Source organism: Cygnus olor, chromosome 5, assembly GCF_009769625.2.
Source record: "Cygnus olor isolate bCygOlo1 chromosome 5, bCygOlo1.pri.v2, whole genome shotgun sequence".
In the NCBI taxonomy this organism is placed as follows: Eukaryota; Metazoa; Chordata; class Aves; order Anseriformes; family Anatidae; genus Cygnus; species Cygnus olor.
The window spans coordinates 8,511,264-8,655,442 of record NC_049173.1 but is presented as its reverse complement, the minus strand read 5'-3'; the positions used below and the strand labels follow the sequence as shown (position 1 = coordinate 8,655,442).

Genomic DNA, 144,179 nt, shown 5'->3' with positions numbered 1-144,179 from the left:
GACCTTATGTACCAGACTGCAAATATTTTATTCTTCTACTTTGCTGCAGATTGGTCTAATGGGAGGTGAGAATGGGTGGAAATGGAGATGGTGATCACCAGCAGCTTCTGCCAGGAGATAAGAGAGGCCATTAGTGGCTCTCCTTCACAGCAGACTGCTGTGTCACTGGTGCTGCTCTTCCTCCATGAACATGCATTTTGCCTGGCCCTTGCTCAGCCCGGTGCTGGAGCTGCCTGGATGCACAGAGCCACAAACACTTATCTCAGCTGGGGACCTGCTCACTTGTGCTCGGGATCTCATTTACCCAGGTGGAAAAGTAGTACTGCTAGGGGTCTCTGCGCTGAAAAGCACTATTTTGAGTGTAAGAGGGAAGAGAGAAACAGAAAAATCAGCCACAAATCTCTGGGTTTGGGTAGTTTTGAAATTCTACCAATGGCTTGGCTGAATAGGGCTGGCATGAATTGCTGGTTACTGTAATAAGTCTCTAGGACTACTGGAAGCACCCTTCCATTTTGTTCCTTCCTTTCACAGGCTGCGTGTTCAGCCACCAGATGACTATGTGGGGATGTATTAAGCAATAAACAGCACAGTCCAGATAACAAAGCTTAGCTGGGATAAAGATAAGGCGGTATCCACTCAATCAGTGCATGCATGGGCAAAGCCGAGAGCAGGAAGAGTGAGATGCACCTCACGAACACTGTGCACGGAAGTAAAATAGACTCCAAAGCCTCCTGACATTTAAAGTGAGGAAATGGAGACATAAACAGCATTTATTTACTGATGGGTCCTGCCACAGCATGAAGTGTCATGGGAGCGCAGGGTTTGGCAGCAGGAGGAGATGCTGCCACAGGGCTTCGAAGCTCTGCTGGTCCTTCTGCAGCATGCGGACCATCGACCTCCTCCTCCATCTCTCTCTACACCTATCAATCTGTAGGGAGAGACCATTTCAGCGCATGCTCCCCTGAGGCTGACGCGTGAAACGATCTCTGCAGGAGATAATGGTGAGCAGCCCTCAATGAAAGCATGAGCTAAATCTGATTCACAGCAATTGCTTGAAATGTGTTACCCAGTCATCTGCTACCTTGTACTGCGTGCCAACACTGATAATAATGAACCGCTGATCGTTCACTTAATAGCTACACTGTGGCTGAAAAGCTGGGGACTCCTACATCATGTAAATTTGCCTAGATTTCATACGCCTACTGGTGACCTCCAATCCCTTTTTAAATGGTTTAGTTCCCCTGAATAGAATGGATTTATTCTTTTTATAATTTTATTTATTTGTTTGGTGAGGTAAATGAAACAAGTTAGATCCATAACATTATGATAAATTGCCTTGAAGTACCTGTGGCAGAAAATCTCAACTAAAGTAAAATAGTAGGTATTTAAGATTTTTAAATATTTGTCACTAGCTTTCCTTGCATGAACTGCCTTTTTTCCCCCCAGTAAGTCAGTCTTTACCCATTTTCCAGATGATAAACCTTTTGCTTCAGAGCCAAGGGTGAGCATGCGAGCACTATTACTCCAAGGCATTCTCACCAAGCAGGACAAATAAAATTAGCAGTAATTAGATAAAAATAATATGGCACCATGACAGACTGATAGTGCTGAAAGCAGAGAAGAAACTGTGGATAGTCTTACCTCAGGGGTTTTAAAAAGTGGTGATTTAACAAAGCCAACTGCAATATGCGCTAAGTCATCAAAGCCAAAAATAACCTGCAAATTGCACATCACCTTAAAAAAGCCCATTTAATCAAAAACAATCTCCTTAACTAAACTTGGAGACTGGTTTCAGTCAAGACCCCATGCCATCCATCCAAGGCTTTGTTTGGCAGTCCACCGGGATGTCCCTCGCACAGTACCTGTGCCGTGGTGAATGACCATGGCCCTTCTGCTCCCTGGTTTCTCCCACAGCCCAGGGCTGGGCAAACACTTCCCAGTGGCAACAGCAAAGAGAATGGCAAAAGAATTCTTCTTTTTCCATCTCTCAAAAAGAGGTAGTGCCTCCAGGTCTCTCAGAGAGTAATGCTGGCGGACTCCTCAATGTCAGCAAACAGTTCACCTACTGCAAAGACCAACTGTTAGAAACGGGGCAAGAAAATTGAGGTGATGATGTAATTAAAGACATCCTTAATCCTGATTTCTTACCTATGTAGGACTTGGTTTTCTGACTTCAGTGTTCTTCCATCATAGCTCAACACATTAAAAGGTCCTATTTACAGTTTCAAAGATAAGAACAATTCCTTACCAGCCCACAAGAAGTAAGAGAAAAAAAGAGCTCATCCTTGGAGGCTGCAGTTTCATGGCTTGATCCTGGAATGTTTGTTCACTGACTCAGGAAAGGTAGCCTGAAAGATTTCCTAGCTTTAATGTGGGTCACACCTCCAGTTAGACACAGCAACATGGTGGGGTGAAAAGCTGGTGTAGAAAGGAGATGGAGGATTGCCAGGACGGTGAGATATCGCGTAAGTTTGGCTACACACACTTCTTATTTGTGTTGCTGTAGTCCTTGGAGGCCTAGATGTAGTTCAGCACATCAACATTTTACAAAGTTCTTGTTGGTTCTCCTCCTTTGTTTTACATTTGCTTTGAGATAACAGGTAATTGCATGGGAAATAGAAGCTGGGCAAGAGACCAGCCCCGAGGTTTTGCTCTCAAAGGCTACCCAGAAAAAGCAATGCATTTCCATGGATAAGTACATGCCAGGCATCCCATCAGGATTGTGTTTAATCAGTCAACAGTGATGACCCCCCTAAAAATTGCCCTTTGCCTTAGATAAGACATATCTGCTCTGATAACCTCAGTATTTGCCTTATTCAAGATATTTCCTATAACAAGTACAATGAACTACATTCTATTTGTTTAAGCAAAATTATTTTTTGTAGGGAATGGCCAGCCCTGTAACTCAGATGCTCACGGGTGCTCTTGGATATCAGACGGTCACAGTGATGTCCTGCTTCAAGCAGGACATTCCTTGAAGGGCTGTGGTGACCTGTCCCCATCCCCTGCCTATGGGCAGCACTGCCAGCCTGGGGCAGCAAGTGCAGAGATTCAAGGATCTTCCCACCCATGGCCCCCGCAAAGCCCACCCAGATGTCTGCTACAGTCCAGCTTACCACAGAGAGGCTGAGCAAGGCTTCAGTGTTCTCAGCATCTTCTTTCAGTTTTCAAGCAAGCTTTTCCCTGGTTTTAAGGTTCTTCAGTGGCTCTGCCCTAGGAGAAGGTAGTAGGAAGGGAAAGGCAGTGGGTGAGGATGCATCTGAGTCCTTGGTCTGATGGACATGGAGGTGGGCTGAAGCACGCATGGCTGGGAAGAATGAAGTCATGGCCCCAGCCAGGAAGCTGGTGCTCCACTTGGTCTTTCCTAACAAGTAAAACAAGAGGTTGAATGTGGGAGACATTTCTGTGCAAGCCAAGAGATGGAGAAAATGTTAGGGAAGGAAAGTGGAGGAGGTAATCTACCAAAAGCAAGGCATGCTTTCACCCTCAAGAAAATTTCCGCAAAAGAATAGGCAGAGACTGTAACTTTTTCACTGTAGTTTATAACTATATCTATCTATCTACATGTGTGTATGTGTGTGTCTATGTCAAATCCCCCAGCCCAGGCATGGTATGCTGACCACTCAATTGAATCTGTGAAGAACATTATACAGACCTACAGACCCAGGAATGACAAGGATTTTACAAGGGGCATATACACACACAGGACCCTGAAGCCTAATAAGGAAACTCTTTACCATTTGTTTAAAGACTACATAATTTATGTTTTTCATCATCTCACAGAAGAGAAGAGGTTGTTTACTTTGATTTGTTGATGCAGCAATTTTAAACATACTGTATGGTATGTGGAGTCTATCTGGAAAAAAACACACCTTATTGATTGTGGTGTAACCAGGCCAAAAGCCATGGCACGTAAGGAAGAAAACCGCCTGTGCATGATAAAGAGCGTACCACTCCTGCTCCTGTTATGCACCAGCACCATTTACACAATGTTTGTGATCAATGCCACCTTGCAGGAAGAATTATGTGAAAAGCAAGAGGAAAGGTTCAGAACACCAGGTTCAAAGTGTGTCACAGAGGCAGGAGGAGGGGGAGGCGCCTGCTGAGTCGCCAGGGGATGCAGGGCTCCCAAAAGCAGCGGGTGAGGCTCGAGCCCTCAGAGGCAGGTAGCTGCAAGACCAGAGGAACAACAGCAAGGCGATTCCACGGAAAATCTGCAGTGATAAATTGTTTGCTCTTAATATAAGCAGGTTCATAAACCAATCTGATCCCTGAAGCTTGAGAGAGACCAGATACCAGCAAGCACATTTCCAGCTGCAGAGCTGGCAGGACTCGTACCTGGGATCCTGACCCAGGTACAGTGTCACGTCGCGCTTCGACCAGGTTGGATTCATCGCGATGTCCTCATTAGGTTACCTGGCACTGTCACGCACAGCGAGGCTCCTGGGGCTAAAACGAGCTTTGGTTTTGTAATCACAGGTAGTGCTGTGCCTTGGGTGCGCACCCCATCCACCTCTCAGTCCTACAGCGAGGAGTCCAAAGCCCCTCCTTTTGCTCCAGTGTCCTTGCATCATCTGTTGTTTTCATTTGCAATACACAAGTGAGATGACGATTGTGAGTGGGGACAGCAGACCTTCAATTCTTCAAACTTTTTACAAGAAAAGAGTGCACTTTGCCTAATATGGGCTGCTCCCTGGGCTCTTTGCTTACATCTATAGTTTTAAACAGAAGGAGTGGGTTTTTGCTGGTGGCTTTTATTCCCTCCTTGCTCTCATTTGTTTTACTGTAAGAAAAATGTAGCCACATAGTCTTACTTCTTTGTGCAAAGGGTTTGCCTCCAGGTAACGGGCAAGAAGTAAAAATGTAAGTTTGATAGTGCATTTTCACAGACCTGATAAGAAAATGGCAGATATACACTGAAAAAACAGATTCTGCCTTGAGTTCCTGAGTCAAATTGAAGTAGGTGGGCTAAGAAAAAAAAAAAAAAAAAAAATCTAATTCAAATGTCTTTCTTTGTTTATAGAAACTGCTTTTTCCATCCTGAATGCTCTTAACATAAATTGTTACTTTGTTTGGTTGGGTTTTTTTTTTGCTCATCTTTTATGTTTATATTTTAATGCAGCTGGGAATTTATTGGCAATATCTCTTATCAAAACTTCTTGTGTTGTGTCAAAATGTTTATAGAGGCATTCTGTAGGGACAGAAAAAATAACTTCATACTGTAGGGACGATTTGCTGTCCCGAAGCTTAACTTTTTATTAGAGGTCATGAAATCAAGATATCAGACAACAAAGTGGCTAATGGCTAGAATGGACCAGGAAAATCCTTTCCTTATCTCTTCCTCCCCTTTTCCTGCTGAGATATTTTTTGTCAAAATGAAGTTTTAGTTCCATTGAAGCATTTTGGCATTCCTCAGGAAAACCTAAATTTCTTTTACAGAATATAGAAAGGCTTTTATATGGGAAAATTACTGTTTCTGCTAGCAAAAATGTCTAAGCAGAAATGTTTCAACCAAATTTACTAATGGTAGTGTGCTCTCTGTTCCTATCTATTAATAGGATATATTCCAGTCAGTACTTGAAATTAAATAGACAGCTATTAATACAAGGTAGTTTCAGCCTCTGAATTTTTATGTTCAGATCATTCCCTTTGAATTCTCTTTGTTCATGCAATGATCTTTATTTTCTCATTTGAGGGAGGCACTGGGTTTACCTCCAATGTCCATTTTGCACTAGAGACCTAATCAAATGCAAACAGCATCAACATGCAAACACCTTTCAGCATCTCACCTTGGTTTGGATTGTAGCAATACCCAGGTCATCATTACAAATACAGATATGACCTGCTGTGGCTCCACAGTGCATTAGGTTAAACAGCAGCAGCTCAAGCAGCACCAGGCAGCATGAGGGAGGAGAGGCAAGTCCTCTCTTCTGGAGACTGAGAAGCCTGAAGGTGACAGCTGTGTGGCTCGGAATGGTGGCCTGGGTGCCAAAGCAGTATGGGGGTGGTGTGACACCCTGCCTGGATGCATCAGCCCAGGCCAGCAACCCATCTCCAGGCTCCTTAGCTCCATCCGTGCTGAGTTTCACCCAAACCGACCCTTCCCACCCCTCCCTGCCAGCGGCTCGCTCCTGCCCTGCTCCACCAACGTGGCTATCAGGGCCTGGTGAGGACAAGCATTGGAGATCAGGTTCAGCTGTGGAGAAAGAGCACTTTTTTTGACATCAGGAAGAGGTTCTTCACCGAGAGGGTGGTTGCACACTGGAACAGGCTCCCCAGTGAAGTAGTCACTGCACCAAGCCTGTCTGAATTTAAGAAGAGATTGGACTGTGCACTTAGTCACATGGTCTAAACTTTTGGGCAGACCTGTGCAGTGCCAGGAGTTGGACTTGATGATCCTTATGGGTCCCTTCCAACTCGGGATATTCTATGATTCTATGATTTTTCTTGTCTCCCCCCTGTGTTGTTTTGAGCCTCCTGGGCTGGCTCACAGCGATGCCACACAGGCAGGTATGTGGCAGAAGGGATGAGGTGAGGAGAGGTGCGGGGATGCCAAGGGCCTGCACCACTCCTGGGCAGAGCACTTCACCCACTGCATCTCGGCACAGGTGGCTGGAGCAGCTTCTGGTAAAGTAGAGCCCAACTGCCTCCAGTGGACTCTTGATTAAGCCATTATGCCTCTGACTAATTACTTAAATATCTGCTTTGCTTCTTATGTTCTCTTAAGAGGCTCCTGCTCTCAAGCTGACTCATGAGTGAGCAGATGTTGCTGGCACAGGCGACACGTGCTCAGTTTCCACCCCTGCCCAGGCCCACAGCCCCAGTGCCCTTCCTCCAGCCGTGGCGTGTGAGCTCACCCACAGCATTGGCCTTTGGGTCACGGTCAGGTTCTGGAGGCAAGTGTGACCCACTCCTGTTTCACACCCGAGCCACAAGTGGGACTGCTTCTCCCTCACAAAATCCTTCGGACGGGCACTGTCCCACCTCCTCTTCCACAGCCACTGCGTGTCCTCCGTGGTGCTCCAGGGCCTGACAGGAGACATGTTTGGGTCTGCCTGATGGGGTGGCACCAGCCTGCTGGGAGGCTCAGGGACAATTCAGTGTGGACCTCTCCTCCTGCTGGTGCAGCCAAGTGGAACGAGGCTCTGAAGGAGCTCACAACACCCAAAGACCAGCTCAGGTGAAAACCAGCAATTTGATTTCTTGTTATGCCTCTCAATGAGGAAGAAAGGGTTTTGCGAAGTACAAGGGAGTCTGCCATCAGAAAACAAAGCATTTCCATCCAGAAACTGCTTCATCATTTCTGTGATGTGTCTAATTCTGAAGACATCTCCATTTTCAGTGTTGAGTACTGCATGGAAGGGGTTATGGTATTGGGGCTGGGGATAGGGTAGGCCTGTGAACAAATTGGTCAGCTGCAGGACAGGCAAGAGAACCAGGTTTCACTGCAGCTGTTACAGCACTGACAAATGAATCTGCCCTCTTAATCAAGTCAGCCTTCCTTAAGGAAATGACGGAAGGGGCCAAACTCACACAGTGCTGCAATGCAATAATCATTGGAGCACTTGTTTGAAAATTGCAGGTCTTGCATTATCGTAGAGCAGAATAATTTGGCAGCCTCAGCCCTGTGTATGCAGCTTGCTCCATGCACCAAGGCAAGGCAGGGGCTCCAGAGCCAAACCTCACTTTGTATTTAGGGAGAGGTCAAGGAGAAAACTGAGGAAGGAGGTTGCATTTCCTTGAGTGAGGCATGGGTAAGGAGATCTTGGCTGTGGTGCCATCACAGGGTGTATCCTCCGCCTTCTGGCAAAGCCCTGCCGTGGGAGAAGAGGGCAGATGACCACTTGTCATGCATGCACTTTCTTTTCGTCATTGTTCCCTTGGTGGCCAATGTATCTCATCCCCATGTGGCAGCTCTGTCCATCTCTGGAGAAGACAAGGACAGGTTGTGGAAGCGACAAATGCTGCCCAAACAGACTCCTGATTGCTCCACCTGGGTGCTGGCCTTGACCTGCTGGGGCCAAAATGTGGCAACCCAACTGCTTCCCATGCCGTGCTGCAGCTCAGGAGCTACAGCTGCTCTGGAGCCCCCACCAGCAGCTTGCCAGCCTTGCTCTGCCCTCCCAGCTATCCCTGCAGCAGGGCAAAACGTCACCGCAGAGAGCTCTGCAGCTGGAAGAGCAATCGCCTGTCTGCAAGGACCTCACACCACGTTATTAACGTTTTGTGGCAAGAAAAACATCACTGGGAAAGACTTTCCTCCCCAGCACAGGGGCACGGCTGCGCTCTGCATCGGGGCTGTGCTGAGCCAGCCAGCGGATCTATACAATTTCCAGACCCGTTCCTTGCTTGTCCTTAGCCTCAGAGAGCAGATGCAGCACTACTGAGCTCATTCCTGCTTTTCCTTCCATATTAGGCAGACCCCTAAGTGTCGTGCCCTTCGCAGAGCTAACATGATCTTCAGATAGCAGCAGATGGCACTCGACGGCTTGTGTTGTGTCCGCGACGCCTCACGCACGTTTCACCCTTCTTTGGGGCTTCAATTCCCACCCCTAGCATCGCACCCCACTGCGTCCTCCCTTGGGGTGCCACTGCTGGAGCATGTCTTGTCTCATGTTTGAAGATACCTGGCTGCTGAGTGTCAGTGAGAGGGTACCACTTGGATCAAGCTACTGATGTTGTGGAGAAATAGTCCCCCAACCTTCCCCTTCCAACCTTCCCTGTGACCAAACTGTAAGAAAGACAGCAGAGTGACTGAAAGATGACATCTATCCTTTGCTTGCCTTGGCCTCTGCTGGAGCCTCCGCCTCCTCCCTCCTGTGTCACCAGGCTGCGGTGGGGTGAGCTCATCCACTCGCAAAGGGTCAGCCCTCACAGACCCACCTGGTGGTCATGCTGCTATATATACCAAGGGTGAGTGGCACCGGCAAGCACGTCTAATTGTTGTGCAGTAGATTTCTACAGTAGATGTCTCGTGCTGATTTACCACGGTAGTCATTTGAGAGAGGGAGCATGCACAGGGTAAAAGCCTTGGAGATGCCTTACAGGCACTTATCTGTACCAAGTGAAACTCGTACAGAAACTCATCCTGGGAGCAGTTGGATTTTGAGCCATTGCAAATGTTTGAAATATCTACACAACGTATTTATCTTAGCTTGTGGCTTTAGCACTTAGCGTGTTCTGCAGTCTGTAACCACGGTGCGGGGCTTCTGCCTCTGCCTGGCAGAAGAAATGGCCTGGTGATCACTTTTGTGTGATTAATGTAACCAAACAAGTGTGCGCACAGAAGGGGGCAAGGCATTGCTCATGCGACCCCGCCAACCTGGCAGTCAGTCTGGATCAGGAGCGATGATTTATTTTGTGGTGGGCAGATAGATGAAATGTGCTTTAATGCACAGAGAAGTGACTTAACCCCAGGTATGCAAAAACAAGGGGCTGATTTCACGTGGCTGATCCCTACAAATGAGTCCATCATTTTGGCACTTGGTATAAGCCAGAAGATTGAAAACAATAGGCGTGCTTGATAACAAAGAGTAGATTACATGGGTCACCTTCTTGGGCTGAAATACACCCTCTGCCTATGTGGTTCATCTTTGTTCCCCAGCTGCTCAGGGACCTATCCCTTATGCAGGACCATGGCAAAGGCCAGCAGCATAGCTCCCTGTGCCTCCTTTGCAGGCCCTGCCATCCCCCACCATCCTCTGACTTTGCACTCCCATCTCTGAGGGCTTCTGTCCTTTCACCCATTTCTTCAGAGCCTGGGCAGAGCATCACTGCTACCTGCTGAAACTCTGTCTTCCCCAAGTATTGGGGAATGGTGGTGGCATCCCAAGGCCTTCCTGCCTGTTGGGGAGGTTGTTTCACATCTCTGACTACACCATACATAAAGCCAACAAGGCTAACTTCAACATGTATGCTGCACAAGGAGGAATAAACTCAGGTTTGGGACAGTGCTCAGACATTCGCGCTTTCCCCTCCCATCACAGAGCAGCCTTTGCAGCTAAGGGGAGAAGGTGTGCACTTAGCTCATAAAAATAAACAGTGTTCCCTGCTGCATTCCTGGACGTAATGTTTGCAGATCTGATATTCACTTGTGCCGCTCCAGCAAGAATTAGTTGGCTCAAATACTAAATATTTACATAGCGTGTGTCACGTGCAGACTGCGAGGAGGGAAAGCATCATTGCTCCCACTTACAGGGGAGTTAAGTGACTTGTCCATGGCTGCTCTGGAAAGACCCTAGCAGGACCTACAAATGAGCAGAGCCGTGGGCACAGGGCCACTCTCTTGTCCAGGGATCTTGGGAGCTGCTGTTTTGGGGGAAGGAGCAATAAGGAATTCAACACGGGCAGCTGGGTAAAGCTTCGAGTGCCCCATGGAAAACCAAACCCCTGCGGGCACTATGGCATCACAGAGACACGGCTTAATTTCACGCAGGATGTGGTGCCAGAGCGTTTGAAGAAGCAGCAGCTGCCTCCTAACTCCAGAAATGATATGGACTTCTGAGAAAACTCGTCTCTTCCAGGCGGCGTGGCAAACAAATTGTTGCTCTTTCTGTTGACAACAAGCCATAAATTATCCTGTTATATAAAAGGGACAGGCAGCCCGAGGAGCTGTGCCCCAGCCAGATAGCAGGGGGCTTGTTTTAGCAGGGAGGGGCAAAATCCTCATGTTTAGGGGAGATGCCCCCAGTTTACCCAGCTTGCTGCCCAGCAGCCCGCTGGCTTGCTATAGGTTTCTACAGTAAAGGTCGCATAGATGACTTGAGGATAACTCACCCCCTTTGCTGCATGTCATGCGAATGGAGCTGAAAGTCTCTCAGGACTGCTCGTCTCCTGCATGTTTATTTTATTCAGTGGTATCATGTCAGTGTGTCTGCCTAAATATAGCTTCTGTGAAGAGCATTTCTAAGTTTCCTGTTACAGTTTCACTCGCAGTTACCTTACAGTAAATGGAGGAAAATCAATGTAATCTCCATTACACGCCACATCTAAATGTGCCTTGCTGGAAATTCTGCCCGGATTGATTCTCTTCTCATGGAAACCATGCGTCCTGTCTGCCCCCCCCCCCCCCCCCCCCCCCCCCCCCGCCTTTTCTTTTTTTATTGGAATAAACCACAATTTTATCATTTAAAAATCTTCACTCTCCTTTGTCTGATGTACTGTGCAGATAAGTCTCTGGTAGGAACTGACAGCGCAGAAACCATGGAGTCCCTGGACAGAGTTGCAACTGCAAAGCCTGGATCAATTGACTCCGTGTGGCATTTGGACATGACCATTTCAGCAGCTTCTACTGAGTAAATTGAGCAGAAGGGTCAAATTCAAGGTAATCTCTGAATAGCAATCATTACCCCAGAGCTTGCTTTTGTCCTTTACAGACTAGATGATCCCACAAGTTGCAAGAAAATGATTGCTTTAAGAATGTATTCCCTTCATCGTGGTGTTTAAACACAGCTCTTTTACCCGTCCCTTCCAGTGACATGGATCTACAGATACACAGAAAAAATACTATTATCATATCCCTGTGGTGTCAGTGTCAGTCAGTCTCCAGTAAACAATCAGGGCTATAAAATGATCCAACAGATGTTCTGCTGGAGAGGAGTAGTCCGAAATAGAAAGTCTAAAAATACACCCGCAGGGCCAAATCACACCCTCACTTTTCTGCCAGGCTCTGCCATTTCTGGCCCACAATTGGCTCCCAGGCTCCAAGCGTAGGCAGTGCCGCGGCCACCAGCACAAGCTGGGCAGGGGCAGGACGAGGGGACATGGCCACCTGGGGCCCAGCCACCATGGCCACCACAGGGACCGTCATGGTCCTAAACCTGTGCCTCTCAGGTTTAGTGCTCTTATTATTTGCCCCTCAAATACCTCAGTAATCCAACACCAGGGGCTCTGCCAGTGCTAACAGACTTTCAGAAATGGTGCGTATTGGTATATATTTTAGAGACTTGGACTTGAGGTAGAATTTAATACCCGGAGGGGTGCTGTTGGTCTGTGTGATAAGCAAAGTGTCAAAGTCTCAGCTGTTGTAGGTAGGGAAGTGAAGCGGGTTATGGCAGAGGAGGATCAAGGCACATGCAGCTGACACCTCTGTGTTGCTCATGGTAATCTGGGGCCGGACCTGGGGCTCCTGCACTCATGTTGTGGGTCCCCAGTCCCTGCATACAGCAGATATTTCATCAAGAGATTTTTTTCTTTTTTCCTTGCTTCTACAGCCTGAGCCAAAAGGATAGCACAGAGCCCGCAGGGGGGTTAAGAAGCAGCTCTACATAATAATGTCTATCAAAACCTGGAGACAAGTGCAGGATTGTTTTGTATTTCTTTGAAAGAAGGTGGCTCAGGGATATCTACTCTGCAGAGAAAAGTGCTGCAGGCAGGAGGACCCCAAAGGGGACCCTACAGACCAGCGACCACCAGGTCCTCAGGGGTTTGTTGCAGCAAGTGAGGAGCAGGTGACACCAGTCCTTTTGGCCTCCGGTTGTGCTGTGATCCTATCAGACCTCGTGAGCCAAACAAGATGAGGCCACAGCAGCAGCTGGCTGGGAGATTTCCAGGAAAAAGCAGCAAGCAAGCAGTCTTTACAATCCTGCCCTCACAAACCCGACACTCTGCTCAGATCAGGACCTGTGAAAGGAAATGAGGGCATGGGGCAGCACAGGGCATAAAAGCTTGAAATCTGGGGTCAGCACAAAGACCCCCGACCCAGCCCAGCTCTGTGACATGGCCTGGGCTGGAGGTAGCATTTCCCAGTTCTGTCAGTAGTGTTTATTTGGTTGTTGAAAGGTTGTGTCTTCTGCTTGGCCTACCACCGTGTCTTCTGCTCGGCCTACCATGGGACAGCACTGCATGGGCCTGACACAGTGCTTGAGCAGAAACAGAACCTGCATAGCCAGAAAGGAGGGACTGGATGAGAAGACGGGGGAGAAGCAGAAAAAGGTCCTGGGAGAGGGTAAAACATTCTGCTCTGATCTCCAAAGGCGAGCAGCCACCTTGATAAGAAGCGGCAATGGTTGGGGAAGCCCCAGCAGCTTCCCTCAGTGCTGGCCTGCGGGCAAGGGACGGTGTGGAGGATGCCTGCAGCTGGCACCAGAGATATCCCCGTGCCCTGGGCTGGGCCGCCTGTCCCTTCAGCCCACTCCTTGGGCAGCAGAAATACAGATTAAAGCCTGTGGACATTTGCCCATAGGAGGTTTTCACCCTTGATCCTACCCATCTGTAGGGGTGCAAAGACAACCCTATGTCCCTTAAGCTTGGGATGAGATGGGGGCCAGAGGCTCAGCAGCTCTCTGCAGGCCTTGCTCCAGCAAGTGCTGGTTTCTTGTTCCACAACTTTAGCAGATAATTTGAGGTGTTCACAGTGTCCCCACTTCCCTATTGCCTTTGCCAGGTGGTGAACACACACGTGTCAGCTCAGAGGCTGAACCACAGGATGCCATCTCTGTGTGGCCATACAGGAGCTACCAAAGCCATGGAGGTGGCTTTGCAAGGGACCTCTTCTAGAAGGCGATGCCCAGAAGTGTCCCATGGCACGTCTCAACTGCCCGCACCCTCCATCCAGCGCCTTCCTGAGGTGTCCGCACGCAGTGCTGATAGGGATGCTTGTCTTCCTCTGTGGAAGAAAATAATATAACCAGAGCAAGTTTCAGGGGTTGCCTGGCCTGTGTGCATTGTTTTCTGAGCTGACACACACATCTCTAATTTTTCATTGATTAATTCTTGCTCCCTGTGCTGTTGTTTTTTTTCCAGTTTTACAGAGACTTCAGGCAGAACTCATTTTCTCTAGCAAGAATGCTCATTGCTTCAGCTTCCCGACATGGGTTAAAATCAGTAATGTTAAAGTTTATTTTAAACACTTTAGTTTATCAAAGCAATTTTCTCAACATTCCAGCCTGCTGTCAGTTTTTTCAACGTTATTTGCAATGCATTAGGTGTAGTAAAAGAGTGTTTCACAATCCCATTTGCTTTCAAAGCCCTTTCTAGCAAACCCTGCAATGAGGATATAATTCATTTGATGACCTTGGTTGAAAACAAACACAGGCCCCAAGGTGCAGCATGTGCAGAGGAGCTGATACACTCGCAGGTTTTGTTAAAACAAAGTTTTTGTGTGTCGCTGTCTTGCTGAAGCTGGCTGGCCTTGTGTACACCCAGCAGCACAGCTGTTGCTAGCTGGGAAACCAGCTATTTCTTTGGCTCACTTTGAAACCATGAAATATATTTATGCTTTGAAATAAAGCCCTCGCCTGGTAAATTGGTCTGCCCATGAACTGATGTTTGCAAACGCATTATGCCATTATCAGCTGAATAAATGCATGTGCAAAGTTGCTCAAGTGCAGAACCTGAAAGGGATGACCAGACAGTTTTGCAGGTGGGAAGAATTTGGAGGAGGCAAGCTGGGTGAATAAATTTGATGCACAAGCTCTGCAGGTAAGTCCTGTAATGAGAGGGCAGTTGGGTTTTACATGTGTGGCATCCTCCTGTGCTGCAGACCAGCCCGAGAGGTGCAAAACAAGGTTTAGGAAGCTGATTCACAGCTGCTGCAGACTCACTGCTGCCATGGAAGTTGAAGCCGTACAGGGAGCAGGTTGTGAAATATCCCCCCACTTCTGAAAATCAGGTCAGCTCTCGGGTGCCGACTGTGGCATTAAAAGTCTAATTTTAGGCTCTTGGCTTCTGAAAGCATCCCTGTACACGCTCAGCTCCTCTGCCAAGCTTCTGCAGCCTGGAGGGGAAATTTGCATCAGGGAGGTTTTACTGTCTGCACAACGAGTTGGGAATAAGAAAATAAGATGCAGCAACACATGCAAAAGAGGCAGAATCGGTTATTTTGTTTCTCAGCAGTTTTGGGGCCAAACCCCTCCTTGCTGCAGGCTGCCGCCACGTCCTGGACCAGGGGTCCAAGTGCCAGGAGCTGCATGTGGAAACCAAACTGAAGCCCAGCCCACAGGCAGAGGGTCAGTGTGAGCAGCATGAGGTTCCGCTGGCCCTGATGTCCCATCCTCATCTGCTGCAGGCTGGGAGGGAGCTGTAGGCCACAGAAAAAGAGAGGTGGGAGCAGGGAAGGATGGTGGTGGCTGCGGTGAAGGAGGGGCGGCTGCTTGCCACCCTGCATCCCCGCTTTCACATACAGAACTGATACTCTGAGCTGACCCCCGGGTTATCTGAGGATGCAGATTAGCTAAGTACTTGTTTGCAAAGGACAGTTCTTTTACAGTGGTGTGAGTTATCTGAGATGCAGGCTATATGCATGAAAATACAATACTTTGAGCTCCTCAATTCAAAGCACTGTGATGTGATAGTGAGATACATATTATAGGGTCTTAAATCATGTCTACAGCGCTGATTACAAATCCCATAGTCCTGCCTCAGCATGCACCAGGATCAGGGCCAGACCTGGAAAAGATTCTTTGGAGATGGACAATTCAAGTGCTCCAAATTCCTGCTCAGACTCTGGGAGAGGCTTTTGCTTAGGTGCTACCTTCATTTTCCCTCTCCAAGCCTTCCAGCTTGGAGGAAACCTGTGTCACTGGCAGAGGAGGCTCTGCAGATGTCTGGGACACAGCGGTGATATCCAGCCACCACCACCCCTGCATTTGCCCTCGCCAAGGGACTTCTGCCTCTCCAGTGATTGCGGAGGCTCAGCCTGGAGCTCAGCTACCTCCTGGGATGATCTTCAGAGGACGTGATTTTTAATATTATCATTATATATAAATGGCTGTATTACTTTGCCATAAGCTCTGCTCTTTTGTGTTGCTTCCGGGGTGAAATCCATTGGGTGTTTGAGGCAACTGCTCCAAGAGGATCCAGAGAGAGGAGGTAAGGAAGATGCTGTAGGCAACAGAACCGATCCATGGAGAGAAGTTAAGCAGCCCTGCTGAGCCCTCCCATGGGGACACCAACACAGACCCACACATGGGGATTGCTTTCAGCAGCTGTGTTTTCAGAGATACGTTTCTAATGGAGAGCAAAGCACTCAAATTTGAATATAGCTATTTTCCCCAAGCGTCTCTGAGAAAACCCAAAATGTCTGAGGCTCAATACTGCTAAAGACATGCTCTTTTTTCAACAAGCCTTTCTTGAAGAAGCCTCTGCTGGTGTGCTGAAGATGAATATAGACTGGGAAGCTAATTAGTTTGCAACCCACAGCTACGAATATCAAACACAGGGAGAAGGTGGTTGTTTCACCCAAATCTGCAGCTCTAAAGAGGAAATAATGGACATGCATTGCAACCAAGGATTACTAGGGTAGCCTCGAGCCAGGGTTGCTGATAAGCAGTGGGGTTTTAGGGCAGGAAGACAACATCTCGCTGCAGGCAGTCACTGACAGATGCTGGAGACACTTTCCTGACCAGAAAAAGGTCCTGGGGGGAGCTCAGAGACAGGTGTGATCCTGGAAGGAGGAAAGAGCAATTTCTCTGCACGTTTCCCTCCCCGTACCCTTGTTCTGCTCTGCTCCATGGTCAGAAGTCCTGGAAATCCTGCGCGTGCTCCTTTTCCTCAACAGCAGATCTTGTGTTCAGTGTTGACAGTTCCTTGTAAGCCGGACACGTAGCTTCAGGATCCGTGCCAAAACAATCAAGTCAGAGAAAAATGATGCTATCTTCCCATGTGGTGTACGTCAGCACAGCTCCTTTTCTGTCCACAACGCATCTGTATTTACTTCCATCCAAACCGGTTTGGCCCCAAGGCTACAGATAGAGCTGTAGCATTTCCAGCAGGACAGTGAGCAGCTGAAAAGTTCCCTGGAGCTCTCCTGCTTTCAGAGGAGGCCTCATGCTGGGGGGAGGCCTCAGATTTCAAAAAAAAAAAACAACAACTCACAAAATCTAGAAGGATTAGGCCACCATCTTTCATCACTGCCATGTGGGACACCCAGACCTTTATTGGTGGTAGCTGGAGAAGGATCATCAGTCCAGATGGGCAGCAATGCGACCAAGGTTCCTAAAGTTATCTCCTGATGATAACACCAGGGTCACAGAGCAACGGAACCACTCCTGCCGGTGTTACTTGGTTGTTTTAGCACACCAGCAGCTGAGACTTTTGTGCCGAAGGACCTGGAGAAGATACTGCTGCCTGAAGGCCTCGTAACCTGCAGGCAGAGCAGCAGAGCAAGGCCAGGGGAGCCCCTGAGGGACAGCGATGGGCTGAGGGGGACCCAGAGCCTTGTGGCACCAAGCGCTCCCCTCACGGCCCTGCCCGCGAGGCCTGGTCTGCTGGCACCCGCAGCCCTCTCCTGTGGGGCTTTCCACCAGCACTGAAAATCAGCTGTATGATAGATTCAGCATAAAAAAACCATCAGCTTAACTGGGTACCCACACACAGCTTACTGAGGAAAGCTCCATCCTGAAAAAGAGACTTTTAAACGCAGCTTGGTTTAACCCTGGCTCGTGTAGAGTGCAGCGGCAAAGCCCCCGCTGACGGCTGCGAGCAAAATGAGAGCTTTCGGCTCCCGCGTCTATAATTAGACTGAGCAGAAGGCAAAATATTCCATTATGACAACTTCGGAGTTGAAAGAAATAGGTCTTAGCAGATGTTGATTTGCAGGATAAACAAATTAATTCGACTCAGTTTAGTCCCCTCTGCCGTTCTAGTCCTTTGTTCCTTGATTTAAAGTGTCAAATACAGCGCTCGTGCTGCACGCATGACAAAAGCCAGGACAGACACATAAATCTGCAAATAGAAAATACATCCAGTATCCCTGTAGGTCTGTTGGTTTTGTCTATCATCCTTTAGCCTTGAGGACCTTGGCTTTTACCCAGGGCTGCTGTTCTACAAAGAAAAACTCCATTTTCAAAGCTTTAACAGCTTGCAAGTGAAATGATTGCCTTTGATGCCGAGATCTCCCAGGATTACAGTGCTGTATTAGGTTGTACCGAATAAGCAGATTGAGCTTTGTCAATTTAAATTCCCAGTCTCCGAATTTTAGGTGGGGAGGGAGATGCTTTCTCTGCCCCATCGCATGCAGGGCCTGCTCTTGAGCCTGCTGCCGAGCTGAGCTACACCTCCTGGCACCCGGGGGGCGAGTGACTGGGCTGGGTGGTCCCGTGCCATAAATCACAGCCGCTGCGGCCGCTCTCCGGCATCCCATCCCACTTAAAATGATGTCCCCTGTAAAAGGCTCATTTGTGAGATGTTTTGGGGAGGGAATCAGGCCCACGCACCCAGAGCTGGGTGCTGAGTCCCTCCCTGTCCACATGGCAAAGTCTTCGAGGCTGGGGCTTTCTTTGGAGGACTGGAAAGCCCAAGCCCATAAAGTTTGTTAAATGCAAACGGCTTGGAAATGAGCTCAGCTGAAAAGCAACAAGCAAATAAATTAGTAAGGGATCTCTCCTGAGGCCACGTTCTCTTTCTGAAAAGTTGAGCTTAGGTTTAAAGGACTTTGGCTCCTTTAGAGGTCTTGCAGAGGTCTGTGGCTCCTCTGACTTCCATGTTTAGACTGAGACATAATTCAGCCCTTTTAATAATTAAAAGGCATTTGAGTCTTCTTAGTCCAAAGGAGAAGATAAGCAGCTTTCTGAGTACTAAAACTCCGGCTGGCTTTATAAGGGGCATTAGTGCAATAGTCTTTCTGTGTTCAGTAACAGGAATATTAGTGTATAGACAGGCTTAGAGAAATAATCTAATATTTTATTGTTCAGCATTTACATTTCTTCAAACACCCAGCCACCCATGATCGGGGCAAAGGGAAGGGAATATTTTGTGGAGGGGGTCCTGAGCCCCCAGAGCATGCGGTGAGGCCCTGCCCAGCACCAGTCCCTGCTCCCAGACCTGCCTGCTTCTGGGGACCCACCCCCACCAAAGCCTCCTTCTGCATAAAATATCTAAATATATTACCTGAGGAATGAAGCGGCCCTCATTTTCGCATCCAGAACAATTGCTCTGTTTTAACTCTGTGCTGCCATGTGTGTACCCTCAGTGTGCTTTGTGAAGCCAGTGAGGACAAGCCAGCTCCCGAAGCACCAGTCCTGCAATGAGCAGCAACCAGACACAACCCCAGGCTGCAGGCAGGTCCGCAGCAATGCTCTCCAACCTCTTCCAGAAGCAGGACCTCCCAGAACAACATGTCTTACTACGAAACAATTTTACTATGTAAAAATGAGTCACTTTGTTTAGCGTTAAACCACTTGCATTGCATGTTTACGTCTTCTCCCTCCCTGCTGAGTTGCAGGCTGCAGGTGGCAGGAGAAGCGATGCGAGGAACAGATTGTCCTGAGCGTGGTGGAGCTCGGAGGCTGGGGCTGTGGGACGTGCTGGTGCCTCTGCCCCGTGGGGCTGTGCTCCCAGTAACATCCTTAAACCCATCCAAGAGCTCCTGCCCTGTCCAGTCCCGACCTCTGCAGCCCAAGCTGGGACACTGCCAGTGGGCGAAGGCCGGAGCCCCCGCGATGGGCAGCCGGTTGCATAAGCCCCGTTTCTCTGGAAAAGTGGCTAAAAATAGCCGGGGGAGATGTGCCACAGGCTTCACACTCCCGGTGCCAGGCTTGTTTTATATTGCAGCAGCGCTGGGACTGCAGCCCAGGCTGGGCACAACACCAGCACTGAGGGCAGGCCTCGAGACAGGCACCTTCGTTAGGTCCGGAGAGGTAACGAGGAGGATTGGAGAGGTCTCAGTTTCTTTATCCCCTGTAAGAAGGTTTGTGCCATAAGACGATACCGTGCTGCAGAGCAGTCTGGTCAAGTGGAAATCAACACTGGCTAAGTAAACGCTGATCATCCTGCTTAGAGACTTGAATTAAAAAGCTTTGCCAATCAGCCTTGATTGATAGAAGAAGGACAGGGCATTAGGATCAGGGCTTTGGAAGGCAGGACCGTCACCTCCATTTTTTTTTGCTATAGCAGAGCTATATTGGTAACTGCAGAATATTTACACATCGCTTTCGCCAGCAAGAAAACTAAGAAAAAAAAAATCTAAACATTAGTGTCCATCCAGGAGCTAAATCCTCTGCTGGAGAGAGCTGTCACGGCTGTGATGAGTACAACAGCCAAGGTCGCTCAGTGCCTGGGCTGTGTAAGAGCCCCTCGATCCAGATCTTATTCTTTGGGTGCCTTGGCATTACTTTGTCTGTGATCATCTGGGATTGATGCGTGGCAGAGCAGTGGCAGCAGAAGCAAGGGCAGAGGAGCCTCCATGTCCTGGGGAGGTCACCAGGAAGCATTGCGCCTGTTGAGTCCCCCACCTTCATACTGAATAGCAAAGAATAGCATAGTATGGACTTGCGATACCTCTGGCTTCATTTTCCTGATTCCCTTGCCACAGCAGCACCCCGAAACCCCAGGGCAGGAGCCCGAAGGAGGAGGTTACGAAAGGAGCCGCAGGTTATCGCTGCGAGTGCATTCCTGCGGGGCTGGGCAGCCAAGGCCGCTTTCGGAAAGCCCAGGAGCTGTTTGCACAGCGCCCGCCACTTGTCCCAAGAACATTTCTTAAATTGTTTCTAGCGCTTTCGAGTGCTTGGTTGCACCTTGTCCAGTTATTTCACCGATTGCTGCACAAGCTAAAGTGCTCTGGAGTTGGCTGCCAGCATGATCACCGCAATGTTTTGCTCTTGTAAAACGATTAAATCATGTTAATGCTGCTGTTAAATGCTCCAGTCCTCACACCTGCAGCCCCGCACCGAACCACAGTGGGCACAAGCAGAGCCGGGGCCTTTTATTTAAAGGAGGCTGGGGCGCCAGGGAAGCCATTCATTGATGATGGTTGATGGACATCTCCACATCGCCTGTTGCCAGCCCATTTTCATCCTGACCAAGTGCCCAAAAGGGTTTTTCGGAGCACTACTGCTTTTGAATGTTTTATGAGAGACCAAAGCCAGCACAGGATATTACATCCTCCACCAGCAAAGCAATACAGGGCAGGGTTTAATAAGTACGTGATCGTGTTTCCAATTCTGAGGCAGGCCGGAGAGCTCTGAGCACTGCAAGTCTGGGCTGTTCTGCTATGGTCTGACTTCTGCCTCGTAATTTATCTGGAGAGCAATTAAAACCCTTGTAAAAATGTGTTCCCAATTACAGAGCGAGACTGGCTCTGAAGGATTATACAAATCGAGGGGTAACATTCGCAGCAGCGCAGAAGGATTTGTACAGACATCTTTTTGCCTTTTATCAAGCAGAGCCACGCGTGACACAGCGGGAAGGGAAACTGCCACAGGGCACCTGACCCACAGCCTTCCTTACTTCAAATGTGAATTTGGCTTGGGGCTGGGGGCTCTGGGGGCTCCATCTTGCTGCTGCACTGCCTCCGGAGAGTCTTTTGGAGAGGCTGAGCCCAAACAGGGGCTGTAAATCATGGTTAATGCCGGCTGGGCTGCTCGGCATCAGTCCTGGGACCGCAGAGATTGAGGCTGTTCCCCTGCCCGGGAGCTGCAAGCCCACCCTGTGTGCACGGGCCTTATCCTGACCCCTGTGAAGCCGCTCCACGCTTCAGGCGGTGGCTGCGAGCGGCTCCCAGCGAGGGCGTTAATCTGCCACAGCCTCCCTCGCCACGCGCAGGGGACCGGCGGCATGGGGGGCACAGCGGGGGCCGCGCAGCCAGACTTTTATGGCCACAAAGGCCAAGTCGCACCTGCTGACGGTTGTGAATAGACTTGCAGACAGCACCAGGTGTGCCATTTCAACAGATTTCACAACTGGGTGTGCCTTTCATCTATGTATAGAGCTCCGGCGAGGGGGACGAAGCCTGCTCGGCGATTGTCCTAATTTAGCAAAAATCCTATTTGGCCGGTGGGTCGCCCTGCTCTGGCCGCGCGTGTATTTCAGGAGCAATTATATCGGTTGCCCTTGGCCTGGCCCCGGCCCCACAGGGAGTCGGGGCACGCCGCTTTTGTCCTTGGCGGGGAGGGATGGTAATGAGGCAGCGGGTGAAAAGGCGAGCGGCCGCCTTCCTGGGGAGTGGGGCCATGGTAGGAGCATCCCCGTGGCTGGGGCACCCCCTCCCCACAGCCCCAGTGGTTCATCTGTCAGCCCTTTAGAGAAGGCATTTTTATCGTATCACTACTCGGAGCAGTAGCTCGGGGCTTGTAATTAATTATTTTACAACCATCCTAATAAAGAACAAAAATAAACGTCATCTGTGTACCTGCAAGGTGCTGGTGATGTCTTTTCTGCCATCTCATAGCGAGCCTGACAGCGACTTTACATCCCAATTTTATAATTTCAGGCTTCATTAGAAGCCTGATTCATAATTTCATTAGATTATCTCTATATCCCAAAGCCATACCAAAAAGATTAAAGAGATGCTAAGACTTGTTTTCTAAATGCGGACCGATCGATGCTGCTCAGCAGAAGGAAGATGCTGACCTCATGGGGAAGGCTGGATGAGATCAGACGTGACTTTTGCACAGTTTTCATCACCAGCAAGTGAGGAAAGGATGAGGGGGCTGCCCTGCTCAGCCCTGAAGGCTGACGGGGGATCTGATCAATGTGCGCGTTTCTGAAGGGAGGGTGTCAACAGGATGCGGCTGGACTCTTCTCAGCGTTGCCCAGTGGTAGGATGAGAGGCAATGGGCACAAATCAGAACACAGGACGCTCCGTCTGAACACAAGAAAACATTTATTTACTGCAAGGATGACTGAGTACTGGTGCAGGACGCCCAGAGAGGTTATGGAGTCTCATTCCCTGAAGATATTTAAAAGCCACCTGGGCACAACCCTGTGCTAGGGGACCCTGCTCAAGCAGGGGGCTGGACCAGGTGCCCTCCAGCCATCCTGTGAAATGGGGACTCTGTTTTATTCCAAATTGCAGGCTCTCCATGGCCATATATATGTGTGGTGGCACGTCCGAAGGATGTATCTAAAATGCAGACATGATTTCAAGATTCCATTAGAAGCACTTTTCTCCTGCCTGGGCTTGGCTGATGTATATCAGATTTGCTCTAATTATGATCTCTGAAATGAGCCATGATGAGAGAAGTGGTATCTGAATTGCCCTGGTTGTATTTTTATATATATGAATCATCTTCCATTTGGAAAAAAGTTCAAACCCTTTCTCCTGCATTTTCAAACCTTCCTAATTACTTAGAAAAATCACCACTAAAATTGACAGGGAAGAAGGAAAAGGATGGCGATACTTTTGTATTTGATACTGCACAGCCCAACACCAGGCACAACCGTTCTCTGTGTGCATCACATTGCGTTGCTTCTGTCTGATGACTGCATCCAGGGGAGGGACGGACTGCTCTGGTGACGGGCAACAGCCTTCTGCTGCCCAGAAGCAGCAGTTTGGGCCAGATTTGGGCAAATCCAGCAGTGCCCTCACTCCTATCCCAACACACACACACTTGGGAGGCAAGACATTATTTATTATCCATATTCTTTAGCTTTTAAATGCCTTTAAAATAGCTTTTAAATGCCTCAGCAGCAATTGGGACACATGGTACTAAACCCTGTAAGGATGCAGAGCAGTGCAGACCCCGCCCTGAAACACCTTATAATGTAGATACATCAGACAGATGAGATTTATTTACTTTTCACAACTCAGCCGTCAGCTCTGCGGACCAGGCACAGCTCTATGCGATGGGTCTGCACTCTCACAGAGGTGTCTGACTGCCACAGACTGCGACTACTCCTTCTCCAGTGACTCTCCCATGAGCTTTCCTCCCTCTCAGCAGAACAAGCAAGTACCAGTTTTAAAGGCTTTTTATTTATGCATTTGTTTCTTAAACACCTTTTTAGATCCGCAGCAATTTCAAATCACCTGGCAGACACGATCGCTTCCAGCTGATCCGCACTGCATTTATCCCAGCCGCTATGTGAAAGTTTGCACATTCTTGGTACTCGGCTTCTAAAAATACCTTGTAGTCCTACAAGCACAGATAATGTAGTCATCTTAATTAACATTAATTCAATGAATTGCATAAACAACTGCATAATTAAATGTCCAGACTTGATTCTCTCTCATTCATGCTATTAACAGTTTTTCACATGACAAATAGTCCACATCTAAACCATGCTGATAGAATAATATACGTTCCAATTAGACCACTTTATTAAATCAAATTGCGTTGCTCAGTGTGTCTCTGCAGGATGCACGGCCTTCCATGTAAACTGCACAAATGATGATAAAGCCTCTCATTAAAGCATTTCCGATGGTTGGATTTCAAGGAGCGCTAAGAGGTAAGCCCCATTCTTCCCATTTTGGCGATAAGGAATCCGAGACCACAGAACACCTCCGAGAAATCACTTGCATTAGTCACCTCGGAGTCAAATGAAAAGAATTTGGCCTCTCAAGTCCTGCTCTAGATGACAAAGTTTGATCTAATTAAGCAACCATTATCCATACAACAAACAAAGAAGCATGTGTTCCAGCCGGAGCCCCTACCATTCATCCCCATCCCGGCTGCTCAGCATTCTAGCGGGCGCAAACGGAAGTACATAGCCATACAGCTGGTCTATAGTCTGAATGACACATTAGCAGAAGGATTTACAGACATGTTTGCTTATGAAATAAAGGTTTGCATGTTCAGAAATGCAAATGTTTTCTCTCTGGTACGGGAGCTACACATCACAGAGAAAGCTGCTCCCTGGAAGCTGTGCAGAGCTCAACAACACAGTTAGGATATCTGTAACTAAGTTCGCTTCCTTCCCCTCACAAAAAAAAAAAAATAGGGGAAACATCTATGAGAACTAGAGTGAATACACAGCTACCAGACCCTACAGACAACAGCAAAAGGCTGGAATAGCAGCTGCACTGAGGCCCTGAGTATCTCTTCAAAATAGTGGTAGAGCATTGCCATAAAAAAAGAGAGGAGGACACATTTATTAGCTTTTGAGTGAGAATCAACATTTGCCTCTCAGAGACAAACCGTGGTCCCAGAGACACCCATTACTGTTCTGCTAATGATGGAAATTGGGTGAGGATTTTACTTCATATTTCACTTCCAAATTTATTTTGAGAAAGATTTGAGAACTCTGTGGTGAGTTGAGTTGATCAAGGCAGGCAGATTTGCAGTTTTTTGCACCCACAACCAGCAAGAAAGCTTCTCTGAAAGTCACAGTGCTTTGATCTTATTTTTTTGGCAGCTTGGGTGCTATGTTGGTTTGGAACCACATGAAGCTGAAGATGACGCCCATCGTCTTCGGGAAAGTCTCATCATAAGCAAACTTCATGGAGTCTTCTAAAGGTATTTCTACAACTTCAATCAGCTCTCCTTCCTCAGGCTGGCCACCTCCTTCACCAGTTCTCATCTGGTCTGTTACTTCTGCGTAAAATAACGTCTGCCTAGAACCTGTCACACCAACTCCAGACCTGGAAAAAAGCAGAGAGGAAACTTAGTTTTAGATAAAAATATGGTAGTTAGGTACCTGGAAACCTGGATCCTTAACTTGTGTCCCTAAGCAATGCCAAAATACGTCCTTGCCCTCTGTTAATGTAATTGATTGCAACTTTCATGCTGAAGTATCAACACTTTTGAACACAGCTGCATATGAAATGCTTCTGTCTTCAAATATATTCTGCAACTTTGGGAAAATGTTAGCTTGAGGGAAGATGATAAACTTTTTTTGAAATTGATGAACAGTTGTTCTACATATACTGAAGTCAACATAAGTTTTTCTTCAGTTGATCTTGGTGAGAACAGGACTGCACCATGACCCACAGAGATCTACGAACAACAGAATTAAGCTCCTCAGTGTATCTGTATGCTATTATGCTACATTCGTTTACTTGTTGTTACACAAATATTTAGAGTTTTTACTTAAGAAGATTACGTCCATTCACAGCTGGAGTCCTCTACTCGTGGAATGGATAGATACAAGAATAGAAAGGCAGCCTGAGAGTCTTTCTCTATCCTTCCTGAACTTTAGCCTTGACCCAAATGGACCACCATAAGCACGCATGTATCTGAAATAATTCAGTCTCCCTGCTAAATTTATTACAGTGGATTTAGTTATTTTAGATTATGTAGTCTTTCTTCAGTTAGGCCACTTGCTGTGCATTATACTTCTTATTTGTTAATCCTCTATTTCCTTAGGACAAATTCATTTAGATATTTTTAAATAAGAGATGAGTACATAATCCACTCATTTAGTCCTTCAAAAAAAAACTCATTTTGTAACTGCAACTTCTTCATTTTGTATGATTACAAGTGACTTTTCATATTGAAGATGGATCCAAAGTTCACTGAAGTTAGAGAAAGCTGAAAAATAAGCCTCTAAATTATTACAGACACAGAGGATTCTAAGATTTGTAGCAGCGTTATGATCCTAGAGTGTGCATCCGCGCTTACCCAATCGTCAGTTAACTAAGTCTCCCAGCTAATCCAACATAAACCAGTCTATACCAGAAGGTCTCTCAATTTGCTAAGAATGCTGATAATTTACATGAGGTAAAATGCAATGCGTTTTCTTGGTATTATCAAGCAATAATATATAACGTTAAAGAGCAACACTGGAAATACCGATGAAGAGCAGACCGATCCCTTTTAGAACCCATCATTGCTGGCCATTTACGCTCTGGTCATTCAGTGAGCGATCTACCCCAGTTTATTCACCTTGTTATCTGCCACTGAACCATGTGCTGCCCATTCCTCACTTCTGGAGTTCTGCCCATACAAGGAGCCTCACTGACAGTACATATTTTGATGAAATAGTACAGTGTTTGTTCACTTTTTGGCTCTTTTCCTTCTTTTCTTGTGTGAGAAGGCAAAAAGGATTTTATTTTTCTTAATCAGCTGGAGAGCCAGATCTGCTTTCCTTTCTATACAGCAATACTTTTTCTTCTATTGTTTCTGCAAGAATTGCATTTTTAGTAGTAAAATAAACATAGGAAGCCTGGGGTTCAGCAATTGTTCCTGGGTAACTGATACTAAGAAATAAACAGCAAACGTTAATTTATACTGCAAACTTTCCAACACAGAGAATGCAGCTTGCTCATCTCTACAGGCACTATAAAAAAGGACAGGACTATGCACAATATATTTAATGTTACATTATTTCTGGTAAGTATCAAATCTGAACTTCATCTGGGGTGCCCCACCTGGAGAATGAAGATGCTCTTAAATGGACTTATACCCATGTCCACTTGATATTATGCAAAGGTTGTATACAAAAAACATAGAGACTTTATTTAAGAAGCCCTTCTATAAGGACTTTTTAGCTTGAGTATTTACAGTATAAATCTCCTGCTATACCACCTGTGACCATTTACTTACAAAATAGCTGCAGCTGTGGAAATCACAGGAGTTCACTTTCCACACACCTTTTTAAAGTAAAAGAAAAATGCTTGCTGTGTGGCTATAGCTTAAGATTCAGTTTCTTGTCGCTGTAGCTCAGACAGCACTGAGCGATTTCAATATGCTGTTATTTCACAGTGTTATTTACTCATATGACACTTATAATAAATCAGCATTGCTTTTCTTATGAACTGAACACACCAAGAGTGGCTACTATACTGAACACACTTTAAAGATGAAAGCACTGGACATCAAAGTCTTTCTTTGTTACAATGCCCAGAGTTACGGCCGGTTCAAGTGGGGTTTCTCCATGTATGCTGGCATATCATTTGCCATGGAAATCAATGAAAAATTTGCAATAATACATAATCAAGACAGGACACAGCCACATGTTCATCCTTTCTTAGTTGATTACCTACCTTCTTCTGGCACAACTTTGCTATGTGTTATGCATTAGAGGCTAGTAAGAACTTCCAAATGAGCTTTGAATAAAATCAAAGAGTGCTGGTATTAATATTCATGCTATTCTATTCTACTTTTGCCCCAGAACAGCACACTTGACATTTTTAAGACTATTTATAATCCCCTCACTATTTAGATCAGTAACTTTGGAGACTGGTGTGTTACCTTATTTATGCACATATTCACTGCATTTGTTGTCTAACTACACGACTATTTCAACCTCTTCAGTAATAGGTTGACACAGGAACATCCTGTAATGCATTAAAAAAAAAAAGACCTTTCTATTTAATATTTCTTAATCTAAATACTCTGGCTTACTCTGCTACTTTTTGCACAGACCCACATGGAATGCCCTTTACTAAATTAAACATTCTCCAATATTGCCTCCTGCTGTCTTTCACATTTCCAGACTTAGATATTTCTAGATTCTGCCTGTCCTTAGAAAATTGTCAAAAACAACAACAACAAAAACCAAACCCCAGTGCTACTGCCAATCCATTTGTCTTAGTACCTTTGTTTTTTATAGAAATGAAAAGTTAGCAGGTCTGTTGCTTTGAAACCAATCTGAGTCTCCATCTGGATGAAGTAATAACGTGTTTTAAAATATACTTTTGAAAATGTGTATACATTTCAGCAGAGGGAGGAAGAGAGGGGAGTGACAAAAAGTGAGTCTACCTGCTAAAGAGGCAACAGGCTACAATTATGTTTTCAGTATGCTTTCAGGTTTATCTGTCACGAGAAACTTCCTATGCTTTTGCACAATTATTTGCACTTTCTGAGCCCTTTGTTTAAGGAACACTACACTGATGTGCCTTTATTCATGGTTTTATTACTTCTGCTTACTGCTACCTTCTTCCTCTACCCTGAGTCTGTGACATATGTTTTTCTTTTCCCTAGTATTTCACACTACAAATAAAATGCTTTTCATCTAAAATGAGTCACCTATTAACAGATTACAACTATATTCATTAGCTTTGCATCTGTGAAAATCACAGGGGTCAGCACACACGGACCGCAAGTGATGAGTTTCACCCTGGGAAAACCACCCCCTGACAAAGGTGTCCCCCCTTCCAGCACAAGGGGGACCTGCTCTGGGGGAGGGCAAGCAGGGTCTGAACTCGCTGCACTGCCCCACAGCAGGACTTCAAGCTTCAGTCTCACTCTGCAGGCTTTGCACCGAGCTGCCCGGATCAGGCATGGCATGGCTCGTACTGACCCAGACCTACTCCACCTGGCTTGACTCAGCTCACTGTTCCAGATGTATTTTGATGTGCCTGCCTCTCATTTACCACTGTGGGACAAATGCAAATGATCTATACAAAACACAGCTCTGATTTACTCATCCCTTTCTCATGAGGATACTCTGAGAAGTTCATAGTTATTTTAATTAACAGCTACATGGCTGACAGAGACTCTTTGTCAAATCATTAGGGCTTAAGTTCACAAACCCTGTAACTTCGACAGATAGACTTAAAATTAAAATCTTTAGTAATAAACTTTAAGCATTGCTTCAGAGATGGTAAGAAACCTCTACTACCTTTGACAGAAGCAAGTCTAAGAATGTAAGCATATCAAACTGAGGATACCGAAGCCGTATGGTTTTCATCACAACAGTAACTTCAATTTAAGTTTAACGCATCAAAACCAGACCGTATGCTGCTGTCCCACATTTCACTTTAATAAAATGCCCAAATAGTGGGATCAAACCATGCTTTCGAACCTGTGGGCAATGCACTTGTAGGCAACAGCACAGCAGAGATGCAGTTTATGCAAAGTGCTTTTCCTCACCTCCTGCCCAGGGGTGGGACTGGCTGGCAGGACGAGGCTGTAAGGAGGGTGTTTTATCTCTACTTCCCTCTTAGACCAGGGAAACACAAGAGACAGATTGTCACTGCAATCTGTCTTTGAAGCACAGCAATAGCAGCTACCACAAAGTCTTTGTTTAGCTCTTCCCTTTCATCGAATATACAAGGAAATATGCAGCACCTGAAACGGAGCTCACAAAACAGGACTTTTCATTCCTCAAGTCTAAGTTCACAAGCATAAAATATATGTTTTGATTACAGTTGGGTGGCAGAATCATAGTGCTTTAAAAAATGTTTAGTAGTTCCCACAAGCTACAAGAGATTGAGTCTACCTCCTATGAGTGCCTATGCTCATTAACAGAGAGTTTCAGCTTGAAATTCTTCTGTACACACACATGCACATTTGTAAGCAGGGTCAAAATTCAAAGTGTGTACTCAAGTTTAACTTCCCCTTTTCTCATGTCCAGGTACTCATCTATGCAAATCAATTTTTACATTCAATATTTTAATTTGAATGAACAAACATCTATGACAAAATAAACAGGATTCATACTGTGCTCCTCTGCTGAAAGGTGGGGAACAAATAAACTAAATTGTAATTGGGAAGATGTATTAGTTAAAGTCAGATTTCTGACAGACAGTAATTAAAAGTTAAATCTCTCATCTCTTAATATTTAATAAATTATATAAAACTACTTTTATGTGCTCCTGTTAACACAGAAATACATTTTTTGGTTTTAATCTAACATAGTAAATGTGAAAACCCTTAATGCAATATATCTATTTATAAAATGTTAACCATTTGAATGCAGTATGTGGATATATTGTGAATTCATAGTTCAAGTTTACATATAAATGTGACAAAAATCTCTGATCAAGATCTATTTAGGCATGCCCCATGTAAACTGATGAACAGTGACATGCAGCTCCTATTGTCACTTCTTAGGACCTTTGTACAGTTCTGACATTATAAGCAGCAGGTGCAGGAAAAAAGCAGAGAAGTAATTAACATAAAATTATATTACATTATGCCATCACCCAACAGGTGTACTAGCAGGTGATCTTTCTAATTATAATGCACTCCAGCATTTTGAAGGCCGTTATTCTTTCTACATAATAACCTGTGAATACAAACCATTTTTACCTCATTGCACAGGGACTAATAGCCGTAGCACGGTAATTGGAACATCCAATATTAATTCTGTGAATACCCTCCTTTGTTGTATACTTTTGGAAAAAATTCAAATGTAGGAAGATTAAAGTAAGTACCTATGTTAATATAGGTAGGCCCTTAAACTAATCCATCTGAATTTTTTACAGCAGGGTTGGGAACCTGCAGATCCTATTATATCCAATTCATATCCAAGAGTTTTGTACAACCAGTAAGAGAAAATGAGGATGGGATGAAGAGGAAAGAAAGATGAACCAGAGGCTCTAAGTAACCTTTTTCCTGTTGCTCTAACATATTATCGAAGTCCAAATCATTTTATAAATACTCCTCAAGATGACCAAACATTTTGAGAACTAGAAGAAAATACTGTAAGTATCAATGACAATTATTATAACAACATATTTACTAATAACAACAACAACAACATATTTCTCTGTCCCTGTCTTGTAATGAAACAAGTCCCAAGGAAGATAGCTGGAAATATTTCAACATAAGAAACTAACTCAAAGCTAAAATCCATATGGGATTCAAATCAAAAACTGCTGGGATACGATGACAAAAAGAAAATTTGTTTTATCTGATATACGAGTAAGGCTAGTTCACTTTCAAGTTTGTGCATTTAAGAAACCAAAACCGGATGAAAGCTCACAGATTCATTTTAGAGCTTTTAAAAATGAACAATTTCACTGACAACCATTTTCACGAAGTCCCAGTTTACAGTTACATCTACCATCCATTCAATTTTTGACTTGAAGCCATACACATAGCTGACTAGAACTCAACACAACCCTAAGTGTCAAAACTATCACGATGGAAAATGAAGTCTCCAAAAGTGGATTAGTTGCTGACAGAACAGAAAAAAAAAAATTACTCTAATTGCAAAATGAGGCTACTCACTTTGTGCCAGTCACAAAAGTAGCAATTTTTGCAGCCATGCTGAGAAGAGAAAACTCATCACAAAGGTGAAAACTATAACATATTTTTCAGAATGATTCCTGCCTCCATCTACACAGGTGAACCACGTACATTCAAATCCAGTTTCTGGCTGGCATAACTCTATCATAGGATCAGATATTTCTGATTTTCAAAAATGTGAGTCCTCTGATCTCCTGTAATCAAGCCCCTCTTAATATATTTATCTTTCTCATGCTCTGCCTCCAGTTCAGTCTCCTTCGTTCAGCCACAGCATGCTGTCTCCTTGTTGCTGGAACAATTTGTTCCAAAGACTCTTGCTCAAATAGCGTGCATTCTCAATTCCTGGCTTTCTCACCGACTCCAGCTACTCTGTGGATCATTCAAGGTAATTATGTTGGAGATCTGCTTAATTCGGTGCCTGACTTCTATCTGATTAGTATCATGTCACAGGAGCTTTGACAGAGCTTAAAAATTGAGTCCAACAGCTCATTTGTAAATGCTTTTGAAATACCTGTAGCAGTATAGAAGTTAACTTTTCCAGCTAGCTGAGAAACTTTAATAATAATAATAAGAAATCCTCTAAAAACACTGCTGCAGACCCTGGTAATAAATATGAAGAAAATGCTATTTTCAGACTACCTTCAGTCTTTACTGCACCCAATTCTTGAGAACAGAGAGGAGTTCTGCTTCAAGTTTAGGAACTGTCCACATTTCTTTAAAAGAATTCCTCTCCACCACAATGAATGTACTTTTCCTGAGTCCATTTACTTTTCAGTCCATGTTCTTTCCCTGCGTTGTTGCTTCATCTCTTCTTCTCATTTATAATTGAGAAACTATTCCATTTTTCCCCCTAGTCCAAGTTCTTCCTATGTACTGTCCATGTCCCTCCCCTTCTCAATCCATTAGCCACAGAACTGTATTTACTGTTCTGGCCAAAACTGCTTCTCCCTTTACATTTGTTGTGTCGTCTGCTTTCCATATCCTTCTGCCAGGTCTGCTTTTATTCAAGTCAGGCAATTTTCTTCTCATTACCATGATTCTAGAAATGGGTGTCATTAGGCATACAGGTCAACTCCTTGCTTTCAGACCGAAGGATGTATCACAGGAGTTCCTGCTTGTATGAAAGCCTTCTCACTGCATGCAATTCTCAGCTTTCATCTACAAAAATCTAATAGACTTAACTCGGTAATTCTGCATTATATTTTAATCAATATTTTTAATGGGGCATTTTTTTTGCATCAAGAAAAGAACAACAGCTAACAGATTTGTACAGAATATATGATGTGCAGTCAAAAAATTCCAGCTACAATAGGATAACAGCTCTTGTGGGTAGGATTAGCAACACAAACAATATAACTTCAATTTCTTAAGGCTTTGGATTCTATCTAATGTGACTGTTTCATTAAGGAGCTAGGAAATCATGATATAGTTAGAAATTGAAGAAACTGTGAAATTGGTGCAAATCTAGAATGAAAATGGTACTCATGGAGTGGGTATCACTGTCGAATTGGAAACACAAACCAAAACGAATTCTACTGTGCACCAATTCAATATAATTCAATATTTTGTTTTAGGACTTGCATGTTGAAAGAGTGACTGCAGGTAGCAAAGCTGGGATGGATTATTTATGAGAAGCTAGAGATGAGTACTGAAATTCAAAATCATCCCAACAACTTGGAGAATTGGTCTGTAAAAATGGGATGCAATTCAGTGAAAACAAGTTAAAGGTCCTGTGTGTAGGCAGGAGTAACAAAAGCACACAGACAGACAGGCCTGCATTCAAAGAATGCCAGTCCAGTACTTCTGCAGAAAATAGTTTTGAGATAAGAGAGGCCTCATGGACCAAAATCAACAACATAATGCAACTGCAAAAGACATCTTACTACAGCATATAAACAAAATCATCTGTAAGATTAGGGAAATAATGATTGCACTCAATCTGAAACTGGTATAGCCTCTATTAAAATACTGTGCTCCACTTTGGGCACTGTGTTCTTAAGAAAGATGCAGACCAGATGGAGAGAAGGCAGAGGACAGCAGAAGGAATGATCAGACATCAAAAAAACATAGTCTATAGAGAAGCTTAAATCAACTAAGATAGCTTTTCATAGACAAAAATAAAATCAAGAGGAGACCTGTTCAAACAAATGCATGGAAGGTGCAGAAGTACTTTGCATCCACTGGGAACAGGGTAATAAATCACAGATTTGAAATGAAGAACAGGAAATTCAGACAAGATATGCAGAAAAACCTGCTTATGGTAGGGACAGTTAGCCACTTCGAACAGAATGCTTGCAGAGGCTATGAAATGATTAGATTTTAGGGAAAGCACAGATGCACATTTGTCAGAAATTATTTAAACCCTGATCTTTGGAAGAGGAGCAGTCTAGACGAGATCCTCCCAAAATTCCTTCCAATTGCATTTGCTAAGGCTTTTCTCTGACCTGCTGCAATGGAACAATTAATAATATAGAGCTACTATTACACAGATCACTGGGATAACAGATAAAAATAGAAGAATGATGCATTTTAACTATTAATGACATGCATGGTGCACTAATGTCACTTTATGTCAATGTCTTTGCATTGACACTCACAGCATGAAACAGCATAAACCATTTGGAAAAACCTGTTACACTTAGAAAAAGCTCTGAAATTCTTATATGTACCATAGCCATTATGGAAAAAAATGTCCTCAGCAGAGTCTAGGGGGACCAATTATTTCCTGTCTTTGCATCAAATAGAAGTATCAAACAGATATGCCAGACTTTGGCTGAAGGAAGAGTAACAGGATATTGCTAATAGCAAGACCATAACATTTAGAATAAAATTTTAATACAGAATTTAGTAAGTCCAATAAAGAAACTGTAAAAAATTCGTCTTTGATGCTTCAACCTTTCACATTAATCTGAAAAAGTAAATACTATACATGGCCTTTTGACTTCAGCATGGATCTCCATGGACAGAAAGCTGTGCCCACATAGACAAAGCAGGACTGGGGGATTAACATATTAAGCATCCTTTGCGTAGGTCTCAACAGAGAAAACTGCAGTTGTATGCTCTCTTTGTAAGTCTCAGTGCAATTAAAAAAAATCAACTTATAAAATAAAAAAAACGTTTATCAACCAAAAATGTGTGCTATTTTAGCAAGCTGAGAATCATTATTGTTGAGTCAAACTTCTATACTGACATCTACAGAAATTATATTCTACTCTTCCTATTTTGTGGCTATGTGTATATATCTGTATGCTACAGCCCATCAGCGTCACCCAGCCTATGAAATGCTACTGACAGCTTTTCCTCAGAAATCTGGAAGGCACTTTTTCTTTCAGCAGAACAAACCCTCAATCTAGTTTCAAGGAGTTGTAAGAGACAGCTCCTGTGATTCACCCCTCCCCTCAACAGAAGCACTGCTTGTTAATCCAGCAGGAAATAACATTTGCCAGGATTGACAGCTGTGGATTTGTATTCAATTCCCAAATTAAAAACCAATGACAAGGCCTACTTCAATGGAGATGTCAAGCAAAATGAAGAAAGTAAAAAACCTGCTGCTTTCTCTGTAAAATACAAAGATACATACATTTTTGATAGCGATACTAAAAGCTGGGAAGGAGATAAAATGGGATTAAAGCTGCATGCAAAGTTTCTCCTGAGCTTTTTTTTCTTTTCTTTTCTTTTTTTAAGGAACTCATATTTTTGTAATTTTCCTCTTACTCTTAATATAGATTTTAAAACACGTTAGAATCTATTTCAATAGCTACTTAAAATACTGCAGCAAATGTTATGTAGAAAACTCCACAGTCAAATCAGCAAAATCTTAATATATAACATTAATTACCATTCAATTAAAAGAAGCATTAATTATGCCCTAAATATATGAAGAGACCAAATGGCACAAGCTCTTATATTTCATATTAATAGAATGTATGAGCCCATCATGAGCAACTTATACCAGAACAGTAAGAATCAGAGGTGGAACAAGCCTGGCACAGAAAAGCCAGGCAGTTTTCTAGTGCTGTAACAAACTGCTCTTAAGAGCCCAATGCTACTTTTTTTCCAGTTCTAGCAATAGTTGAATTCTCACTTGGAATTTCATCCTGTAATTATCAGTTTTTCATTCCTAAATTCTTAATAAATACTCCTTTTGCTTGCTGAAAATTACACCTTACACATACTTTCAGATGTTCATGTTTCTCCAACACACTGCTTAGAACATTAATTCACATTCAAGCCACTTCAGAAATCTGTGACACACAAAAAATGCAGTGTTTTTACTTACTGTTATTTACCTGTAAGAAGTGATCTTCCTTAGGTTTGTAACAGGAACACGATAGCCACACTCTTCTAAGATCTCCTCGCATGCAATTTCTTCTAAAGAAAGGTCTGGCTTGTCTACAATGCCAGCACAGAGTTCATATGTCACTCCTACCACAGCAGGTAAGGGATTCTCTACACGAGATAAACTCTCCTTGTCCTGGTTCTCAAAGAGTTGAGGATGATGTCTTTCTAGTTCGCACATGTAAACAGCTTAAAAAAACAAAAAACAAAAGGAAATGTTTTTTGAGTTTATTCATATTAAATGGAAAAAATATATAACATATGAATTTTGCCTGGGAATTTACAGCCATCAGAGCATTGAGAGCAGCAAGTATTCAGTAGTGTTATCTATTAAAATTATCACACTCTGAAAATGGACTGAAAACTTTAGAGAATAAAAGTTCTTTTGCCACTTCTGTAAATTTATTCTTTGAGCTCTATTTGTGCTTATATCATTTGGAATGAGTTCATGCACACCTTTAAAAAATAAAAAATAAAAATAGGAAGCTAGTTCATCCAAGAAGTCTACATCCCAGAAGCTCCAAACAGCTTCCATTTGCTGGGCAATGTGGATATCAGGATTTAATTTAAACTATGCAATTATTTTACAGGAAAGTTGGGTTGTACATTATGTACCATGTGCACAATGATGAGTCTTTCAGCCTGTCAACTCAGCTGTTATTTAGAAAGGGTATGAAAAGCATGTATGTTTGTTTGGAAAAAAAAAAATCCTCTTTTGAACATATAGTTCCTTGCACAGATTCCTGTGTGGAGTTTGAAAAAGACTTCTTGAATTAATCTACAAACAGCTGCCACTGTAATGGACTCCTAAAGAAAGTGCAAATGCCAGATTTTAGCCCTCATTTAAGCAAAACCTCTCGCTGATGTCAGCAGAAATTTTGCCTGAGTTAGAACTGCAGGACTGGATGCAAACACACAAAGAATCATTGTTGACAATTCCAGATTATGGTAACTTTAATTTACAGGTATAATTCCACTTAAAATGTCATGTCTACCCCCTTGTTTTTCTTGAAAGGTTACCATGAGGGTGTCATAAACCACCCTGAATAAAACTATTTTAAAATTTGAAACAATTTTTATTCCATTAAAATATTTTACATCCATATTTCATGTATGTGTAACATGGTTTTCAAATGAGCTCACCCTTTATTTCCCCTTCTAAATCTTCTACAGCTGGCATATAAAAGAGCCCAAGTTCAATGGACAACCTTTTGTTCTTCCAGTTACTGCATTTAACTCATTATTTCTTAAAACTGTGGTACACAATCAGATCCCTAAAGAAACGTACTGTAAAAGTAAAGTAGCACAGTGACAACTTCTCAAGCACTTTCTGTATCCCAGAAATTGGTGCCTAGGCTTCTTCTGTAAGACTGCTTGTGACAACTCAGAAGGGTCGTACAGAAGACCAGCACTTCATGGGAGCTGTCAGTCTACACAGAAACACGAAGTGCAGAGTGTCCAAAAATTTAGCATTGTCCAGAACTCATGACCTTCAAAGCTGTTTGTAGTAGGTACACCTAGGCCCTTGAGATGCAAGCATTTAAGGAAAAAAGCCTCCAGTTTTAACTGAAAGACATGGCAGAGCTCAATTTTCTTCTTAAAATGCAGTAAAGAGGAGGAAAAAAAGAGTAGTCAACGCAGAGTCTGAGGGACAGATCCTTGAAAGGTGAATATTGTTGTTAATCCAAAAAATTTTAAAAGCTATGGCAATTATCACAAATGACAACTGCCTTCGGGATCTTGCTGAGATAAGCAGAATACTCTGAAGATTGTGTTGATTTGTCAGTACTGACATATCTTTATCAGCAAATACAGAAAGGCACAAAGCATACATTCCAGTAGAGGACTTCGGCACCAAACCAGGATGCAGGTAAGAGTGTGGGAACAGAAATATGAAACTGTGATTACAGTAACTCTCTGTTACAAGTCTGCTGAATCCCTGAAACCCATCCTGTCATTCCAGCAGGCACCTGCCATTCTCCTCCTCCCCCAGCACAACTGGGCTCCATGTGGATCAAAGTTACATTCCTGGAAGGACCCAGTCGAGCAGTCCTCCTCAGAGCAAAACCCTGGAATATGCCAGCACTCAAAGCACACTAACAGCTTTTCTCTGTAGATAAGGAAGAAAACAAGCAGTACTCGTCACTTCTTTAAAGGAATCCAAAAATTAGAGAGTGTTCACTACAGAATCACATATGAATTCATTATCACCAAGCCTGGAAAGGTTCAGACTCAATTTCGGTCTCATATAGAAGCAAAACCTAGAAGGCCAAGTTGCCTGCTAATATTAGGGAACAGAGGAGTCCCCCATCTCTCTCCTGCAGGTGGAAAACTGACTGCACAGCTGACATGCCAGGGGACATAAAGTCATGGATGAAGTATCGGCCTCTGGTCTGTTGGCTAGGGCATGCCCTTTGGATGGAAACCTGGGACTTTCCTCTTTCTCATCACAGGTTGTCAACTTACTGCAAAAGCATAAAGAGTTCATGCAGAAACTAGAACCCAGGACTCCGCTGCCAGCCCCGTGGCCCACCCACTGGTGCTGTGTCTGGTTGCTCTCTCTCGTCTTCTGATGGCTTACGCTACTTCGGTCAGACAGAGCCACTTCTTCACCACCAGGCAGCCTCCTCCATCATCAGATGTATGCATGCAACCAGCAGCAGTGCAGTGAGGACTCAGACAACCATCTACTGCTCATTAAGCACCTTGACTAATTACCCTGCAGAAGCTCAGCTATGAGGAGTCTCAGAGTGGAGACTGTGGCAGAACTGAGGTACTTGCCTTTCCTTCTGCAAATGTGAGATGAAGGAAGGGCAGCTCAACTGAATTGGTCAAATAAGATGGTAACAGCTATTCAGAGCAGTCTTTTTAGATGACCCGTACAGGGATTTGTTTGCTCTTGCTAGAGAGAATAAAGTAACAGTCTGGACTTGGAGGGGTTAGTGGGGTTTAGCTGACTGGAGAACGTGATAGCTTCCGTGTAAACTTCTGATTTCTCTTTGATTACACCAGAGTTTAGTGTCTCCTGAAACAGAACGTGGCTTATGACTCAAATCTTTGATATTGCTTACTTTGAGTCAATGCAAAAACAAACATCACAATCCACTGAAAGGTCATTATTCTTACAGTGAAAAAAAAACAGGGCACATGTCCATAGGTACTAAGGCTAGCCATACCCCAGAACATACAATTTTATTATATTTGAGAATGTGCGGCCATCTAACTGCTATAATGAGCATTGCCTGAAACCTTGGTCAGTAAGTAAGGAGTGAGGAACTAACATGGAAACTACTGAGATACAGGTGTAACTTTCCATTCTCCATGCTCTTTCCAAATACCAATTTTATGACCATTCAAGGTGGCCTAAGTCTACAGTACGCTGAAAAATACAGTCCTGCGTGCCTCACCAAGGCTGCATGCTCCTGCCACCCTTCAAGCTACCATGAGCTCTTTCAGGACGGCCAGATAAGCTGCCTAACCCTCCACCTTATCTGCCTGCAACCGTATCAGACCTCTGCTGGGGCTGCATAAGGGTCGGTGCCGCCAAAGGGAACGGGGTGGGAATGTGCGTACAAAGCGGGACAACTGCCTGCAGAAGCAGCGCGGACTTAAATGGGAAAACCTGGCCGTGACACCACACCCTCAGGAAAGGCGAGCACAGATGTCACCCGCCACGCGTGCAGGGGACGTGCCTGGTGCCTGAGCTGCAGCTGTTTGCTCACCAGAAAAGGGCTGCGTTATCGCCTTCCTGGTGGGACCTTGGCAGGGGCAAGCAATGAGAAAGTCTTAGCCTTCACTTCTGCTCTGTGAAACAGGCACCAAGGCAGACAATAACCAGCTGATGGAAATATAATAATAGTGATGTGAGTCATGTAGGAGCATTGTTGCATTCACTGGGCTGCTATGGGATGTCTGACCGACCACCGGTCCCTACGGTCTGAACAGCACCAGCCTCTGGAACAGTTCAACTCCAAGAACAATCCAGTCTGTTGAGGCAGATTTGACATTTCCATGGAAACGATATAATGGACTTGTCTGTGTTGCTATTACGTACATACATTTATATATGTATGCATATACATGTAGGCTTTTGCCTAAGACTGCCTCAAATTGATGAACGGCTATATGAGCGATTTTATTCAGCTGGCAAATAAAAGGCACTGAATTATGGATAAACAGATAAACAAACTCTCCATGTAATAATCAACATATTGCTTCGTGAGGAATACGCACTATTATTATAACAGTGCTGCACAAAACAGAGCCTATCAAGCTCTGTTGGTAAGCAAGGACAGCACGACACCGCGCTAGAAAGTTTTCAATAAAGTCTACCATAAACAGTCTTGGAATGGTTTCTTAGCAACAGTCAGTGAAATATCTTGTGATTTTTTAATTAGCATGCAAACAACATGCATTTCATTTTTAACTTCCAAAAAGTAAATATTGCTTGGAATTTAAAAAAAAAAGATATAAAAAGTCCGAAAAATATAGCATATTAACTTAAATTCATAATATCTCATAAAATGAAACTGTCCACGTATTAGTGACACAATAGCATAAACAGTCCTGAATTTTTATCATTTTAAATTTGCAGGTATATAAACCACAATAACACATAAGCTGCTTTAATTTAAAATAAAAATAAAAAAAAGGATTGTTGTGATTCTGAACAAAAGCCCCCAGCTAAATACTAGATAGGTAAAGAAGGAGCTTCAAATAAAGACAACTTATTGCACGATCATCATAGAGCTGTTTGAAATTTCATCCAAAAGAGGACAATGACAAGCCCAAAAGCAGAACGTGAGGCTACCTTGATCATTCGTTTCATCTGTAATGGAAATTTCCTTGGTTAGAAATTCCAACCTATTGAAAAGTGTAGGCTATCGTACAAAGAACAGAATATAGAACAAAGATTTTATCACCACAGATGCACCAACTTTTAACTGCTAAACCCTTAAAGCTTGCTTCACAAGAGAGCAAAAGTAAATCTAAAAAAAGAGGATTACCTGGGCGGAACTGCTTCACCACTACAAAGCACTGCCGAGAACTATTAAAGATCAGGATTGACACACTGAGGAAGAAGATAAAAAAACAAAAGATCAATGCTTTATGAAGGATTAATGCAGCACTATTAAACTTACATCTTGAGAATTTCATTTTAACTGCATAAATACATAGAAGATTTATTACCAGAGACACAATGCAACAAGATTCTTGACCAAAATCCATCAAGAGGAATAGATAATGGGTCATGTTCCCAAAGCAAGTCACTTTTGTCTCCTGCCATATAGATAAAGTAACTCGCCAATCAATTCTTCTCTCCAACAGGAAAAAAAAAAAAGACAGACCAACTCTAGGGACATGGTTACAAGACAGCAATAACAAGAAAAGAATTTCTTAAAAAACATTTTCTTCCCTCCTAACAGGCCCACATGAGGATAATCTAAATTTTAGGAACAATCCAGCCCAATTCACAACCAGACTTCCATATAAGCACTGAGCATCACCTATCTGTGGCCACTTGCTGAACTGGGGCCTTAAAAAAGACACTATCCAAGTCCAATTTTGTCCAAATTTAAATCAGAAGCAGTTTTAACTGCTACTGCATTCTATGGTTTAAAAGTCAGATTTTAATCTTTCCCCCATCCTCCTGACTGTTTGAAATAAATATAATAGGGAAACCTGATGGGCTGAGTATTCAGAGATGCTCATAAAGTGCGAAGTACTGGAGTTCCCCACTCTTTTTTCCAGTAAAATTACTCTTTGATTTTACTAGTTAAAAAGAAAAAAAAGAAAAGAAAACAGACAAAAGTCTCCCTCCTAAGTTGGTAGCCCATTAAAACCTGCAAAAACAAGCATGTATTATGCTTATTACCATAGCAGCATTCTGTCATTTGTTATGCCTCACTGTATGCAATGGTAAGTTAATTCATTATTCTACGAATTCTACAATAGATTATACTAACAATGGCATATTTGCAGAGTTTAGTCAAACTTTTAACTTTCCTTGTAAAAGAGCTGTATATTTATTTTCACTATTTGATTTTATAATGCAGTCTCAAGCTGCCAGAGTAACTGCTACTTGATGATTATCAAAAACAATATTAATGTTTATTATAATAATATATAAAGACCAAAACAGAAGGGGGAAGTCCAGATGTTAACGTTTATATTCATGGTTGTTATTCTCAAAGAGCTGTACGGCATATTGATGGCTTCCTGCCCCACGAGATGTCATTTGCAGGCAAATTTCAAGCAAAGGTTTTAGCCTTCGGAGACACTGAAAGTGAATATTCGTTCTTTTTGTAGAAATGGGGGTTCTTTCTGACACAACCCCAAAGTATCTGGGAGCTGCAGTGTGGGCTGCTAGAAGAGATGAAGTTAAACTACAGTCTATAATGTTTTTAAATTTAATTAAGTATTATTCTTTAATTATTTTTTTTCCCCCTTTATGTGGCCATTCATTTTTGCAAGAGCAGTACTGTCTGAGGGTAGGCATGGCACAAAAGGGGATAAGGAATTACTGCTACCGAATATATGTATATGTATATATGTATATTGACCATCATTCCAAGGCAGAGTACGTTGCCTGAAACTGGAGACAGCAGCAGTCCAAGTCCAAGGTTAAAGAGAATGGTAGGGACTTCTAAAGGATGCAGTTGCCCTTTGCCTTTCTTCACAGCCACCACCCCAGGCCCAATTTTTCCTTTGGCATGCCTTCTTCAGCATGTCTCATTAAATAACTCATACCAACTCATTAAAAATGGTTCAGCTATTAGACATTATTTTTTTTTCCTAAGAGTCAATCATTTGAGATTTTTATGGAACAGATGGGAAAATTAAAAACAATCTGTCAGAATTAAGGAACAGGATCAAATTAAGCTGGAAAGGAGTAGCAGCAAGTTATTACAATTGTCTGCTTCTCACACCATCTTGAGATGAGAGGGTACAGAAATGGCACAAATCTGCAGAACTTTCTATTTAATTACTTTTAGTTTTCTGAGAGACTGACAAACAATTTTGAACATAAATTTACATGTTTTAACAAACCGCAACACGCAAGTTCTAATAGTTCTTGTCAGACTTGGAGAGGAAAAAGTTCAAAATTAAAGCTTCTTGAGATGAGTGTGACCCTACAAATACTATTTGGTATTTTTTATTCCACAAGAAACAAGATAACATGAACTATTTCCACAGGTTACTATGCTTATAACTTACAAAATGTCATTTAAAGCTGAATTCAGGAGAGTTATTTGAGGATTCCATAAAGCTAGGGCAAGACCATTCAACTGATCTAACTGGAAGATCCCCACAGCCACTGCTTTCAGTGAGTTTCCTTACTGCTGCAAGAGCCCAAAGATGTGGTTTCAGTTCTCTGGTCTGGCATATAAGATTAGGAAAGTATCTTCCAGAGTTTTACATCACCACACAAAGAATTTATTACAAAACTATTTCAAAAGTACTATTTTTACAGATGATACAGGTTACCAAAAAGTTCTATTACAAAAGCAGAGTTGCAAATGCATCTTTTAGTGGTAACATACCACAGGATATTAGATGAATATTTGACGTTTCAAGGCGATTCCCTTTAAAATATTACAACCTATCCTATTTTTAAATATTATATATCCATCTATGTACGTTAAAGTGGTCAAAAAAGAGTAAACATATAAAATAAGCAATTAAAACTTACACAATGACTCTTGGGAACATCTCCACAAATAAAAGATATGGAAGATCAACGAAGCCTAGCTTGTGTTATCAAAAGGGAAAAAAAGTAATAATAATAATAAAAAAATATCACACAATCCTACTGGTGGCGGTGGGTGAGCTGAATTTCCTAAAAAAGTACAAAATCTCAACAAGACATTAATCTGATATGGATATTAAAAGGTCCTAACCTAACAACAGGCTTCAGGTCCACATGAGCCAAAAAGCTGCACAGTGCCACTTTTTTCTTTGTTTTTTACAAAGGAAAAAAACAGTCTAATGTAAAAGGGTCAAGGTGGATCTGAAACTTGCCTCCATGCTTTTAAAACAAGCTGCACAACTAAAACAGCTTAGACCTACCACCCTTTTCATTCTGGGTAGCGGGTCACTCCTTTTGCAATACTCTGCAGTTGTAAATCTTTGCTGGCTATCCCTGCAGCAGCTGACACGCAGGCAAACAGCTGGTGCAAAAGACCAGGTCATTAATGCAAATGCCATGCCACGGAGCCACAGACCTGCACCCGGGACACACCGGGCTGAAACCTCGTATGCAGGGAGCACTTGGGGTACTTGCCACTGCTGGTGGGCTTGCCACACGTCTGCAGGCAAGAGGTGGCAAAGGAGAACACTCTCCAAAACACCCTGTACATATATTTGCTTCTGCAAAACACGGATCGCCTTCAAGCAATAATGGAGCCCTGGCTCCTCTGTGCTGCGTTTCTCAGAGGCTGCTTTAAGGACTACCACTGAACAGAAACAAACCGCATTAGAGATGCCACGGTCTGTACAGTGTCTTCCAGTGCTGGTGATGACCACAGACCTGCTCAGCCTTCAGGCCAGCTCCTCCTCGCTTCAGACGTACAATAAATCACTGCTCCAGTGACCAGAGGCTTTCTCCCACAGAAGGCATGCACATAAACAGGGCACTGTGCAGTACCACAGGAAACTGTTCTTTCTATAAATATAGCAACAATTAGTGTAGCCTTAAAGTATTTTAAGAAGGATAAATACCTAAAATGTCAGCAAGATGTATCTAGAAAAAAAAAGCTAGCCTGTGCTCAAGCTTTTACTCTAATCATGTTTGCTGAAAAATGTGCCTGGTCTTGGTACTTAATAGAGCATTTTCTTAGAGGGACTGAACTATTCAGTCCAGGATCTCACCTCGCAGTTAACCGGTAGAATTCAAAGAAAAGCCTGACTGAAATAGCTAAGCTTTTTTTAGGCTTCTCTAATGGCTATCAGGCTTCCCTAAAATGTCAAAGTCAACGAGCAGAAAATGCATGCAGCTCACTCCTGGCCATCTACGACACAGGATTCCAGAATCTTAATTCCTCTTCCACCTTTAAGAATCTCAATAAGAGAGAAGATCTCCAGCAGAATACTTCCCTGAGAGCTGAAAACACCGCTTGCAGGAGTTTAGAAAATGACTCCACTGTGTGCCACTGACCTAGAAAACCACTTCCAAGTTTTTCTTTCCCCCAGCATAGTACACCTCTGTATTTATTGAGCTCGTGGTAACTGATGCTTTGTGACATTTTAGCAGAGCAGACATAGGCGGAGAAATGATATTACAGCTTCACAACCTCAAGGCTGAAAAACGAAGGTGATGCTTCCTTCTAGGAGCCATGTAAAAAACACGGTACGTGACCACAGCAGGTACGAGGTAGGGGACAGATGAAAACTGACATCCTGTTAACATGTGCACACACATATGGAAGGACAGAAAGTTAATTCTGTTGAATTACATCCTAGCAATTAAGATCAGCAAGCGAGCTTTGCCAAAGCTACAAGAACAGGTACTTCTTGAGATCCAGTGCTTCAAGGATGTTATTGTGTTTGCTTTTGGCTGAGGTACGTGCTTTGTATTTTGCTGCTGTTTTTTTGGGGATAGAAATAGAATTTCACTTCGTAGTCATTGGTTTTGTCATTTTCTGTCTTGATGATTTGTCAGTTGTTAACCTGGCATACAGTTAATCCACAAGCACAGGCTAACACTTCCTAATTGCTTTTCAAGAGACAAACTTTTAGAATCCCTTAATAAAAAGATTCATTCAGCCTTTCGTTATTCTTACATGTGACCTTAATGCATACTTTACAAATCTGTATTTGCAAAAGAAGTAAATAAATAAATCACAATTTAGTAACAGCAAAGAAAAGGACAAGATTCTCTTGTGTTTCTGTGAATGAAATAAGACTCTCAAGACTGGAGATTAAGCTTTTTAAAGATAAACTTGCACTAATACTATAGTATGCTAAGTAATTGATGGGGTAATAAGGGCAAAGAAACCGGCCCTTCTTTAATCATTTTAAGAGCAAGTCAGGATATTGTTTTGTAGATGTCTAGCATGGGTATGAATGTATCACACACAAATTCTGATCAAAACTTAATAATGGAAGATAAAGCACCTAAAAAAGACTGGCATTAACACTGAAAGCCAGGGCTTCCCAGCTGTTAACCCCAGCTCCTTCCACCTACTTTTAAAGGCTAAAAATTATCGCATAATTAGTTGAAAGTCTGTAATATTCTTTGTGCTGCTTAGGAATGACAATCTCCTGCACCATAGTGGAAACTCAAAAATATAATATTATTTGATTAATTAAAAAAAAGGGAAAAAAATTAACCAAGCCCCCACAACACTATCAGAGCCTGTGCTAATTCAATGCCATTCTCAAAGACAATGAAAATAGAATGGACGATGAAAATAAAATTCCAAAAAGGAATACAAAAATGGCATGCAAGAATAAAAGTAATGTACTTAAGTCCCCTCAACTCTCAGCATATTTGGTATTAAAAATCCCTGTGATGCAACCAAAAGAAAATAACCGATTGTAGTGTGCAACCATAGAAGTATTTAGGGAGATGTACTCATCTCAGCTCGAGAGCACATGAATACAAAACATACACGTAGTATTTTTGCCTTATATGGTTTATAAGGGAGCAAACGGCAAGATTCATGAATCATTCAAGAAGGAAAGTAAGAGAAAAATATATCACTTAGATGTGCCACAATTGTTTTAGCTTTAAAGTATAAATTTATTTTTTTCTTAAAGTTACATGAATTTGGCTTTCTTTATTTATACAGAGTTGACAAAATGATCTTTCACATTATTTTCTGTGTCAGATCTATAACTCCATTTAGTCTTTTTTTTTTTTTTTTTTTTTTTTTTAATTATTACCTTTGAGAAACACCCCAGATCAGGATTAAAGCATGCTAGTGAACAAGCATCCTTTTCTTTTTCAAATCAGAAATGACTGAGCTTTCAATTTTAAAGCAACAAACAAGCAAACAAATAGACCTGTTTGTGAGCTAACAATCAGAAGTAATTGTAAGGGAGGATTCATCCTCCAGGAGGGCCTACTTCATCTTAAGTTATTTCAAAATTATTTTTGGTGACCACAAGCAAGAATTGCATACAGCCCCTGTGCTAATTCTGTATTCAAATTAACCATCCACAGTTGGACGCGTCCCTGAAAATTTACAGCTTGGTATCTAAAGTGCTGTCATCTTCCTTTTATCAGAGAAGCACAGTATCGTAAGCCAGACAAAACAGGCCCTTCGTTTCAGAACAGACATGTAATAAAGCTGTACCCTTTGATTACTCTCCAGTGCAATTCCTTTAGTTTCCCAGAGCTTTAACTATAATGCAGATAGTCCTGAGATTAAACGTGGGCTTGCACAATCTTTATTGGTTCATTTAAGTCTTCCTTCAAAGCATTTTACATTTTTCAAAGGCCAGCACCAATCCAATTGGCTGCTTAAAATGCAGCCTATTACAAAAGCAAAGCTATAAGCTCCTGACAAAAACATTCAGCCTTTCATACTAATCACAGATAAAGTGGATTTGGCAAAAGATAATTAGAGACGTCTAGAAGACTTCTGTATTCAGATGAAATGTGAAAGCTTCCTCCTATACGATTTAAATATTTAATATCAAGTAAAACCAGAATAAAGTGGTGAGATGCATATGCTTAAGAAAACGTTACATTGGGAAAAATCAAAAGGAAGACTGGTTTCAGAAAAGTGAAGTGCAGCAGGAAGTTGTTCATGACACCATAGAGCAGGAAGCATATGTTTGGTTAATCATCGGCCTGGTAGAAGAATGAATTAAGAAGTGCTAACAAATCCATACACATGCACTTCTAAAACATTCCCTATCTCCTTGTAAAGCAGTAATTAGTCCCCTATTCAAAGAATAAGATGCGGGACAACTTGTTTGGAATAAACAATCCTCCCAGCACCCTGTTTTCATCTAACAAAGGAAAAAAAAATAGAAAAGTAAATTCAACTGCAAAATAAATGAGACATCAAAGCACGTTGCTTTCAATAACATTCTTTAAGTGTCATATCTTGGCCCGTATCCCAGGATACCCTTGGAAATGACACACTGCATCTTAATGGGATTCTTTCAACAAAATATTTTAATAAATAAATTCAGGTTTTATTCTTAACTTATTTCATTAAATAAATCTTTGTAGGCATTACGCACAACACATGTCAGAATCTGATGGGCTTTTGTTCCAATTCCTAATTATTTTTGTGAAACTACTGCTTATAAATGCTATCACATACAAGACCACCAAGTGATCTATCTAAAAGGCAGAAGTACGACTCCATTCTGAAATGGCAAAAAGAAAACTCTTAAAACAACTTGAGAATTCAAGCACTGTGCACAGAATAAAAATTTCAAGTGTTCTGCCCAAGCTAAAATAAGGGACAAACCAGCAACGTTCTTTCATACCTATCAAAAATCAAATATGAAGTGAATAGCAGGCATAAAAGCATATTTTTCAGGTATAAATGTATAGTCCTATAGTTCCTAGTTTTCCCCTTTCTGGAATAATGGATTCAATAGTTTCTTCTTTTCCACAAGATATTTTCCGATAAAATGCAAAAACACAGGCACTCAGATTGGAAAACATTTCCTAATTTTCGTAAAATTACTTTTATAATCCCAGATGCAGGCCATGACCACTTTACTGTCTCTAGACCATGTAAGCACTTTTGACACTCCTTTCAGACAAACAGATTTAATTCAAAACCACATGGAAAGAAGTTCTTCTTGAAAGGTTCTTCTTGACTAGAAGAGAATTAATATGTCCACTTACTTTAATATTGAAAAATAAAATTCTGCATGTTGTAAAAAATAGATGTCTCTACTTTGGCCACCATAAACCTGTATGTAGAAATTTGTGACTTGTCAACCAACACTTTTATATACATGCTCAGTTTAAAATATTTCTATTGATTCGGATCTTAAAATTAGACAAACATTTAACTTTCTAATGAATCAGTGCCCTGAACAAAGATTTTATTGCCATTTTACCCTATCCAGTGATAGGGCAGAGTTGAGTTTATATGTTATACGGCGTTTTAATGGCAGATACTTAGAAAGGGGAAAATCAGAACCTGAAAACCTGGCTTATGATTTTGTGTTTTTCTCTGATAACTGTACAGCATCAAACACATTTATTTTTGCCTTGTTGCTACGATTTTGTTTAGATCAGACCTAAGGTAACAATATAATAAGACATCTAAAAGACAGTAAATATGCCTGAAGAATTCCTGGCACACCAGCAGAGGATATATCAAATCTTTGCTTAAAAAAAAGAAGAGAAAACAACAGCAAAAAAACAACAAACAAGCATAAATGTATTTTATTTGCAAATATCATATGCAAACAAATCGTGTAATTACTTGGGTTGAAAGGAAATCAACAGGCTTCTAAGATTTTTCCTTCTAATGGCAGGAAAAATATCATTATCCTGATAGCATCCTTGATAAACAGATACCAAGTCTAGACCTGAGCATTTCCAGTGACAGCGATTACAGAACATGCCTTCCCAGATTGTCTTATTGCCCATTGTTAAAAATGGTTTCTTAGTGTTTCATTTATGAAATACTTTCTGTATGACACCATTCTTTCTTGTTCTGTCATTGATTACTGATGAAATTAGATGATTCTGGCCTGCTTTAGAGCGTTCCTTTCAATTTTTGTGATAAGCAGTAATTTCTCTCTTCGGTTGTATTGTCCTTTGCAAGAACATGCCCAGCTATCATTACTTTTTCTCTCAGCTATTATTTCCCTAAACTTTTCATCATTTTTGTTGTTTGTTGAACTACATCCAGTTTATTTTAAACAGCGCATTATCTTCTGCACTATCTTTGAAGATAATCATGAGAACTCCACTCCATTGACACCCTGGAGGAGATGTTACAAAGGCAGACAAGGTTTAGGCAAGGTTTATACCACAAAAGCGTATCATTACACATAAAAGGCACTTGCCACCCAAGAAAGATTATTTTTTAACTTAAAAAGATGCTAAAAGGCTGTATTTTACCCATCTTAAAGCTACTGTGATAATTCTTGCGCAAAGGAAGCATCTGAGTTAAATTTCATGGTGTCTTATAATACACTAGGACATAAACCAGAAAAATACATACGGGATTAAATTTCCATAAAGCCCAAACGATCCGGCATATGAAACAGGAGAAGGAATTTAATCCACTCCTATAATGTGGTCAGGGCACATGACTTCCACCCCGTCTCCAGAGCTGCCTGCTGCAGCCCCTGAGCCGCAATAGCAGCCGGCTGCCCCTGGCGAGGCAAAAGGGGGCAGCGGGGACGCGGCAGCCCCTATGGCAGCGTGCTGCAGGTACCTCCCAAGGTGTTCATCTTCCCACTCCCTGTCTCTGTCTTGTCCCATGGGTGTCAAGAACCCGCAGGGGACAACACGCCGGCGTGCAGATGTCCTCCGCTCCTTCCAGCCTGCAAACTGCCTCCTGATGGCAACCCGTGCTTTGCAGTTCTCTTTGCAGAACATAAAGCATCTTTTCTGAGTGAGCAGTTCAATTAAGAATGAAGTTGCTTTAAATGAGAAATAAATCGATCTCTTAAGAGAAAATTCTTTCATACAGCAGGAATATTACTTCCCCCTCTCTTTACAGAAATGAGAAAAGAAAGTTTTTTCCATTAAGAATTTTTAAGTCGAACTACTCGCTGAGCCACTGTGACATGTTTTTGCAGTTAAAACCAAATTATAACAAGGGTGCAACGCACATGCAAAGTTTAATTTTTTTGGTCCTACTGCCTTTTCCTTCTCACATGATATTTTCAGGACTAGGAGGAACTCACACAACACTCTTACAGGCAATTCAGTCTCCTCAATTTATTTCCCTTTTGAAGTAGTGCACTTTACAGTGAAAGTTTAATTCTTTTAAATAGACAACTAGCCATCAGTTTGCTTAATATCCTTTCACAACACAAGCTGTCCTTTTCCTTGTCAGCTAGCAAAAGGTTCCTGTTCCTGAACATTATTACTCAAAGCACAAAAGCAAGCACATGACTCTGCATTGACCTTCATCTGTTCCCAAATTATGTCTTTTAAAAGCCTTGAATCTGTTTAAGGGGAGCTGCTGAAACCTGAAACGAACTGGGTCTATTGCTTTATAAAGTAGATGAATGTAAATCTTAAGTATTACATTTCAGGCTCTTACGGTACTAAATATAGCAAAATTAGGATGAGGGGGGAATACAACTGGAGCGTGACTCTGGTTTTAAAGACTTTTTTTTTTTTGTTACAGGCATGGATGATTACTTTGTAATATTTGGCATATTTCTATTTCTTACAGAAAATCGCTATAAACTTGCAGAATTAAAGTGCACTCCTGATCAGGTATTTTACTTTTAATAGCAGTGATCTTAAAAAACAAACAAAAAACCCTCCCTCCCAGAAATCACTGCTGATTGCTAACTAGCTTTGATAGACTCAAATCTAAGAAGCACCTTGCATTAATGATTCTATGATTTAAATTTTTCATCTCTTGTATTCTGCATGATTCTCTTAAGGATGTGTTTCATAATGTGGAAGAAAATTCACCTGAGTATTCAGAGGAAAATTAAAGTTAACTATAAAAAAAGCACAATGAAGTTAATGCAGAAAGCATCTTCTCCTGTGTGTTACTGCCTGACACAACAGGCCATAATTATCTAACACTTATGAGCACCACCTCAATAAACTTTTTAAATACTTTTAATGGAGAAGAGGTAATCAAGATATTTTTTTCTTCATTTACTTTTAGTAAATTTCAGCATCATTTCTGAAGACATGATAGAAACCTGTAGTGAGCTCTGATACTCTTTAACTGCATGTGTCAAAGAATCATTAACTTAAATGTGACTCCACAGGACCAGAACAATAGTGAACACCTTATTTATGGATAGAAAAGTGGCTTTCAAGTTGACAGATTTATTGACAAGTTTACATCTTTTTGACAGTTATCATATGAGAACTGCGACTTTCATAAAGTGTATTTAATTTTCTTATGAAGTCATAGAAACTTTCAGGTTATAAGAGACTTTTGGAGATCATCCGATCCAATCTCTTGCTCAAAATAGGCAAACTTCTAAGTTAGGTCTGGTTTCTCTGAGCCCCGTCCACTTCAGGTTTGAATTCCTCCTAGGATGGAGACTCCTCTGCCTCTCTGGGCAGAATGTTCCCGGATTTAGCTACTCTCCATGTGCATGTGTATGTCTTTGTGTCCTGGGTCTTCCTTCTATTACAATTTAAACCCAAATAGGGTAGGAAATGCTGCTTCTTTTGTCTATAGTGATATTCAACTGACTTTGGCAGCACAGGTTTGGAAGGTTTGCCTTAGTAACAGTTTACTGTGTGACCAGTAATAATTTCACAAAAAAAAAATTTTTTTTGGTCTTTAAATGGTACAGAGGAATTAAGAGTAAGCATAAATTACAAACTAAATAAAGCAGAGGCGACTCCAGACATACCCTAGTTTTGAATGCTCTTGAGAAAGCTCAGGAGCCACACAGGATGGGCTCAAACTCAGACCTGCAGTAACTAAGAAGGAGGGGGGGAAAAAGGAAAAAAAAAAAAGGAAAATCTAATTAAAAGCTGTCCTATTTTAGCTTGCACTAATGTTATGCCACATGTGTACGGTTAAATGATTTTGTGTTGAGCCCTACTGGAATACATTGAGATATGTAGGTGACTCACACCTAAGGCAAATGAAATGACTACTGCAGTCCTCATGTTTTTGTCGTCGTATTATTTAATCAGCTGTTCATCTGAACAGTTGGAAAGGATACATTTATACAGAAATAGCTTCAACTCACTTGCTAAATATTCTCCTGTATCAGGTCTATATTCTAGTACAAATCTATTAAATGTTGGCTTATGCTGGCCTTATTCAAAATGAGAAAAAACACAAGGTTCCCAGAGGAACCAGAAAAGACAAGCTCTGAGTTTACTGTCACATGGCACTGAAGTCCGTCATAAACACTTTTACTTGTGCTGCTGAAGGAGGATAACAGATAAAGACACGAATTAGGCTCAATGTCTGTTTTTATATGATTAGCAATTTTTTTTTAATATTAGATATCATTAAATTCATTGCACATATCTATTTTATGTAAATATATAATACACACATATGCATACTTTGTAGATCTGTTGTTCCAATGTATATGTTCTATTTAAGTAAACAACCTCATTTAAAAAAAATGGAGCATTTACCAGTGTTATAGCATTTTCAGTAATAAAATAAATTTTAAGTACTTTTGAAAAGTTATCTCAGTTATGGAAGACTCCTACAATCTTTCTGAAGGAGACAGTTATCTCCTAACTTTGTGCACTAGGAAAAGGAAATCATGACCAACAGGACACATGCCCTGAAAGCCCCTCCTCCCTCAATATTTTATCCCTCATTAAGAGCAATGAACCTCTAAGGGCCCTCTAAGTACAAAGTCCTCTACACTTCAGCAACTAGACAAGACGACTTTTCCATATAACTAGCATCACAGCTGTCTTACAAAAATACAGTAAAATGTAGGGCTTCAAAGCATTATAAGGAATTCTGAACCTAACTAATCTTTTTGATAATAATTGACTTAGCATTCACAAAGAGAATGTATGAAAAAACATGGTTTTCATATACAGAGGTTTCATATTATTACCTTAAGTTTCAGAAGTTGCAATGAATTTACTTGTGAAAGAGCGCGAGGCATTCTGCAGTTCAACAGTAGTCACTAATAAGTTAGGATGGCAGCTGTTGTACATCTGAAGCTAACAAATGTTATGTGACCAGAGATGACTGGCATGACATGTGGCTGTAGCCTTTTTATACAGTTATGTACTCAACTATTTTAAAAATGTTCACAAAAGTCCTTCAGAAATACTGTTCTCAAGAAGTTCATGGAAAACTGATCCTTTAATATTTACCCCACTCGGTTAGTTGCATATCACACATTACCACACAGTGATAATCTGAAGCTAAAACAAAAATAATAACATAAATTATTCTTCTGGAAGATACGTTCTTCTCAGCACTGTGACTTGAGGCTGGATTCACTTGCTTGAAAGTACAAGGCATATATTAAATTTCCAGCAATCAATTATCATTTCAGCTTTTGTATCTGTGCTCATAAATCCTGGCACATGCCCATATGGATAGACAAAGTGCAAAGACAGAACTGTCTTCCAGGCAAATTCCAAAAGCAAGTGTGAAGTTCAGTAGTGAAATATCACTCCTTTTTCTTCCCTTAACCTCAGGCAGTACAGGCATTTTTAATCAATTTAATATTTTCCTAGTCTTCTTGGAACTTTTACCTTCATAATCTTTAGATTGATAAAAAGTGTTGTTATCACTAAAGTGATATAAATATCCATTTCAAGAGCCTACATACAAAAACATTCACTGTAAGGATTTAGAAGGTTCTGACAGAGCAAAATTTCAGAAAATGCAATTGATTTTACTTAACTCATACACAAGAAGAATATCTCTCTCAACATGACTCTGGTTGTGTCACAATTTCTTTTGCCATTAGTGCTTTCTACATTTTATACATTAATAAATTCAGAAAATCCTTTTTTCTAGGGAAAAGCTGTTACCTCTGCTTTTTATTTTCCAATACCTGAATTTTCAGTAACCAGATTACATCTTTATACATTTAAAAAGAGACAAATACTTTACTACTTAATAACTCTGAGCCTGCGTCTGTATCATACATACCCTAGCTGTTATTATTTTGCATTCTTTAGAGTCAGGAGTAAACTACTTTACCTCCTTAATAGGAAAAATACAATTGGAAAGACAGAAAGTCAGAGGCCATCCATTTCTTCCTGGGTGATTAGGAGAGCATTTTGGTCTACAAAACGCATGGCCTGAAAAGGTTTCAGACATCTGCAAAGTCACTTGAATTAGGGTTTGCCTGAAACACTATTATGTAGTGGTGATGGAGAGGATTAAAATAAAAATAAAAAAGCACAATACTAAGATTTGATCAAACATGAAACAAAACCTCCACCTCATTCCAAATAATTGGCAGTGACAAAATCAAACAGTATGACCGTAACTTTAGACCTTTTTTTATGAGCCTTTGTAGGGCAATATTTGGGCTTGTATATTCACAGGTGAAGGAACATGATCACATATTTGGGCCCAGACCGTTTATCTACACAAATAACAGGGTTAACTATGTGCGGACAGAGTCCTTCCCGCAGTCGATATATTCACACTCAGAGAAGAAAATTTCATACAATTCAAACTTTTAGTTCCATCTTTTATATCATTACATCATGTGCAGTATATCATGTGCCAAAACTCTTAACATCTGAAAAGTCAGGCACAGACAAAACATACTGAAAGACGTAACAAACCATAAGATTTTAAAATTTCTGCTAATTCTGTTTAAAATAGTGAAGAAGTATCTGCATTATGCAAGAAGTAAGAATTGAAGAGGAAGTTGGAGGACAAACAAGAGACTCAATATACTAAGATTTGACCAGCAGAAGAGTATGAAATACAACATAAAGACAAAAGGAAATAATGTGATTCCATCTGTTACCTGTCATGTGTCCTCATAAAGTCCCAGAACTTCTTAGTGCCATTCTGTGGAAAAAATATATAAATGCATCAGTAAAATTAATTCCAAATGAAAACTGACTATAATGAAATTGAACAAAATTTTAGAAGGTATTTTTTGAACACTCAGTAGTGCTGGTTTTACTTATGATGTCATTATTCTGGATTTTGACAGTAAGTATTAAAGATGCTGAGAACTATCTTAAGGATTTCTGAAGCTTTAGTCCACAGTATTAGGCTGACAGCTAATGAACGACTGAGGTAGTCTTTGGGCCCAATTCTGGCCACAGTGTCAACTCCAAACCCCAATCTACTCATTCAGGTGCTAGGAAGCTATATACAGCTAACTTTCAACCAGTAAAATAACCCACAGATCTAAGTTCGTCCATGGTACATGTGCAGAAGTGGACTTATATTTGCAGGACAGCTCAGCATTTACCTCCTCTACTGTGTCACTGTTTACTACTCGCAAGTCATATTGTCCTCCGCTATATTAATAAATGACAGGTACCACAGGTAACACGGCTGAAATAAACCCCTGAAAACAACCACTTTTCAACAGTACACACACACAATTGCATATATATTCTATGTTCTGTAACCACTTTCATCAGTTCATACACACCAGGTAACAGAGACATGCATAGAATCACAGAGTGGTTTGGGTTGGAACGGACCTTGAAGAAGATCCAGTTCCAACCCCCTGCTATGGGCCAGGACACCTTCCACAGACCAGGTTGCCGAAAGCCCCATCCAAGCCTGGCCTTGAACACCGGCCCTTCACTGGGCAGCCTATGCCAGTGCCTCACCACCCTCAGAGTAAAGAATTTCTTCCTGATATCTAATCTAAACCTACCCTCTTTTAGTTTAAAACCATTACTCCGCATCCTATCACTCCCCTCCCTGACAAAGAGTCCCTGCCCAGCTTTCCTGTAGGCCCCCTTTAGGTACTGGAAGGCCGCTATATAGTATGTAATTCTGTACCCTATCTATTAGATACGTGGAAATATTTTTCAGATGAAGAACAGCTCGATGTATTTCCCTCCTCCATCAGTTTTAAGTCTGTATAAAGACTCAGCATACAACCTGAGGAAATTCTTTTGGTTGACAGTTGACACCTTTCTTGTATTAGCAAGGCAAATAACAGACCAGCTGAAGACCTACAAACCTAAAACATGCCTAATGTGAAGAGCAGCACAAGCTCTCTATTATGAAGTATGCTTAAACGGATGGTCAAACCCTGAGCAACTGGTTAATGATTTAAAGCAGGTAAATGCAAGCAATGAAAGAAGAATCAGGTTCAGCTGGTGGGTAAAGGTGCCAACCATTATTGACAGGCCCTTCAGCTCTATTACAGATGTCATGGCTACCAAGTACACAACAGCTGGTGGGGATTAGATAACAAGCACTCTGGTTCAGAGATTAAGCTCCTGAGCTTTATGAGTTTACCGAGCTTTTTCGAAGAGTGACTGTTTGCTTGCTAGCAGCGTTTGCCTTCACTCCCACAGCTCTAATTATAAACAGTTGTCCACCTCAAGAGAAACTCTAGTCTACTCTTCCATTGGTGCCTGTGCATAACTTCTGTAGCACTGACAGGAATCAAATGCACGCATCAGAAGAGAAGCCATGTCATTGTTTAAACGTAACATAATGTTGAAAGAGAAATAAAGACAGCAAATTCTGTGTGAACTGAAGTATTAAAACCCTTGGTCATCAAGCTGAGTGTACATCCAATCTGTTCCACCTGGTGAGAGACAGAGGAACTATGAAAGGACTATGACAACACATAGATGCAACACTCAATAGCACAGAGCAATGCTGTGTGGCAATATAGTTTAATGTATTAAATTCATAAGGTCTGCTCAATCCTTTTGTAGATTTATTACTACCTGTACAACATTAACGTGTGGGATTTTCTCTTGCTTGCAGATTGCTATGCGGTTTGTTGTTTGCCATGAGCAACTTGGAAACTGTGGACTAGTGATAATGTCTTCTGCATGTACCTTCATATTGGTTCTCCAGCTTCAACCTTCCACTATCGCAAACAGTAAGATGTGCTCCCACCCATTCTCCCTTTGTAGTGTCAGCTTGAGAGAAATGTGGGTGTCCAGCTATGGAGAAGGCAGAAATGCCTGCACCACAGATATCCTAGAATTGATTTAGGCTATTAGTCCTGTGATACTGATTCCCATGGTGTGATCCTCCTGACTTTTTCCTCCTGCCATCATTTTGCAAATTATAGAACCTGATTGCTTTGGAGCACTTATGAAAGGGTTTCAAATAGCTGAGGAAAATTACACCCTGGAGAATGAGCCTCAACCAGATGGGATCCATCAGATTTGAATGCCCTCTTCTCATGGGTGAGCCCCATTAACATTAACAGAATCTACCACACAGACGTGCAAATAATTTTTAACAGAAAGTAAAAGAAGAAACTTAGTACCTTAAAAAATAAAAATAGACAAATAGTTCACTTTTTCTATTTTCTAAGCGGCTGGACAGCATATAAGCACTTTCTCTAGAACATAATTTGATTAGTTTAAGACCCAAATTCAAAACCAGCCACAGGTTAAATTAATTTTAATCTGTCCATTCAAGATGCTGGTTATGATCATATACTCAGACTGGACAATGTTGTTGAGGTCTTGTCTGTCTATATTTGAATACGAATTTATTTCATATGATCAACCTGCACCTGTCCAAATAAATAAATCAATAAACAAATGAAACATTCCAACATCTCATTGTTTACAATGGCAGAAACTCAAATGAGCACCATTCATGCTCTATTGTCCAAGTCAAATGTAATTTGAACCCAACCGTATGGAGTTGAGTTCCTATTGTACCCAATGCATGGTTCTTTCCTAACAGACTAGTATGAATGTTGCTAATTATTAATAGCATGTAAATAGTTACCAATGGTTCTTATGCTGCTTTACATACTTTACAGAACATTAATTCTAACCAGTTTCCAACCATGTAAAGCTGTACGTAATATACCTATCTTATCCTTAAGACAAAAATATTAATTGCAGAACTCATCAAGATTCATGCCTTTAAAAGTCAAGTAGCCATGACTACCTGTTAAATTTAACCGTCCCATTCTGTATATCCTGTCTTCTGCCTTTGACAATATTCTCTTATCACCACAATTACAGACAGTAGCAAGGAATTAAAAGGTATCAGTTATCAACATCACTCCCAAAAACCAGAAGCATCTTTGTGAAATATAAAGGCTCTCTCAAACACTTAATGTTCTTCATTTTAATACATATATATTTATATTAAGTAGTCCGTTCTCCAATGTCTATTAAGGAATAATCAAAGCATCTCTCATTGAAGTGTGAGAAGTAAGCATAAGAGATTGCTGTGAGATCTTAACACTGACACTTAACACTTTACATTTAAAACTGACTTAAACAACAGTCCTTCAAATATGAAATGTCTCTATTAAAGGGAGATATGTCAACGCTACATTAGTTTTTATCTCTTTGAAATAGCAGTTTTGATACTCTTCACAGCATATACAGTATATAACACAATTGATTTGGTAAATCTTTAATTACAAAGTAATTACACTCTACTTCTGTGCTCAATGATCAGATTCTGTCATGTTGCAATGATGAACTAGTGCATATAGTATGTGTAAATTAACAAAGCTGTATTCCAGGGGAGGCAGCATGTAAGACAGCTTCGGTTCATGTTACTCAGAAGACAGATTACTTACATAAGCACAAATTGCGTAAGAAAGCCGTATCAGGTCAGGCGAGATGTCCATCTTGCCTTTAACAGTGAAAGGAAAATTTAAGAATAGAGGACGCATAGAGCAATGCTTCCCCAGACCACTCTTTCAGACCTTTGATAGAAGGCAGTTGAAGGTCGTCAGAACACAATGCCTCCAAAAGGCATCCAAATTAAAGAGTCCCTCCCTCCTTCTCCCCCTCCCAGAAAAGCAAGCACAAATAGCCAATTCTATACACTACTTGAGCATGCAATAGCATGTCACAAGTCCTGCTCATTTTGTCTGTAAGACTGACTTGATAATGGTATTGACAACTTAGAATTACAGCAGCATACTACAAGCTTCCCAGTCCACACAGAGCGAACTCGATCCCTTTCCGTTCACGTCATTGCAGGACAACCACGCACTGCACAGAGCTCTTTGCTAGACAAGTGCTGACAGTGGATACAAGTTCAGCAGATGCGGCTCCTACCAGCAAAGCGCTGTTTATGATGCCACCCATACCTGATCTCCACATTCTCTGTCCTTCCTCTATCCGTGAAACCATTTCCTAAGACCCTTCCTGCACCTGCTCATTGCCATACTTACAGGCAGTAGCCTGTTCACACCATCTGTGACAGATAAATTGGACCTGTCTGCAGCCTCTGATCAGAATACCATTCTTTTTCCCACCTACACTCTCTCTGTGTCTGGATAAAATGCCATTAAGACTCACTGCACCAGGGATATAGCTGTCCTCTGCTTTCCTCTAATACCTTATGCAATATAATGTCTGAATGATGTGGTCCCATTGCTGTCAGGTTACCTGTGCAAAAGATAACCTTTGCTTACTAGAGAAACTCCTTTAAGACTTAGCCCAATCTAGCCAATAAAGACTACCAATAGTAGTTTGGGGGCAGCTGGAATGCCTTCCTCCTTCTCATCCCTGTGGGCAGTACCAACACATGTTCTGCTACCTGAGATGCTCCTGAACCAGCTCATGCTTTTGGGAAATGTGTCTCCACATGTGGCAACGCTCAGCATTACACTGATACCATCCCCAGCTGTCAAAAACAAACAAACAAACAAAAAGCAAAACCCCTGCAGTTTGGCTGTGGTCTCTGCCATTGTGTAGAGCCCTGCAGGGCCCCCCAAAGTGGGTTTCTGTGTAGATGTGACTTCTTCAAATGGAGGGAGTAAGCACTTCAACATGATTTTGGAGGGACAGATGTAGGACTTCACCCAACGATCATTCTGCTCCTCCCAAAGGAGGGGATCTGCTCACAAATAACATAAGTGAATTAGTGGTGTGGTGGTGCAGTTACAAGTAACAGGACCAGGACCCTTCCAGTGCTACTGAGTTTTGGGATGGTGAGGAAGAGAAAGAGGTAATGATGCAGCAGGCCATACCACACAGCTTAATGTAGCCTATGCAGAGGGCCACACTAAGGGCTGGCATGGCAGAAGCCTGTAAAATCATGAATGACATGGTGATGGTGAGTATGAAACAATTGGTCAGTATTTCCCATAATACAGAAGATTCTGTCATAGCTGGATACCCGAGGAGAAAGGCTAAGGCCTACCTGGGCACTGAACTGGTTCCTTCTGAGGAACCTGTGGTACAAACTGCATTATATATACATTTTAAAACATCCTAATTTAAGGTTTAATAAAACCTAAGCTAGGAAATGTAAAGTTTTATTCTCAAGTGTAAATTGAAAACATGCTAGCATTGTAGGTGCAACAACACTAAAAAAAAACTCTTTAAATGTTTCTTTAACATTAGGTAATAATCATTACACAACAGTTAAAATGAGGTTATCTAAAGCAAATCCTCATCATGAAGGTTTACAGTAACATATTTCCTGTAGTGATTGTTGGGAGTTCAAACCATTCAAAAAACCAAACCTTACATTAGAATTGCACCAACTTAAATGACAGAAAACCTTCTCGTAAGGAGCTCTGAACATATCATACATGACCTAAGCAGTAAAGATATCTATCTGTTCAGACTCTACATAAAGCTCCTTTTTAATTTGTATTATTTAAAGTATGACAATTTAAACAGCTGCTGAATTGAAAACATTGGCCAGCAGCATCTCCTATGTTAATCCACAGAAAAGCGCTGCTCGGACAGACAGCAGCCAAAGTTTCCAAGAACTGTACAGCTGCACCAAAGCCACCTCAGTAAAAGGGGTTCTTACCTTACATTACAGACTTCTGAGGAGGCTGGTAACAGGCTAAGAAAGCAGGTAACTTAAATGTTGGGGACATATGTCCAAAATAAGCAAACTAGCTTCACATATGCCACTCAAAGACGAAAGAAAAAAAAAAAACTGTCCATGACAATGATTAACTTCTTATTGTTTACATAACAGGAGAGACAACGAGACATTTGGCGACCCATTGTGATGGGCATTAAAAATACTTAGTGGGAACAGTTCCTGTTCAATGATCTTACAATTCAGTTAGAGCCCAGACAAAGTTGGTGTAAACAAACAGAGGCAGTTAAGGAAGAAAGGCAAATACATTATGGTATAGATAAGCTACATGCACAGGTTATGAGGGTTAAAATGAGAAACAACAGTAATGATCCCTTAGCCTCTACCAGTTGGGCTGGGTTTAAAGCGGTTATCCATGACATAAATGTTCCATGCTTGTGAAAAAAATTGAACTCCTGAAGTTGATGCAATTATAGCATAAAAATAACTCTATCCTCACTGCTCCATTTAGTCTTCTGTTTTCACAGTTCTAAGACACAAAAGCAGTTAATGCCCTCAATGCAAAGGGATTATGACCATTCTTCAAGCAATAGAATAATAGCATTACAGGTTAAAAAAAAAAAGAGAGAGAATTATTTGGCAAATAACGGTCTTAAACCAGAGTCAGCAGTGCCAAGCAAGTGTGCATTCCCTGTTTAATCATTTACACGTAACAAAGCAATAAAACTCCCTACAGGAACAATCAAATTTTGCTTTCTTCTGTTCTCATGAGAAAAAAAAAAAATCTTAGAAGTATAGGAGTATTTTTTCATGAAATGCATTTGTAAGATTTGTTTTCTATTGCACACTTTCCCATACTCAACCAATCTTCCGTAAATTCATCCATACAGTTTAGTACCAGAGCACATGGCGTAACCTCTATCTGGAAACTTACTACACATTCTCTTGCTGAGGTATCTCCTCGTTGCCCAGAACCGCATGGCAAGAGAACAGCAAACTCTTCGTTTTATTAAGTAACTGACTCCTGAAGACAGACAAAAATCTGTACCAACTCGGCCAGTTCCTGCAGCCTCTTGTTACCTTCATTTTCTTAAGTGGTCTTAGCTTAATGCTTTTCAGTCAAATTCACCTTTTTATGATCAGTAACAACCGCCCAGAGGTAAATTTGCAGTTACAGCAACTCAGTAATTCAGTACATCTTGGTTTATAAAATGTTTGTTCCTACAATGGTGAAATATATCCTGAAGATGTGCATTAACTGCTGCTTCTCTATCAGCCACAGTTCTTGGGCTACACAGAGTGGACTTACCCTGCGGTAAACCTAGCAAGACAGGAGATGCTGGATGCTGCCACTTAAACCCTCACCCTTTTGGAAATGAACCTTTCCTTTCTTTCTTCCCTCAATGCAGAAGAAGCACCCCTATCAGTTGAAATTTCCCTGTTACATTTCTTTTTTCACTTTAATAGAATCTGATGTCATATCTGTAGCAATTTTTAGTGGAAACATATGAGGATTTATAACCTCGTGTATACCATTTCTTGCCAGGTGAAATATTAATGCTATAATTCTTTGCTATATATAATCAATACATGATGTTTTCAGTGTCCACAGTGACGTGCCAACATGAGCTGTACTTCCAGGCCAAGCCAAACTCAGGACTGAATACGTTACGCTTTTCACTTTCATATCAGACAACTAGTGATCAAATTACCTTGCACTGCCTGAATATTTGTGTAGTATTTTCAACACTGCCAAACACAATGAAGTTGTCTAAATAAACAAATAAATAAGGAAAACCACCAGTTTAGATGCCAAAAAATTCATGTACCTCCATAGTTTCAGATTATTTTAAAGCAATAAAGCAAAAATCGTCAACATAATATTGTGAAACCTGTATGAGGAACAGAAATTATACAGGGAAAGACAGCTAAAACATGTTTGGACTTGTGCAGTTTTCCAATTAAGGATAAAATGAAACAGCCATTCCATATGCTTTAGAAGTTTAATTGCTCCCCATTGTTTCGTTAGATTAGTAAATTAGGGTGGTGTTTAGCATCTCTTTTTGTTTATAGGAGCTAGAGAGCTTCCCTGCTGTATCAAAATATCTTTTTCATCCACAAAAAAAGAATGCAAATGGACATTCAAATATTCAAGGACAATTTATATTCAACTTTTTCGTATAGAAACGATCATCCCCAACAAGCTATTTTGCATATAAAACCTGTTTGAAGTAATGACATCACAATTGTGGTTGTGGTTTTTTTTTTTTTTTTTTTTTTTTGTCTATTTCAATGGTTTGATTTGTGAGAAGCAGGGAGGTAGCTGTCTTCTCTTTTCTTCTCTTTATATAATTACAAATTTTACAGAAAGTATTATATATCTTTTAAAATGAACAGAAGCATTCTCAAATGGCATAAAAACATACAACTCAAAAAAAAAGTAATCAATAAAATCATTCCGATTTGCATGAGTCGAGTGCCTGGCCCTTTTTCTCTTCCTTTCAAAGGAACACGTCAGTATTACTGAACTGCCTTACACTTGGCTATCGTATTACATAACTACTCTCTGAAATATGAAGTGTTTCTGTTAAACTCTGTCCAAGGGTGCTGTCTCGTAACACTGTAAAGTCAATCTAAACCCAGGCTGCCCCTTTTTCTACCCCAGCTGCATAACTTGAACTGCTCTATCCCTACCCTACCTCTAGCATTTGTGTAACCATACAGAGCAAGCTGGTTCTGGAAAGTGATCTGAAAAAAATACACTCTCAAAAAAAAAAAAAAACTGATGGGGAAAAAAAAGAAAGTAGCTAGCATGAATGTAATGCCATTATACACACACCAAATTTTCACCAACGACTATTAAAAAGAGTACTCGTGGGTCTACTCAAAATTATTGCAAGAATATTGAGATGCATCTGATAAGGCGTTTTTTGAGAGAAAGACATGCACACAAAAAAAGCCTAAATTACAATTTCAGCCACACCCATTAATCCACTCAATCAGACTGCACATGCTGGAGTAAATGAAGCCTCATCTTCAAAAGCAATTTGCAGAATTACTTGCTGATGTTGAAGACCTACTTCAAAAGAGTTTAAGTGTTATGGAATTTTACTGTTTTTTAAACAAGCCACTGTTTAAGCTCAAGAGGAAAGCGGGAGGTGTTTGTTTTTTAAACAAAGCCTGCAAGATTTCATTACTAAACTATCCGGAATGTTTATTTTAAAAGCATCACGATTACTAATAATGGTGCTTTGCAGTTTTTAACTTAACCACTATTCAAATATTTCAGTTAGAAATGACTGGTTTTAGTGCCTTTGTGGAACGTGCATCCAAAAATATACAAACTGATGACTGTTCATTACATTAAAAATCAATGTTTTGTCTAAAGTACTAAAACTACTGCTGCTAATTGGCTTTAATTGACAATATTAACAATTTTGTAAGTAAGACTAAGTCTAGCAAAATTCACAGGGACAAACCGAGCTACTCACTAAAGAACAGCGTGCCAGCTCCAGCTGACACAGCATTTCTGGGCAGGGAAGGGCAAAGTTGCTGTAGTATCTACTACATTTGTTTTACATCTAAGGATCTTGAACGAGAGACAAAGGTGCTCAGCTCTGTGCGACAGCAAACTCTTTGAAGCATGGACTTGACTTCTTATCTGAAATTAGCTGGAAGACAAAGTTACTTCTTGAAGAAATCATAATACACACCAGTGGAGACCACACCAGGGATACCTAAAGAGACATAAAACCTAAGGTCATAGACTATAATTTTTACAACCCATATCAATTTTCTCTTCAAAGTGAGGGTTATTCTGGTAGGAGTTTGTAATGAAACTGCAAACAGATGGTTATGGCAATAGAGTTTACTGTTCAAAGGTGCAATTTTTTCACACTTTAGGAGGTAAAATAAACAATGGAGAACACACTAATTTATTCAACTGTTAATGCAATATTGGGCCAAGCCACTTTGTTCATTTTATGTACATCAACTGCCAGAACAATTACAGCTAAGATACTTGATGTGTAAGTAAACTTTCTCATATAATCCTCTGGAAGTTTACTTTTCAGGTCACAGTTTGTTTTTTGTGTGTACTTTTCAACAATGGAGTTGTTGCAGTCTAGTTTGGCATTCAGCTATCAGTAAGATCACTTACCTTTGAATGAAATTTATAAAACAGGAGAATTAAGCATATATGAATACACTAAATTAAGTTAAATCCCCTTTCTGTCCTTGGTTGTTTTTTTCCCATTTTTATTATCCATTATTACTAAGAGCTATTGCATATACATATCGAATGTGCTTTATTAGAAGTCAAATATGTAGTAGCTGTAGTGTATTTTCAGTATACTGAAACCTACACTACAAAGAGTAAGGATATGGTGCTTGCATTAGGAAACACAATATGCACGAAGGTCAAATTTATGACTTTTCTCACTAACATCATTTTACTGCCAGGTCAGCATATAATTTAAGGTTATAACTTGAGATACAGATGGGGCTTTTTCTAGTACCAAGTTGATTCCAATAAATTCTGTTGAAAGGAACCAATAGCTAATAGGTAGATTTTTCAAAACAAGCTATTAAAATATTTTGAACATTACATTTACAGCAAGTATTCAAATGCTCTGAGTTTTACCTAAATTCCTAAGATATCATTGAATTAGAAGTCTGTAACGCTTTTTTTTTTTATTTTGCAGGGATAAATGGACTATACACCTTCCACATTTACAAAATTACTGACACTACTTTTTCACAAAGCTATAGTAAAGCATGAAATCTGAAACTTTGACTGAGCATAGTTAAGAAATAGCATCCCAAACATGAAAGTGATATCATTTGCAATTTTTGTATTCAGCTGATGTGGCAGCAAAGTATTTTCCTGTAAATAAGCACTGTATTCTGAAACAAACTTAATACACATTTCACACAGCCAGTGATACCCATACTTGTAGAAAATCTACACAGTAAATGTCATTTAACTAATATCTTTAGAATCTTTTCCCTGTATTTTTATGTTATTGTTAAAAAATAAATAAATCACACAATTTGCAATAGTTGCCTGATTTTTTTTTTTTTTTTTCAAAATCACTATCAAAGAGACAAAAGGAAAATCTCAGGAAATTTAAACCTCTAAGATCTCTTTTGCCCAGTATGACCTAAGTCAGCACTTCCAACAAAATAGCATCACCCTCCCTTTCCCTGCTTCCTGCATGGTCTCCTGCATGCAAACATCACAAACACTTCTGCAACCACACACTGAGCCACACTGAAGATGTAAGCTGGTTAAAGCACTTCAACACAAAAAAGTTTCTCCATCGCCAGTCATGCTGCCCCTGCATAAAGGTATGTGCCACACAAGAGGGAACCAGCATAACCACAATTTCATCTCTCACATTCTGCAGTCCTGATCTACCAAATAATTAAGGCCATATTAGACTTCATGAAGTTCAATGAGATTAAGACATGTAACTTAGAAGAGAATCAAATGTTAGAAGCAATTGAGACAATTGTCCTGGGTACAACACGATCAGAAATTTTTAACACTTTGTCTCCTCGATTCTTATCGGGACAAGCAAAAGTGTTTCCATCATTAAATGCACATCCCTGTGCAGAAACAGCATAGAGTATTTGATTAGTTTATTGTACACTTCACATATTCAGTGAACATTAAAGGAAATTAAAAATAAAATTTCTTGAACAACATAAAAGGCTGAGAAACACAGACCCAATTTTTCAAAATTAATTCAGTATTGAGGAGAATAGCATACTTCAGATTTTCAGCTAGACAGTTTTGAAATTGAAAATAATCAAAATGCACCCTCCCCCCCTTTTTTAAACCACAAAAGGATAAAGTTAAGTTTCATCAAAACTTAACATCTTTCTGGATTCAGAACAGCATTTCTACTCAAAAACGTACAAAATTCAGCTCATCAGCACGAACAGTCAGATGCTAATGGCACTCTGGTGCTACAGGAGGCACATCTGCTGGCTCCAGCTCAGAGACTAAAAGCCAGGGAAATACCCAAACAGAGGGTGCAGAGAACTCTTAGGTATTCCGTGTTTCATTTACTTTTGTAGGGATTTCCTGATTTGTATAAATCGTTACATATTCATTGAGTCAGGAACAAACACACATACGGCCTTTGTAGTTCTCTAACAAAGAAACAAATGTGGGGAGCAAGAGACGCATTCAAAACCCTTCTCCAATTTCTAGTATTTCCTGAACATCTCCAGAAGAGGAAACTTAAGAAAGCATCTTGTAGCACTGAACAACCTCCAATTTAAGGCACTCTTCAGAAAGACAAGATCTGAATTTAAAGATTTTACTTGAGCCATTTCAGGCAAACACTTGAATCCCTGAATGCTGAAACATCTTTATTAAAACCTTTGTTTTAAAAATTTATATAGATTGAAAGAATGAAAATGTCTCAGGGAAATCTGTTTTCATCTTTTCTGGTCCATTGGCAGCTGACTTCTTTTGGCCCCTGAGCTACCACGTAAGCCTGCTCTCGGCCTACCACACCTGGGCCTGTTATGTCTGTAGTGATCGTTTCAGGATAGAGTGAGATTCCACATACAGTACCCACTGCAAGTCTGTATAGTCTAACACCCCACAGTAGATAAGAAATCTCACTTCGCACTCTTGTACTCTTTCCTCTACTCATTTTGTGCGCTCACTACTCAAAATATTCTTTCAACCCCTGAGGAAGAGGACTCTTCTAAAAATACATGGTGGACAAGCACTGCTTTGGTCCAAATCATATTCCTGCAATTCTCCATTCCCCTTTTTACAGGTATAGCCATCCTGAAGGATTTGGGACTGCTGAAAACAAGCTAATTTAAAATCCCTGACTCAAAAGGAGACATTTGCCCCATTGACTTGGCCAGGATTTAGGGCTCTCAACACATCTCTTCAGGCACAGCACAGAGAGAGGCAAACATGAGTATAGTCAGTAGAAGGAGAAAATGAATCTTAAAATCATCAGTCCCAAGGCAACCACTACGCCTACAAGCATAATTTCTTCTTCTTTGCTACCCTAGGTCATGACCCTCATCCAAAAGAGGAAGGAAAGAAACTGTCCTTTCATCATTAATTTTGCTGTGCCACTCAGGAAAACAACACTGACAACACCATAAAACCACAGTGTAAGTTGCCACTGGTATTCCAGCCAAACGTTAATCACCACCATCAATTGTCTAATATTTCTCATTACCTCTTTAGTCATTCTAACAAATTCCACTGCAAGTTACACGCGGTCTGATTAAAATCTTCTCTGGTTGACAAAGGGCCAGCAGAAAACGAACTGAGCCCTCTCCTACCGTGTGCTGGACCACTCCATTTCCAGAGAGATAATAAAGCTGCATTAAAAACCATGCACTAGATGAATGCCATTCTAATTTCAAAACCAAACAAAACCTACCAACTATGTCACCTGAAGCAGAACACTGATAAGAAAAAGCCTGTGTATATATTAGACTATTGTATCATTAAAACTGGATTAAAAAAAAAAACACACACAGAAAACAATCCATCATGCATAAATTCAGTTACTTGGTTTTGCAAATGCATCTGTAAAGCAATAACGTAGATCACATAAATATGATTTTAAAATATAATTAACAAATCTATTCATTTATTTATAACTTACGAAGGACAACACATTTCTGATGCAGAAGTCAAGTCAATGCAGGAACAATATAGCTCAATGAACTGTACACCTTGCATCACACACCAATCTGGTACACGCCAACAAAGAACCAGCATTAACAAGATTAACCAAGGTTAGCAAGCAGCGCTCGGGAGATCCTAAGTTTCAACAGAGTTGGGAAGAAAGCCAGGTGCAGCACCGTGGTGTCTCCATGGTGAAGCAGAAGTAGGAAAGGACGCCTCCTACCCACTGAAGTCCCACAGGAACTCAAGGTTACCACTTATCACAAGTGTTTTTGTAGAAAAGGTCTACAGGTTCTTTAGCATGTCGCCTCGGTAGTACTGAGCACTGTAAGCTTTTTTAATCTATTTATTACTGGTTCTGCTGGCTCCTTCAACAGAATACCAGGTCACCATAAGCTCTAAGACCTTATCGCAAACATGGGATAGAAGGAACCCAGCATACACAGAACTGACTAAAATCTTAGACAAAGAATGAAGTTCATAAATCTGCTCCCCAGATTCAGCAGGTCTGGACTGACAATGAAGAATTACCTTCCACAAATACTACAATTACAAATCTTCCACTCCAAGAGCAAGACACATTCTTATGACTAAAAAAATAATAAATATACAAAACTTGCACTGCAGCAAGAAGTTGCTTCTTTTCCCTTTCAGCCTCTCCCCAAGGCACAACTGTGAGGCATGGTTTGTCATCCCACTCCTCTATCACAAGGGCTGTAACAAATGTACAGGCAGAGGGGAGGGAAGATATACCACCAAATGGCATTCACTCGTTGTGTTTTTGTTTTTTTATTTTTATTTATGTATTTATATTTTGAGAAATGCTTCAAAAGCAAGAATTCCACGTTTTTCTGTTTAGGGAAAAAATTTCACTGATTGCTGTGTTTTCCGATGCTGCATATGGTTAAATCTCTACTCCCCCCTGAGCATAACTTTTACGCTTAAATCTGGACATCTATATTATTACTTTTACAAATTAATCTTTCTCTGTGGAGGGCACCATAAGGCTCTAGGGAAGCTCATGTGTTCCAGTGATTCTTGACAGATCAAGCAGAAAATAAGGAGATTAAAAGAAACAGGGTTCTCCACACTGACAGGTCAACCACCCACCCTCAGCGAGGCAGAAAAGGTGGCTTACAGAAACAAGCAGGTGTCAAATTTGGAGGAACTGTCCTGTACAGTACTACAGCAGTCAGCTCTTCACTGATGACCACTGACTGCTTTCACGGCACAGGAGGCCAGTGCTCCCACATTCTTCTTTAACTTGACTGAGCGGTACAAGTGGGATGAGTTACCGATCGAACTTTAGGCCATACACATTGCAGCACTATGAAATGTCATTTCAAAGACCAACACAAGCCTTGCAGGCAAAACATGCTGGTATCCACTTCCTTTTCTTAAGTCACAGCCATTTAAAAGCTGAAAAATTCAATTCGGAGGCATCACTCAGTTCCTTAAAGCACTGCCGAAATGCTTTTCTGCTAAAAAATACCTACAGAAACTGCACCTGTGCTCAAGGTTTTAAAGTGCCAGAAACACTGCAGTGCTGAAGGCGGTGCTAAGCACAGACATACACGTGAAATTCTAAGATAAACCTGCTGCAAAACTTGCCAGCCAGCTTCTCTTCCAATGCTGCTGCTTCAAGGTCACCAAGCATAATTGACCAAACAGAAACAAAGACATGTCCCAAAGCCAAAGCAAGACTGAATGAAGCCTGCAGCCATACTTCAACAACTCAAGAAAAGAACATATACAAGAACTATATAGGTTCACATGCTAAATAAAATTTACAATCACTTACAATGTTATACTCGACATACAAATTTATCCCCCTGTATTTTCCACATCCTGACTTCCAACTCAGTTTGTCAAAATGTGTAATTTCTGGTCATAAAGCACCAAATTGTTCCAGCTGCAATTACCTTACTTTCTACATAAAAACAACATTAGTCAAATTGCTTTGGACTTTGCCTAAATTAGGATCAAGCAGAAACAATGCAAGTAAAGACCTGGCCTCCCCAATATAAGGACCAAAACCAACGTTGTATTCAACAAGGTCAGAATTTCAAAAGTTTGTAAAAACACATATCAAGGATTTCTATACCTGGTCTTTCATAGCCTGGAGCCTCTTACAGTCTAGAACCTTTTTATGCAGCAAAACAGAATGTTATAACCACTCCAAGTACACAAATAACAGTAACTATTATGGCTAACTAAAATACCAGCTAAAATGACAAAATTAATTGAGAAGAATCATTAAAATAGTAACATGAAGTGATCGAATTCTATGCAGTTAATTGCATAATCAATATTCCTATTCCTAATTTAAAATGATCTTGTACATCATGAAAATCTTACAAACTCACACAAAGTTAATTTTTTTGATGATACGTACCATTTCTATGCTATCATTCAGAAAATCAAGTAATTGCAATAATCATGTAGTAAGCTCTTGGGAAAAACAATTTTCTTCATTATAAATCAGATCTAGGGTCCCAATTATGCGTAGATGTAGCTGTTTAACTCCAGAAAGAACTCATGAAACCGAAACAACAACATTGAACATTTCTGAAATTTTAAGATGGACTAGTAAATAATGCACTGTGTGCTTTATCAGCTTGCTGAGGAGCTCCTTTAGTCTTTGAAAACAATTGTTTGTTTTGCTTACTAAATATGCACCTTGATCATAAGCAGCATGACATATCAGAACAAGGTTTTGGCTTGAAAGTATAGAGCTCAAAGTCTTAGTGGTAATGCTGTGTTTTACGTTGTTTTCTATGCACACTCATTTTTTTTACCCGTCTTATGGAAGAAAATCTACACAACTCTAAAATCCACATCATTTATTGTCTGGGAGTACTAAGGAAAAGAAGGTGTGGAAAGGAGAAGAAAGTGAGAGGACTGGACTCCAGAAGAGATGCTCTTGCAATTCCTATGTGATGCACAAATGTATTTGTCATCAACTGAACACAAAAAAAAAAATGTATTTTATAGAAAATATATTACAGCACGAAGAAAAAAAAACTATTTAAGACAGACATAAGGATTTGAAACACTATTACAAATATCAGAAGACATCCATATACGCAGGCAAAATAAAATTAGAAAGCATAGTAACCTCCACTTTCATTTTTACAGTGTGCTTTTCCTGCATACAAGGAAAAAAAAACTCTTCAAAAAAAAATAAAATAAACCAATCTTGTACACATGCACACACACAGAGGGTCACAAAAGCTATGAAAGAGATACTTAACATAGGATCCTGAGCAGATGACAAGCCATTAAACTTTCACCTTTAGGTAGTTATGATGATTTGATGTCTCTTTTATGATATCTCCCATTTTTTTAATTAAAAACTACAATGTGTTTAACAAGCAATTCTTCCATCAATCTTTGATGTGTTTTACTTATAAAGCAATGACAGTTTTCAGTTCAGTCTCCTTAAAGTTCCAGAGAAACCATTTTCCACTCACTTGCTTTGAAAGCCATTAAAATAACTTGATGAAGAACAGCAGCAGGGGGCTAATAGAAGCCAAGGCTTAGTAACAATCTTTAGATTTTTCTCCTAAGACTTTCTCACAGACCCTCCTCACAAAGATCTTCAGGGCTTTTCATCCTCTCCTTTCTCCCCACCCCCCAAATATTAGTTCAAAGTGACAGATGCAACTAGCTCCAGGTTTTGCTATTTTCTTAATTTCACTTTTACCTCTCAATTGAGAAAGACTCCACCGAGATGGGATTCCTATAGCAGTGGCCATCCCCTCCCCATCTTCCCATTAAAAAAAAAAAAAAAAGTAATAATAAACAGAAAAATTGAAGAACTCCAAAACATCTCCTAACTGGTCACCTATTCTGAAGGGAGCACTGGATACAGAGAAATGTACCTGTTGCTTAAAAGCCATATACAACTCACATTCAATTAATTGAATTAATTAGCGATTAACTGAGTTGATTGGTGATTTATATACAGTTCTGCGCTTTAATACTTTATTTTGGAAACCTTCATAATGACAGCAATGCTAGAACAGTTTAAAACTTATGATTTAAACCAAAGAACTATGCAAGCCAACTGCAGATAATCTTTAACCTTTCTTTAAAAATGGGAACCGCCTCTAACAGATGGTTCAGTTCTTTGGTTATAGCATCACGCAAATGCAGAAATTAGTTTTACAGAAAACAGAACTATTAGGATAGTACTTAAGCCAGTCAGAATCAGTAGGGCATACTCTTTTTGATCTATGTTTTGTTGTGCAAACAACATTTCATTTCCTTATTGTGGCCACTTGAAATACATTTTTTGCTGATTACTGACTTTGGGAAACTTCTGGGCCCAAGAACTGCAGCACTCTTCTGGTAGTGCAGCTGCTGTACCTGGATGATACCGCTGCGGTCAGAGCACAGTGCCTGGTATTAGGGCACAGGACAGCCCTAATCAGCCCACATTCCAGTTACAGTTGCCCATCTTAAAAACTAGAGGTACAGTTACAGTACACAGGGCTAGGCAGAAACTGGGTCTGAAGGAGGCCAGATATATGTACCCTCTTCTCCAGGACAGAGGCAGCACTTGGGAGAGATTTGAGGTCAGGGAAGACAGATGGTGGGCATTTCCATTACAGCTCTCAGTCACCTCTTGTCCTTACATCGAGCTTTATGTTTTACAGTTGGTGACTCTCACAGTTTGTGTTTCTAACTTCATTTTAGCAAGCTCTGATTTCCTTTTACAAATGAGAATGTATAATGGAATAATGTCCTTTATCTCTGAGAACAGATCTTACCAATGCTTTGTCAGATGGACATCGCCAATCATGCTCTTTGCATCTCCTCCTGCTAAAGTAACACACTAAGAGTGCTAATGTGAGATCTGCTTTTTTTCAATGAGGTTTGCTTAGAAATGAAGATCAAAAACAGAACAAAAAACACTGGAGAAATTTTGTGAACTGACAGAGAATCCCATCAGTAAACCCACAAGAAGTGTAGCTTTCCGAGATAATTGTATCATAAATATAGTAAAAGGATCCAGCAAGACCTGAAAACAAAGAAGTTCACGAAGCACAGAAGCAACATTCTCGGGAACACCAACAGTTATGTGTAATTTCCCAGAAGCACACAATCATTGTAAAGAATTAGAAGAACGTAAGGCTGAAAGGACCTCACAAGATCACCCAGCACAACTCTCTTTTAACTGTGGCAGGATCAGACATATGTTACGTGAGAGCTATATAATACATGCCAGATACAGAGAATGTGTCCAAGCATTCCTCACCCAGGGCTCCCGTTCAGGCTGTTCTGACATTGAAACTGTTTGGTTATTTGTGCAATTTTTGGTTTAAAATTAATACTTTCTATGCTATATATGTAGTATCACTGTAATGTTGTTATGCTAAACGTACATGACCTAGAGTTCGTCACGAATTCTACTACAGAATAACCATTTAATTAAAATTACCATTAGCATTTCTCCTTTCTGTATTAAAGTATTCATGCTTATGTCTCCGGGAGGACAAACTTTTCTTTTCCCATATTTTCTATTTTCAGGGACAGCACATCCCTCACCTTCAGGAGTTTAGCCTCATTTCCCTATAATGTATTCATCACCACTCAGCACATCTGTCCTAGCAAATCCCATTTCCTGTTCTATTCATGAGGCCCAGCAACCTGGAGCTTTAGTGATTGCCGCCACACTTTTCCCATGGCCTTCTCACCTCTCCCCCCCCCACGCCGCCCGCTCCCATTGTTTATCATCTGTTCTCCCCTGCTGCAAACTGCTGTCAGATGTTCACTTATCCCTAATCTTACTTGCTGCCTTTGATATTCTTTCTAATCCAACAACCTGTCAACTGGGGCATCAGCCCATGTCCAGGCCAGCTGCTCTGTCACAGGCCTTAAGATTCCCTCTCAGCTCCATGAGGTATTTAAAGGATTTTGACACAGCAACCACGACGTGAAACCAATAATTAATGCTGTTTTGAGCAGCGATCGCGGCTTTAGTGTGACATGAGCTGACCACGAAGAAAAACTGAGCTTTACTTTGTTTAAACTTTTGTAAACTTCAGTATTACTATACTAACAAGACTTTGATCAATGTCTGGAGGACAATACCAAGAAGCCAAGCTTGGAGATGATAAAGTTTTGTTTTAAAGTTTTGAAGAGTAATTAATCCAAATGCAAGGCGGTTAATTTTATATGCCCGCAGTGTAAAACACACTTATTTATGCAACATCAGCTTGTCATAGAGAGTTTTCAAAGCACAGGAGCTGACCATTTACGAGTTATAGCTGAAGATAAAAATATTTTTTAAATACGGCAGCAGTTGAGGTAAAATCATTATTTAAAATGCAATTGTATTTTAAGAATATAATAAAGTATACTTGCATCCCATACAGGCCATCAAACCAAGACATTTTAGCAAATATTCCCACTTACAGAGAATGTCTCATTTCCATAATATTCAGATTTGCAGTAAACATTTAAAATGTTACAGTGTTCATCTGCTTTAAAACATACCAAATACACATAATGTCATAGCTGAAATAATGATTCAGATGACAGATTTTTGTACTGGGAAAAAGAAATATCTGCTATTTAAGCAAACATATGTATTTTGATCCAAACTGAAAAACAAATACAGCATTTAGTTGTTGAAGTACATGAACACTATTTTATTTCTCAGATCTAACTGCAATTACTACAAAAGAAACGGTACCAAACAAGTCAAAAAAGCCTACTTTATACACCACAGTAGCCATATTCTACATGTAAAAAAAAAATAATAATAATAAAATCTCAGTGATGGATTTTTTAACGCGGTTCTTTCACTTAGAACTAAACCGCTTTCATTCTTAGGGCTTGTCTCTACCAGGACATCAAGAAAACGCATCTGAAACAAGCACCTTGATGAACTTGAATTCTGCTAGTTAAACCCCATTAAACCCCTGTGTGGACACAGTCATTCAGTTGAGTTTACTGCTCCCTTAGGGCATGCACGGGAAAGTTAACGTGGATTAAGGTAGGGTATGAATTCAAAGTGCAATGGTACTTTGAAAGTGGTTTAATGTAAACAGTACCAGACTCTTTGTTGTAGAATGAGACGTGGAGTTAATCGGGAAGGTCCTGTGTAGACAAGCCCTTGCAGATGAGGCTACTGGAGTGGTACTGTCAAAGCCAGTGGTTTTCAACCTCTTCATCTCCAGACCTGGAAACATCTTCCAGTGAAGCTGCACACCTTTGGTAGCACATGAAAACCTGTTGGTGATTGATCTGCTTCTCCTAGCTGATGCATGGACCATGCGCAGGCAGCCCAATGGCCCTCACCAAGCACTGCATGGGAACTCAACAAGCACTGCTTTAAGGTAACTACACCTGATGGACTTCCTTCTAAAACTTGGTAACGACTTCATAGCTATTCCACAGTAAACCACATAGCATACCCACTGATGACATTAAATGAGATTTTAATCTCATGGCAGTTGGACTCCATGATATTTGTAGGTCCCTTCCAACTAAACTGTGCCACTCTGGTTTAAATGTTCATTTCTCAAAGTGCAGACACATTTCAGCCCTGTACGAGGATGATACAAAAGATGCGCAACACAACCTCATTCTTCCCAGTGACATTTGCTGCCATAAGTTCATTAGCTCACCTAAAAATGTTAAGTTTTGCCAACTACTTTTCATGTATTTACTTCAAACAACCCTATATTGACTTCTCAAAGCATGCTGGATAAAGATGTTAAGACTAACATAGCACAATATTCACTGAAACAAAAAAGAGTACTTGTTTTCTTTCAACTCTTGTTTTTATTTACTAATGCTTCCCATTTCCCGCTGTGGTAATTCATAAACACCTCATTCAAAAATATCTTGTACAAATTTCCAGAGTTGAACTCCAGGTACCAGAAGAGCCAGAAGCAGATACGCCTGAATTCCTTAATTTAATTTCTTTTCTTAAACCTGTGCCCTAGTTGCAAAGAAAACTGCTCCTCTCAAAGCAAATTATGTTCCCTCAGTACTTAACTTCCTAATGCTGTTATTGCAGAAACTCCATGATTCTTTTCTTCCACCCCTACAAGAGGATAATTCTGCACTTTAGCCATAATTTCCCGGTCAAAACAGCAGCAGCCATATCAGTCAGATCAAAAATCTGTCTCATCCAGGATCCTACCTCTGACAGAAGCCAAGATGCCTGAGGAAGAATATATTGTTAAAACACTCTCAGCCTTCTGCAATTTGCAGCTCAGGAACTTCCTGAGCTAGCAGCACTATGTTTAAGATTAATATTATATACTGATATATTAGACTTGACAACCTGAAGAAAATGAGACAAATTTCGCAACAAAAACAGCATCACCTTTTATTGCACTACTGCTTTGAAAAAATGAACTGCAAAATAAATGTATTACTGAGTTGCTTATTTCCTACTGCTAGAGCCTTTTGAAGATTCAAGTACAGACTTACTTGTTTGAACAGGTAACTTAAAAATCTGTTTCCCCCATCAACAGCATCATTTTTAACTGTCAAAATAGGAAAGAATGTTTAATGTTTATAAAAAAGCAGACAGAAGTTCCAGAGAATATTTCAGGCAGCTGGGCACGTTCATGTTGCTATTACCATGTAAAATTTTTTTGAATGTAAAATCAGGTTGTTATTATTCCTGTAACACTGCACAGCTTTGCTCTTTTCATCTTCAAAGTTTTCATGACATAAATGATACAGGCTTTGCTTCTCCTCTGCATGTATACAGCTTATCACAGAATCAGGGTCTTAATCTTCATGACATCTCCAAGTCAGTTGAATTGTTAAGGCACAGCAGCAGAGTGGTTGCTTATAGTCACAAATGAAAGATGTATCAAATCTAAGATTAGAAATAAGACATTCCTTATTCACTGATGAATCGCACGCTACTCCTGAGGTACATCATAAAGTTCATTGTGTGTTAAAATCTACCATAATCTTGAAAATTACTTTAGAATGACTGTAAAACTTTGAGATTATAATTTAATTTTGTTAACACAGAATGAAAATATCTCGCATTAAAATGAAATCAAAGGAAGCATTTTTCACATGTCTAACTTCAAAATAAATTATTCTAAATGTTAAATCAACAGAAGAAATGTGATACACAGGCACTGAGCAGGACTGAACTGCAGAAGGGACGTGAAGCTCCCAAGAGCAAAGAGCTCCAGTTCACCATTACTGGTCATACTCTTCAATCGATGGTCAGAGTTTTTCAGGTTTATCCCATACCAGTGAAAGAGATGCCCATTCACCATTCCACAGATTTGGAATAGAGCCTCACTCACGTGGATGCTGGGAGAACTAGTGACAGTTGCTATTAGCCTAGTAGCAAGCTTTCTAAAAGCTCTTGGGCAGAATGAATGCTTTATGTTTATACAATGCAAGGAAACAGTGGCAAGAGCTCCCGTGCCAGAACAACCTTCAAAAACAAGGCTATAGGAGTCTGGGCTAGATCCACAAAGGCTTTGATAATTGAACTCTGGGCAAAAGTTTCTCTAAGTGCTCAAGGTGTTATTCCCCTAGCAAGATGCTTCCCCCCAGCTGATGCTCTGCCTCCCCTGGAAGGATGCTGTCCCCAGCACAGAGGTCACCAACAGGAACATGCAAAGTCACTTAGTCCTGCACAAAGCTCAGTAATTTTGCTTAAAGGGCTGATGAAGGTGGGTTTGAACTGGAACAGCAGAATGAGAACTGGAGCAAAAGTACTTTTGCTTCTGCTAAGCCTCAGAGGGTAATAACCATTAGCACGGAGACAAACAAATGCATGCAGTAGCATCTTCTATTACTACAGGAAGATTTACTAGAGCTCTGAACTACTAACGTCTCTGCTCAGGTGTTTATTAAGAAGACTACAGTGAATCCAGATTCCCATTTGGGTACTCAAACCTGCCCAAAATCCTGACAACTGCTCAACTGTTACTACTCAGAGTCTATTTCATCCCTGAGTCTCGGCAGGATTCTTAACCTTTTGTGTGCATGCGTGTGTCTATCTGGTATATAGGCCAGTGTCTGGCTAACCTACACAAAAGAGAGCTGAAGATTTACACACAAATGTGTTTCCCAGCAGTGAGAGCACTCTCCTGTGATGTGGGAAGCGATATTAATTGAAGCAAGATCTTGCAGCCTGACTCCACCACATCCCAGGGAAATGCCCTAGCCCTTGGGCATAGAGTTAATCTCTCATTAGCCATCCCTCTGGTCTCTTGAATAAATTATTTATGAAAAGCAGAAAAACTTCAATAGGAAAAAGTGAAAAGAGATTTACCATGGAGTTCCTGGTAGAGAAGCCAATTCTCTGGGAGGTGATATATGTTTTAAAAAGGGCCATTTTAGGCAACAAATCAATTTGCACTTTGGGGGCAAGTATGCATTAATAACAGCCAGATGCTATCCTATATGTGAGATAAATGAATTCTTTTCTTTCAGCACCAAGCAGAACAAAAATATGTAAACAGGGTTCCTACCGACAAAACATACAGCATGTTCATTAGGCTGCATGAGGTACCTTATCCTTCTCTAAGCACCACCACAACCCCCTTAAAATAACATGGCTTACTTGTCTGAGGGTCTCTAATTGAGAAGAGGGTTTACAGCTGAAAATCCCAAGTAGAAAGCGAGGTCTGTTCTGAGGAGCTGGTAGGTGCCTATTCTAAAGCACGTCCTTTTAAACTTTACCTTACCCCTCTGCATTGGTCCTAGCCAAATCTGCCTCAGTTTGCTGATTTCTGTGACTCCTTTGCTGCACTTGTTTCCACTTTTGCACTGTATAAAGATGGAACAAATCCTTTAAAAAAGTGGCTCGTACAGCTATGTGTCTGGAGCCAGGCTCCTCCCCACACCTTGGATGCCTAGCACCATGCTGCATGATGCCTTTATCTGTGCATGATTCAAAACCTAGAGTTTTTTCAAAAAAGGTGTACACTTACTTTTATTCTCTTTGAGAAACATGCAGAGCCCATTACTTTCATTTAAAACACAGTGGGCAGGCAGAGGAAGAAAAAAGACCTCATATGAAAACAAAAACATCTCATGACCTTCAGTTGGGAGAGTAGATCCACCATGGGCACAAATTGCAGTAATTTTGGGAACTGCTAAGAATTATGACAAACCCCTCTCCATCCAAGTATCCAAAATCCTGCATTCTTGTGCTGATCTTTTGGAAGAGTATTTCTATATGTAACCAAATACAACACATTCAATCCAAAAGATGACTCAAGCTTTCAGAGCACAGGCAGACTTAGGACTAGCGCACAAGTCTAAGAAGTTGACATGAAAGTAACATGAAAGTAACCACCAGGCCTGATTCTAAGTACACCTAACTCCCTTCCTGCATGTGTCCACAGCTCCTTGTCTGAACATCCAGATACCCAAGCAGAATATTCAGCTGGCCAGAACACTAATGAGATCTTTTGGCCTACAGTTCTGTATGCCTCAAGTGCCTCTGATGAACAGATGAAGTGCCTCTGGCTCCACTCTAGATCAGGCGTGACACGAACTTCTTCAACCTGGAAATGCTTACAATCATTATTTCCTCACCGGTTTAGATTTAACCCCTTTCATGAATCACTTTCTGATATCTTGAGAATTTCTGGTGGTCTGCAAACCAGCTAGAGCAATGGTGGTCTACAACTCAGTAGAATACAGGTTTAATGGATAAAACCAGACTTGCAGAATTAACTGTGATATAAGTCACCTATACCTAAATTTTACATTTAACTTTTAAAGACTTAACTGTTTTGGGTATAGTGATGAGATCCAAATTACCTTTGAACAAGTAGTGTAATTTTCAGATGAAATACCTAAGAATCCATACTATAACTTAAGTATCCATGAAAGTTTAGAAATAATCTTAAAGTCACATATTGTTTGTAAAAATTCTTTCAACTTCCTCTTTGTACAGAAAAGTAGTTGTAAAAAAAACTAATAAAGTAAAAAAATGCCAATTCTATCTTTATACGTCCCTAGACAGAGGATTTCGTTGAAATATCAATACCTATTATAGAAGTGTATCTGTTTGAGAATAGATTACAAAATGATGACCTGTAAGGCCTAAACTATCCTTCATCAAAATTATATTAAAAAAATTAAGCACCAGTGAATCTTCTTCAGACTACAATAAATTACAGGGGACGTATTATCGCTTCATAAAGAGTACCCAAAAGACCACCTCCAATTACAGCACTATGCCAGGTATTGCATTAAGAATCCAACTGGTTTCAGTTTTCACAATGTAACAAATGCTGTTATTTAAACTTTCTTCACTTAGATTATTCTGTTATTCACAAAGACTTTTTTTTTTTTTTATTAATTTGGGTTAAGTTCAGCAAGCAGGTGCAGGGAATTTGTGGAGAGGGGTAACTAATTTACTCTAAGATACAGCACCAATTAAGAACTGAGAAAAAGGAAAGTTTTTCTTTTTTTCTTTTTTTTTTTTTTATTTTCTTTTTCCAGCTGGTGATTAAAAAAAAGTTGGACAAGGAAAAGATTCAATCATCATAAAACCGGTAAGATCAAGGGCTATACTTTTTGAAATAATTTTCAGCTTTAGATAAGCGGTGGAATTTTCAAAATTCTTAAGCAGATCAGGCACCTAACTCCCTTACATTTTAGACGGTTTAGGTATTTACTGGGGTTTTCAGCAGGCCCAAACACCTTTGAAACAATTAGTCAAATAACTAAAAATATTTAGCATTTCCTTTGGTTAGTAAGTCAGTTTTTAAATGCAAAATGTGTTTTTAATAAACTTAGGGCCTGTCTCCTGGGTCAGGTGCAGACAGTTGTGCACTCATTCAGCTTATGCTCTCAGGAGGCTTGGCCCAAGGCAGTTTCTGCACAAGTGCCATATAAACAGTACTTTCACCTTCTTTTTAGGAGAGTTTTGAGGCCAAGAAAAACAATCTCTGCCCTCAACCAGCCCCCAAACACTCATCCCTAACCACCATATTACCACCTCCCCTCTGCCAGCATAAGCACTTGTTTAGGAAAAAGTTAACTTGTTTTTTTGGTCAGATTAGGTTTGATCTGGACCAGCTCCCCACGCTGCTGCACAAACACTTGCACAAGGAAAAGAGAGGAAGTCAGAGCAAGCAGCAAGACTTGCAGAAAGGGCAAGTCTACTTCTTTTGGTGGCAATGCCATCTCTTGTCAAATCACAGCATGCGAACAAGCACATCCTTATTTCTTAACATACTCATCATGTTTAAGGCACTTGTATTCAACTAAATTTAATTTTATAATACCGTTTTGTAAATTTTAATGGAATCCCATTTTCCAAATAAATATAGCGCGACTCAAAAATGAAAATAATATTAACAAGTAAGACTTGTCACTTACAAGCTAAGCCAGCACAAATTGAGTATATGAAAAAATCGTCAAGTTTCCTTCTAATACCTAAAAACAAATAGTTTACTCAGTGTAAAATTTACAGCTGTTTGCAAATCACTGTTTTCATTACACCAACCAATGAGAAGAGACATTTCTTTAGGGAATTCACACAAAAATATAAAACAAGGTAAAAATATCAGTGAATCTGTTTTGATGTAAACTATTTTAGCCCTTGCTTAATCTTTTCTGCATCTCATCTCACTGTTGGGTTTAAACACCTCCGCTGTGTGCATTCCCTCTTCTACCTTTCCAACTGATGTGTTCAGGAGCAAAGAAAAGAATGAATAGAAGTGAATGAGTCTGAGATGTGGTCCACAGTGTTTATTGTCCAAGCTCTTCTGTATTTCCACTTCCATCCATCCCCCTTTCTGTGACAAAGCTCACGCTGGAGCCACCAACGCCACATGGTGAAGTAGAGAAACAACCAGTTCTGTGCATGACCTCACTTGCAGAAAACGTTCACCAAGAAAAATTCAGTATTTTAGACCACGAGAAAGGACTTCCACATTACGCCTAGCATTCCTTCCATTGTTGAAGGCTCCCATTCTCTGGGATCCTCTGGAAGGTGATTCATGTTGATATAAACATTGTAAGGAAGAGGATTTCCTTCCCCGCTTCCACCGCCTCCACGTGCCTGCGGCGAGGCTGGCCGTACAGCGCAGTTGTGCAACTTGGAGTCATGTCAATAACCCTGCACACCGAGGGCTGCCAACCAACAGGTTATGCTCACAACCCTCGGTAGGGAAGCAAAACCTAAATTAGGGGGTGCCCTGCTGCAGGTCAACCCCGAAGAGGGGGGCTTCAGGCAGGCAGGAAGCCAGGGGAGGGCCGGGGCTCGATGTCCTGCAGAAGCGGCAGGGAGGGCGCCATGAGCCTGAGGCGCACCCGGCTCCGAGCCGAACCCAAAATGGCGGGGGCGGCGGGCGGGGTAGGGGGGAACACGGCACCAGAGGGGCCCCCCGGGCAGCCTGCCCTTCTCCTCCGGCCTCCCTCCGCCCCAGCCGGGCTTCTCCCGCCTCGGTGGGGCGGAGGGAAGGGGAGGAGAGACGGGCAGGCCGTGAGGGGAAGAGGCTGGGCGAGCCCGAGCTGCCGGCGGCACTCACCTGCCGGTAGCAGAGGCGGAAGGGCCGTAGGTAGAGGGAGGAGGCGCAGGGCTGGATCGCCAGCTCTTCGATGGCCTCCATCCCGCCGGGGGCAGCGGCCGCCAGGAGGAGGAGGAGGAAGAGGAAGAGGAGGAAGGGCAGAGGAGGAAGGGCAGAGGCGTGCGCAGCCGCTGCCGGCTGGCCTGGGAGCGGCGGGCAGGGCAGGGAGCGGTTTCACTCCCAAAACGGGGGAGAGGCTGCGGCGCAGAGGGGGCTTGTCGCGTTGACATATTAAAATACCTATTTGTAATGGTGTTTTCTAAAACCGTTTGCGACAGTTATCTCCACACGGGGTACTGATATTGGTGATGGACTCCGGCATTAAACAGAAACTGGGCCCTGTCCTCTGGAGAACTGACTGACCTAAGTGGAATTTTGTCCAAATCGCATCCCCATCCTGGCTGTTTGTCAGGCTTTGCAGGGTGATGACCTTGATGTTAAAAGTACAGTCCCTTACATTTGCCTGTATGGCATTTGTATGTCAAAATGGAATTGTATCAGTGGCATGGAAAGTGTGGCTATGAACACATGCTCGTTTGTACCTTAAAACATGTAAACATGTAAAACAAGCTTCTCAGGCTTGGCCTCATGACCAGCTTCTAGTCAAGGCCACGCAGGCAGCCCATGGCATAAGAGCAAAAACCACCTTATTAGGCTCATCTGGCAGTTTTCAGCTACAAAGTTATGGAATAATTACTTTCTCCCCCTTCATTTTTTCAAGCAAATCACTATTAGATTTAACAACTTCCTGGTCTTCATAGGAGTTTCATCATCATTATGTAACATCAGGTTAGATTCCCCTTGGTATTTTAATATTCCTGATAATGTTGTTATAGATTCCTGAGCAACAGAGCCCACAATTTGTCGTGGTTATTTTCTCTCTGACTTGTGCTCACTTTACATGCAGAAGTTCCAGTGTACAGCTATTTCAGTTGCTGTATAAATCAAATTATTTGGTCGATATGTTAACTGCACTGAGAATAATCTGAAATTCCTCCCATTTGTTTCTTTTTTTCTCTTCTAATCTATTACCACTGCATCAGTAAGAAAGTTTATCATTTTCTAATGTGGCGGTAAGAGTCTTAGCAAGAGTCTTCTAAAAAGAAGACATCCAGCAATTGCAAAGCTCAATAAGAAGTAAATGAGGTAGCACTTACATTGCAGAACGTTAACCATTGGCTCTAATAACACAAATGACAAAATAATAAAATTTTTGTGGGACTGAAAAGTGTTGTGTTTTAAAAAGCATATTTGTAAATCTGTCATGACAAATAGACAGCTAAATGTATTTTATTATCTGATTATTTAAAAATATTGGTTTAACTCTATATTTGCATCATTGCATATGTCCCTGTATTTCTTTTTTTTTTTTTTTCAGAATGATCTTGAGGTCATTCAGAGCTCCTGGGAACTTAAGCTATATTTTGCTATTAAATTATTTCAGTCTTCCAAGCCCAATTTAAGTATAAACACAGTTTCCATGCATAGCAAGTTTACAGTATCTCTGTTTGCTTATGTTAAAAGTTACCCAGTACCCAGGTCGGCTCAGCCAGTTATATTGCACTCTTCAATAAACATTCTGACACCACTTTAAGGTTTTCAGTGTGTGTGTGTTTTTGGGAACATGTCATAGTGCGTGATGGATGGCTTATTCCATTCTTAGTCTTAGGTGGGAAGCTTTTGGGGTAGTGATATGTCACAGACCTGATCTTGCTAATGTACCTGGAACAGTTGAGCACAGTGTCACAGGAAAAAACATTTTGGGGTGCTCTAGTATTGCAGTTGTGATTGAAAGTTGTAGACTTCTTTATCGGACAGTGTTCTTCGTGAATGTGACAGCTGAACTAAGGATTTAACAATCTGAGATTAAGGAGCTGGCTTAGTGCTACCATTTTACAGGTGAAATCTGAATGAGAAAATAAAAATATGCCCTGCAGTGAGACTACTGTTGAGCAACTGGACATGAATTTGTTACAGTTCTTCATTAATGCCTAGATACCCCGCATAGCAAGTGGCCTTGACTTTGCTAGTCCAGGAACAGTCTTGGAAAGGCAATGACCTTCTGCTCCTACTTACTCCCATGGACAGTACCGAAGGGGAATAACTTACCTTTTGATGGGTGAGATGTACTTCTGCTTTCCTGTTTCCTTTCACTGCTTTTGTAGCTTGCCTATGGTAATCGATGCAGTGACTCCGACCTGGCTGTAAATGCACTGACTTCACAAGAAGAAACAAATAACAAATAACGACGCGGAAATGCTACACAGCAGCTCAGTGCTGAGGTCAGGATAGCTCTGCTCACGCAGTGCACACGAAGTTCCACCAGAGGAGAAGTGCCCTCCATGTGCTCACGACTTTTGCTGGGGTAACTTGATTCCAAAGAACGTTGGGAGGCCGGGCGTGTTTGCTCGTTTTGCTGCCCCATATGGATTTATTACCTCAGATAACTATCTTGCAGATCTCCATACTACTCTGTTGTGTGTTACTAGACATCTCTGCATGTCTGTCTCTATTTTAAAGCAGTACTGGTGGTTTCATTCCTCCAAAAGCTTGAGAAAATAGACATTCATAATTCCAAGGTGTTCAAGTGCTGTGCTCATCTCTATTACTTTCAGTGAGATGATTCTGATGCTTAAGTTGAGGCAGATGTTTAACTGCTTGCAAAATCTTTTGGTTTCCACTAGTAATACTCTGTAAAGTATTATTTCCATTTCTGTGACACTGTCCCTAGATTATCGGTTCCCAAACTTCTTACATCGTAGGTTGCTCTTTGCTATCAGTTTCTTTGCAGATTTCTACCTATGTTTACCATTAGACTCCTAATTACATATGGTGTGCTTCCACAGGCTGATTGCCCTGTACATCTTCCTTCCTAAGCTACTGTTAATTTGACTCCCCAAAAAAACAGGAAGGTGTCAGAATGACAGGTTGCCTTTCACTGCGTCAAATATATTCCTTTATCTTCCTTAGAAGTGGCTTCCGTACTATATAATGTTTTCTCACTTTTGAAATAACATACATAATGTTGTCATGAGTGTTTTCCTGGATCTGACGGTCTCTATTGTAAATTACTAAAGTCTGGATGGTTTACCTGCGTGAGCTCTAGCAGGTCAGAAAACACTTTTTGTGACTGTGTGACAAACAGCCAGGTAAAGAAGAGCAAAAACATGAGTGCAAGTTCGTTTCTTTCCTGGAAAGAAAGATCAGCAGATTAGGTCAACAGGGAGAGAAGAAAAAAGAGGTGTCCTGTCTGGAACTAAAGAGTCTTAAGGGAAGATTCACTGGGATTTCTTATAAAAAATGAAATGTTAACATTAGTGCTAAAAAGGAATTCTTTCCTCAGGGTAAGGTTCTTTGTTTAACAGACTTCTCTTTCCTTCAAAGCAATGTTTGCTCTGTGTTACATTGTGAGTAACTTTTATTACCAGCAAAATATCCAAACAATATTTTTTTTTGTTGTTGTTTTAAAAAAAATCCCCTTGAGGTTGAAGTTTTTGCAGACACAGTCCTTCCCTTCCCCTTAAACACGCACAGACCTTGGGCATGTACTTTGCAGAGGGTCAGGTTGCATCCTTATTAGCAGTTTGTTTTATTGCTGTTTGCTTTGGGACGTAACAGGGAATGTTTCCTGCACCGGGCTGGCGCTGCTGTCCCTCTGCCTGTGGCAGCTCCTGGAGCCACGCACACCCTCTCCTCTCCACCTGTGTACCTGGGGATCAACGTGCAGGGAGCCAGGGCCGTTCTTCGCCACCTGCCCCAGCCCATCTGGTCAAGCAGCAGCCCCACTGTTTGCCATGTGCACCGGGGAATGTCCCTTGCGGTACTTCCCTCTTCCTGCTGGAGCTTAGCAAAGCGCCCGAGCTGCTGGGCTCCTTCATGCACAGTTAGGCGGCACATTTTCCGTAGTGATTTTGGAGTGGGAGTGTGTGTGTGTGCGCTATTAAATTCAGTCTGTCCTTACCAGGCACCATGGCATGGCCATTGCTTACAAAAAAATAAATAAATAAATAAATAAAAATAAACATCACGTCCAGAGCTTTTCTTTATCTCCAGATATTGTAGAGTATCATTATATGTATATATGCCATCTTATATTTCTTTTGATATCTGCGAATACTGTAGTTACTAAGATACTGCAAGGATGAAAGCCTCAGCGAGTACAGGCCAGCTGACTTGCAGTTCTCAGCTCTCATTTTTAAAAATTATTTCCAGCTCTCGTGGTTACAGGAAAAAGTCAGGCAATGTAAACTGTGGCAAATCTATGGTTTGTGAGCCGTTGCACGCAGGTCCCGTGCCAAGGAGATGGCACATATTTAGTAGAAAGGCTTTGATGTCAGGTTGACAGATAGCCTGGGCCCCCGGCTCTGGGCAGAAGACATCCAGCAGGGGCTGCCGAAGCCAGCAGGCACTGGCTGACCCAGGACCCAGCTGCGTGCCTGTTTCAGCCCCATCCAGTTTCAGCCCCATCCAGCCTCAGGCAGCTGGGATGCCCACGGAGACATTGTCTTCTGCCTGGAAACTACTTCCAGGACGTCCTCCTCTCCAGCTCCCTGGACCGCATGCAGTTTTTGTTAAGGTCAGATAAGGGTATCAGGGAGGTTGGACACCTTGGCTGTAAACGCGTAGTGCGACAGGTGGATAAAAATGTCCAAAATCTGGTATAATTTGTAATTTCGTGTTGGGAATCCTTCCGGCTGCCATCACAAACGCATGTCTTCTTCACGTGGGCCATCTTTGCATTGCCACAGAGAGCTTAGCTGTGAGCACCTCTCCGGGGATCAGATGCAGGTTCTTTCCATAATGAAGTGGCTGTTCTGAAGTTTGCCTTCTGAAGTTTACCCCCTAGGCTCCTGCAGAAAAGCAAGCCTGAAGCTGCCAATATCTAGCTTTTAATTATTATTCAGTTCTGGGGCATAACCACCCTGGTTACATTCATGAAAGTCAGGAATCGTGCTTATGCAATTGTTCTGGCATTGTAAATAGAGCCCTAGAGAAATTTGTTTTTATTTTAGTAGTAACTTATCTGAGAGACTTATTTTTTTTGTTGGTGTTGTTTTAAATAATTTACATTTCCTTTACTAAATATAAAATCAGAGGTCCGCGCTGCAGTACATAACATTATGTTCCAACCATTTTATTTACCGTCAGTTGGTTCAGAGGTGCTTTAATCACATGAGTAGCCCCAGTCAGAAGAACTCGGAGTAATTATTCCTGTACGGGTTTGCAGAATTTGGTTCATAAGGACTGACAGTGTGAGCAAGACAGGAATGGTGTGTGGTATTGCTGGTGTGCACCATGCCGAGCTAGAGGAATATTTCAGTTTGTCTCACTTAGATCTTACCATTAGCTACTGTTTGCTTTCAGAAAACCAAGATGTGTCTCTTTTAATGAGAAAATGACCTTCTTGGTCTGTACTTTGCAAAGTCAAGTACTGTCTCATGGCTATAGTGGAAAGCTCACCTGTGTCAAGGAGAACAGCGCCATTTTCCAGAACAGCTGGAATTTATCCATCTCCCAGGGGAATGAACGGCTGATACAAAGCTTTTTTTTCAGTGCATATTGCCATTAAAATTCTTGTATAAAATACAGTAAAAAAAAAAAATGAAATGTATTCTATATAAATACAGATACAGATACCATGACATGTAAAATTGGTCTCTAAAAATAGTGGAGAAAAAAAAGCTTTTCAACATAAATATGTAACTAATATGTCAGTAAGACAGTTCATAAGATATTCATAATAAAATATGACAAGTTGCAATATGGTATAAAGTAGAGAGAGGGAGGTGAGAACATGGGAAGTAAATTCTGATTTCTAGCTTTTCAGCTGGGGGAAGAACAAACACATAGCCTGTGAAAAAATAAGAAACAATATGCATGCAAAATTCAGATGCTTTTTAATTATTTTAATTACTATCCAACAAATGTTGCCTACAGCTAACAGAGTGAAAATGATTAGAGAGAAGACTTTGATTTTTCAATAAGCTCCTCTCTAATGAGGGAAAAAAGAAAATGATAACACCTTGTTGTTTGTGTTACAGTACCACGCACAGCTACAATCTGGGTCTCATTATGCTAGAAACTGTGCAAATACAGGTAGAAAAATGGTGTATTTCCCAAAAGAGCTACAAACTAATTTATACGAATGAACAAACAAGACTAGCATAACATAATAAGGAACAGCTGAAGGAGGGTAAAGGAGTAGGAAGAATCTGCTTTTGTTTGGCCCGTATGTATGCAATAGAGCTGTAAGGAGAAAAGTATTTTGATTTCTCAGGGAACCTTGATGTTCCAATAGTTGGAAATTGTCTGTGAAAAGGACTGGAGCCCAAGCTGTTGGATACTTGAGTGTTGGCCATGGCTCCAGCCATGACCCTGGTATCTCGGAGCTCTCCAGTCTCCGTGACACTGTGCCTGGTAGCCTGCCTTGGACTGCAGGCATTAAAAGCCCAAGGGTCCCTAATCTTCAGGCAGTTTGCCTAGCAAGATTTGTTGAAGCTGTGGGAGCTGGAAGCCCTGGTCCTCAGGAGACTACCAGCTGGGCTGCTCAGAAGCCGGGGGCTGGCATAGCTCCAGTGGAAGCCTGCCTGTTTTCCAAAGGAATTTAATTGAATACTTGTCTGTATGAAACATTTCTCTTTGGTAAATTGAGACATTCCAAAAGAAAAATATAGTTGGAGAATTGTTTTTTTTGTTTTGTTTTGTTTTGTTTTGTTTTCTACCAGATGTAGGGAGCAGGTACCTGGCTTTTATTTTGACATATATAGATATAAATATCTATGTAATTTATGAGAGAGAATGGTATGGAGTCACAACTGGCCATTTCCCTGCCTTTTCTTCATTAGGTGTGTAATCTTATTCTCATATATATTTGTATTGCAGCAGTGCTTAGGAATCCAGGACTTTATTGTGCTCATCAGTATCAAAACGGAACAAAACAGCCGAAATGCTTTTGAGAGATTCTTGTGGTTAGAAGTGAGTTGGAGGAGAGCTCTGGGGAAGGGCAGGCTAAGCTCTACACAACCTAATTCAAGGGAATGTAGCTTTCATCCGAGTGTGAGTGTGTGAAAGGCAGCATAGAGAAGGGATCTGGGAGCATTGCAGCAGTGGAGGAGGTGGACAGCTGGATTTAAGTGCTGGAGAGTTAAAGTCAGGAAGCAAAACAGGGGTCAGACTGATTAAATTCAGGTGGTTTGGCAACAAACTTGGAAGTAGCTGAGCTGATCTGTTGTTGAGAGCTTGCTGGAAAGTTAGAGACTGGTTCTTTGATCACATGAAGGGCTCTGTAAGAACTGAAGTTCTGAAAAAGAAATCCTAGACGTCTCAAATTGGACTCTCAAAACTGTTGGCATTGACATTTCCTAACTTTTGAGTGCTTGACTTTGAAACCTTGGCAGTGTTTTTTTAATAAATGTTGTGTGCATTTAGACAACAGCAAGTCTTTGGTTCTAGTTCAGCAGCACCCACTCCCACATCCCCCCCAAAAAAGAATAAAAAAAAACGCCTTTCCCATTTGTAAGCCATCTTGCTGGATTTATTATTTTGTACTATGGCCTTAGAGGCTGCAGAGAAGGTATCCAGTGCATTTCAATTGGAGATTTGGGCATTAGCATGCTCGTAGCAAAACTGAGCCCAAGGATATCCGTCCCTAATCTCTGCTGATCTCCCGGAGCAGTCTGTTTTCACCTTACTTTTGCAGTGCTCCTTCTCATAAAGCCTCTTCCTTGCCTGCAGCCTCTTCATTAGAAATCCTGCAGAAGGGAAGAGGCGGATGTATTAAAAGTTGGTAGGTGTCAAGAGACACTTTGTTTGGCTACCTGCTTGTGCAGGGGAATGCTGCACCTCGGCTCGCCAAGGCAAGGCACAGGGGCATTGGGACCCGATGCTGGCTTATGCTGTGCAGAGGATATTGTTGCTTGTAGATCTGTAGCTATTTGCTGTATTGCTTTTTTTGCTGAGATTAGATCTCAGATTCTCGTAGCGGGGTAGGCTCTATGAAGAAAATGCCTTCCTTCATCAAGATCAGGAATTACATGTTGTTTTAACAACAGTGTGCTACAGTAACTACTACGGTTTTCTACTCGGTATTTTAAAGATATACAATCCATGTATGCTAATATATCTGCATGAGAGATTGCCATGACTGAGAGCCAATCGTTGGCAGAAACAATAGAACAGACTCACAAACAGGTGGTTCTCATCACTGGATGCATAATGCTGTATGTATGCACTTAGCCTTTGCCTAGCGCCCTGATTCTGCAGAGAATGTGGCTCTTTCTGGACATAAAATGGAAGCGTTTGCTGGAGAAGGTGGCAAAGTACTTATTTCCCTGAGATGTCCCACTTGGTAACTAGATAAATCTCTCTCACTAGTCAGGTAAACCAAAGCACGTAATCTGTCATTGCTAGGGACAGCATTGCTCTTCTGTGTACCTAAGAAAGGAAAATGTATTTACAGCAAATGTAGATGTTCTTTTATTCATTCGTGTGTGACCAAATTCTAATCTCTCTCAGTCTGCCCTAAATCCAAAATAACCAGCCAAAGTCAGTGCAGTTCCAGGGGATTTGTGCTACTGTAAATGAGAACGGAATGGAGAATTTTTTCTCCTCCCGCTCATAACAGTGAGAAGAAAAGCTGCAATGTCAGATGGACTTTTTTTTTTTCCTTTGCTCACATTGTCATAAAATGGACATCATTTAAACCTCCTTTTTTTTTATGTATTTGGAATATAACAGAAGGAGAGCCTTGATGGTTTCTTATTTTACAGGAATATAAACATTAAAAGTCATTTTTCTTTTACACATGAGTTAGGAAGCATAATTTACTTGAAAGGACCCTATTATATACTCAGTACTGTATTTGTTTATCTAATTGAATAGAAGAGCATTTACTGCAGTTTCAAAGCTAAGCCAATAAACATTTGTCTTTGTATTGCGGCAGCAATGTTTGACAATTGGATTGGGCAACACCCATTTTAACTTAAGTTTATTTTATAGTATTGATGAAGCAAAACTGCTTGTACGTTTTCACTCCCTTGCTCACACAATTTCCACAAGTTGGATATTTGGCAAAAGATGCCGAAAGCCTTTCTTACAAGTTGCCTGCGTTGCATCGTCCTTGTTTCCTACACCACCGGCTCACCTCACAGCTTCATATTTTGCTTCCCCTATCCCTGTGTACAACTAGGCACAGAGAAATAACCAGCAGCTTTTTTAAAACACCTACATGTCTAATTTCTCCTAAAATCAAGAGTGCTTAAAAAGCTTTAATTTTCACTGTCAGTTATACAATGCTGTCAGCATTCTTGGACATAAAAATATTGGAGATTACTGCTTTTATTTATTTATTTTTTGACTCATTGTATAAATGCCATTCTGGATTGTGCTGCCTGTATCAAATAGCTTGTGGAACATCTCTCCTAATCAGTTCCTTTTGGGAGCAGGATAACCCCATCCCTTCTGAAGCCGTGTCAGTGCCTGCAGTGCGTAGGACTACAGATGAGATCTTTGTTAGAGAAGCATGAGATGAATTCATGATTCCAGGCCGTGTAGTAAGTGCATTCCTGACTGAATGTTACATCGTTTTGATTTTCTTGGGACAGCGTTGCACTTTGTCTCCTCGCTGAAAAAGCTATGTTCATTAGATACAGGAAGTCCTGCTAAACATCCATAACGTTACATTAACAGCTGCTGGTAGGTCTTTGAATGCCCAACGATCAGGGGAGAGTTTGCGAGAGATTTGGTACTTCTTTGCAGTAATTGTTTTCTTCAGTGAGCTTCAGAATCTAAATTTCTGTTAAAAAAATAAAAATAAAAAAAGGCAGTTAATCCTTAAGGTTGTGAAGAAAACTTTTAAAATGTGCACCAGATGGGAATCAATGCAGTAATGTCTGCAAGCAGACAGACATTCTGAAAAGCAGTTTGAAGGCTGATACTATTTAGATTAAAGGAAAAAGAGCTGCGAAGCAGTCATGCAACATAGGTGGCATCAATACAGTACAGGGAATCTGCAAGTCTGCAGCAACCCCTGCTTTGTTTTACATCATTGATGGCTTTGCTTTTGACTGTGGCTCAAGAGAAACCCAATTTTCTCTTCTGTTGATTTGTGCTCCCTCTGTTTTATATAGACAACTCCCATTACTTCCTTTGGCAGTGCGCACAGATAGCTGACTCAATAACAGAGCTGACTGGAAGAAAAAAAAAAAAGATTTACAATCTATAAAAAATTAATTTGTATTTCTTCACTTGTTTTCTGTGCTTCCCAAGCAGGGACAACAGACCGCTACATGAAACCGCTTTGGAAGTTCAGGGTAGAAGGAAAACATTTTATCACAACAGCAGTAAAAGAGATCATCATGACTAATGAGTGATGAGATTTTTTATTTCAACTGTTTCAATCTAAATGAAAACCTGGTGTTAGAGCTGATAAACAGGGTGGCTTCTTTCCATGTTGTGATGTCTTCAGGAAGCTGTAGTTCTGGTTGCCAGTCAGTGACTCCTTTGCCCCAGTTCCTGGTCTCTGGTCCCTCTCCAGGGATGGGATTTAGCAAGATTTCTACAGAACCTCTCTAGAATAATCAGTTGCTCATGTCTCCAGGAGTGCTGCATGCCCAGCTCCAGTTCAGCTCATTGGGCAACTCTCTGCTCTCATAGTGTTGCTGATTTTGATAGGGGAAGATGAATCCTTGCATTCTTCTGGGTGTCACTTCTGAAATGGTAAAAAAAATAAATAAATAAATAAAAATTTCCAAGAGGAAAGGTGGTTTACAATGCCTGGGAGGAAAAGTAGATACTTAATTACATCTTGAACCTTCAAATCCAGATGAATATCCAATGTCAGCAGGGGTCAGGGGATGTGGTTTCAGAGAGCTGGATATTCCATGGTTAACAGAGGTGATGTGAGTCTAAAGTATGTGAAAGCACCATCATTCCTGACCCCTCCAGCACAGGAAAATGCCTGTGACCATAACAACCTGCTCAGGAGTGAAACCTCTCCCAAGTGAATGTGCAGACCTGGTTGCACCTGATGGATAAACCAGGTAGGCAGCTGGTGCCAGAACGGACAGAGCCCATGGAGGGGAACTGCCCTAAGGGACAGTGAAGGTAAAACAGAAGAGCAGGTCCCATTTTCTGCTTACAAAAAAATTGCAGTATTACCTGTGTGTGTGCCTTTTTTCTCCTAACTGACCCTTACAGAGAGATGCTACCTTGCACTACAGTAGTAGGATGCTACAGTGAGGCAAGCTTAAATGAGAAATAAGACATGTTCCCACCTGTGGGCATTATTCACCAATGCAGCACAAGTTCCAAGGGAAACCATCTCCTGGTGGCTGATAGTTAATGTCATATTTTTTTGGAAGTTTCCGACCAACTTGGCAGATTCCACCAAGTTCCAGCTCTTCTGGGCTGTGTCAGGCAAGGTAAGCGGGGCTCGAGCTGGGGAGAGGCGTGTGGCAGAAAAGGCACTGGTTGCAGTCCCTCAGTGCCTCCTGTCTCCCTCCTGCGCTCTGCTTCAGCACGGGGTCTCAGGAGGACAGCCCACAGTGCTGGCATCTCCTCTACCTGCAGCTCAGTGACAACAGGGCTGCTCCTCTAGTACTCCAAGGGGCACTATGTAGGGCACGGAGGACATAGGTTTCATGTTTCTGCCTCTTCACCCTTCCTCTTACCCCTTCTTCCCTTGGTTTTGGGGCATTAATTGCTGCTGAAAGAAAAGGGCAGGAGATCTGGCTTCAGAGGAGATGAATCCACAAACAAAATGGGAGTCTTCAGGCTGTTATTTCTACCTTGTCACAGATAATAAAGTCGGTCTGCTGTTACCAGATGCTACATGCAGACAGGACGAGATGCTTGTAGCGCTCAAGTGTTGTCAGCCTGCAACATAAAAAATGTAACGCTCAAGCCCCAAAGTCCTGGAGACTGGCCATGATGTAATGAGAGTTCAGAATAAATAAATAAGCATTTCAGTTTTACTGCACTGAGTCTTTAAGGCTTTTATGTTTTCCTGTGCAAACTTGGAGGCTGGAAATGAATTATTTAGGTGAAAGATGAGTCTTTCTTATGATTATGTTTTCTTGCCTGGATATACTTACATGTCCAGCTCTGTAGGAGCTGGGAATTTTAAAGAAACCTATCAGAAGACTTGTGATTATGTCCTTAAAACTGGCAGCGCTGGATGCTGTTATATCAGAGAATGGGACTGTTGTGAGACTAAAGATGAAGTCCTGATTTTAGTTGCACTTGTAATTTTAGCAAGTGCCTACATGTGCTTAATAAAACTAGATTTCCACCCTCCCGACTGCAGTTTTAGTCATAGCAGCACATTTTGCAGCTCCCACTCAAGCCAAGCTGTATATGATAGTAATGGCAATGTTGAAGGGGGGAAGAGTCGAATTAAACACTATTGCAATTGATCTCCTGTGTCTCAGCTCGCAAACTGAGCAGGAAAGTGTTAAACCTCCTCCAGCCGGGCTGTAAGGGGAGAGGCTGCAGTCATCTCTACCTCCTAAGTCACTTGCAAACCAAGGAAAGAAGCAGATCCTCCAAATTAGGTCATCTGTTTGCTTCATTCTGAAAGATTTTTATTAAAATGAAAAGTGTTGTCTGTTCCTTCTCCCAGACAGAAAACAAACATTGGCATCTAGAGTGGCAGAAGACAAATATTTGGTGCTGAGCAACTTGATTAAAGTGTATTCCTCGCAATGAGCGGTGCCTCCCTTATCCTGCCATTGTGTTCATACAAAAAAAAAAAAAAAGAAATAGGAGGGCCTGCCCTTTCCCATTGTATAGTCACATTTTCTGAGTTCAGCCAAAATGGGTTTTATAAAAAGCTTAAAGAAAAAAATGAACTTTGTCTTTTAGTAAACCACTGAGGCAATTCTGAAAGCGATCTTGTGCATTTTGTGTATAGGAAAACTGCTGTAGTTAGTGCTCTGGCTAATCTGCCAGGGGAGGAAGATAATACTGATACAAATGGTTATGGGATAAATGTTATCTGAGCTTTGCTTAAGGGTTTGCTACTAAAATCAAAGCTGAATTTTACGTAAAACACTGAGAAAGTTTATAGAGGAAGAAGCGATTTTCAGCAGAAGAGAGTGGGTTTGTACTGTTATATTTTTATCACTGCCATCACCAATACCAGCATCTACATTTATCCACCAGTGTACATTAAACTAGCGATCCTCTGATGTAGTTAACAGACATTATTAGCTGCAATAGCCTAATTCAATCAGAGGATCCAAGAGTCTCTGCATCATGTTTGCCATTACCCAGAGACAGTTGCTTGTGGGCATTCACCTGGGTGCAAACTGGGCATGAAAAATTAAAATAGCGTATCATATGCTTACATTATGGAAACACTAAAAAGAAGCTGTAGTTAGTTAGTTGACAGATAGAGGTATCCACAAAAAAAAAAAAAAAAAAAAAAGAAAACAGAGACCTAGGCTAAGCCATGTCCTCAGCTCTATTTTGTGGCACTTTTATCTGTGTTAAGGACTCAGCCATGGATTTTCCTCTGTGTCTGTATATACTGAGTTTTACTGTACTGGTTCCACCACCACCAGACTTGGTAAACAAAGATGTGCCCAGGGAAAAACAGACATGGTTACAAAGATCTGTGTTGCCAGCCAAAATCTGGTTAGGTTAGTGTGGGCTTCTAGCAGCCAAAATAAAACAGTTGTGCAGGGCCAAGAATTTTGATACAGAGAGGGCTGGAGGAATTCGAAATATGCTACAGAAGTGGAAGCAACAGGACTTGGCAAAATCCTTGATCTAGTTAGAGAAACAATGCGTCCCGGTATCCAAACAACAGGGTGGTGCCAAAAGAAGGAGTGAGATGGCAAAACCCTTGGGCAGAGACAACAGAGGATATCCAGGAAGGGGAGTTTGGGACCTGGGTCTGGATGGAGATGAGAAGTTAGCTCTAATGAAATACCCATTGGCTCGGGTTTTTGGTTCAGTGTAACTGTAAATTCCTGACCTAAAATTCTTCTCCAGTATTATCAAAGAATCTGTGCTGACCAAATAATCCTAAGAGATCCATCAAAAGCACAGCATTCTTGAGATATATGTAAATATACCTACACCTCCAACCATACTTACATACGTGTATGTTAAATGGAGATGGTTTTGACATGGCAGTTTAAGTAATAGAGACAAATATGTTGTACTAGAACAGTATTAAACAGTTACAGTGAAGAATCTAATTTCCTTGTGCTTAACTCTAGTTCTGTATGGACACATTTGTTTTTAGGTTTTCTTCTTTTTCTTCCCTACTTTAGCAATAATTGTATTCCCCATAGCTGTTCCACTAATAGAAATTTATCTGAGGAACTTGCATCTGAGGAGCTGAACGTATAAATGCTTAGCAAGAGGATTAGCAAAGTGATATGGGTATTTCTGTAGTCATCAGTTGCACACTAATGTGTATTGATCGAGAGGAAAGCAGTGCACGTACCAATTTCTCAGCACAAAAGAAAGATCTCTCATGCACCCAGCCAACGTGGCATTTTTGCTGTATGATTTTCTTTGTTTTTAGCACCAAGTTCAATATAAAAGGCAGGTACTTTCAGTTAATTAAAATTACACATTTTATCCAGGAACACATCAATAGATAGGCGTGTAAAAGGTAGAGATTTTATCTCGCTCAAAGAGAACATGGGTTTGGTTGAATCTTACTCTTTGAATTTGTGTTTGTGGCTTATTACCATTGTAATCAACAAAATATAAATCTCCTGCTCAGCGCTCGCTTGAACCTGACAGCGCTGAGAGAGGTTTTCTGCAGCAAGACCCCTCCACCGAAGCCCCCTGAGAGCCAAGGGTCTTTTTCCCTCTCGTGTTGGAGCGGGCAGAGCTGGCGGACTTAGTGCAGGGGTGAGTCAGCAGAACCCAAAACCGGGTCGCTCCACCAGCTGCTGGCACCCAAAACCCTGAATTGCCAGAGCAGAGGAGCTGCACGTGCCTCTGCAGGGCCCCGAGCCCGCCATCGGGCGGAGACAAGGCCGGTGCCAAGGTATGCAAGGAATTGAAATGAAGGTTCTCCTAACCCTATACAACATGCATTTAAAATATATAAAAAAAAAATAGCCTAGATCTCTCATCAAAGAAAAATGTAATTAGGGGCATTATTGCATGCCTTCTTAATTGGAACGGCTTGTGACAGAGAAGTATTTGGGAGGATTTCAACCCAACAACAAAGCGCGAGCCTTGCGCCTGCTCTGCATGCCTGGAAGTGCAGCCCGGCGAATCCACGTCTGGAGCAGCCAAATGGCAAGTGGCACGGCCTCGGGTCTGCAGGGGGTTTGCATGGGAGCTTAAACCCTGGTCACCGTGAGGTGCTGCTGAAATTTCCCTGGGCTGCTGAGCAAGGTTGAGTCACGTCCCTGTGAGCAGCGGGGAGCACGTTGGCGAGTCAGGTGGTATGTTAAGTGAGATCTTTACTCCAGAAGCACAAAGGAGCGATCGAAATGTCCCAAACTTGAAGCCAGCAGTGTCAACAAAAGCAGTGTGTGGCTCTCCCAGAAAACCTTATTCCCCTCATACCCAGCCATGAGAGTGAGGCACTAGCAAATGCAAGGGAGGAATTACCGTGGTGAGACCAGTAACACAGACAGGATTCAGGCACATTTAGGGATGGATAGACATCGCGGGGGAAAAGATGCCATCATTCCTGTGCTGTGGCCAGAGGAGTCACACTGCAGGGGACTGTTCACCCAAGCAGTCTGGCTAAGGGCCAGATATTAATTTCTCTGTGTTCCTGTGTGGGAGTAGGGAAAGTGAAGGAAAGTGTTAGAAATGAAAATGAGGTGAAGATGCTAACGAGGTCTGCCAAGGGGTTTCTTCTTTGACAGTGCACTGCTCACACAGCCCCAGAGTCAGTGCAGGAACAAGGTCGTTATATTTTATTTGTACTGCTACTAATTTACATACCTAAAGATTACTAAAATATTCTCTTTTTTCCTCTAATACATCTCTTGGTGGAAAGCAAATGCATCTGGAAAGATTTGTTTTAATGCAGCGCATTGAGAGGACCTGTTGCCTGACATGCAATAGTTAAGTTATGAAGTATTGGACACTGGAGTAATAATAAAAACCGATTTGCTTTGATCTTGTAGTTAAAAAATGATTAAAGTATAGAATTGCATGTGCCGACATTAGATCTCCACCCACAAAGAGATTTAAGGCTGTCGGGGGAAAAAGGAAAGTTGAAAGACAGCTTAAATGTAATAATTCAGAAATTGAGCTGCTTTTTTAATTTCAAAGATGGTCAGGATAAAGGGATTTTTATACCTTATTTGTTATACTAGACCTAAGAGCCTTATCCCAAGATATTTCCTCTTGCACACAACCGAAAAGCTGAAACTTGCTAAGAAGAGCTAGCATGTCAGAGAGCTGCGTTTCCATATTTTCTGCTGAACTGAACTCAGTGAATTTACAGCCTTGAGAAGGATTCTCGCTTCCCCTCTTGGTACCTCCACCGTGCTCAGGGTGACCCCTGCCCTCCCTTCTGCTAGCATGCTGCAAATAGAAGACGGAGCATTCAGTAATACACTTTGCAGGGATGAAAAGCTTTCTTGTTTTAATTGCATGCATATTGTCATCTCCCAGGCACATGAAATTACCTTGTGGAATTGCAATTATGAACTTATTACTGGTTTATCTAATTGTTAAAGAATACAGAGACGTGTTGAATTGGGTTTCTGGCCCCTGTCATGTAAACTGCTCCAGCGAAGGCACACCCTTACACCCACACACAATCCTGAATTAAGTCAGTAGGAAGCCTCTGTTTTTGCATAATCATTTTGTAGCCAGTATAAAAAATATAAGAAAATACATTAACTGATGTTTGCAGTATTACATCTGCCCAGCCAGACTTAATTCTTCTGGAGTGACAGCTCTGCTAGTGTCAAGTCAATGTTTGATCTTAAAGTGTCCTTGATTGTATGGGATAATTTTGATTCTCTGTCCAATTACAGATCCTTAGCATTCTGTTAAACATTGCTCAGTGAAAGAAAAGACTTTTAGAATAAAAAAAAAATGCAGTAATGTTCATTGTAAGCAACCTCGGAGATCAGATGGAACATTGAAGAGCAAGGACAATGAATTGGGTTGCAGTAGTGCTGAGTTCATTATTATACACATGATGATCCTGATCAGAAATTGCAGTCTGACACCTGTTAATGTTACTGTTCTCTGAGAAATAAGGACCTAGGAAACACACCACGTCATCTCTGAGACATGAGATGTACTAGGATAAGAAGACTTTTAGAGTCAGCATTATGGGGTTGGCTTTTATTTGCACAGGAGTCAATATTTTTGCATTTCAATTGACTCCTCTATTTGCAGTGCCCTGCCATTCTTCTACTGTGTACTGGATATTCACCACTGAAGCACACACTTCATAAATCGCTACTGGTGGGATTTTTGTAACTCACTGTTTTGTTACACATTACCCTTCTCGACATCAAAAATTAAACACTGTGAATCTGGCTGCTAGGGTGGACAAGAAGCTCATTTTGTCCCTCCAACCAGCAGGGATCTGCTTTCCATTTGAAGAGGTCCCAGACTGCTGCAGGACAAGCTCCTGAGGCACCAGCCTTGCTTTTTGGGGAAGCCACACACATCTTTCCCATGCGGACAAGGGAACCTTCCAACCACACAGAGCTTTCCCTGTACTGTTTCCTCAATGGGACACTGAATTCATTTCTATCCTGATCAGGTCAACAACTAGAAGTGGAAACATAAAAGCATGATGGAACAGAAGTGCATAGGACATGGATTAGGTCAAAATGGGGAAAAAAGTTACGGTTCCACAGAAAAGCCATGGCAAAGATCTCCATGTCTTCATCAGCACCGAGGAGTGTTATCTGGCTTTGGGGATACGTCCTCTGGTAAATGGGCACTTTTAGGCAGAGCTGTAAGAGAAGTGCCCAGTCAGATTCGTGGAGAAAGGGGCACCAGATACCTTTGGGTTCCTCTGAAAATGGACCAGCTGAGGTATTTACAGTTCATTTTAGAGGGCCAAGGTCTCAGCTGGGGTTTTGCAATGGCATGATGAAAATGGACATGCTTCTTAACGTCAGATGCTCCATCCCAAATGCAAATAAACGATACCTTCAAGTTGAAATAGCAAAGAACATCTTGAAACTTTTATGTATAGAAATAAGCTCTCTAGGTAATAGTAAGTGACTATTTATAATGGCTTGTTGGGATACCTGACATCAGATGGTTGTACTGGTAACATGAGAACAGTATGTGACAATTTGGGAAAAACACATGGCAGGAGATGGGAATACTGATTTGTAGGCAAAATTGGGGGGGAGAGAGAGAATGGCCAAGAATGTGCTTCACTTTTTAAGAAAATGACATTCCTGCCACCAAAACAAAAACCTGAGAAAGAAAGCACATTCCAAAATGATATCATCACATTCCTTCTATTCGGACAAACACGATTCACTGTAACTGCTGTTTCCTGCATTTGTGATTTCCGTTAAAGGGTGTTTCAATGAGAGATGTTTTCAAATAGGAAGAGAAATTCAGTTTCAATGTCCTTAGGAGCCTCTTGGCAAAGCCAGGCCTTCTCTCTAAGGCCAAGAGTGGTTTAAAAAACAATGTCTGGGTCAGATAATACACCAGCTTGTAAATTTGTGACATAGGTAGAAAGTAGCTTTTCCTCTCATCAGACACTTTATAGACAATCTGTGTATATCCTGAGCACCAGCTCTCACTTCTGTTGGATGCTTTAGACTGAGCAATAGACCCAACATGAGAGTTTTATTTGGGTTATACTGGAAGAGAGGCTGCAAAATCTATTGTAATCATAGGAGGCCTGCGAGGCTCAACAGCATTTGTGTTATGGTGACTCAGAGTGAGCAAACCACTGCAATACCTGACCAGGGATGTGGTGATTCTCCATCAACAGGAGACTGCAGCAAGCTGTAGTTTCTAAACCGCCACCAACCACAAATTGAGACCACAGCACTGTGCAGGAGCTTCTGCATGAATTTCTCTGCCCTGGGTTACACCAGAGGTCAGACTGTCCGATCACGAGATCATGACAGACTCTCTGGCCTTAAAACCTGTAGGATTACAAATCTGGGAATTGCAGTCATTGCCCAGACTTACTCTTCTACCACAGGAGAAGGCATTCAGGCCTGAGGAGCAGTGAATGCATGAGCAACCACAGCCAGTGTTCAGCATGAGGAGCTCTGTGTGCTGGACCACATGAGATATGGAGACAGAGAAAAGGGGATGGATTCGGGTTTGTGTGGGAGTAGTTTACTGGATAGCAAACACGTCCTACAAAAGCAATCCATGCTGAGTCTCACTACAACGTCAAGGCAGGTGACTTTCTTTTCTTCGTCTCTCTGCTGAATCCCATTCTGGTAGAACTTAGTAGTTTCTGACAAGTGAAATCAGACCTGATGAACTTAGAAAAGACAAGCCTGAGATTCATATGTTTTTTCAGAGGACAGAGCACAGAGCCATGGATCTAGGGACGTTATTCATGGACTGTGGTATTCTGAGTTCTGTTGTTATGAATAAGAGAGTGTTGTCTAGAAAGCCTGAATTTTATCATCAGCTAAGCAGTGAGCTCCTGGAAGATTTCCTTAATTATTTCCTAGTATTCCTACCATTTATCATTAGCATTCTAAAACTGGCATTCAGGCACTTCCACTAACTTCGTGTGTGATTTCTGACCACCTAATTCCTTCCTTTCCTTTCCATTTCTGTTACCCTTGCCACACAACATACTTGTCACCAATTTCAAATGCAGGTCTGGAGGAGCAGGATCTGCCTCTGTGGGTATGCAGCAGGTCTAACACAAACAGGTCTTGTTCTCAGTCAGCCTTACAGCCCAAACAATACAAAATAATATTTATTAAAAGGAGAGACACTTATTCAATCCTTTACTCAGATTGGTAACTTGATCCTCATATATCAAAGATGTCAATTTGTACAAGTGATGCCAAATTATGGCATCTTCACTCACACCAGGCTCATTATAAAATCTCACTTGGTTTCAAAAGAACTTCCTCAACGAAGTCACTTGCCATAGCAGAAACCTGATGGTCCATCAGCAAGAATTGCCACGGTACCAAGGGGAATGTCCCTTGCACCCTTTTCCAACCCATTCCCCAACTGAGTGCAGCTTAGCTCCAGTTCCTGTTCTGCTTTTATACAGCGTGTGATCCTCGTCCGCCCCCAGACTGACAGCTGTTCCTTCTGTCCTTGAAGCACTAAGGGAAACGTATGACCGGCTTGTAGCTCTTCCTCTCCTCAAAGCAAGTGACAAGGTTACATGGCAGTTGCATGTTTCCTTTGTTATCCGTTTGTTTGAAGAAATAGGAGTTGCACCTGACTGAGACTGCAGAGGCATTCAATTAAACAAAGATGTTTTATTTTAGCAACCATGTAATGAAGAGGAAACCAATAGACAATCTTCTCTTCCTCTGGGCAAGAAAAGCATTGACAAATGCTATATTTAGTTGTGAACTATACAACCCGCAAAAGGATTTCATCCGACTTATCAGGAAATGAATCCCCCTTCACTTCTAACAACATGAACTTCAGGGAATGAGAGCAGCTCACACAACACTGGAAACTCATGTTCCTAAGAGCATTTGTATTTAAAAAAAAAAAAAAAAAAAAGGCATTTTTAGGCAAGTAAGTCTTCCTAGACCTACCTAAGACATAATTTGGGATACACTTGTTGACATGGGAAGGCAGGGCAGCTTATTGCTCTTGTTCTGCTCAGTGCTGTGATAGCTTAAGGCCAGGGATGGCTGAACCAGACTGGATGTGGGTCTGTGCGTGTGGAATGGTTTGTTCAATGGAGCTCCATCTTCAGGACTAGGTATTGGCCTCAGTTATGGCAAGAGACAGCCCACCTGAGCTGAAGGACCTTGATGTGTTCACTGATGATGATGATTCATAAGACACTTGAGAAGACAACTAGATTCTCAGATCCTAAAGCAAGTTTCCAAGGCTGAGTAGTGTAGGTGTAAACTGAGATAATTAAAGGTAATTTTTTTGTATGCGACAGGAAAAAGCTGATAACCTCAAACCCTAATGGAGATAGATGGGAGAATTTCCCTGAGCTATCTGCTTTACTGCTGAGAAATCAGAGCTTGGCAGATAGATGAAGATGAAACTGATTTCCAATTTTGTCTTCTATTAATGTTTTATGATTTTAAATTTAGCAGAGTAGTTCACTTTTCTGTGATCTTTGCAGGACTTTCTGTGGACTGCTAAAAGCAATTCTGTAAAAAATACCTACCTATGCAGTTTATCAGAAGTGTCTTTTGCCCAAACGAACAAGATAGCCTGGTGCAAATTCCACGGCAGCTGCCCTTCCTACCAAATAGCCTCAGCATCCTCACACCATCAAAACTCCCTCTGAGCACTGTGGCTTAAGTCCAGCTCTGCCTGGGTCTGACTCTTCAGGTACACATGGGTAGGAGAGAGCAAAGGGTGCAAGTAGTTCTTCCTTTCTTAACCTCCTGGCCTAATGTTAACCATCTCCTGGTTGAGCAAGTAGGTTCTTGGCAGAGAAAGGGTGAGAGCCACAGTGCAAATCCTTTCCTCCCTGCTCCACATATATTTGGGATGTAGGCTGTAAGCTTTTATGCAGGGTGCTCTGATGGCACATGGAGAGTGCTCTGGCACCAAGCCATCAAAGTATATTGATGGTATCCCATTATAACTCCGCAGGAAAATGAAAGAAGGTAAGATATATACCCACCTGTCTGGGTACTGGGGACTATCTGAGAGATGGATGCTGATTCATTCCACCCAAAAAACAAAGGTACACAGAGAACACAGAGTCAATTGCCTTCTGCGTCTCTTTCCATTGACTATCATCTAAACAATATCCCTTAGAGTGCTGGCTCTCAGCAACCTGAGATTTAGGCAGAAGAAGATGGGCAAAAGGCATTGCGCTCAGGGGACCAAGATGGGAACAATAGGTGATTCTCTCAGGGCACTTTTCCTCCCGTTCTGGTGCAGAGTCAGTGTGCAGGGACTAATCCCTGGAAGCATCCCCACCACTTTCATACTGCCAGCCCCTGTACAGGTTGAGGGGTCATTGGGAGAAGAGTTAGTACATGCCTTCAGGTTAGTTTTGTTCTTGGTCATACTGACATCAGTATAGAGTAACTCTTCCGACTGTTGATCTCTCTTTATATTGCTGATGCTCAGAAACCAGTGAATGAAATACTGTGAGTTTGGGAACTTCAATTAGCAGTTCCTAAAGTGATGAAATCTTAGGAGGCAGAGAATGCAAGCAGAAGGAAACCTAAAATGTAAGTATGATTCTGTAAGAAATCAGCAAGAAAAGCAGACTAGGAAAGGAATTTTACCCAGCAGGGTGTCTTGGCACGAAGGGAATCTTTATTTGGAGAAGCATGACTTCATTGTGCTGATTGTAGCACTTTTTCTTATCTTATGCTGTTGTACAAATGAGAACAGGCATCCGCAAGAAGGCCTAATACGCTGGTGCTAATTTAGGTGTGACTGGGTGTAAAAACACAATCATTTTAAAGCTGGGGTAAAGTACTGCCGGCGATCTGGAGTTGCATATCTCAGGGTTTCAGTCGGCTCAGACCAGCTTCCTGTCACTGTCCGCCATTATGTATCAGCAGGAAATTACACTTTTATGAGTGATTTACCTTTAAACAAACACTACTACACAAACAATATGGTATTGAATTTGGTGGTTTGCCTTTTAAGTATTACAGTGAAAGATTGTAACAGCTGTCTAAGCTGATAACTACTACCTAGGATAAGAATATTGTTGACTGAGTTATTAGCCAATTGTTCAACTAAATCTAGCTGCTTCTTTCTCTTTTAACTGTGTGACATTTACAGTTTCTTTAAACAATATAGTTCCTTGAAACACGAATGTAACTGGTTCCTTGGGTGGGAACTTTATGGGTAAAGAATTGTTTAGGAGATCAGATCACACTTTTAATTTAAATTTTTGTATTTTTGTTTTATTTATTTATTTTTCTTAGCTGGTTCCTGGTGGGAATGGTCTCCTAGAGGTGAATTTCCATGCAGCTTTCTAAGTTCAGCAGATAAGCCGTGACCACAACCTGTGGCTAAAGATGACTAAACTGCACAGCTGGATGCAGAGAAGGAATGAGACAACATGATGGATCCACTGCACATCTACTGCTGTGACTTAAACATAAGAAGTTTTATCCTGAGATGGGACTTCATTTTGCAAGGTGCTGAATGCCTACAGCCTTCTGGGAGACTCATTGCAAAATCAGACACAGCGTGTGTGGAGGAGGTTGACCCTGCAAAATTCTTACTTCTGTTTTTGAACAATTAGGGCTAACTCCGTGCCCGGTTGAAAATTCCAGACTTAGAGGCTCCAGAGTTTGGGCTCGATCCAAGGCCCAGTGAAGTCACCTGGAGTTTTTCCATTGACTTCACTATGCTTTGGACCAGGCTTTCGGAAAGGCTATTCCCATGAACTCAAATGCCGAAAGCCAAACATGGCTTTACACAATTGAAAAATCACCTACTTTGTATGTTTTCAAAGGCAACTTCGCTGCTCAGCAATAACAATATAGAATTGGGTTGAAAGGGTGAAAATAGATTTGAATGTGGAGTGGCTCTTCAAAAAGACTATGGCAATGCTCCAACACTGCAGCACTGAAAATGAGAATATTTAATGCAGACTTTTTAAATGATTGTTACTGAATTAAGTTTAAAGGAAAAAATCATGCCAATATACCAGAATTAGAGCACTCTTCTTGTTTTATATGCTTGAATAATGTTTGCTGCACTCTTTGAGAAGGAAATATCTTATTGCTTTGAGGCATTCCTTTTGTTGAATCAGTTGTACTATCACTTTAAAGCAGATTTCTTTATGCCAATTTTGGTGATACGCTGGAATAAATCTATACCAACAGCCCATTTTCATCAAATTTATTGCTATGCTTCAAAGACAAGCTCTTCTCAGGAGCTTTGCATCTGTTCAATGGTCTTGTTCCAAAAAGCTGGACTCATCCTTGAGTTACGGTATAGTCTACACATAAAGGCAACCTTATCTCTTTTGTCCTGCCATTAGTTTTTTTTCAAAGCACAACTCCTCTTTGCCTATAGGTGCTCTTTGCAATAGAAACCCTGACTTCTATGAAGTATTTTTATCATGCACGCTAATATTGCTGACTTTACCTCTGCTATTTTAAATTAGGTCAGTTTTGAAATTTGACGTTTGTGCATGAAATATGTGGGTCCTGACATGGGTCCTTCTTTTTCATATTACATAGATGAAAAGGAAGAAAAGAAAGCTTTATATAGCCCTATAAGTCTCATGATCTACCTCTGTTGCTTATTTCCTACCCACATCTAAGTTTTCAAAGGATCCTTTCTTTGTTAGAGGGCTAATTATTTTGGCTAGTAGGCCAAAACATAGATGCATATTGGATTAACAATGACTATTAACTGTCCCTCAGGAGGAGGAAGATTTGATTCTGATCAGCTTGATGCTGGTGTAAAGGAAGAGCCATGTCCTAGAACCAAATGCAAACACCATGATACAAAGGAGGATGAGACCAGAAGTCAGCTCTATTACCGATAAAAGCAGCTCCCTCCTGATGTAGCCATCCTTGAAAGATTCACAGAAAATTATTGACTTTTCAGCTCCACACATATTTTGGGGCACAAGGGTATTAGTAACAGAGAAAATCAATATTCTCTTTTTGAGCTTATTTCCTTTTTTTTTTTTTTTTTTTTTTTTTTTTGAGTGCATACCAAGGTGGGAAGAACTGCAGGTGATGGTGAAATTGAGGTTCTTAAATGCACCAAAACGACAGAACAGTCTTGTGTACAAGTAGAAGGGGGCACTTCTCTGTTAAACAAGTTGTCAAAAGCACTGCCTCTTAATGCAGAACAATAAAATAATCTTTTCAAACAGTTTAATGGCCAGGATGAATGAAAGAATATGTGTGTGCTTTACAAATGGCCTGATTACTGCCAGCTCACATGCTTGCTCTGCAGTTGTAGTACATTAGAATTTGAAGTAGGATGTTGTTAGCAACTCTTTGCGTGGGGTGGAATTTGAATCAAAAGCTATAAATGACCTGTGACAGCAAAAATGAAAGTGCAATTGCTTTCTCACATGACCTGTTTCTTTTAGTGTCATTAAACTTAATCAATGATTAACCTTTGGTTTAACAGTGCTTGTCATTTCATAGCAAATCAAGTAGAAAAAATGTTGTCTACCTGAATAATTCCCTAGAAAATGTCTCTGAGGTACATTAATAGTTTGAGAGGTGAGAGGCTGGCCTAAATGTGTGTAAGCAAAAAGCATTTGAAGTGCAAAATCACTAAGAGCAATTGAGGGAATAAGAAATGTCTGACTATCCACTTAACTTGTACAAGTCCTGTATGCAAGCCCAGATTTTAGGAAGATCTGGAGGCTCCTTGCACAAACAGGACAGTGTTGAGCTTACTAATAACACATGAGAAATAGTAATGAATGATTTCAGAGCCTTCATCTCATTTAGGTTGTTTTTGCATAACAACTTTATGTAGTAAATATATACAAACAAAGCACCTCAATCCAAGATTGTCTGGATATGGTTGTCTTTTTTTGATCTTCATTGAGATCAAATGAGTTACATTGCTTTACACTGAATAACGTTCTAGCTGGAATGAATTTCCTTTTGGCAACCAATTAGGATGTTTAAAGAATTTACTTTCATTTCTTGATCTCAGAAGTATTTGTGGATAGTTCACACGGACTGTGTATTACTGTGCCTAACTGTTATCAGCCTGTATAATTATCTCATTTGCATATGCTAACAAGGTACATTATAGGTATAGTGTTTTCACATGCTTTTTATCCAATTAGCCCATTGTTCCCACCAGGCTTGTGTTCTCCCCCTCTGTCACCAAATTAATAAGAGTTGTGAATTGAAAATGGTTTCATTCATCTGGTTTGTCTGTGCAGACTTCACCCAGAAGAAATGGGGCTTCTGCTGCTCACAGTCTTATTTATTCATTACACAAGCAGAGAGGTCTGTAGGGCTCCCAGATAAGCTGGGGAGCTTGATGTAGTAGATGCTGACTGAATTCAGAATTTCACGAAAGTTTGTGTGCTACAGAAATGAAGCTCCCAGAATGACTTCTTACCTTCACCAACCACCTGGAATGATTAACCTTTGCTTGCTTTCATTCATTTTGTTTTCAAAAGGAAAAGTTGCACACAGTGAGGATCTCTTTGCTCTTTTTTCCTATGCCTAACTCCTCCAATGCATTTTTTTTTCTATTGCCATTTCCATCAAATTGAACTGGAATTTATTCAGGCAATACAGCCATGTTCATGTGCCTTTGTGCATGAAACCATATCCAGCTGCATTTATTCTAAAATAAAAGGATTTGCCTGTAGATTTGCACCAGAAGGATGAAAATGTTAAGAAGTTGATTTTCTTCCTAAAATGCTGGTAGAAAATACTTGTGATCTTGCTCAAAAGTCATGGTGACATCATTTCTCCTTGTATATTTTTTTTTTCTCTTGATGAGCAACTACTTACTGGATAGACTTGTATACAAGTTTGCCATACCGGCATGCCTCAGAACTTTCACGCCGTCATTTTCATATGTACCTGCTATAGACCAGCTTTATTTCAGACTACCCAATTTCCCTTTCAGCTGCTGGCCAGCATCAACCAGGAATATGTTCATCACAGTCAACCAGAGTAGCCTTGGGAAAGTATAAAAGATAACAAGGTTAGGCTTATTATCCCCAGTGCTCTTTTGTATCTTACCCTTTTGTGAATCAGAAATATTCCCAAGAAAAACAGCAGCACCAATCCTCTTTGTGAAGAAAGGCTTCTCAGAACTGGTGTCTCCTGATGGTGTATTCAAATTAACTGAATATTCAAGTAGGGGACATGTTAAATAAAAGTTCTGTATATTGAAAGACCAGTATGGAGATATTTTAAGAACATCTCATGTCATGGAATGAAAACTCACTACACTTATTAACTCTATAGCCTAATTAGGCAATGGAAACATGGGAAGGAGAGAAGAATTTAGGAAACATGGCAAGAGTATGCAGGCAAGAGGGAAATGAATTAAAAGAAGTGTAGAGAACATGGTTCACAGTTACTGTTTTGTCCTTTTCCCTTCTTTCTCTGTCTTCCGTGTCATTCCAAGCAAAGCAGCTGGCATCTGTAGCCTGTTGTGCAGATGGGTTGAGAGGAGCACATATTCCACTACGTGTCTGGCATGCTTCAGAAGTGGCTGGTGACTGATTGAGTACTTGCCAGCAGCTAGTATTGAAGGAGACTTGCTGTAGCCTGTATGTCTGACAGCACACAGGGGTCAGAGAGATGGAGAGTACAAGGAAATATTAGAATTGTACCTCTCAAAGCACTGACCACGTATGCTGTTGCTTGGTAGATGCAGCCTGGAGGATAAGCAGGATTTTTATTGGGATTTGTCATTTTATAGCAGTCCTAAATACCCATTTTGACCTCTAGGCACTGTATGCACACCCCATAGGAAACAGCCCTTGCATAAACAACTTGCAGTTTAAGTAGACAGAAAAAGCAAAGGATGGGAGAAGGAAGATGAAATTCCTCATTCCATGGGGAAGGAACTGACACCTAGAGAAGTAATGTTGTTTGGTAACACAGGAGGATCATGGCAGTGGTAAGAATTAAATCCTCTTCTTTCAAGCCTTTGTTGAGAGTAAAGCGATTTAGCTGTTTCCTCCAAAAAAAGCTACTCGTCTAGGGCATAGGTCAGATGCAAACCCCAATGGGATTTTGTGCCTCTTCAAATTTCCACTCTAGCATCTCCATCATCTTCACTCTGCAGCATGGCTGGGACCTGAACAGTCCTTGCTGCTTGCAGAAGGCCCGTGTCTGGGGGCTGCTCCCTGTCCACTCATGCAGGACCAGGAGAGGAAGGGAGGTTCAGAGGGACTGGTGGCCAACAACACCAAGCATCCTGACCGAGGCCCAAGGGGCATTCCTCCATGGAGTCAGTCACTGGCTATTTGTCATAAATTGCTATTGCAGAACCTGATATTGCAAACTTCCTGTCAGGTGACACTGGCAGAAGCAGAGAGAGGTTTAAATGCCAGGTGATTTCATCAGGTGTTATGGATTCCATCAGCCTAAGCCCTAAACTGGAGACTAGGAAGACTAGTACACTCACTGTGTGTTTTTATAAGGCAAAGCTTCCTGTGGACAAAGCTTGAGTTATGAGTGTATGAAAAAAGGAAAGGGAAAGAAAATCTAGCATAGCCTCAGTGGGGAAAACCTGACACAGGCTGCAGGCCCCAGAGAAGATGAAACCTGAATGTGGGGGAGTGGGGGAATGGCTGGGGGGCACTCGGCTTGGGGCTGGGCCAGGCCTGCATGGAGGCCATGGTGAGGGCAGCAGGCCTGTCCCCTGCAGCAGGCCTGTCCCCGGCATCAGGCTTGTGACCTGCAGCAGGCCTGGCCCCACAATCATGCCTGTCCCCAGCATCAGGCCTGTCCCCTTCAGCAGTGGCACAGGCAGTGCAGAGCCAGGGACTCAGCACCCGGCCCTGCCTGGCCTGGGGATGTCGGATGTGGAGGCCGGCATGAGGGCAAGCCTGGGTGATCCCAGCAGCCACACGAAGGGGAGCGAGTTGAGGGATTGGCTTCAGACTTGCTTTCTCCCTTACAGAAGTAAACTAGTCAACCCTCCACATTCCAGCCCCCCGGGGGGACATGCCACCCAGTTTGAGAATAGGTGCATTAATAAACTGACAATATCTGTGTCTGCATCTAGATCTAATCTGCGACAGCTAAGTGAGATTCACTGTATCTCACTCCCAGCAGCTTCTTGGCAGTAGTTTTTGAGCTTGGTTCTCCACCTGTAGTTTGAACATCCCGCATGATGGTGTTGATTCAGTGCCTGCCCCTCTTCGCCATTCCTGTTGACTGGTGTTAGGGAAGTTCAGGCAATCTCCGGCCCTTCAGGGAAGCGATGCCATGCCTGCTTTCAAAGCTTCAAAGATTAATTCAGCCAAAGTGATCCTGGTTTGCTGGATAGACAAGTCTTTACCAGATCTTCTCAGCTAAGCTGCAGTCCCTTGCTGCTTCAATAAAAGCTCTCCACTGGTCATTAAGTTGGCACCAACACTTCCTCATGGGGTTGCTGTCAGGTTTGGTGTGATCTCACAGCCTGATCTCTGTGGAGTGCTCCAAAGAGTACCTGATGGCACCCAGGTCCAAGCAGAGTCTCTGCTTCCCCAAGATGCCTTCCTGCCACCTCTTTTTCTGTTTGGTCTGAGTTCCAACTTCACACAACAGTGTTTAGTACCTTCAGATTCATTATTTAGCTACGTTTTGGCCAAAACACTCTAAATATTAATGCAAACAAGGCCTGTCTCTTTTAACTGTTTCCCTCTGCTTGCTAATAGAAACAAGAGGAGAGCTCTTCCCTGGGGACAGTCTGCCCATCTGGAGTATTCAGGCTTTTAGGGGCTGCTTTTCATTCTCTTCCCTGGCACAAGCTTCTTGCAGGGCTGGTTTGCACGTTCACAGGTATATGACATTACTGATAATACCACAAAAATCTGGCATTCATCAAGCATCTTGGATGAAGGCTGTCTTTAAAGAGGCAGGTAGGGGCTTGTGTCACTGGAAAAAATGACCAGGTTTTCTAATCATTCATATGGAGTTATCTGGACACATGGCTACCTTTCATCACTTAGTCTGACGCCAAAAATGGATTATAAAGCCAACATGCCTGTTGAAACGTCTGTGTGTATTAAGCTGTCATGGACTTGTTTTGGGTCAGGATAATATGTGTACTCCATTTTTTTTTCTTTTCTTTTTCTCTTCCTTTACTCTCTTCTCTTTTCTTTCCTTTTTTTTTTTTTTTCACTGTCCTGATTTTCTTCTATGATTCAGAATAAAGAAGACACAGCTCATCCACAGAAAATATAATATTGCCATTAAGCAACTCTGCGTCTTGAAAGCTATGCATAACCTAAACCATATTGCAATGGTAGAAATAAATACAAATCTCTAGGTCATTTTTCTCATAAGAACTAAACACTTCAGGAAATACAAGCACAACTACAGCTGCCTTATCACAACTATCTGTACCACAAACATAAAAACAGAAGAGTAGCCATACCAGGTCAGACCAAGGTCCATCCAGCCCAGCATCTAGTTTTGGACTGTAATCGTTAGCAGATGCCTTGGGAAGAGTAAGAAAAGGGCAAACCTATAAGATATTTTCCCCTGATACTCTTCCAGCATCCAACTATTCTCAGTTCAGGGACTCCCTGAGCTAGGTGTGGTTTCTGTATGTTTAAAAACCTCAGTGCATTTCTCTACTGTGAACTTGTCCAGTTGCTGCTTAAACCCTTATAAACTTTTATCATCCACAACATCCTTTGGCAATCAATTCCATAGATTACTATCTTTAGCATGTAAAACTAGCACCTCTAGTTTGGTTTGAACCTAGTTCTTGTATAGCAAAAAAAAACCAAACAAACAAACAAACAAAAAAAAACATAGACAATCCATCCCTATCCATCTTTTCTGTGATTATATTAAGCGATCATGCAAATTACCACCAATGGCATTATTCCGATCTGGTTTTACATTGTTCATGGAGCTATGCTGACATATTCCAGGCTAGCAAATGCTTGTCTTCTGCAGAACTTGCTTGGAAAATGCACAAAACCTTTAATAACTAATAAAAGAATGCATTCAAAGGATTTTCTGGCCTATACAAATAACTCTGAGCAATTAGGACAAGATGTAGGGCTTGGTTTTCCATTGCATGACACTACTTACACTTAAAGAAACTGCATGTAAAGCTCTATGGATTGGATTGGAATGGAATAATTTCAATTAAAATTCTATGAAAAAAAAAAGGTGCAGTGCCAGATAATGTAGTTTTCAAAGGTATGCTTAGGTAGACAGTAATGGAAGAATATATTTATTTTAAAAATGTTGTTCTAGGTTGTAACATTGGTCCGTCCAGTTTTTCCTGGCACTGGAGAGTGATATGGCTCTGCTTTGCTCCCCAGTGAGTAAGTGGCATGTACCACTCCCTGGCATTTATGGCTTTTCATTTATAATTGTGCAGCATTTTGTTCCCATTCTTGTGGGTTTCCCTCCGCTGCTGCTATTTCTATCATTCCAATCAAGGCGTTTATAACAGGGATGCTAGTAAATGGCAGCAGAGCAGCAAGGCCCACAGAGAAGGGAGCCAGCATCTCCTGCAACTCCAATGGGAGATCTGCAAAGAATTGCAAGGGGAGGGTGCCAAACCAGACAGAGCGAGAGAGTCACTATGGGAAGGGAGGAACAAGAAAAGGAGAAGAAAAGAAGAGAGCTTGCCACCTTTCCCTGCAGGACTCATGCAAAGTGCTGATAATGTGTTTTATTCATTCCTCTCCTTTGTTCTCTAACCATCTCTTGAGAGACATTTCAAAGAAAGGGAGGCGAGGAAGAGACTAAAAGTCTCCTTTTAGATTGAGGAATGCAGGCTCCACCCTTGCTCCCAGCTCCATCCTTTTTGTGCTGCTGCAGCTGGGGAGTCTCCCTTGAGGCTCTAACTTAAACCTGGGCTTGGTCCTAAGCCAAATGGTCCAAAGAGCAGGGGAGCCATTTTCTTCCCTGAGCTCAGGGCCAGCCTTTCATTCCAGTGAAAGGAGCTAAGGGGATCAAAAATCCCTCTGCAAAAAGGAGGGCTCCATTCACTACTTCATAAGGGACTTGGAAAGTTGTAGGGGTGATGGGAAATAACCAGATCAATGTCAGCTCCTTGTGTGATCCTGCTGTGCAGAACGTCCTGAGCATGCACAGGAGGAGCTGTGACCTGGATTTATTTCTGTGCGCAAAAGCAGGGGGTTACCGCAGGAATGTTCTGTCCTGTTTTCATGTCCATGCTTCAAAAAATGTTGACAGGTTGGAAAGGCATCAGGGAAAGGTACAAGAGCATTCTGAGATCTGGAAAACTTTATAATAGGAGACTAAAAAGTCAGTGGAGTTTGTCTGTTTGAAACGAGGCTAAGGGGTGACTTGATTGCGGTCTACAAGTACGAGCATGGGGAAAATGCAACAGATGTTTCAAGCAGAAAATAAACCCATAATAAAATCCAGTGGTTGGTTGTTGATGCTAGACACATCCAGAACAGAAGTAAAGTAAAAATTGAAGGCAATTAACCACAACTTACTAGAGTAAAGTTGGATTCTCAGTTTCTCTTTAAATCAAGGGTAGATGACTTCCCAAAAGCTCCTCTGCAAGATCTGAAGATGGAGAAGAGTTCATGGGAGATAATTTTATATCGGGGTTATACAGCAGGTCAGACGATCATCATGACAAAACTGCATTTCCAGCAGAGTAGATCTTCCATGCCGATCCCCGTTCGTCCCAAGTCTGGCAGCCCTCTTGTGACCCTGGGTGCACTGGGAAATCCATACGGTCTATATTCACATTGTGCTCATACACCCCAGAGAGATGAATGAGACAAATGTTTCCATACTGGGTAATCAGAATTAAATCTCACTGAGATTACAGCATTCAATATAGGGCCTCAGAAACTGAGATAAAGAACAATAATAAATAAAAAATACTCTCTTTTTTCATTATTTTTTTTTTACACAATAGGTCTGCTATCAAAAGTGACTGATCTGCTAGCAATTATATTAAAGTATATTTCTATTTTGAGAAAATGTTGTATTGTTTCTGGTTACAGCAGGTACCCTTACCTAAAACGAATATGATCCAAGGAGAGCATTAGAAATGCACTGTGTCTGGTCACTTGAACACTGTGAACATCCACTCTGCTACATGGAGGCTTTCTGCACTCTTCGGACCCAGATCTCTATGAGTCTAAATTAAAAAAGAAAAAAAAAAGAAAAAAAAAAAAAAGAAAAAGAAACCAACTGTGTATCAGACCTGAGAGGGTTTCTGGGTGAATATTCACACATCCATTCTGCAGTGACCTCTACTGGCAAGGGCAGGACCTATAATGTTCCTTACATGTCATTATGTTAAGGGCATCTGCAAGCATATTTTATTAGCACCTTTATCTGAAGCTATCGCATTACACTCTGTGTCATTAGTGCAGGGCAACACAGTTAAGGTTATGGAGCTGTCATACAAATTGGGAAAAAAAAAAGTGCCATGAGGCATATGGAGGTGGTATTTAAACAGAGATATTCAGATCTGATTAATAGCAGTGATAAAGGAATGTCAACATATGCCTGTCTCACTGATTAAAAAAGAAGGTAGCTGGAAATTAGCAATTGTTGCAGGTACCTTAAGGATATTGTTATTTTTTCACCTTTTGAAACATCCTTATGGGCATGTCTGCCAGTGAAATCATTGAGATATTTCTTCAGTGCGCGAGGAATTACTGTCATGCAGCAACTCATAAAAGATGCCCCTTGCTCTTCTGGAGGGATCTATGCTTTTAATGGCAGAGACTCTCTGCTGCTATAAATCAGATTAGTGCAATTTACTTCATCGCTTGTTTACCCCGGCAGAAAACCTGGCTCCAAACCTTTACCCTGCTGTTGTTCAAGAGCACCTACCAGCACTCGGTTAGTTTTTGGCCCTTAGACAAATCCCCAGTGCTCACTGTTGCAACTTGCCTTTTTATATCTGATTTTTTTCGTATACATTTATAGGTTGTTTTTCTTTCTGTGCTCACCCTTTGTTTCCAGTTTCAGAACTGCTTTGTTTGCGGCCCTATGTGTAATCAATAAAGCCATAGTTATTTGCAGAGTGCAGCGAGGAGCAGTTTCTAGGTGCCATCCTCAATGTGAATGCTGGTGGAAACGTTAAAGGCTGCCTTCCTGTCCTGAGCATTCCCCTCCTCACCATCACATCTGAATATGCATGGCTAGTTCTGGCTATGAACAGAAGAAGCTCAGAGCCAGAGCACAAACAGAGCTAAGAGATCAAAATTAGTTCACAAATTACACATGCAACATGGAACCTGAGTTTTGGCTATGTGTTGGTGCTCTCTGAGAGCAGCACAGGACTGGTGGATGTGGAAGAAGATAATAACGGCAGCAGGTAGTGGTATTTCTCCAGACTGCTCTGCCAGCCACCAGTGACTAATCTGACCCAGGTATGGCACCTGGTGATGCATAAGATGTCAATGAAAAGCTACTCACTTTCCAGCACTAATATCTACAACACAAGTGACAGTCCTCAGCTTTCAGAGATCTTCTGATCTGGAAGCAGGAGGGTGGAAGACCCCTTTCTGAGAGGTATTCCCCTCCTTGGGCTGTTTTTTCCCCATCTCTTTGGGGATGCAGCAGCTGATGGAGGTGGGATGCCTTCCCTTCCCTGCGGCATGTAATGCTCACATGCGATGGTGTTCCCCGTGCGAGCTGTGCTAGAACACAACACAGAGGATCAGGGGGGCAGTACAGTGCCACCATGCCTTGGCCAAGGCGGTGGAAAGCAGAAGTTTCCACCTTGTAGGTTTTCCCATGATGAACACCTTCGGGAAAACTCGGTTTTGCTCTCCATGGCAGAACACCCTGCTGCCTCCAAACTCCATGGGGACCTCCACATGCCCACTAGACCACTCCCTGCACACTCTGGTCAGGGCCAAGTCACTGTACCCCTGCACTGGGAACAGCTCCTCTGCCCAGTGCCCTTGCCTTTTTCTCACCCTCTCAGATGACCCAGGGTATATTATCCATGTCACTGACACTCAGTTAGTTAATGTGTCTCTCTGGGGGTTTGGAAAAGACTCAGAGCTCCTGTGAACTCCTGGGACTCAGCAAGCTTACCCTGTTACAGCCGAGGTGCAGGGGAATCTCATAAATCTTCTACAGCCCTACTGTCTGCTTCGTGCATATTATCACCCTCAACATCTCTACTCATAGTAATCACTTTTTTAAATGTACTTCTTTAGCTGCAATGTCAGTAATTAATCAAATGCCTTTGTTTCATTAGCCATAATAAAACCTTTGGTTTCATGTTCTTAGGTGTTCCTCTTTATAAACGTCTCTCATGCTGAGTTTCTCCTCCTTAGCACTCAGTCACTGCCGATGCTTTAACATCACTGATAAGGTGTTTAATTGAAAGACTATGAAATAATTTTCTTTCTCGTATCAGACCAGGATCTGTAAGGGTTGGGATCAGCATCAGGTCTGCTTTGCAAATATTGGCTGTGATCTTTGAACTCTGTAGCTCACAGGAGACTCTGGAGAGCTGCTAGCCTGTGCTCTTCACGCTCTGCAGGCAGAGCTTGCTTTAGGGCTCCCATCCTGACTCCTGACCTGACCCACACCTTCTGTGAGGTCTTTTCTTGGTTAATAGGAGTAGGATCAGGCACTACAGGAAAAGGAAAAAGAAATGAGTGAACAGAAAGTGTGGATTTTGTAAGGAATAAAAAAAGGAGGTCTGAACCCAATGCTGCATCTGTATTAATTACAGTAGCAACAATGATGGTATATCTGCAATGCATGCCATTACACATTGCCCCCACTGAGAGCCGGGGTGTTGGGACTTCTTCTCTCACAGTGACATTCACAGAAGCAATGCCTGCCAAACTGACTGGTGAAGCCTGGTTATTTGGTACCTCTGACTTCTTGATTTGTACTACTGAGGCCATTACAGTATGCTTCAGTCATGCTGTACAACAGGGACTTTCTTTTCTTCTCCTTGTCTTTTTCCCCTGGGATAACTCTTTTATTATTTTATTTTATTTTATTTTATTTTATTTTATTTTATTTTAAAGTCGAGCAAAAGAAATTAATTCTGGCATACTCTGGGGAGTAAAATAATTGTATAAAGGCATTGGCAAACAATCTCTGCCCAAACACGCATGCAGAAAGCAAGTTCTCACAATTATGGTTAATGCAAAATGAAGTCAGATTACACAGGCCTGCAGCGTGATTTCTAGCATGATAATGCTGAGAAGAGGAGATTAGCCTTATCACAGACAAAGCTTGTAGTGCTGGGTTTTTAGTAATTCAAAAACAGCCATGGTGCTACAATGCACTTAAAATGCTTATCTGCAGCAAGGTATTCACAAATACTGCAGCTTTTCAAAACGAGGCAAAGGAGGGGTTTTCTGCTCAATTTCATGCCCTGATACAGAAAAATCCTGCAGTATGGGTGTAATTTTCAGCACGTGGAGCAGCTCCACGGGCTCCTCTGGGAAGTGCCGTGTGCCTATGTGCCTAGAGGTGCACAGGTGCTGCTCATTACCTGGGTGCTCAAGTGGTTATTTTTTGTTTTGTTTTGTTGTTTAGTTGGAGCGAGGCCTTATCTGAACCTCCTGCAGCACTGTGCATCTGCCATGGGAAGGCTGGGAGCAGAGGCTGGCAGGAGCCCGGAGCAACCCTCACCCCGGGTGTCTTTGGTGCAGTGCAAAGCCCAGAGCTGCTACGCCCTGGTGGAAGTCGGAGTCGGCAGAAAGCCTTTAAGGGCCAGGCACGGCGCGGATCCAAAACCCCCTACACAGCCGTGTTCCCACGCTGTGCTGCACAGGTTGGAGATAGGGCCTGCCTCAGAAGGAATGGAGCTGAGTGCTGTTCCCTACATCCCAGTGACGTCCCGCCAGACGCTGGTAGCTGATGCTGGTCTGCCCACGGCAGACCCAAGGTCCATTGTTCTTGTCCTTGTCACTGCTTTTCCCTTGCAGTTACACGTCAGGACCCTTGACCTTACAGTACCAAGTTCTTCAGCTCTGGTCGTTGTGTCTGAAACCTTAATTCCCTTTGATTTGATCCCAACGAGGGTCTTCCCTCACTGGTAGAGACAGTCCTCCCTTCCGGATAACCCAGGACAGCCAGCCACAGAGAAATACAGCCTCCAAGCAGCCATGGTGTGAATTAGCCCAGCTGGAAGAGAGCCAGGCCGCAGGAACAGCAGTGCTGAGTCAGACCGAGGGGTCACCTAGCCCATATCCTGCCTCTGGCCAGCCAGGAGCGGATGCTCAGCAAAAGAGTACAAGAGCAGGGCAAGCACAGTGATATTTCCTCCACTTCATCCTTCCAGTTTCTGGCAATCTGGAGTTTAGGGACTTCCTGAGCTAGGGCTGTATCTTCATCTCTGCAGTCTAGGGGCCTTTGATGGACTTCTCTTTCAAGAATTTTCTAATTGCTTTTTGAACCCTTTTATACTTTTGGCCTCCACGACATCCTGCGGCAACGAGTGTCACAATGTGGTTATGTGTTGGGCGTGTTTGCTTTGAATCTGACACTTAATCATGTGAAGGCTCCCCAGTTCTTGTGCTGGGAGAAACACATTTTTATCACATTCTGCAGGCCATTCCTGGTTTCACATACCTCTCTCATCTGCTGTCCCAGTGGTCTCTTTTCCAGCTGAACAGTCCCAGCCCATATGATACTTCTTTATTTTGAAGGCTTTCCGTAGCTTTGATCATTCCTGTTGATCTTCTGCAAACCTTTCTAGTCTTAATCTGTTTTTCCAAGGCACTTCAAGCAGCCTTGAAATGGTGAAGAGGGCATGCACCACCAATGTGCACAGCAACACAGGGATGGGGACAGCATCTTCCTTTTTCTCTGTTTCTTTCCTAATAATTCCTGATGTTCAGTTTTTCTTTCTGAATGCTGCTGCACCCCGAGTTAATACTTATAGCACTATGAACAGTGCTTGCAGGGTGTCTTTCCGGAGTGGTAATAGCTAATGCAATGTCCATTACTGCATAGACATTTCCAGGGTGTGTTTTGTTTTTTCTTTTTCATCTTTTCCCTGTAAGCATGAGTTTGCATTTGTTGACATGAAACTTTTAGTTGCTACTTTATCATCCACTAATGTGAGATCGCAGTCATTGACCATGTGAGATTTTCTGCGGCTCTTCACAACCAGCATTACATTTTTTTACTGTTCATAGTCATCATTAGCTTTTGCCTAACCTGTGCAAGATTAATAGAGGCTAATGCTTAGGGTCCCATCACTAAGGTTGATATTGGACACAAGACTTTGGGTTTGGTGCCAGTATGATGCTCTTCTCTGGACCAAAACTGTGTTGGACATCTCAACAGGAGAGATGATACTGAGAGAGTCCCTCACCTCTTGAATTACAAACACCAGTTCCAACCTCGCCATCCTACAGGGAGTGCTGAGTTGAAATGCCTGATTAGTGAGATGAGTGTAATGCACACGCCTGGGGCTATTCCAGGCACTGGAGCTGATCCAGACAGCGAGGTAGAGTGATGGGCCTGGAGCTACACTGGCTGCAGATTGGATTCCAGGTTGAAATTAAGCTATTGCTTTTCTCTGTGAAGTTTTAAATGTTCCATGACATTCGTGTTTGGAAGGCACACCTCTTCTGATGCTGGTCCATTGGTTCTGTCTCATCCCACAAGCTGGGATCTTCTTTCCCCTATAAAATTTGAGTCTGTAAATCCTAGCGGTGCTGTGGGGGACCCAGTGACTGGTATGTTGGGAAGTAGGGATGCAATGAGGCTGGGGATGACTTTTGAGGCTCACATTTAATTGTGACTGGCCGTTGCAGGGTGGGAAGAAGTCAGCTTTCCGCGTGACAGATGCCAGGGAGGCAGAGCCAGGATAGGTCGTTTCCGATGGGAGCCCATGGTATGAAATAAATAAGGGGAAAGTGAGAGTGAAAGACACATTGTATAAGATGTACAACTGGCGAGATGCCAGCATAAATATTCATTGAGTATGTTAATTAGCAACTATTGCTGTTACTCATTAACTAATTTATTCAACAAATAGCATTCAGGCCACTCTAGAACACTGCATACTGTTACTGCTAAAAGGGGTATCAGTTTCCCTGGCTGTCACCTGGAGACATTGATACTCCCCCATCTTTGCAAGTACTTTGATATGTGGAGATGAAAACTGCTATACGGGGCCAAAGGAGCACAGTGTATTGCTTATAGAGTAGGAGAAGTCCAATCTCATTCCCAGCAACATGCATAAGAGATTTAATTCATTAGTTACAACATCAGTTGGAGAAGAATGGCAGGTCTATGGCAAGACTTCTGTTTGGATGACAGCAAAGTGTGTAGGTTGCAGAGAGTTTGCAAAGGGACGGATGGGCTCCTGTGTGAATTGGCTTCTTTTAACAGAGAGGAATCAAAAGTGGAATAAAGGGTCAGCACAGGGGATTCCACTGAATCCACAAGCACCTGGCTGCCAAAAGTACAGCTGACAGCAAAGAGTTGCAGAAGAGGTTGGCTTTACTGAGCTACCGGATGATAAAACAGCAAATGGATTCAGTGTTGGAAATTGTAAAGTAATGCACTGCAGAGAAAAACAACCTGAATATTACATACAAAATGAGGGCTTCTGATATAGCTGTTATGAATCGGGAAAGGGACACCCAAGCCACTGGCAACAGTCCTATGAAAATATCACAGCAGTGCTCAGTAAAGGTCAAAAAGGCAAATGGGATGTTAGTAATTTTTAGGAAAAGAACACTGAAAAAATAGTAAAGATTATTAAGCCATAAATTAAATCCAAGTACATTGAAGCAGGCCTGGTCCTCCCCATCTCAGAAGCACAGAGCAGCACTAGATTAGATCTGTAACTCTGACAGAATATGGAATGATAGTTATGGATGAAAAAATTCTGTGCAACGGCTGAACACACAAACTAGAACCTTTCTGAAGGAAAAAAAAATGATGATGAAAGGCAACATCTGAGAAAAAAAGTTTAACATCCCAAATGGCATGGAAAAGGTAAATAAAGACAGCTGTTCTTACAATAGAATAGCTGTGAGACATGCAAAGAAATGATCAAGCAACAGACTCTTTCAGACAAAAAGAAGTATGATTTCATACCACATCTAATGGAGTCATGGAACTCCTTGCCCAGGGTGCTATGGAGGCCAGCAGTATAACTAGTTTCAGAAAAGGAACAGAAGCATTGATGAGGAAAATCCTTTTGTGTGTATTGAATGCAAAGGCTTTGGAAGTCACTGACTGCTAAAAGCTGGGAGGAGGCCATGCCCAAGGGAGGGTGACTGTGCCTGTCCTGCTTCGGAGTCTCTCTACTACAAACCTGCTTCAGGTCACAGTCAGAGACAGTGAGGTTCTTGTTTAAGAATTTTTATGTCAGTGCTCTGCAGTGAGGTGTGAGATCTCTTGGAGGTCCCTTCCACTGTACCTTCTCTGACAAGACATCCAAGAAGAGCCAAAGGATGAAAAATCCTGATCTGTCTGTCTATTTATCTATGGGTCTATCTACCTACCTATCAAGATAATGTGTGTCATTCAGCAATGCCTTAAGCTTCACGGTGTATCTTACAGTACTTAAGAGAAATGTCCTCTGACGTGCAATTGGGCCACCAATTGCGGAGGTATGCCATTACGAACAGCAGGGGTGGGTGGCACTGCAGTGCTGACGGCTCCTGCAGGTGAAGCAGGGGGCTGATCCGTGTGCTTGCACTGTCTCTGGAGTCAGACACTCAGGCAGCCACGGCAGTGTTAATAAGTCCAGGTACGCCAGAAGCATTTCCAGGTGCTGGGCCAGGAGTGCCTGCACTATCAGCCTGTTAGAGCATCTCTGGTGTGAATTTGGCCCATTCTAACACTAATCCTGGACACAGCGCTTAGATCAGCCCAGGAACCATTTCCCATAAGCAGCTACCATGTGAACACCTTAAAACTAGGTGGGTTACTAGCACAGACGCTGCCTGCTCCATGCCAACTGGCCGCAGTGCCCAGGAACACCGCTGGGCATGTTTAATTTACCAGTGTGCATGTGGCTTCTGTGTCTGGATCCAATTACAGGATTAGCTCCACGGGGACACAGGAGATGAATTTGTGAATTGAAGTGGTTCAGATCTGTTGCTTATGAACAGCGACAATCAGCAACAACATTTCTAATTGTGGCCAAAGGAAGAGAGGCTGCTGAAAGAAAACCCCAAAGATTCTTATCTCAGCCCTAAGAAATGTGTGCATTCTGGAACTACATCACTAATGGTAGGAGGATGCTCAGCTGGAAGCTAGAAGGGCTGGAACAGAGGTTTGAGGACTGAATGAGAAAGGGGAATGGCCTAGAGAAAAAGCCTAACCTGCCCCCCCCGCAAAAAAAAAAAAAAAAAAAAAAAAAGAATAAAGAAAGAAAGGAGCAAATGAACACATAGCTGACATTTATGCAGTGTCTAAGACAATAACCTCCTAGCAGAGCTTCTTAGAACTGGTGTATTTTAAATAAAATACAAAGTGAAGCAGCAATTAACTAAAAAGTGTATCCAAGTCCAGCCCCTGCAACAAGTTGCAATATGTAGAAAAATATGCATGAAATTCTTTGATGGGGGTTTAAAGTATGAGATAAAAGTAGCGTTGAGAAAACAGTATTCTCTCTCCTATCTGGTCCATCATCACCAGCAACTGTAAGTCAATCCTAGTGACTGCTAGCATTCAGCACTGCTAATTGTTAAGGCGGTTGAGACCAAAGGAGAAAATGTAAATGCGTGCTGTTCCTAAAATGCTTGTTGCATTTTATTAAAACGTAAAAAATATCAATGAACTGATGTTACTCATGCTTAAGGAGACAAAAAGTGCTGCATGGAAAAGCCATAGCTGGCCCTCTTCCTGTATAAACAGGTTGGGGTGGCATAAGCTGAGACTTTCAGAGGAGGTTGGAGATATTCTTCCTAACTTGCACTATGCTCTAACCTCAGAGCTGGGTAAATTCAGGGCATGCTCCTGCACTGAGCTTCATGCACAGAGCTGCTGTATTCACTGGGGTAGTGCAGTGGGGGCAGCAGGACGGATTCAGCACTCTGGGTCATGGGGAAAGGAGATGTGTGTGATGGGGCAGAGCCATGAGGCCTGAGAGGTTTCTGCAGCATGGCAGCAGAAGGGGCAGAAGCTGGGTCAGCATCTCTCAGGCTTTGCCTTAAAAGTTCCTCTGGGCCCCACTTCAGAAAAGCTTCCCCTTGCTTTCCTATTTTAATTTGCTTGCAAAATATTTTCTCACAGCACACAGACACTTTCTTTCATTATTATTATTTTTGGCAATGTTTTCCAGGTTTATTTTGGGTTCGATGCAATGGCTCACACTCGGCAGGCTTCTCTTTAATGCAATGAGGTGTCTTCTCTCTTTGGATAAAGCCCTTGTGGGAGAAGAAGATTTTAAAGTAGCCTGGAGAAGGGAAAAAAAAAAAAAAAAAGAAAGAAAAAAAAGGATTGTTTTCTTTCAAAGAAGATAAACCTGTATCTATAAATCAAAAAGATTTCTGCAGCCTACGCTTAAAAACCCTGGAGAATCCCTAGCAGGCAGGATAGGATATCACCCCCAGGGGGAGTCCATCCCTCCCTCCAGCCCCTCCATGTGCTGGCTCTGGGTGAAGATGCAGTCTGTAGCGACAGACAGCATTCAAATAGCTGCAAGCCCTGGCTCCAAACCCACCCAGCCTCTTCCCTCCTGTGGGAAAGTTCCCCGCAGCTTGGCTCCCCGGATGCGGGCACTCGCTTCCCCCACAGTGGGAAACGGGGGTGCCAAAGCCCCGGAGGATCAAATGTCTGCAGGGTGCCCCTCATCCAAGCCCAGGCCCCATCCATCATGTGGTCGATGTGGTGAAGCCTCACATGATGGCGCTGGAGGAAAGAGGGATGGAGGTGGGAGGTTCACAGCCAAGAGGTTTCTTTCTGGGGATATGGCCACTCCGAGGAGACCTGCAGGGACACCCCATGCCTGCCACCCGCTCCCCAGCAGACAGCCTGGAGACAGCACATGGTGGGATCCTGGCTTGTCTGGCTTTCCCAGGTGAGCCCTGAAGGGCTGCCTGGGGGACAAAACCCCTTGGTGGCCAACCTGGCATCCCATTGGGGCACCATCTATAAGCAGTGTCTTCTCTAAGGTCCAGGAAGAAATAGATGGAAACCACAGGATCATGTTTACCTCTCTTCCTTTGGGAAGGTTTCTTCAAGGCATTAATTTCATGGATGGATCCAGGCCACATAATTCTGTAACCATCTACAACAGAGGGAAGTGAATGCTCTTACCATCCTCCCAAGGGAGATGTACTTCAAATAATGGCAAACACTGTAATTTCTAGATGATGCCTATCTACTGAGTATCCTTCCTCCGTCCAGTTACTGGAATAAAGCATATCCTTTAGTAGCACAGAATATAAAACACAGCCCCATTTTTGCTCTGAGCAAAGACAGGGAGGTGGTTGTCTGTTTTGTCTAGTGAAACGTATGAAGACTTTTTAATGTCCCATAGGGAATATCTCTTTAAAGCAGCTTGTCAGCTTTGCACTTTAATCCATTAGGCTACAAAATACAGGCAAGAATGGAAAAAAAAATCTTATTTTAAGCTGCAGTTGCTTAGCCTATTTCAGTATTTACACATTTTGCATCAGGCAAATAATGGGCTTGCTCAATAGCATGGGGTTTGTTTTGTGCCACTTACTTTCCTCACAGCTTTGTTGGGACCTGATAGCCCATCAACAATGCACTGGGGGAGATGTGTCATGTCATATGAATTAGCTACAAGGCACTTCTTAGATTTCCAAGTGCTTGGGTACATTTCTCCATTCACAGTATATGGTGTCCTACTCCCCTTTGAATAAGGACAAATATAAAAATATTTATATATATAAATAAAACAGGACATGAGACAGCTCAAGCAAGTTCTATTTTGACTGGATTCTGAAGGACCATACTCAGAAACCAGTCACGTGTATTCTCCCTCCTGCCTCACTGTCCACACTTGTTGACAATTGGTCAGTTGTCTTTCTTGGCCTTTTTTTTTGCTTGGAGCAGCTGAGTAAAGCCACATGCTCTCTGGATAATCAAACAGCTGATCCTTGAAGATTGCATCGCCAGTCGTGACTCAGTAGATGCGGAGACACTGTTGCTAGCTGGCCTTATGATATGTTCCTCGTGGCTCCTGAATAGGCAGTGACACAAAGGGATGAGGAAAGACATTCAGGGCACATGCACAAACCAAGAGCATGGCACGGCAAAACATAGCTTTGTTTGCAAGGGACACGTAGCTCTCAGCCAGGTCTTCATTTGTTGCACCTGGACATCGCATCCTTGAGCACAGTAGGCCTGCTCCTACACATTTCACCCAGAGACCCAGCTCTTTGTTTTTTACATCTCCTCTTTCAGATGCTTATCGCTTGCAGAGGAAACTTGCTGGAGATCCATTGCCCAGAGTGAGGACAGAAAACATGCACAGAGACCCCATTCTTCCCTTTAATGAGATGCCATCTCCATTTAACAAGCTTCTGGCAGAATTTTCAAGCGTTGCAGATCTCACATTCCAATTACATCAGTTGGTATTTTGCTCTTTGGCAAAGGCCACCGATTTCAGCAGCTCGCTGCATTCACTAACAGTAGCAGAGATTACCTACGAAACAGGGCGACAGGCCTAAATAAGCAAGTTACATGCAAGGAGCCAGATCCTTGGCCCAGCTGGGGCTGCTTTGCCCAGCTCCGGCAGCACAAAGCTGTCACCAAGCCAGCCCAAACAGCTGTTGGAGGATTCCCTTGGCGCAAAAGAATTCCTGAATGGCAAAGAGCCACTAAAGCAACTCCTACACAATCTCACTCTCTGGTCCCCAGAAATCCCTGACAGCTGGGACGGCACAATGGGGCCTGAAGCACCTGTTACCATTCAGAGCAGCCTAAAGGCTGCTCTACAGGGTAATGAATGGCAAAATGAGCACCCAGCATCTTTAGGAGTGCACAGAAGCCTGCCTTTATCACCTCACATCCATGGCCGGAGGTGCACCGTGGGAATAGTTTTTCAAGGCGCTGCTGTGGTGGAGCCAGAAACTCAAGGCACTCCACACACGCCTGTGTTTTCTGACTTTTGTATTGGTGGAGACTTTTTTTTTTTTTCCAGATATGAGCCTCCTTCCAGAAGTTTGGAGCCCTCTACACTGAAATAAATAGTGTAGCTTGGCACCTCAGTTTTCTGTTTCAGGTAAAACACAGGGTTTTCTCTCAACCTGCAGTCCCAGCCAGGCCTACCATAACTTTCCCCTTCATCTTTCTTGCCCTTGTGGTCAACTGTCCCTTGACAGTTCCTTGTGTCAGACTAAAACAACCCCCTTTTTACCAGTGCCTATCTGCCACAAGTTTCCTTGCTGATACTCCTAGGGATTCTGCTGTACTCAAATTTAGGGTCCGACATCATCTGAACTTCATTAATCCTTTGGCACAGGGGAGCTGGTGAGTCACTGAGAAACACGGATATCCCAGGAGAGCATGCTGGATGGGCTGTTCCCCAAATCGACCATGAGTGACAATAAAAGGCTCTGTGCTGTGGTGTGATTCTGAAGAAGGTGCAAAGCAGAATGAAGCCCCTGATAATGGTCAGGTTTGGGGGCTAATGTTTAGGCCAATTAAACTTTTTTTTTTTCTGTCTAAATTTCTAAAATAAAATCTGTATAAATGGTACACAGAGAAAAACCAAAAAAATAAAGTGTTATTTTTATTTAATCACACACATAAAACCCCTGAATTCCAAAACAACAACAACAAAAATCCAGTCCTGCTAATAATCCTCTCCTAGTGCTCACCATGGGATTCACCCCCAGCCCTAGACGGGCTTCGCTCAAATGACAGTATCAGCATCGAGATTTCAGGCAGCATCTGAATGGAGCATTGTCTCTGTGCTATGCTCTTAACACGCTCTTACTCTTATTAATTGGGTACTTAATAAGAATTTGCGAGGAATCCACCTTTCATATAGTGCCAATGTGAAAGGGATTAATATTGAAGAGATCTAACAAAGGACACAAAGACAGGCCCTGACCCGGAGACCTCCTAATCAAGGATTTAGACGATGTACAACAGGTGAATGCCCCGGTAGGATAAATGCAGACAGGAAGGAGGAATGGAAGACAAGTGCATTTGCCTAAGCTAATAATCACAGTGATCTCAAGAGTCACAGGTGGTCACTAGCTGAACCCATGATTCAACAGCCAAAAAAGTTTTGTCCAAAAGCCTACGAGATGAATGTGCTCTATGTGAGCACAATTCAAAGCATTTTAAAGCCAGTGGAAAGACTCCCATTGATGAGGCCTTAGGAGCTGAAATATTTACCTCTCGGATTTAATCGTTACTGGATGCAAAATTTGTGGATGCAGTAAAGACAGTGTTTTATGGCATGTTCTAATCCCTCACTAACTATTCTCAGTGAATCCATCTGTGTTCCTCAGGTGACGAATTGCCTCATTCTCCCTGAGCCCCACAAGCTAATGCCCTTCTGCAGTCTGCTTTTACTAGCATTCCCTTCTGACACTAACAAGTCACAGGCACCAACTAGCTTTTATCTCAAGTGGTCTTCCCAGTGTATTACCTGAATTCAGAGCAATGGTTTTCAGCTGTATTTAATTTTGAAGATCAGTACTTTCTAGATAACAGGTTGGTGGTGTGCTCAAAAAACCTGTATCTAACCCTTCCAAGTGCAACAGCTGTTCTAATAAAAGCTGCTCCCTCTCTCTACAAAACTTGACCTTCCTGACTATTCACTGAATCTTCAGAAATTGAACTTGTTCTCATTTAATGGGAAAACAGTTCCAAATGCAAAGCAAGTCTATCATTTTGATTCATCAGGTAAACAATTTTCCGTTACAGCTCAGAACAGAGTCAATCAGAATAATGTGTCACGCAGTCAATGAGAAATCAGAAAGGGTGTGTGGGGGACAAACAATATTGTGTTTAAGAAAAACTTTATTCTAATTTGTTGATGAAAGCTACACATTCCAACAAGAATGTCACCAAGATTTTGCAAGAAGAGGTAACAAATGATAGTTGTGGCCAGCAGACCTGTGGTTTTGCAGACAAGAAAACTTGCAAGCACCAGTCTGTATTGGATATTTTATATACTCCCTCATTATATGCCAGAGGGGCATGGCTGCCACAGAATGAAACTCTGAAAATAAAGTCCTTAATAATGTTGTGTAATACTGGAGCATATAAATATGGCAAAATAAACTGACAGAAGTACCCAAGTGAAAAGCCAGTGGATACAGACTGCAGTTCATGTCTGTGCTGCAAAGATTTGCAGGTGCAGCCACATCAGGCAGAGCAGAGAGATGCCCTGTCCTCACACAGGACACCCTTGCTTTGCTTTTTTGGGATAACACATTTGCCCCTGGGCTGAGGGTGGAGGTGAAACAAGTCACACTGGAAAAAGCACAGTTCTCCTGGTATGAGCTACATTTGCAACAAGGTGTTTTGCTGTTGGAGAATACTCTGAAAGCTGTATTGGCAGAGTAGAGGGTTGTGGACCTGATCCGAAAGAAGCTGGCAGGTTTGCATACTGTGTATTATCCCTTTCCAACCTTCTCTTCTGAATAAAAAATGGTGTGGAATCTAATTTCATCCCTGAATAAAACATGAACATAGATAAGACAAAGTAAGGATCCAAAGACCACAGCAGCATACTTTCTTGTGCTTCTTACTATTCAACATCATGGCAGCTCACATATAGAGCAGCTCTAGAAACCATCTGTCATTGAGCAGCTCTTTATTCAAATGAAATCAACTGTGAAGTAATCATGGTTCTCATTTTTATTATCTCTCCTTACAGTGAACTTGATTAAAATCCAGCGCACGGTATGCAAACAGGCTGTTGTAAATTTGTACTCTGACAAAAGGGGAAAGAAAGTGATCTGCCCACGTGCCTAGAACTTTGTCATTATACATGGGGACAAAAAAAGGAAGGGGCATACTGGGTTGCATAAACAAGTTTGTCCGGACACAAACTGTCCTAGCCCTATACAAAGGCCACGTCTGCTGCGTGACACCATCAGAGGGGCCGAGGAGAAGCTAATTTTACTAGCAAGTATAAAAGGCTTGGGTATGTACTGAATAAACTAGATAGCCTGGCTTCAGCAGCACGTGCTTTAAAGTCTTTTGCCCAGGAGGATGATCCGAGCTTCTGAGGAATGAACTCAAAACAGACGTGATTCTCCTTTCACTTCTGGTGGTGTAAATGGGGAGTGATTCCATTGTATGGCTGGTATGAATGAGACTGGGAAACAGTCCCAATCAGTCAATCATTCCCTGCTTTGTCTATTCATTAAAACCCTCTTCTCCTCTGCACAGATGGCCAATGTACTATTGTACTCTAAGAACTGGCCAAGTTAAAAAAAAAAAAAAAAAAAAAAAAAAGGAATATGCCTGACAAGTCAGCAATAAATGTTTGTTTTTCAAAAAAAAAAAAAAAAGGGAGGAGGGGCATATTAACCTGCTTCTACAGATAAGGCTTAAGCTATACATACACACATATATGTAAGTAGATATAGATACATATATATACATAGATACAGGATATATATATACATGTATATACACGCACATGTGTGTGTATTTATATATATATATAACTCCAACACCCACAGATTTCCCAGCACAAGGCAAAAGGTGTGATTTTTTGACCTCATGGTAGCTAGCACTGGGTTAACAAACCTATCTTCATGCCTTGGAAAAGGCAGGGTCAGAGAGGGAGACTGAAAGTGACATGAATTGGTAAAGCAGCACTTTGCAGTCATGGCACCTACAGAAAGGAGCATGAGCGGGAATGCAGCTGAGTACAGCCACGGAGTACAGCCTTGTGGGCTGTGCCACGGCTCCTAGGGACCCCTGCTCAGGTCCACCCTGAGTAGCTCACAGGAACAGACATCCTCCCCGTGATGTCCTCAGCTCAGGTAATCTGCCTGGACTGAGGGTGTCTGTAGGGTGATGGCCACAGCTCCCTAACCTGCATGCTTCTTCCCTTGGCACACAAGGACTGACAGTCACAAGTGCTACCCACAAGTCATATGTGAGTTAAAAGTGCTGTTTCTCACCCCATACTGAATTGAGCATTAAATATTTGGAGCCTGTGTAGGTGTCAAGAGGGTGTTCCCAATCAGCTGCTGTTTTGCAGAAAATGTGCTGACCTGGTGCATGACTGAAAAAAATACATATGTAGTAGATGTACACAGGAAATGGAGGGGTTTACACTGCTTGACTGGTCTCTGTTCTCCAGGCACCTGGTACAGGTGTCCCTGCCTAAATGCTGAGCTGCAAGGCATGGGGAACTTTCCTCCCTGCAGTGGAGTCCTGGATGCCCCATATTGATTCACTGAGGATGGATTTCAGAGGCTTACAGGACTCAGAGCAATAGCAGACCTGATAAAAACTGGACAGATTCATGGTAACTAAATGAGTTTTCAATCCACTTTTGTCTGGGAGTTTTAAACTATTCTTTGTGAAAAATAAGCATAGGGAGCGTTGCTTACAGATAACAGGATGTTCATGGTGGCTCTGGTATATGTCATTGTTTCCTGTGCAAACAAAATGTTGCTGTAGTCCTTCAGTGAAGAAAATGATGCCAATAAAGAGAATAGAAAGGAAAATCTGAGAGAGCATGGGGCACCTCTGAGTGTACAGGATGCAGCTGCAAGAAGAATAAAATGTCTGTTGTGTCTGTGATAAGTAGGAACTCGAATATGCAGCACCCAAGAAATAAAGGGATTTACCTGGGCAGTAAACAGAAAATGGAGATTACTTTGGAGCTGCATACAAATGCTGAGATTCCTTGGTGATGATTTCATACCTTTTCCTGAGGCGTGCTCTGCTGGTACATAAAAACAGCATCTTCCCGTGTCCTGCAGGGATTTATGTTTTTGTTAGTCACTCGAGGTGGGGCAGTGGGCAGGGTCACACAATCCACCTAGAAGTGAAAATGTGGGAGCAGCTCTCCCTCCTGCTTCTTTTCTGGGGGTTTCATTTGCTGCATTTTTAATAACGAAAACCAAACCAAAACAAGAGTGCAGCATCTGAAATGTTTAGAAAACACAGGGCCCCGCTCAGATGAAAGCAAACTGTGCTCCCTCATCAGGTGGATGGAAGTCTGCAGCCTCCTGTGTTTATCTGCTCCCTGCTAACCTCAGTTCACCTTGATGGCATCCAGGGAATCTTTGCTACAGGGCTCATGTATCAAAGGCTTCAGCTTCTGAGAGTCTCATTGCCCCGTGCTTCATCAGATTAGGCTGTTGCACATCCTTCCATTGATCCGGTGGGCTTTGGGTCCTTTGTGCCTTTTCCAGCTTCCACGTTGTGACTTTTCTCAGAATTGATGTCTGATTTTGGACACCCCTCCTATAACCCTGGGTTCTTTAAAAATACCATCACTTAGAAACAAGTCCAAGATACAACAACCCCACCTCCCCTCCCCAGGGTAACTTCACCTTTAGTTAACCCACAGGATGAGGGGCCACAGGAGGAGTGCTGATGGAGACTGAGCTGCATGGAGATGGAGGAATTCAGGAAACAGAAGGAGAGGAGGCTTTGGGTTCCCCTCAGAGTCTAAGCAAATAAATCTGCTGCTGAAAGGCAGGGACTTTTTAGCAAATAATCCAAGGGTGATTATGAGGGCAAAAATATGGATTTGTCCAGGGTACAGACCAGCCCTGACATGGTCAGACAGCTCTGTGAATGCTGGATACACACAGCTGCCACACAGCACTTGGGAGATGCCTTAATGTTGAACAGTTGAAGAAAAAGGACATCTCTCTAAAATAAATAAATAACAATAAAAAGCCTGTCTTCTTCATTTAAGTATGTATAATATGGATAAATTTATTGCTTGTATAAAGAGTGACTCACAGGACTGGCATGAAGTAGGCACAGCACTGGGAGGCTCTTTGAATGCACCCTATCCCTACTAGTGAAGATTTTTTTTTCTTCTGACCTAAGTGTCTTCTGCTGTCCAAAACCAGGGCCTCTCTTAGCAGACACTACCACTTCCGATGAACTGAGCAGCAGAGTATTCCAAGGAAATTCAACTTCAACCTGTAAATTAAAGTGACTTTTGAAATCCAACTTGTAGAGTTTACCTTTACACTATATTTCATTTCAAAATTAACTCAATGCTCCTTTTGCTCCAGGCTGTACATCTCCTTAACATAGATTTTAAAGCCTAAGCTCACATTCTTCATTTTCTTGAGTAATTATATGCATAGAGTCACCATCTCTACATAATTTAGCACTGCAGTAATTATGATTATTTACAAGATCAACTGAAGATGACCTGACATGAAAAAGCAGACCTGAAAAAGGCTTACATGCCCCAAATCTTATCTTTGTTTTTCCATCCTTATCAGTTGGCTTAATAAAAAGATACTACCATACCTTCCAGTCAACTGCCTTGTTTATGTCCTTAGATCATCATGACTTTAGCAACTCTCTCATCTCATCTTCACGCTTGGAAACAGAGACAGTACTCATGTTGCCGCCTATAGCTGCTGTACTAACACATTATTACTATGCTTATTTAGTCATTCTAGCTATACAAGTAACTCATTTGAGCAGATTTGGAGAGAATGATAGAAAAACTTAGGTTGGAAAGGGCCTCTCAGTGTTACCTGGTCCAATGCCCACTCAGAGTAGAGCCAACTTCAAAGTCAGATGCAACTTCAAAGTTAGCTCAGGGTTGGATCCAGCTGAGACTGGAGTGGCTCCAACGATGGAGACTCCACAACAGTCAATGATCTGAATCACTCATTGCTCTCTTGAAGTTGCACGATACTTAAATACAGCCCACCATGCAGCTATCTGATGAGCTAATGGGAGTTCATGTACTGGTCAACACAGTGATATGTCTTGGTTCTTCAGAGATGTTGCTGTTGTACGTGCATTCCTTCTTGTTCCTCGTGAAAAAAAACAATTATCCTCAACACTGAAATGACTCGTAAGGGCAATATGAGATGCTGGTTCTTTCTTCATCTTTGTTTTTCTTGGTTTTGGGAAATATTTCCCACCAGATTGTCTGAACGTTTGTCATATTTCGATATTCTTTTTACCCACTCCCCCTCCCCCCAAAAAAGAAAGAGAGACACAAAAAGCCCCAATAAAACCTCAAACAGTGGAGCTATAATTATAAAACCTTATAAACTTGAAAATGAACCTGAGGCAAAATCATGGAGCAAAAAACTGTGTGTTTAATCCAAAGACTGTTTGCCTGCCTTTGCTTGCCTCCAATTTTACCTGATCTCCATTGACCTGAAGAGAATTTTCAGCTATCCCACTGGCATGCTGCACGGTTGTATTTATGGCATTACCTGAGGTCCTGTGGACTCAAAAGCTTTTTTTCTCTCATCCTCAATTGTTTTGTTTTGGTTTGAGACATCACTATGACATTACTTGTGGACACTAGCATGAACTGAATAGATAAGCAGCAGAAATGGTGGAAGAGAGCAGGAACAGTGTTGCAGACAGATGTTTTGGGCCAAGGGAAGGAGTTTACACATGATTTATAGGGGAAAAAGTGTGAAGCATTCAAGGGTGTGTCCTGTTCTAGAAGATCAGTATTAAAGCAAATCCAGATTTATAAGTGGAAGTAATCAGATATATGTAAAAGAGCACATTTTGCTCTTTCTAGCATTAGTACCATTAATAGTTAAATGAAAGCATATGTGTTATTTGTAATGCTTGCCAGTATTTTGGTGTATTCTTTTAGGTCTGTATAATATATTTCAGGAAAAACAATCCAAAAAGTTTGCATCAAGGCAGACTAAGAAATCTTTTGAAACCATTTCTGATAGACTGTTGGTTTCACCAAAATTAGTTTGGATTTTACTGCAACAATTCTTTTGCTAAAACATTCCAGGCTTTCAGACAGCAGCCCATATTTTCAAATAAAGGATTGACATTTTCCACTGAATATTTTGTTAAAAGTGATTTCTTTTCCCATTTAGTCAAATATCTCCAACAAAATAACACCAGTTTTCTTCTGACTTCTATTTGGCCCGGTGCTTTGCAAGAACCAAAGCCCATTTTAAGGGATTTGGATAGGACTCTAATACACTTGAAATTGTTTTACTCCCACTCAGCTGTCCAAATTCCTGTAGTCCAGATCTCTGGCCCCTCTTGATGAGTTGACTGTAGCATGACTCATCTCCTTGACCTACCCAGCTGTTCTTATTTCATTTCCCTTTTGTGGGTCAAAGACAATCAGATCATTTATTTCAATCTTTCCAAAAAGAAGGGAAATTAAAATTTTTAAGGGGCAGCATATCATGACCAATGACACAATTACATAGTCTCATGCACAAATTTGTTGACCTGGATTTTGTGTAGGACTCGTTTATTTGATGTTGATTGATAACACTTTGTAGGTATTTGGATTCAGACAATACCATAATAATAATGACATATCTTGCTGAGTTTGTAAGGTCAACGAAAAATTTCCTCTGTGTAGCATTACACTGTGGCTCAGCTGTAATACAAGTACTTTTCATCTTACTTTGAAAGATTAATTAGCAGCCACATCTAAAAACAAGTTACTAGCCCCACTGAGCCAAAGGTCTGGCTTTCCATTGCAGTTCCTTTATATATCACTACAGAAATATCAGTATTGCTTAAGGCCAGCCATTCATGTTTCTGTTTACTTGCAGATTCTTGCCATGTTCTCCTTTTGCCAGGTTTCTTGGAGGAATTTAGTATGGTAGGCATCACCTTTGTCTTGTGAAAAATCATGGAGCAAAGATAACAGGATGGGAGAGTTAAGCTGGGCAGGAAAGAAGGATTAATGAGGGGACTGGAAACAGATCGGAAAGAGGAGATGATGTGTTTCAATAGGCTGGCCAAGGCAGGCAATATTTTTTTTCTCTTGTGGCTCAGTGTCAAAAACTCCATTATCAACGAGCAGACAGGAGAAGAAACAATTTGCAAAACATGAACACTTCAGCTTTATGTGTCTGGCATAGATCTTCCTGAATTTTTTCCATCTATATTATTTTCCTCTTCCATGATAAAAGAACAACCTAATAAAAGAGAAGTAGCTCAGGACAACATGATTGGTGTGATGCATCCACCAGTGCTTTCTTTGAAAGCAGAAACCTCTGCTTACATGTTCTAGCACTTGAAAAGAAAAAAAGGAAAAAAAAAAAAAGAGACAGGTCTTGCTCATATGTGAAGTCAAGTAGGAGGCCAGCTCTTGCTTGCCTTACTCCCATGAATCAGACAGCTGAACTTGCATATTTGGTGTGAACTTAAAGTGAGTGAAGCTCTGGAATGTACTTCTGATTGGCAAAAGGGAAGTCAGTCCCCAGAAGAAGCTTCACTTGGATCCAGGTGCCCTGTGTGTGTAAATACAGATGCAAAGGCCGTGGTAAGCAAGCCTCTTCTATTGTGTAAATTAGCTAGTTCTAAGGTGGGGATTTAAGGGGAACTTTGTCCTGCAGCGGATAAAAGTGAGTGAGCTCTTCAGTACAAAAAAAAAAAAAAAAAAAAAAAAAGAGTCAAGGAAAGAATGTGCAGCTAATCCAGATGAAAGACCTACAGGCAGTCTTTAAAAACATGTTAGTACAACTGCCTGGGAAGTTTCCAAATGGATGCCACATCTTGAACATCTTTCACAGCCTTACATCTGCCTTCAGTATGGAAATGAGAGAAGGGAAATGCTGATAGGAGGGTTGAGAGGAGTAAGTTGGGTACTTTGAAATGCAGTTGTTCTCTGGTGTCCCCTCCTTGCACCCCCAAAACAGTTTCTCATTTTTACGGAGACAAATCTATGCCCTGCCAATTGTCTACCTCTGAAGGGCAGGACTAGTGACAGGTTTGCAGTCCTAGATCTCTTTGAGATGTGAGTTCTCAGCATCAAGGTCAAAAGCAGGGGTCGCGATCCCTCGCCTGCCTATCTTTCACAGTGCTCCTGGCTACATGTACTTCTTTTTAGACACGGCAGATGGTGAAATACTAAAAGTACAAAGGATTACCCAATCCTATTCAATAGCAGAACTATTTGTGTATTATTGTTATTTCAGAGTGAGGGCAGCCCTATGACATCCTCACAATGTCTTTCACTTTAAGCTGCCCTTAGATATCTGAGTTCTGAAGGCTAAGGGGGAAAATAATGTTCTTTGCTCTGCTTCCGAATGCTGCAAAACATCCCCCAAATGCCTTTTCTGCAAATTTTAACATAAACAAAATCTACGATTTTGTACTACAAAGGAAATATTGCTGCTAGTTGAAATGATCTCTGTGTGTCCAAAGCACTGCTAATAATACATCAGCCTGTGCCTTCTATAGGCCCAAACACACTGAAATCTGAATGAAGTCCTCAATCTTCACTTGAGTCTAAAACTTTAATGGGAGGTCTTAATGAACTACAATGTTTTGAAAAACTGCTCTGTGGCTTTATGGTAGTACATCATGTGCGAGCAGAGGGGATTAGAAAGTGAAAGGAGAAGGCAGTCCGTCTCATACTGGTAAAGTGCTGATAAACTATTATTATGTGTGTATTTTAAAGATTCTCAGTGATACCCAAACATAGAGTTTATTGCTGAACTATGAATCTGAGAATAGAAAAAGTTTTTGAATCAAACCGTTAAATGACTTTACAAATTTTATGTATTTTCTAGATGCCTTTTACAAGTATCGTGGGAGGACATAGACCAAACTGCTTCTGTATTGATATCAGTTATGATAGAGTATGTTTTTGAAACTTCAGAGTCTTTCCAAACCACTCACAAATGTCAAAATAGTCTCTCCAGTTTCATCAGAACAGCAAACACACTGGTGGAGGTGTGTGTGCATGAGGACATGCAGCCAAGCTATCGCTTGTCAAGATCGAAGGCCCCAATTCAGCCTCTTATTGGAGAAAAAAAAAGGGGGGGGGGGGGGGGGGGGGGAAGGAAAGACAAGGGACCAACGGGTTGAACTCCCATTTTATTGAGTTGCAGAGATGCTGCTTACAGGCTGGTTTGCCTACAGAAGGAAGAGGACATACTCTGGAATTGCTCTCACCAGAAGAGTGAGAGCTATGTCTCGGCAGCCAGGTGAAGAGGCACAACCACAGCTGGAGAAAACAGTGAAACTGCATCTGCCCCAGCCACGAGGATGGGGTGGAGGGCAGAGAGGAACTCCAGCAAGGGGATGCTGCCCCAAAAAGCCTTGGTCACCCCTCCTCCATCCTTCCCTGTTCAGGAGAGGGTGTGCTCTGTTCCCTAGGAGAGATGGGCACAACCTTACGTAGGAAGCTACCAGCTCACCGGTGTTTTGTAGAAGTCACAGAGCTGACGGCAATGTTGGAGAGAAGCACATGGTTGGATTATCTCACCGACAAAGATACAGCGTTGGCAGCTGGTGCAAAGGGAGGGAACATTTGGGAAAAACCAGAGCCAAGCCCTGTTCTCACAAACACCAAGGTAGCTCTGAAATGGCTCCACAGCTGCATGAAGGTTTTACAGTTTAAAACCCTTTGGTCCCTCTTAGCAATGACCTAGTGCAATGATGCATTTTGAGCAATTTCCACTACCTAGACACAGGCAAATTTAAGGGTTTTACTTTTTATTCTCCACATGAATGGAAAGCTTTTGGCTATCATTAATGAGGACATGAAATGACAGTAATACCATCAGAGTGAAAGGTGGCAATTTCTTGGACAATGGAAATGTCATCAGGAGTACAGTTTTTGTGGATAATTGTTCAATAATACAGAGCACACAAAGAGCTCCTGGGCTACCTTCAGTAGCCAAATTAAGTTTACTGTTAGCAGAAAGGCACAGCAAACCTAAGACCATAATTTTGTGCTCGTGCAACTTGTTGAAAGGTCTCACCTGATCTATCATAATTTCACTTCTGAATACCTGGAAAGATAGACAATGTAGGTATTTTCAGCATGCAGAAATAAGGACAGTCAGCCATGTGCTGTGGTCTTCAACCTTAGTGGGATAAACAGGGATTGTTCTGGCAAAGTCAACAGAAGATACTGAGGCTCTGGCTCCATTCTACAGCCTCTTGGAAGTTTGTGTGAGAGAAATGAATCCCCTCAGCAATGTTTTTCAAACCATAGTCTTATTCATGTGAATAGTCTAAGGATACATTCACTGAATGCAAAACATATATTCTCACATGTTAAAATTCTGAAAAGTAAAAATAAGGTATAATTTCTCTGAGCATCCCAAAACAGAACCAGGCCCAATGTATTTAAATAACCCTGGCTTTAACTTAAAGGTCAAAGGAAAATGAGTAATGAACTAATTCTCAAACAATGCAAAATTCAGAAATGTTTCTGGTGTGCAATGTATGTGGCTGTTATCCTCCTTGTGCCATTGGAGTTCATAAATACAATGTAAAGGAAATGTCCTTTCATCTAATATTAACAATCAGAATCTGAAAAAAAGACCATTGACCTTAACATGAACAGAATTCAAATGAGTAATAATTTCCTCCTATTTTAAAAAAGCTTTCAATAAATTTATTGTTTTTAGTTTTCATAGGGCTTGGCTGGTGTGCTGGGAACACTGTTATTTGCTTATCAAGCTTCTGCCCATATATATTCTAAGTTAATGAAAAGCTCTCCAGCCTGGTGCTGGCTGTGATAGGACTGTGCTCATACACGCACTGTTGAAGGGTGGGTGGAATATTCTGTATTTTCTCATGCACTATATTTCATTGTGGATTTTTTCTGTGTGGGTGAGGGGGGAAGTGGATTATAAAATTAGGACTTTATTTTAGTTGCAATGTAATTGCTTCAGCCTCCTTTAGATGTTTTGAATAACTTTAGAAGTAACAATACACAAAAGCACAGGAAGCAATATGAGAAGCAAGCCCTTACCCAGCCTAGTTAAAATACTTTGGCCACAGTTTACAGAGTTGGGTGTACAATATTAGGCAAGACTTCGTACTTGGATCCCTAGAGAGGCTCCTTCCACACCCCCGGGTCCCATTGCCTTAACTCTGGCACCACTTGCACGGGATAGATTCAGAGGACTGAACATGTAGGGAAAAAAAAAATATATAACTTTTTAGGATAGATTTCTGCCATCATTGTCGAGCATGGTCACAGGTACTGATATGTCTGGGTCTGACCACTGCTGCTGATGCTGTCCCCTGACCTGGTCCTGGCTGGTAGCACCTACGATCTGGAACAGTTCTCCAGGTGAGCAGGAAAGGCCCATGTATACAATTCTGGCCTGCTTCACGAGCGTACCTCAGCAAACCAAGATCAGAATTTTTCCCATAGTAGGAGGGAAGCAGGGCCTCTCATTTATCTCTTTCCTTCTAGGAAATGATTTCAAGGGCAGAAATTGCATATCCTTGGGCATGAAACAAATCCACCTCTGTTCTTTCCGGTGCTGTGGGCAAGTCACTGCCTATCCCAGGGACTGATTTTTGCTCTGGTTTAACCTCATGAATTTAGTCACTGGAGTGCTGTGGAGAAACTCTGCATAACTGATGAATTTGGGTAATTTTCATGAACTCGCTGCATCAGTGCATGTTGTGGTTGAGCCTGTCGCAGTCTGGAAGAATCCTTGAAACACTTTCACTCTTCCTGCCCATATCTCTGTGAAGTGCTGCACAGCAAGGAAAATAAGCTGCTACTCTGGGTTCTACTTGAATGCCAGTCTTGGAGGATGAATCTGGTCTGCGATCTGAAACTCTGCGGTCTAAAGAGAAAGGGAGAATCCTCAGATGGGAAAACAAAGAAACCAGGATGTTCTCACCCTAAAAAATGTACAGAGAGAGAGGAAGCAGGCAGAATAGACAAACAGGAGGGCATGCTGTTATAGCAAAGTAGTTACTTCCACATCTGAAGATCAGAGAGAGTGGCTGCATAGGATGGAGAAACTGAGATCTCCTGATCCATAGGATGCAATGAGGGCCTTCTCAGGATCGCTGACCAAAACCTACAGAATGCTCAAGAATGGTAAACTTCATCACAGAGCACTATGCTGCTGTTTTACCATTTTGCCTAGATCTCTGCCTTTGGTGAGAGTGGAAGAACAACTACTTCTGGTGCCCTTTGTAACACCTGGAGTATTCTGCACTTTGGCACTTCTCTGAAGGTATAAGCTGTAACCCACAGTGCCTGCAAGGCTGGAGGTAGGGAAATGTTTGATCGATCAACTGGATGTCTATGAAGCTGTCCACACAAGGAACAAAACAGCTGAACTGTGAGGGCACACTTCTAGGAAGAAGAAATAATATGTTAAGTATGGAAGCAACAGCTAGTAAAGGAACAGCTTGGGAACTCGGGAATATGGGGTCACTCGGATGTAACAATTTGGAACCCCAAACCATCAGCCTATTCCATGGGGACCTGTGAGCTTCATAACTCTTGTACAGTGCAAATGTGATGAACTCTGTCCTTTCCACCCATAACTCTAACACACAAGACAGCGTGTGAAGCAGCTACGTTTCACACATGAGGAAGAGCAAATTAAAAGCAGATATATTTTTTCTGTGCTGTAGCGGCACCTAAGGGCAGCCAAGAGCCTCAGTCAGTCTGCGATAGGTACTAGCACCTACCTAAGGAAAAAAAATCCCTTGCCTCTAAAACAAGTAGATGAAGGATAAAACAAAAAATATGGGGTGAAGTGGTGAACAAGGTGTCACATAAGAGGTGAAAATGTATGTTTATTGCACTTATTTTATTAATAATATGTATTTTTTTCTGCTTTGCACTTTCTGCACTTATACTCCTGCCAAACAGATGTCCACTGTTGCCAGGCTACTTTGGTTTGTTTTACAGACTACAGATCAGATGTTGCTTTGGAATTATACATAAGAAAATCATTTTTTCTGTGGTGAAATGATTCACTGGGTGATCCAGCCTTTCAGAGGATGCACCAGGCCAGAGCCTCCTCTGGGTGATCCAAAAATGCCCATGAAGCAGAGGATATTTACTGGGTGGATTGGAAAAATATTAGAGTGGGCTCTTTTCTGACCTGTGAGAAACATTCTGCTGGACAATAAAACACTTCCCCCAACAATCTCCCATTGCTGTCACTTGTTCTTTCCACTAAAGATATGTGAGCAGGGACTAGTTCTGATGTAATCAATGCAGTTCCCCGAAACCCAGTTGAATGACTCTGATTAGCACCAGCCAAAGACCTGGGCCACAGACTTTCAGGGGAGCCTTCTTGTCTCAGAGCTATTGTTAATGCTTCCTGTTTATAGCAGTTCAGCACAAAACATTAGAGGTCCTGTCCACATAACAAAACAGCCTGAGGAGACGAAATGGTTCTTAGTCAAGGTCTCTTGCCAGCTTCTGCAAGTTTCCCATATCAGTGACAAGAACTGAAACACCTACAATGTGCTGAGTGCCAGTGCCCCATCCTTCCAGATATTTAAGTTAAAGTTTGGGGAGTCACTTTGAAATAACCTTATCTTTCTTACCATGCTCTGGGGACCTAGCTATTTCTCTTGCTAAAGGCAGATCTAGGATAGTGGGTGGATAATTTGTCAATACACCAAAGAAAGAAATCCATAGGGATTGAGGTAGGAAAGATGCATGTATGTCTCAAAGGGCAGAATGACAGCCAGGAGCAGAGTCAGACACAAAACTGAGGAAGGGAAGGAGGCTGACAAGGCCAGAGGAGTAAGAAGGATGCAATGCAAGGAGCAGGGCCCTGATGGACAGGCGGACTTAATCATACCTGAATTAGTGATGCCTCAGGAGCTGCAGGGAACATTCTTCCTTTCCTCTCCCTGTTCCTATTAGAGAGCCATTTCCAAAGGTACAAGAGACAGCTGAGTGCCTGATGGCTGTGATTACTCTGTGAGGCCTCCCTGCTGCCTTTTAATGGCACCGAACGTCATTTGGGCCTGAAAAGAAACACAAACAAAGCCATGGTTGCGGCTTGTGGTGAACGTTGCTCTTGCTGATGGAGCAAAAT

At 41.8% G+C, this 144,179-nt stretch overlaps 1 protein-coding gene across 2 annotated transcripts; it reads right to left on the bottom strand.

The window, feature by feature from the left end:
• Positions 1–23,610: 23,610 nt before the first annotated feature.
• NUDT14 (nudix hydrolase 14) lies at positions 23,611–83,792 on the bottom strand. Of its 2 annotated transcripts, none has more exons than XM_040558810.1 (5): positions 83,561–83,792; positions 55,422–55,465; positions 40,856–40,920; positions 35,801–36,038; positions 23,611–25,234 (listed from the first exon to the last, which is right to left on the bottom strand). In XM_040558810.1, the coding sequence occupies exons 1-5, from the start codon at positions 83,639–83,641 to the stop codon at positions 24,994–24,996; spliced, it is 669 nt and encodes a 222-aa protein (XP_040414744.1). In that variant the 5' UTR covers positions 83,642–83,792; the 3' UTR covers positions 23,611–24,993. The 2 variants fall into 2 exon arrangements, with proteins under 2 accessions (XP_040414744.1, XP_040414745.1); XM_040558811.1 differs by lacking the exon at positions 83,561–83,792 and adding an exon at positions 72,533–72,605.
• Positions 83,793–144,179: the final 60,387 nt, after the last annotated feature.

What these genes read in the sequence shown, in the direction of transcription:
- NUDT14 (XM_040558810.1), bottom strand. Translation starts at nt 83,641, where the DNA reads ATGGAGGCCATCGAAGAGCTGGCGATCCAGCCCTGCGCCTCCTCCCTC. An exon ending in TTTATGAGGACACATGACAG is followed by an intron (nt 40,921 to 55,421) that starts GTAACAGATGGA and finishes CTTCTTCCTCAG; the next exon opens with TGTGTCAATCCTGATCTTTA. An exon ending in GGTGAAGCAGTTCCGCCCAG is followed by an intron (nt 36,039 to 40,855) that starts GTAATCCTCTTT and finishes TGTTTTTTTAAG; the next exon opens with CTGTTTACATGTGCGAACTA.